Raw genomic sequence first — 132,285 nt, forward strand, 5'->3', positions numbered from 1 at the left:
TGCAGGCTTTCTCTAGCTGTGGCAGCCACAACTACTCTCTAGTTGCAGTGCACTGGCCCCTCAGTGCCCTGGCCTCTGTTGTTGCAGAGCACCAGCTCTAGGTGCAAGGACTCTAAAGCCTGGTCTCAGTAGTTTTGGCACAAGACCTTAGTTGTTCCTCATCATATGGGATCTTCCCAGACCAGGGATTGAACCTGCATCCCCTGCTGTAGCAGATGTATTCCTTGGACTACCAGGGGAGTCCCTCTGCTTTCTTTTTTGCTGCTTTCACACGCCAAGCTTCCTCATGCTTTAGGGCCTTCGTACGTGCTTTCCCTTCTGCCTGGGTTGCTCCATTTCATAACTGACTTCTTTTTTGTTACTCAGGTCTTAGCGTAAATATCACCTGCGTCAGAGATGGTTCCCTAACCAATCTAAAATACCCAACAAGTCACTCTCTTCTACAATACCTTGATTCTCTCCAATCATCAGAGCTGATGATTCTTTGCTTATTGTCTGCCTCCCCTACTAGAATGTAAGCTCCAATGAGGACAGGAATTTTGATTGGCTGGTTTGCTGCTGCACTCCCAGTATGCACAACAGTGCTTTAACCTAGTAGACGACTCAGTGAGCGTTTGCCAAATGAACACTCAAATACTGTTTCACGGATAGAGTTGCGGTAAAATGTAGGGTTTCCAAAGTCAGACTTCCCAGATTGGAAATCAGTCTTGTGACCTATACCAAGTGGTACACTAAGACTGTCCGTAAAATGAGATTTCCCACATCAGAGTAGGATTTTAAAAAGAAAAAAAGCGTTGATAAAGCAATTGCTCTCCTCCCTTCCTTTGAGCGTTCCCTTCTTTTCTACCACCTCTTGGCCTCTCATTTGGCCACTTCGTTTCGGCTTTGCTTTCCTCCAGGCAGTCTAGCTGAAACTAGTCCTTTGAAATTTAGCGGGAATTAACATCATGCGTCAGGAGGGCCACAGCTGCGCAAGCGCGGGACACCACTCTTTCTCGCCCGCTATCTTTGCAGCTTCTACAGCCAGTCAGTGTTAGCTTTGGGGCCAGAGTTCCTAGGACTTACCAATCGTGTGTGGGAGGCGGGCCGCCCTGGAGGCAGTGGCGAGAGGGGGCGGGAACAAGGAGAGAGCACGCACGGTTCCCGGGGCCAGGGTCTCTGCAGGCCAATCCGAGAGGCCTGTGAGGTCTGAAGGCAGTGGGGCGTGGCGTTGGTGGCTCCCGCAACTCGAGGCCGTCCAAAGCCGAGCCAATCAGAGTGAGGAGGTGGAGGCGACTAGCCAACCAGCGTGCAGAAGAGGCGAAGCAGGGGGGGGCGGGTTGAGGAGTCTCGCACGGATGCCGCCGGCTCCCTAGGTTCTGTCAAGGGAGCCTGGAGAGCGGAGGCGGCTGAGGAGGCGGGAAGGCGGCAGTGGTTGAAGGGGCGATTGCTGACTTGGGGGGAGGAGGTCTGAGGGGTTGAGCAGCCATGGTGATGGCGGCGAAGAAGGGCCCAGGGCCGGGTGGCGGGGTCAAGGCGGAGGCGGAGGCGGCCTCGGAGGTGTGGTGTCGCCGGGTGCGGGAGCTGGGCGGCTGCAGCCAGGCCGGGAACCGCCACTGCTTCGAGTGCGCCCAGCGCGGGGTCACCTACGTGGATATCACCGTGGGCAGCTTCGTCTGCACCACCTGCTCCGGCCTCTTGTGAGTGGACCGGCGCGCGGGGAACAGTGAGGGGAGGACTGGGAAAGGAGCGGTGGAGAGTCGGCGTTGGGGACATCGGGACCCACGGCGAAGGGCCAGAGCCGAGGTCGGGGGCGGCGGGGTGGCCTGAGACACGACGGATGTGCCGAGAGGGCCGTCTACTGCAGAGGCGTCACAGGGAAGGGAAAGGATCAGGGGCGACAAGACATGATTAGAGTCGCGAGGCAAAGGAAAGGAAAGACAGCGAGAGAACTGCAGAAACTCCCTAAAGGAGGGGGAGCGATCCGAAAGTGGGGAGAATTGAAGGAAACTGGGGTGGGGGTGGGAGGGTCACATATTTAAAGGGCCAGATAATGACAAACACCCCAAGAGAACTTCGTGTGTGGAGGGCCAACAGGAAAGGCTCAGGTTGACAGCACAGTGATAATTAATGTTAGGTAAAGGGCCATGTTCTAGTGTTCAGGAACAGATCCTAATCTTTCAGGACTTTGGAATGCTACCTAGAGGGAAATTTCTTACAAATCTGAGAGATGAATGCTGATGGGTTGCCCTCTTTAGAGAGCTTAACTTTTCCAGAGGTTTGGGGATCTGGATGAGCCATCCTTAACTGTAATAATTTACACTTTCAAGCTCCTTGTTTCCACGGTTTACTTCTCTGGTAGTAGCATCTCGCAACTCTTCTAGATTGGGGTGGGGGGGTCCCCTTGTACAATCTGCAGTGCTACCCTTGGCACTGTATTTGGTCACACTTGAGCTAATTTAGAGCCACAGTTCTAGCCCAGATTTCTGGTTATATGGTAAAGTTCTTTTCCCCCCTTAGGGAATTATTATTATTAGATGCATGTCTAAAATTTGATACCAAGCCTGTATGTCTATCTTTATAAGTTTAACAAGGGATTTATTTTGACTTTTTTAGTATTAATACATTGGTTTGGTTGGTTTTAATTTTAACTAGAAGTGCCTTCCTTGTTTCTTCTTTCACCTTTAGGAACCATGAAGGGAGCAGTATTGTTCTTGGGTGACAGATGGGAGAACAGAAGCAAAGAGAGGTTTAGTAACTCATCCAGTGCCAGATGGGGGTTGCTGTTTTCAGCATTTGTTGCTATTAGTTATGATCATGGCAGACCAGAATGAGGATCCAGGTCCCCTCATGCAGTTTAGGATTATTTCTCTATTTGGTTTTTACCTCGTTTGCCAAACTTTTATGTTTTGATCAACTTTACTTATACGTTGGGAGGATAGACTTGACTTTGGTGTAAGTAAAAGTTTTGTGGTTCTTGGGACAGTGGTTTAGAACGCAAACTGGAGTTTGTCAAAAGTTGATATAGAGGCTCAAATGGAGTAGAAGAATGGAGACCGAAGACTGGGACAAGTATTTTGAGGAGAACAGGAGCAAAGTTTAGGACTATTTACAGGGTAAAGTAGAAACAGCATATTCCTGAAGATCCTATTATGAAAAGGCAAATCCAATTACAGACTCAAGAGAGAAGTAAAAGGAAGCAGGGGGATAAAACTGATGGCATATCAGAGTCTAGCTCCCAAGAAGAAAATGTCAGGAACAGCATCAATTCATTTCCACGGTCAGCTACCATGGCATGAAACCTCAAACACTGAATAAAGGGCAAGTACTGACATCATTATTTTCTAGACCTTGGTTTAAAGTATCCCATAGACAACATTTCCCTTCTATAATGAATATCCCTCAACCAGGACAGGTGGAGGGCCAAGGGATCTGGCTCACATTTACAACCTGGTTTCTTTTACTGGAAAAGTTAATTCATTAAATGTCATTTCACAATTTATAGAACTTTACCACTTCCCCCTGTGGTCACTGTTGATCTTACTGGTGAAAAGTCAAACACCTGCGATCTGGATAGACACTGGGTGACGATGACCTAAGGATTGGTTAATGTAACAGAGAGGCCTGTCTCTTGTCTGCAGCATGTGTATGTCCAGCTAGGGGCTTAGCTCCTCAGGAACTTAAGTCCCTATAAGACCAATGGTGGGAGTCTCCCAGAACCCCCCCCTTTTTTTTTTAGTTTCAGAACAATTTAGAAAGGACATTTTTGCTTAGTATTTTGGTAAAGCATTATGAGAATCACTTGCAGTGATTATCAAGGTGGTAGACTTTAGGGAACACATTTTGGTGGCTGGGAAATGAGAAGTTAGGCCAATCCTTTGTTATCAGGAAGTGAGGGGAGAGTGAAAGGTCAAGAAGCTGGACCAATAAATGAAGCTCAACTGTGAAGGCATGTTGAGATTATAAAGAGAGAAATGTCAAAAGAAACCGCACAGGAAAGCTGTAGTTGCCCTGGCTGTGACCGTCAGACTGGGTTCTGATGGTACTTCTCCTTTGCCAACTGGAGTTGTTAATTAGCATAGAGTAGGGCAAAGCGTGGAAAGCTTTAAAAGGGATCTTCACAAAGTATTACCTGTGCCCCTTGATGTCCCTGGGAGCTGGCAGGTGGGCCACAGGTAGAATGTGAGGTGGGGCTTGCTGGCTGCAGTGTGAGAAGGGGGCACACAGTCCAGCAGATGCTGAAGAGGCATGACTCCATGGTGATCCACACACCAGTTAGCGTCTTAAATCCACATGGTTGATTGCCTACAGATTAGGATTTTGTGGTGGTAGGAAGTGAAATAGTAGTAGTAGGCCAGTAGCTTGCACATTCAGTAAGTCAGTCACTCAACAAATATTTGTTGAGTGTCTCTGAAGCCTCAGATACCAGTTAAGGCACTAGAGATATGGTAATGAACAAAACTGACAAAGTCCCATCTTCAGGTAGCCTGAATCCTAGTGGAGGCCGTGGCCCTAAATAAATCATCAAATATATAAATGCAGGTATTGATAAGCACTATGAAGGAAACTAAAGCTCAGCATGGGCTAGAGACTGATGGGAGCTCATATTGAGGTATCATAATGAAAAGAGAAGAAAGATTCTTTCTTAAAATAAAGAGGATATTGACATATACTTTAGTATAGGTAGAGAAAGGAGACAGCAGGATTGGCTTTCTTCTGAAAGCTAATTTTCTGTTGAGTGTGTTACAAATATATCAACCACTTAGGGGGATGGAGTGTTCTGGGGGCAGTAGGCAGAACTGCCAGGGTTCCCATCTGGCCTGATTAACTGATATAACAAAGTTGACAGTTGCAGCCAAAGTTGAATCTCCCAAGATCTTAAGAAAAATTGAGATTCTAATGGTGGTGGGTGGGTATGACTATGCCTTCCTGTCTGCATGTGCAAGCTCATTCTTGCTGTCTTTTTAAATGAGACTTTTTTTTCTCATCTCTAGCAGAAACCCAGTGTTGGGTGTGGGGGCCTGAGAGAGAGGCTGCTAGCTTCTCCCGTTGCTAAATTTACATACGTGCTGCCACAATTGTAGGTCCCAAATTTGACCTAGTTTTATTCATTTGGTTTTCTTCCAATACCTAATTTCCTTAACCTGGATATAGATCCTTTTAATCTTCCCAATCTGTTCATGCGCTTGCCTGTTTAGTTATATTTCTAACTCTTATACTAGAAGATGGGTCTGCCATTTGAAGCTCAGGAGGGGTAAAAATTGCCCCTGAAAAGGATTTCTTTCCAGAGCAGTGCCTCAGTGCTCTCTCTTGTTCCGGCTTGCTTGGATGCCTCAATGGGTAAAAATGGATAAACCACTTTTCTTGAAAAAGGAAATAGATGGCGAGGCCTGGCATCTAGGCTAGGCGCTGTCTTTGACACCCAATTTTTCAGCCAAGTACGTGACATGCTTCCTTGACCTGTCTGTTTGGGTCTGTCCTTTAATCCATCATCCTTCAGGTCTCAGTAGTGGATATTTGTGTCCTCTACTTCTTTATATCTTTACTCTGACAATGGGACTAAGTCAGGATTCAGACGGACAGAGCTTTGGACTGGGTGTCAAGAGATGAGCTTGACAGATCTCTCTTTGTGATAAGTTGCTACCCTCCTGGTGCCTTAGTTTCCCTGTCTGCCTCACTAGCAGCTGTTCCTAACTGAAACACTTTTATCTCCATGGAAGGAAAGGTATAATATGCTGTTCAATAATTCAGAACTTTTCCATCTGTCGGGGTTGGAGAGGTGGACGTATGCCTGTATGCCCTGCCCTACTTTAGTCCTGTCCCTCCGTCCCCTTGCACCTCACCTTTCATATTCACTTCTGCCGGGCAAGATGGACAGGGTCTCTGAAATTACAGATTTAGGCACTTTATCACAGAGAGCCCTTGGAGAACTTGAAAAGCTCCTAAGAAAATAATAAATTACCAAAGGGATGAGAAGAAAGCGGGGGGATGTGAAAGGTCTGAGATTGAGCCTAAAGAGGAAAGTAGCTGCTAATATCAGATAATATCAGATTCAGTGTGCCTCTATATAAAGGCAGCTGTTTATCATTGTCACTGGGAAGAGCTTCAGGAAATGGGTCCAAGCAGGGAAATTTTGACTACGAAGAAATTCCCTAAAATTAGTGAAATTGACCCCAGAGCAGGGTAGTAAGGGAGCCTTCCTAAATAGGGACTCTTCTTGGTAATGTTTGGGTCCAAGATAAAAGCAAACCTGATTTAGCCGAACTGGCTCAGAGGCAGAGAAATGGAATCCCAGGGGCAAAGAAACACAATCTAGGGTAGATTAATTTGAACACAAATATTCAGAGGTAAGGAATTCCCAAGTTCAAATCTGGCACAAATGAAGGAACTTGGGTGCTGGGTGGAACTGTTTTTTTCCACTGTCGACCTGGCAGAACTTTCTTATTTGAGTAGCTGAGCAGGTTTGAGGCTTTTATGAAGCAAGATAGAAGCAAAATATGGGCCAGTTTGAGGGTGATGACCACAGAGAAACAAAAGTTGTGGTATTTGCAGAAATAGTAGTATGCTTAGCAGAAGCCAAAAGAAGAGAGAGAGGCAAAGAGAGAGAGGATTGGACAGACTAGGATCCCTGCAAGTCACTTCACTTGCCAAGTAATTCCGAGTACTTCAGAGAGTGATTCAGAGTACTCCAAATGCCGTTTAGGTGCCCTGTGAAAAAGAAACTGAAGTAGAAAAAGGCTGAAGGCTTGAGCCTTAGTAATGTACTTGCTTTCAATTAGAAAAAGTTGCCCTCTTCTGGGCAAATACCCTTATCTATTTCCCCAGCTCCTCCTGGTTAGAAATAACAGAATATATTTGTTGTGATAACCAAAGAAAGGGCAATGCCTCCAGCGAGCTCTCACTTCTCTTGGGGAGAACCTGAGAGTTATGCTGGGGAGACTGGTTGCAAGTTGGAGAGTCAGGTGTGTTTAATACCAGGCCAGTGCTTCCCATCTGGCCCCAGTGCATGACCCTGGTATGTACCCAGTGACACACAACACTCCTAGGTCATTAGCTTTCAGCTCCCAAGGGGAGAGGGCCTCTCATTTCTAACTTGCTTCTCTCAGCCAGCAGTGACCTCTCTGTGATTCAGAGACAAAGGCTCTGACTCATAGGCTGTATAACTAGGCCCTCTTCCTGGGCTGCAGTGTTACCTTGTAGACTCCCTGCCCCCAAACCGTGGCTCTGGTTATACATAATCCAGTCTACAGACATCAAGGTCAGAGCAGTGCTTTTTGTACTGTGCTATGGAAACATCCTGTTCCATCAGATTGGTCAGGCCCAAAGCACCTAAAGCACTTCTGTTCTCTGCTTTGCCTTTTTCCTATCTCCACCCCCTCCCTGCTCCGCGCCCCCCCCCCCCCCGCAAACCCCTCCAGTCCAACCTCAGCCATAGGAAGTTCTGTTCTAAGCATCTCCTCTAGATTGATGAGTGGGTCAAGTTCCTCACCCCCCACCCAAGGAAGGACACCTCCCTGTTTACACTTTGCTAACAGTTCCTGGTTGTCCTTTCAGGAAATGTCAATGACCTTTTTTGTGATAGGCTTAGAATCTGTTTTTCTAGTCTAAACATAATCCATTTTACTTTTCCCACGACCATTTGTCTTCCTTCGCTGCTGCATCCTGATGCCACATGCTCCCTGATCTGAATGTGTGCCTGCTGCACTGGGAAGCACCCTCGTCCAGGCTCCCCTGGCCCCTTCTTGGAAACAAGTGCCTGGTGATCAAGGACTAAGTCCTGTAATATTTGTATCCCCCACAGTGCCTTCCACAATGCCTCGTATTTTATTTAGCAGAGTAAATATTTGTTAGTGGGAGGTGGCAGGGCAGCCCAGGCTCATAGAAACAGAGGGCTCTGTCTACTCTGCTGAGACCTCAGAAAGGCCTGGCACTCCAAGGGCAAGGGCACGGTGGTTAAGGTGAGAAAAGGCAAAGGAAAGAATATCAAAGCAGGATGTCTAGACTTTGGAACAAACAGAACCAAGCCACTGGTGAGAGAGGCTTAGGAAAAACTGGAATCTCTCTGAAATGCAATCAGAAGACAGTCTTCAGGTCAAATCAAGTTTAAGAGCTATTGTTTGACACTGAGTGACAAAGCCTGGCTCTTGATTTTCCCTGCTCTCATCTTTCCTCAGGGCATCTCTCCTCTTTGATATTACTTATCTTTTAAAGGGTTATTTTGAGAACCATCCAAGTCTAGTAGCTGAACTGCTGAAAATGCCCCCAGTTGTAGCCTCCAGCGTCCTTCCTGTCCTTGGTGAGAATCCTATAAATGGTAACCTATCGTCCAGAAGAGCAGCTTCCCTTCACCGTTTACCTCGGACTCTGTCATCTGCTCTCCTGCCGGGGCTGCCTTCACTTACACTAATCCACACGCTGCCATTCTGCCCGGCTCCCCGGATCACCTTTGTTCAGTGTGTGCACCTGGAAACACGGACACGTGCTTTCTCCACCTTTCCCTAAGATTTCTATCTGTAAATCCTGTTTACTTTCCTGAGAGTGTCAATCAAGACCCTATGCTAGAGTTACTTTTATTTTCACATCTTGCTTTGCGCATTTTTTCCAGGGAGTAAAAACCCAGAGGTCTCTCAGTTGGGACTGTCTTTCCTGAATGCACCCATGGTCTTTCACTTCTGGCCCCAAGGTCCAGTTTATTTGTTTTGGTTCAGCTACTGGTGTTTTAATCTGTCGAGGGTGGTAGATTCAGATTAGAGCAAAACTGAAGGTAAGGAGAGGGGAACCTCTGAAACCATGCCTGGCTTAGCCCCAAGCTCCCGTTAGAACACTTCGGAGGGGAGCTGAGTGGGAGGAAGGAAGCCGGCTTGGCTGTAGTCTCCACGGGGCATCTGTGGGCAGAGCTGGACTCCCAGGGACTTAACAGAATGAAAAAACAGCATCCCTACAGGGTATATGTTCCTGACCCCTGCCCGTCTCGTAGCTCACGGTTGAACCTGACTCTTGCTTCATTTAAAGATCTAGAAGTGAGGGGAAAGTCTGGAGTCTTTCTCTTCCCAGAAATCACTTCCTAAAAGAGGGACCCCCTCCATCCCTCCACCACATGGCCTCCTGCGTAGAGGAGAGGAGCAGCAGCCAGCCTAGGGACTCTTTTTGTCTCCAAATTTTATCTGTGTTGGTATTATCAGGAATAGTCAGGGGCCTTCATCTTTGCCTTCCCTCCTGCTTGAAAGATTCATATCTCCATGGATTCTGGGACTCTGAGCATGTGCTGTAGGCCTCAGACAATGATGAAGCAGGAAATGGGAAATGGTCACACACCTGAGTTCCCTGAAGTACCCCTCAGCCTGAACATTCAGCTGCCGGGGTCTGAGCCAAGAAGAGGTGGCTCTGGATGGACAGGCTCTACCTTCTTCTTGGGAATGACTGGGGTTCCCTGTCTCTCAGGAGAAGCCTCCAAAACGTTCTGGCCTCCCTTCTTTCCTTGAATTAAGAAGTAGCTTCAGTCAGAGAGTTTCATTTACATGTGGTTTTATCCTTTCTCCCTCCCTTTCCTCCCGCAAGACCTGCAGTGCTAACGGCATTCTACTTCTCTTTTGTTCTGTTTCTCCCTCACAGGAGAGGCCTGAACCCCCCTCACCGAGTCAAGTCCATCTCCATGACAACTTTCACTGAGCCTGAAGTACTGTTCCTGCAATCCCGTGGAAACGAGGTGAGCCACCACTGCCAGAATGATTCCAGGCTGTACTTGCCCTTTTGGCGGAGCTTTGCCTCAGATCATAGGAAAGCCCCTACAGTCTTCTGTTTGAGTTTCTCTTATTTTTTAGTGTGTAAGGTGTCTTACCTTATGTACATTTGTACATTTACGGAATCTTAGTTATACAAATTGGGGTTTGTCTGGGTCCCTTGTTGGAAGAATCAGGGGAAGGAGCAGTCTCTGTTGGGGTGACCCTTGAGGGAGAGATGCTCCACAGTGATGAGCGTTCAGAGTTGACCGGGTGGCCCCTCTGAGCAGGAGCTCCTGGAGCCAGCTCTGCTGACTTAAGCCTCAGCAACTGGATTTAAGCCCATGTCTTTACTTGAGAGTAAGTTAAACCCCTTCTCCAGCTAAATCTGCTGGTGGGAAGATTCCAACCTTGGTGTCAGCAGAACTCCTTTGATGGGCTTACTTGGGGAGTGCAAACAAGAGCCTCTAGAGGGTGTTCTGGAAGCCACAGATCTCAGCATTGCGCCGGACCCCACCCCCATCCAAATTTAGTTTCCCTTAATTCTCATGACCCCAGTACTTTCTTTCACAAGACATGTCACAATGTGTCATTATAAATGTATCTATATTTATCTAAGACACTATTTCCCCTTTAGATTATCAGCTCTGCAAGGACAGAGATCATGTTTGTTTTGTAGCTGTACCCAGATCCTCGCGTTGCGTCCATGCTCCATAAATGTTTACTGATGGATGAGTTGGGAATTGTGTGATTCCCATTTCACACTCCCTGCCCAGCTGCTGTCACTGGACTTCATCCCTTCAGGTTTGCAGGAAGATCTGGCTGGGTCTTTTTGATGCTCGGACATCTTTAATACCAGATTCCAGGGATCCTCAGAAGGTGAAGGAATTTCTCCAGGAAAAATATGAAAAGAAGAGATGGTAAGGAGGAGGAAAAAGATAACTCTGGAGACACGGGTCCAAGACACTTCATCTTATGGTCCACTTTCCAGAGCTGAATTGGGGCTTCTTTCAAAGGCTAGACGAGGGTTGAGTCTGTTCCACTCAGATTCAGTTAGGGCTGAATTCTGACTTCTAAATAATGAAGGTACAAGAAAGGACAATTTGCTCTTGGTCACTGACCCTGGAGATTTGATATCCCCCTCCTTTGGGGAGACAGAAGACTGTGTGGAGGGGAGAGCTAGGCTCCCCAACTATGGAGTGTGGACTAGTTTTTATAGCTCAGATGATCTCACAGAGAGAGGTGGCTAAGAGCACATGGCCTCTAGATTTACTCATTTAACCCACGATTTATAGGTGCCCTTTTTTCCTGTGGGGAAACAGCATTTCTGTTCTCTCTTGCCTTTTCTTCCCCCACATGCCACTTCTTCCGAGATCAGACGAGATGGGGCGCGTTCAGGGCAGTATGGCCGTGGACCACATGCCACTTCTTGTTCCATCTCTGGGCGGTGTGCATGGTTGGGGATAACTATAGGGTGACGAAGAGAATGCAGAGAGCGAGGAGACTGGTGTGGGTACAACAGCATTTTGTCATCCCTTCTGGGAGTGTCCTTGGGATAAAAAAGATACATCCCAAGTAGAGACCACATCCACTGGAGTGGAAGGGGATTTTATCAGAAGTCCCAGAAGCCAGCAGGGTAAATCCTGAGTGCTTAGAAGATGAAGTGGCAGAGAAAAGAAGAACCTAAAGACACGGCCAGGAAGTAAAAGGGGGCCCTTGAGTAAGAAGCTAGAAAATAGGGTCACCTGTTGGTCAGCCTGATTGCAGGTTGTTATTATTTGAAACCAGGTGGTTTGACATGTTAGAAAGAGGAGGGAGAGGTGTGGGGAAGACCGACACAAGCCAAAGCAAACTGAACAACATCCCTGCAGGAAAAAAATAATCATCTGAGAGTAAAGGAGAAGCTCAAGTTAAGTAGAACTCTACGTCACTCAGTTTCCTTTAGTTCAAAAAAGAGAATCAGTAGGGAAAATAAGAAAGGACTTCGTTGTAACCTGTTTTCTCAAGCATTTAAGCTGAGCAAGGTCCAAGGTTTCAAGGTTTCACCCCTCCTCTCTGCCTAACTATTCTTTCTTCAAGGTATGTCCCCCCAGACCAAGTCAAGGGGCCTACTTACAGCAAAGGCAGCACTTCCACCCCCGTCCAGGGCTCCATCCCAGAAGGCAAGCCACCCCGGACACTTTTGGGGGATCCTGTGCCGTCTCTCTCAGCTGCTGCCTCCAGCTCCAGCCAGGTAACACTCAGATCTGCCCTCGACATTATTATGGGATTTGGGAGACAGGGTGTCAGTTTCCTAAATCAAATCCCCTGGATTTAGCAGATGATCATCCAGGAGGTATGCATGGGTTCTCAGCCCTGCTGAGACCTAGGTCTTGCATTTCTCTCCTTGGACTTGTGTATTTTGGAAGAAAGAACCCAACAGGAAGTGGTATTTAGGGAAGTCAGAGTATCAACTTCAAACCTGACCACTCCTCCAAAGAAAAACAGGGGCCAGGACACTGCTTCAAGCACCTGTGAAAAATGAGGAGGTAACAGCTCCAGGGAGGCCTGGTGTGCTGTGATTCATGGGGTCGCAAAGAGTCGGACACGACTGAGTGACTGAACTGAACTGAACAGCTCCAGGGGCTGCTGCTGGGCGCCGTCCCTGTGTGTCTCAGGGTTACCTTGACTCACATGCTCTAAAGTGTGTGGTTCTAGGAGCGGCTGTCCTGGGAGGACAAAGGAATTAGGTATGAGAAGGGCTGAGGCAACCCTTCTGCCCAGGAACCCTCTTGGTTGAGGGCAGTTTCTCCCTCTCTTCTCTCTCCACTTGCCTATCTGGGGGCAGCCAGGGGAGCCATGCAGGGGCCTGGGTCATGACTGGGATTCCAAGTGCTATATGTACTGCCTTCTCCTCCAAGCCTGTCAGTCAGCCTCGGACGTCCCAGCCCCGGAGCTCTCAACCTCCTCCCCCCTCCTCAGTCAAGAAAGCCAGTACTGATCTGCTGGCTGACATCGGCGGAGACCCCTTTGCTGCTCCCCAGGTGGCACCAGCTTTTGCTGCATTCCCAGCCTTTGGGGGTAAGTGGGACTTGGGACGAGAACTTTTGTCCCCATCAGACACAGAATTTCACTTAGCTCCAGCTCAGCACAGAAGTGAACGCAATGGTGATTCTGAAGCATCACAACCTGGAGGGTGAGGGTCAGATAAGTACAGCCAGGATTATGTTAGGGAGTTTGACCAAAAGCATGACAGCAGGGGGCTCCTAGCCCTTCCTTTTAGATAACTGCAAAGAGCCTTTTTCTTACTTTCTCTCTAGTAAAATGGGGCAGGGGAATTGTGACAGGTTCCATTTCCCCTGCCCTCTTCCTGAAGATCAGCAGTAGCCAATAGAGGGTGGAACAAAGTGGTTATCTAGTTTCCCTTTTTCTTTTTTAAAGCCCTTCCCCACAACAAAATTTTTTTCACATGATTCCACCCAAACTAGACCCTGACAAAAATGTTAATGCCTCATGGAGTAAGGATAAAAAGCGGGGAGTAAACTTAGAGGCTCTGAGAGCCCCTTTCCCTCTGCATGGGTCTGGCTGTCTGCCCCAGGCTCCTGCCAACTCCCTCTGAAGAGGGCCCTGTGGGGAGGCAGATGTCTCATTGAGCGGCTCTTGGCGGCTGTATGATACAGATTATATATATTTTATATAAACATAACTTTCACATTCTTTCCACCTACAGGCCAAACGCCTTCCCATGGGGGCTTTGCCAACTTCGATGCCTTCGGTAGTGGCCCCGGCTCTTCTGCATTTGGAAGCATCCCTCCAGCTGGCCAAGCCCCATTCCAGGCCCAGCTGGCACCCCCAGGTAAGTTCTGCCCCTCTGGCTTCCTTTCTTTCTGGCAACTGCGTTCCATTGTCCACACCCATACATCATCCTTCATTCACATCCACACCAGCCCAGAGAATCCCACAAAGAGAGGATTCCAGGAAAGGACGAGAGGAATCTGATAAGGTTCTTGTCAGGAAGAAGGGGCTCGATTGTTCTTTTTTTCTTTTTCGTGTAAGGAAAATGGCTAAAGCCACAGCAGGAGTTGTGCGGGCTGTGCAGTAGGAGGTTGCTGGCTGGGAAGTAAGGGAGGCTGAGACTGGAAAACTTGAGAATGAGGACCTGAGAATGGACACGACCTTTCCCTAGAGGGCCCCCAGAGCAAGGGCTGGAGCAGTGTCCAAGGTAGTCTCCGGAAGCCCTCGCCCATCCCCCTTAGAGCAGAAGCCTGCCAACTCTGTCGTGTTGTTCTGGTTGTGCGAATGAAGGAGAGTCTAAAGGCCCTTCAAGCGCTCGGTCCCTCCCAAAGCTCCCAGATGACCATCTCCGGGGCTTTCGGGCAGCCCCCTCCCTTTGGACACCCTGCACCCCGGAGGGCAATCAGGAGCACCATGAGGACAGACATCCGGGGACAGCCAGTGACTGACTCTCTCTCTCCTCCCCACCTACCTGCCCTTTCCCTTCCCCACCCTCACTGCCAGCCAGTCGGATGCTAACTGGAAGTCACAGCTTTGGTAAGTTATTCCTCCCATCCCACAGCAACCCAAAGCAGGAGACTCTGTCTCAGACCCCCTGACCCTTAAGCTTTGAGGTCTGGGAGGAACCCCTCAAATTTACCCTTTTTACAGGGGAGGCAGCTAGCAGTTTCCCTAGTCATTCAGCCCACAGAGAGGCGGAGTCCAGCCCACAGCGCAGATTTCTGACTCTGCTCTGCCCACAACCCCTGCCACCTCCCACCATGAACTGGTTGATTTTTTGTCTTGAATTTAATTTTTTAATAGAACAAGAGGAGACTTTATATTGACAGAAGTTAAAATTCACAACAAAATTCTCACATCGTGAACTTAATTAAAGTAACTGATGAAGTAGCCTGAAAATCCATAAAGCAAAAACTATTAGAATGAAAATCTGATAAACCAACAGAGATTATAATAGGTTCTCTCACAAAATTAACTGATGGAGTAGACGGACAAGGAAAGAAGGAAGGAAAGTAACCATTTGAGTAACACTTTAACAAGTCTAACCTAAGAAATACAAGTAGAACTTCATAACAAAAATAAAGAATGTATATTATTTTCAAACATATAACCCTTTTATAATTTGACCATATATATTAAAAAAGTAAAAGAATATATATATATAATTTGGCCATACACTGGGAAACAAAATCTCCATAAATTCTATCAAGGAGAAACTGCATAGGTCAGAGTATTCTATGTGGTAAAAGATGACCTAAACAAAGATGTCCTAAAAAATGTCCCAAAACAATGTTTCATGTCCTTAAAGGCATGAAGCAGATAGGGAGAAGATACATATTTACAACATGGAAACAGACAAAAAGCCAATAACCATAATGTGCCTTTTAAAATTCCTATTAATAAGGAAGAATAGAATGGCCAAGGGATAGAAGCAGGTAATACCCAGAAAAAAACATGAATATGTCCTCAACCTATCAGAGAAAATACAATCATAAGAACTATATTCACAGTTTTTAAAGATTAATAATCGCCAGTACTGTGTGGGGAAATAGGTATGCTACTTTTAAGAATATAAATTGGTACCGGAAAATACAATTTAGCAAGAGGAGAGTATTCCCAGGCATTGTACCTCAAAGGAAACAGCCTATTACAAGGTGGTTATAAACGGGTCGTTCAGAAACGCATTCCTAGCACAACTGATTACTTTAAACAGAGAGCTTAGGGGACTTCGCTAGCAGGCCAGAGGTTAAGAATCCGCACTTTCCACTGCAGGAGCACAGGTTCGATCTCTGGTTAGGGAACTAAGATCCTGCATACGGCGAGGTGTGACCAAAAAAAAGAGAGCTTATTAAAGGGGCTCTTTTAAAAGAGAGAGGGAGAGAATAAAGGTGTCAGTCCTGGAGCCATCGCAGGCTGAACCTGGGATAGACTTTTGGTCCAGTGTCTGCTCATCTCAAGAAACAGACAGTGCCCGCCCGACCCCGAGCCCTGCAGCCCCGATGGTGCCCGCAAAGCACCTGGCTGTCATCTCCTCGAGGAAAGAAAGCTCTCCGTTTGCAGTCGAGGAAGCTGGCTCACCAGGCCTGTGCCTTGGCCCGAATCAAATGGCTGTTCAGGGGCGAATCCAAGTCACTTCTCGGCCCACCACGGTCACGAAGGGGTTTCTGTGAGGGTGACACGAGGAACCACTAAGGTTCGGGGGGGACGTGGGCGTCTCTCCTGACGTGCCGGGTTATATTTTTATATTTCTGAGGGGAACGAGAAGGGGAGGCTTCTAAAAGTGCAGTTTCCTCTGAAACTGTGAGGAGGCAAGTCTACACACCCAGCCGTCCGGGGCGAGGCTCTGGCGGTGGATAAGGTGCCCACGAGCAAGCGCGCAGGTACCAGGCGAGCCGCGGCCGCTCTGCCCTCTAGCGGCCGCCGGGAGGCACGCAGCTCCCGCTCCCGCCGCGAGGACGAGGGCCAGGGCCTCACCGCGAGGCGCACCCCAACCCGAGGGCCCAGAGCGGCGCTGAAGGGTCCGGACCAGAGAGCACAGGGAGCCGCGTCCGCTCGGGAGGTCCACGTACCTCGAGTCCGTCGGGCAAAGGAAGGGCCTGGAGTCTGAGAAGCCGAAGGTCCACTACCGCCCGGCTGGTTTTGCAGTCGTCCTCACGACCTCCGGGTGGGAGAGGACTTCAGACCAGTGTGCGTTACAGCCCAGCGCGTGTCCCTCGGGAGAGCCCGGAGTGGGGAGGGAGAGGGCTGAGGAGAGCACTGTCCCCCGAGTGCCGACCCTCAGGGAGCAGCCCGTCCCGGATCCTCGCGGCAGGCAGGCCTGGGCGCCTGGATTCTCCGCTCCTCCACGTTAGGCCGTCCCATCAGGTGTGTCCAGCACCAGGAAGGTGTCCTGAAGGGGGGTCTGGACAAACACGGCAGCCTCACTCTCTGGAAAAGAAAGCGCAGGCAGGTCCACAGTACGGTTCTGAGGCGCTCAGAAGAACCCCAGACTTCACTGACAAGAAACCTGGGCTATGGTTTGAGGGGGCCAGACCGCAGCCACACGGATCTGAGAACCTCCTTGGCCCTGCCGTTTCCTTCCTAGCCCTGAATGTTATCTTTTCCTTTCCATCTTTTTTTGGGGGGTGCTGTGCCGGGTCTTCCGTGCGGTGGAGGGGGCGGGGCTTTCTGTAGTTGTACTGCGTGTGGGCCTCACGTGTTGACGTCTTCACGTCATTGCGGCCTGGGGGGCTTACGCCCAGGATAGATAGACGTCTTCACGCTCTTGTGGCTCGTGCTGGCTCACGTGGTTGACGTTTTCACGTTGTGCCTGCGAGCCTTGCATTGTAGTCGGGGTCGCGTCTGCATCACATGCGCTGAGAGATGAGAGTCTTAACCTCTGGCCACCGGGAAACTCACTCCTGTCCCACTTTTTTCTCTTGTGTCTAAGGAAGTATCTTCCCTTGTGAAGGTTACCCCTCGCCCCCATCCCGCCTTCTGCAAGGTGTTGTCCCATGAACTTTCCTATTTGAATTTCACCTCCACTTTTTCCACCTCTGCTGGCACGTTCCTTTTTTCCCACAAATACATTTCAAGTTTCCTATCCTACAGAATGTTTCTGCAGCCTAACCCAGGCTGGTCTGTCTCCTCTCCACAGCCCTGCCTCTGGGAAAAGGAGGAAGCCGCCTTCACTTACTCATTTTTATTGTCCTGTTTTCTCTCTTTTTTTACTACACATTTTATGACATAGTATACATACTGTTTTGCACTTTGATTTTTCTTTAGCTTAACAGTACTGTTAGATTTTTTTTTATCAGTACGTTAAGAGCTTCCTTATTCTTTTTTATAGCTGCACCACTGTCCAATTTATGTCTATACCATAATTTATCTACTCAGTCTCCTGCTAGTGAATATTTAGGATGATCCAGTCTTTTGCTATTAAACAGCACTGCAGTTTTTTTTTGGCGGGGCGGGGGAAACATTGGTAAGTTACATCTGTAAGGAAATTTCCTGGCAGTGGAATTGGTCTAGTGGGGATCTACTTGATACAGAAGTAAAATATATCACTACAAACATGTCAGGTGCTGGGAAGCGAAGGGACAAGGTTCTAGGAGAGAAAAGCCAGAATCAAACATTGGGATCAGGAAGGCCCGTGGAAGACAGTTCACTGGCCATGGGCAGTGCATGCCAGCTGTGATCTGAGGTCGTGGCATCAGGAAGGTCTCCCCAGAGGGGAGGAGGATGCTGGCGAGGCTGGAAACCAATGCTCAGCACCTCCAGTGCCATCTGCATCTTCTCTGAGTCTCCCAAGTGACCCTGAACCTTTCTGCCCTTCACAGTGCCTCCCCCACCCCCACCTGCCCCTACATATGATTTATCCATAAATGGAAATGCTGCTATAGGGAAAGACAAACTTCTCCATCTCTTAAGGAAAAAACGGGAAGAGCAGGAGGGACAGTGACTTGGATGAGGAAGAACTGCTTGTCTTTTGGAGGTGGCAGTTTCCAGCACTAGGGAGACTAAGAAGGGCTGGGCATCACGTTGCCTAGAATCGTCAGTGGGAGACAAGCCCACAGAACTGGGTGATCAGGGGAAGAACAGGCTGGCTCAGGGGACCCTGTTGGTGCCATTCATGCCATCCCTCCTCTCCCCCTCCACTGCACCCCACCTCCATCCCTCCTCTTGCCCTTTCCCTCCTGTCTCACGCCAGCACGCCCTGTTTTACTCCTGTTCCTGCCCAGGGAGCAGCCAGGGGACTCCATTTGGTGCCTCTCCTCTCGCACCTGCTAGTCAGCCCAACAGCCTCGCAGATGTGGGCAGCCTCCTGGGGCCGGGGGCATCAGCTGGAGGCATCCCCAGCAGGTAGGTCCAGACGTTGGGGAGCTCACCCTTGGGCAGGAAAGCCGACCAAGCAAGCCTGGCCTTGGTTATCCCAGCCTGCTCAGCTCCTCCTGTCTGGCAGGATGGGGTCTGCACCTCCTGGTCCCTTGCCCAGCCCACTTCCTTGGTGCTGGATGATGGGCATGCTGACTTCTCTCCCCGTGTCACAGCATCTTTGGGATGGCTGGCCAGGTCCCCACGCTCCAGTCAGCCACCACTGGCGGAGGCGGCAGCCCAGGGCTTGCTTTTGGAGGTGAGTCTTTCGTGTAGAGGCCCTGGGAGGGGATCTAAGGCCAAGAGGAAATTGAGGACTCTAGAGGGAGGGGTTGGGGAGAGATGCACACTGGATTTACAGGAATGCTCAGTTACAATATAAACCAAACGAGAAAAAAATAACCAGCTCTTCCTCCCACCTCTACCCCATTCCACCCTGAGCAGCCTTCAACCCTTTCACCACACCTGCTGCTCACGCCCAGCTGCCTTCCACCAACCCTTTCCAGCCCAATGGCTTGGCCACAGGTAAGCCTCCCAGACTATCCCCTGACGCTAGCTCTCTCCAGAGTCACCAGCCCAGGCCAGACTGGTTTAACTTCCAAGCCACCTAGTGGGCAAAAACTGGAGACACCCAGTTCACGGAATTTCACAGTTAGAAAAAACAGCCTGCCTCTTCCCTGAGCCGGTTCCAAAGGACTGACATTGACTAGTAGTGGGGGTGATGCTTTTTCCTCCAACCCTGTTTCCCCCGGCAGCTCAGCCTCCTCCCTTCTCCATCCCACCTGAAACCATGGCTCTGTTCCCTGCCCTCTGGAGTTTTCTCTCTCCAAACTCACCCTCGTGTGCCTCCTCCTCCTTTTTTTTTTTTTTCCTGGTTGTTCTCAAAACACCGTGAAGCCAGGGAGAGAATAATACTTCCTGCCAAGCTGACCCACGTGGCGGGCCCAACGCTTAGTGCTCTCTGTTATTTCACGTTTATAGCAGTCATGCCTAGGAGATAGGCGTGGTCCCCACTTCAGAGACGAGAGTAACTTGCTGTGGTTTGTGCAGCCTAAGAGGTGGTGGAAAGCGGACCCCAGTCCCGTATTGCGCTTGTACTCATGACTAGCCTGTTCTCTGACTCACAGGCCCCGAGAGGGCAGGTTTGGCAGGGTGCAGGGATGCTGAAGAGTTTCATGCTCCTTCTGGGTCCTTCCACCGGGTACCTCTGGGTAGGGAAAAACTATCTTCCATTTCCCTATCTTGGAGGGATTTAGGAAGGACTGTTCTTCCAGAACCTCGCTTATCTCCTGTCCCTCCCTTCACAGGGCCAGGCTTTGGGATGAGCGGTGCTGGGCCAGGCTTCCCCCAGACAGTGCCACCCACCGGGGCTTTCGCCAGCCCCTTTCCACCCCCGCTCTTCCCCGCACAGACCTCGATGACTCAGCAGCAGAATGGTAAGGGGTTCAGACCAAGCCCTCCTTTCTACCCGATTCCCACCCTCAGGGTCTGGGCGGGTCTGTGAGTGTGTGAATATTAGGAATATGTATTAGGGAGCCAGACCTCTGAGCTAGTTCCCTTTTGGACCAGCAGGGGGAGCCCAGGGAAGCAACAGACCTGCCTGTGTCCTCTGATTGTTCCACGTTTAGTCCCCACTTTGGAGAGGAGCCCGCTGGGCCCCCCGCCTTGGGTTGTAGCTGGGCCTGCCCGGCAGGGAGACAGGCGAGCTGGGCAGCACCTGCCTGAGCAGCAGGGCTCCCGTCAGCAGAATTTTTGCTCTTGCCTCCCAGGCTCTTCCTTTGGAGACTTGGGATCCGCCAAGCTGGGGCAGAGGCCACTGAGTCAGCCAGCCAGCATCTCCACCAACCCCTTCATGGTGAGCGTGCCAGGGCAGGGCCCAGGCCTGGTGAGGGCGCGTGGCCTTTCACTCTGGGGGTTGGGGACGGAACCCTTCCAGGAGAAGAGGGCAGTGTGGAGCAGGACGCATGCCCGTTCCTCGTGAGACTCTGCTCGGCCCAGCCAGGGATCCTCGGCCCTGACTTCATCCACCCTCCCCATGCCCTCTACTGGCCTTTTGGCTCCCTCATTTGCCCCCTTCCTGCCACACAGTCATTTTGAAGGAGAAAGGAATCCTGAGCCACACGTCCTCTGTGGCCTCCAGCTCTTCCTCCCTAATTTAACAATTTGCGGTTGTTCTTTTTTTCCAGACTGGATCCTCATCAAGCCCATTTGCTGCCAAACCTCCGACCACCAACCCATTCTTGTAGCACTGTGTCCTAGGGGGGCCTGCTCTTTGGGGCCCCTCTACTCCCTGGAGCTCTGACGACCACTTGCCTGTGGCATTTCTGCGGGTCTGAGACCGGATGGGTCTTGTTTTGCAGGGTAGGGGACTGAGGGTGGCGGAGCCGCTAATGCTTTGCTTGGGGCTTGCAGATAAAAGGACAGCTTCCCAGGTCAGCCACCCCCCCAGGTCTCCTTCCCTTCCTCCTCCAGCCCCCACCGAGGCAGGGGGGCCCCCAGAGGCGAGATGACAGAGCCAGGCCTGGAGGAGCCGTGGTGTTTTATTTTTCAAATTATTAACGATGATGACAGTAGTCCTCCTCTCCTGCCCTTAGAGCTCCCTTCACTCTGAACCCTGTCGGGGGAGGAAGCGGTGGGCACAGGCTAACCAGTGCTCCCCTGTGGGAACAACTCCCCAGTGCCCAGCTTGCCAATGCTGTTCTCATGGTCGGAAGCACTGTGGGGAAAGCAGGGCAGAGGTGGGGGGTGAGGCGCAGAATGGTGATCAGACAGGCTGAGGAGGCCCTGGGGGACCAGAGTGCCCTGGCTCGGGCCAGCACCCCTTTCTCCGTGTTCTCGCTTCCCCAGCTGCCTGCCACGTCCTGGGCACTTAGGATGAATCATTTCACCTACAGACTTACACATGCCCAACTGCCGTCAAGCACTTTAGTTAGCTGTGGTGTCATGTTTGGATACCAGTGTTTTATATTTATACATAGAGAATTTTCTAATATAGCCTATTATATATCTATCTATATATGCACACACATATCCACACACAGCCATTCTCCCCTCCCAGACAGCTCTTCCACACGGGAATGGGATGAACCCCTATTGGGGCCTCGACTGCAAAGCCGGAGCTCCAGGGGCTGGGGGAGGGAGCCACATGTCCCGACCACCCCAGGGCCTGAGCTTTTTCAGGAAAAAGCTTTGTGCAATTGGCTGGGTTTTTTTTTTCCCCCATGTGCCTCCTCCCCTTCCCTGCCCCCCAAATCTCTGCACCAAAGCTGTTGCGGGCAATGTTGGGAAAGAACTGCATTTAAAAAATAGATATATGGCTCTCGTGGTCTTGCTTTGGGCCAGCCCCAGGGTCCACGTGTCAGTCAACGTGACTGCCTGGGTTGGTGACAATGCTGCTGTTGGCCAAGGACACAGCCAGCCCCTGCCTGAACTGCAGTCCAGTTTTAGCAATGGAGGGAGCTGGAGAGGGTGGGGGCACTCCCGTGTCAGGGGCATCCTCAGACCCTACCCGGATCCTTGCCACCTGAGGATGTTTTGTCAATAGTCATGTGTCTGGGCTGTTTGTATGGTGACAAGACATGGCTTGGGTTAAACACCGCACCTGGTGAAGGAGAGGCCCAGGGCTGGGTGCAGCTCCCCACCCACTGAAGCTGCCCACCCTGGAACCCTGGCCCTTCAGCTGCCCTTTCTTGGGATTTCTCTGGGTCTTTCCACTCAGTGACCTTTAAGGACCTGGCAGCAAGGAGAGGCGGGGACAGTGTTATCACTGATTTACTTTGAAGGTTTTTTTTGTAAATACCTTTAGCTGCTGCTCTTCGCCCAGCCAGGTGTGGCCTTTCCGCCTTCCTGGGGCTCAGTCTCCATCCTGTCTTGTGTCTTCCCCTTCTCTAGCCTCTGCCCTCCTTCCATCTCCTGCTCCGAGAGTGGACCACCATCTTTTTTTCCCCTGGGTACTTGTGGCAACCTGCTCCAGTATTCCTGCCTGGGAAATTCCATGGACAGAGGAGCCTGGCAGGCTACAGTCCATGGGGTTGCAAAGAGGCGGACACGACTGAGCGACTAAGCAACAGCTCTCTGTCACTCTTCTCTGTCTCCCATTCCCTGCTCAGAGCCTGTGAGGGGAGGGAAGGTGAAATCTGGGTGGTGGGGATGGTGGGGAGAGCCTTTTCTTCCTGTTGCCCAGCTCCCCTCACTTTCCCAACCAAGAACACTGAGGTTTGGAGGTGAGATTTAAAGGACGAGGCACAGTGCCTCTTACTGTTTCAGCCACACTCCTGCTGCTTCCCAGAGGGATCTCCTTAACTGCTTGGTGCCTGGGCCCAGGACCTCCCTGCAGTCCCCGTCCATGCCTCCCGGCCACTCTGTCCGACATGGACCCCAGCCAGCTCACTTGCCAGGGCAGGATGACCGATCAGAGAAGTAACCCTGGATCAGCATCCAACTCCAGGGGAGAAAAGTCAAGAGTTCCCCGGGCCCAGGACTGCAGAACAGCTCTAGCACTGCCTCCACTGGGTGCCCTCTCTCCAGGGAGGCAGCCAGGATGGAAGAATCCCTGACCTGATAATGACTGGGCTTTGTTCCCCCTGCCCCATCCTCCAGGGTCTCCCTGCAGGCCCAGCCTGGTGGTTGCCAATATGAACCCACAGTGCGGGGCTGGAAGGACTCCCCCAGGCTGCCACTGGGCTTCTGACCAAGTTCTCATGGTCCCCTGGCCAATGCTGTGACCGCGCTCTGCAGGCAACAGCCCTCTGGCTTGACCCCAGCCTTCAGCAGGTCACTGGCAGCTGCTTCTCTGGGTGAGGAAGTGGGAGCCGGTCCCCATGACTTCTGCCAAGCTCTCCATTCTCGCTACACTGGGGCCTGGGAGCTGTGGCAGCGGGGAGAGGACAGAGGAAGCGGGTGGTGCTGTCCCTGCATGCCGCTCCATGCAGGAGCAAGAACCCGAGGAAGGAGAGGGAGCCGGGAGGAGCCTGGCCTCAGAGCCCCAGCCTCCTCCCTATAGGCTCGTCCATGGTGAGTCTTCCTGAGGTACGTGGAATGTGGGAGTCCATCCCTCAGCTGCCCTGCATCTGGCAACGGGATGCACAGGGGGACCCCCTCAGGTCAGGGGAGGCATTCACCCAGCAGAGCTGAGGTTCTGTTACTTCCTGTCACTGGGGGGAGCGAGAGGAGTTACCAAGGTAACCAGCAGAAATAAATCTTGTCTGGATAGAATCAAGGGCAGTGTTGTTGCCAGGGCAACTGATTAGGTCAGGTGTTTGGCTCCGGGCTTTTCCTGGTACCCAGTAGGGTAAATCACCTGGCACTGACGACCAACCCACTGGACCATGGTTGCTTACCCAGGGCCCATGCTCCTATCCCTGCTACTTCCTGCTTTGTCATTTAGGGGTTCAGTGACACAAGATGGTCTGGAGCTGGTCTCTGTGACAGCGGCTGTGATTTCACAAGGCCTGGTGTGCTGCAAGATGGACTGGTTGGTGGGGAATTGGAGGGACTGGATATGAAAAGACCCTCCCATGGGGTAGCTTCGAATCAGGGCTCAGGAGTAAAGGCTCCAGGCAGGCGCCCAGCAGGTTCGTGGGCCTGTGAGTGCCCTGCTTCTCGAGGCAGCACCAGGATGAGGAAGCAGGAAGGCCTGCAGGTGTCTTCTGTGTCCCTGCCACTTCGCACGTGGCACGAATGTCAAGGCCACACTGGCGGCCATGGCCTTGAACGTACTTCCAGTTGTGATGTCCACTTCAGGATCTACCAGACCTGCCTCTCCCTAGACAACATCCATCAGAGGTGGAGGCTGCAGCTGACCCGCGAGTACTACCTGAGCTGTGGGTGCTATGTCTCTGGCACCTGCAGAGAGGCTGTGGCTCACGGGGAGGCACGTGGAGCAGGCCTTGGGCATTGCCTGCTCACTGGGCAGATGCCCATCCTCACAATGCCAGGTGGTACTCTGCATCACACTTTCAACACAACCCTTAAAGATGTTGAAGGATCCTAGCTTCCCTGCACATCACACCGTTGGCTTCTCCAGCTCATAGACCAGCCCCTTCCTTCCACACCTGGGAAGTGGAGGAGTGTGGGTGGGAGGAGTGTGGCCCAGCCCTCCTTGCTCAGGCTTACTTGGCCCATGGTCTAGCCTGAGGAAAAGATCCCGGGGGCCTTGCTTCAGTACTGCTGGTATAACTCCTTCCTCACCCGGCGCTACCACGTTTAATAGGGGCTACAGTCACCCTCTTCCTCTCCCAAACCCTCCCCTCCCCTACTTCAGGTGAACTACCTGCCACAACAGTGACATGGTAAGGTCCTCTAAGACCCCCACCCACGTGTCAGCTGCCAGCTTGTCTCACAGAGTGTGCACTGACCAGCGCCATCTCCTCCATCACGAGCGGGTGGTCCTTGGAAGGATCAGAAGTGGGGTGTCAAAACGTCTGAATTCCAGCCCCGTTTCAAACGTCTGGGGATTCGAGGGGCAAAGGGCACCTCCCTCAGTGCAGCGAGTCTACATAATCAGAGCTTCCAGCTGGCCTGGGCAGCCTTCCTTTTGAACAGTGACAGCGGCCCGGGCCGAGGGCACTAATGCAACAAGAGGGAAGGGACCCTGAGAGGGTGTCTTCCTCCTTCAGTGACACTTGATTGGGATCCTGGTGGGTATGGTCCGCACCAGACCAACGCAGAAGTTAACTCCTCCCAAGACACTTGCTATCGGCCCTAACCCCGCAGAGAAACTAAACCTCTAGCTTCTCTGAAATGCGCATGACCCAAAGCTGGACGGCCCTGGCTCCCAGAATTACTTGGGAAGGAAGAGAACAGAGCCATTCATGGGTGGGAAGCGGGGGACCCGGGTGCCTAGAGCCCGAGAGGGGAGCTACGGGCGCCGCTGTAAGGGTGGCCCGGCTCAGCGGTCCGCCCACCCCGCAAGGACCCACCAGCGTGTTCACCACAGACGTGGCTCCCGGCACACGCGCCTTCCCTCGCTGCCTTCTTGGCAATCAGCTCAGATCACTCCCGGGCTCCTGCGAAAACCCAGCCCCACGGTGTGGGGTGGGGTGAGGCAGAGGCCGCCTCTCCTGGACTTCCCGACTCAAACTCCACTCTCGCCAGGGCGCGCGAGGGTTAACCTCGCGGGGGTGGGGACTTAGGCGCGATCCCCGTTAGGAGGGAGGGGAGAGGAGGGGAGGCCGTCGGAGCCCTGGGTATCTCAGGCCACCGGGCGCCACTGGGGCACACGCTGCGCTCAGCGAGGGGCCAAACGAAGTCGGGAGCAGGAGAGAGACGCGGAGTATCCAGACGGGTCAGGACGCCGCCCCCGTCCCCGGGAACCGCTCTTTCTACCCCGCCTCTGCCAGCCCCTTCCCAGCCCCTTGCTCCGGCCACCTGATTGCTTTGGGCAAGAATGAAGCCCAGAGACCCCACGACGACCCCGGAGGCCCAGTCGGCCGCCGTGGCTCTGGGTCCGCCGCGGCCCTGGGTCTGCCCGGCTGACGTGCGGCTCTGCGGCCACCTGCGGAAGCAGAAGTCCCAGCGCCGCCGCTTTTTTGTGCTCCGCGCCGACCCGCCGCGCCTCGAGTGTTACGAGAGCGAGAAGAAGTTCCGCGCCGGCCGAACGGCACCCAAGTTCAGCGTGAGCCTGGGGGGCGCCTGCACCATCAGCAAGCGCTTGGACGCGCGCCAGCGCCACCTGATCGTCCTGTACACGCGCGACCGCAGCCTGGGCGTGGCGGCGGCCAGCGAGGCGGAGCAGCAGGCGTGGTACAGCGCCCTGCTCGAGGCGCGCGCCGCCGCCGGTGAGGCCCCAGCCCCGCGCCGCTGGAGATGCGGCTGGGGGAGTGTGTGTGTGTTGCGGCGGGGGGGGGTTGTGGATTTGGTTTATCCGTAGACTGTCCCTCCCAAGGGTCTTCGAAGTTAAGTCCAAACGTGAAGGGTTTACACCTTCGGGTTTTCATTCCCCGGGGCACAGTGTCTCCAACCTGCCGGCCAGGAGCCCCGGTGACCAGCCCATTGTCTCTTCAGGTCCCAGTTCTCACGAGGACCCCGGGGCCTGGATCCTCGCTCCGTTTCAGGACGTCTGGCCTGTGACGCTGCGACCCAAGGGGCTGGGGCGGGCACGAGGCCTGGGCAGCGGCGGCTACTGCCTGTGCCTGGGTTCCGGGGTACTGAGCCTGCTGCGGAAGCCTGGGGGCAGAGGCTCCGGGGCCACCGGGGCATCTCCTCCGCCGGCCCTGCGCCTGTCCCTGCTCAGCGTGCGCCGCTGCGGCCACGCAGACTCTTCCTTCTTCCTGGAGCTCGGCCGATCGGCACCCACGGGTCCCGGGGAGCTGTGGCTACAGGCGCCCGACGCCGTGGTGGCCCAAAGCATTCACGAGACCGTCCTGGCCGCCATGAAGCGAATCGGGGACAGTGGTGCTGTTGGCAGGGCTGAGTCACTGCCAAGAAAGCCCCCAACGGGAGCCTTCAGACCCTCTGTCCGCCAGTCTTATGAGACCCCAGTCTCCGCGGCCCAAACAAGCGAGCTGAACCGTCGGGATGGCCCGAGTGAGACCAGCGAGCAAGCAACCCTCAAGACCCTGGCGAGGCTGGGGGAGGCAGCCTCCAACCCCGCGAGGTTGGAGCGGGGCGGGGGCTACATAACAATGGGAGCCGGGAGTGACTACGAGCCCATGAAGGGCGGCCAAGTCGGCGGCTACGTGGTGATGGAGCCCTCGGGCCTTCCTGCCTCCACCAAAGCAGCTCCCCTCCAGCCGCTCCAGGATGGAGGGGTCACTGAATACGTGACCATGAGCTGCTGTGCACCACGGTCCTTTTCCTCAAGTTTCTTGCCTCTTTCCTCTGGGGCCGGGGAGCCTGGACCCGGGCTCCAAGGCGCTCATCTCGGCATCCGAGATGGCTGGGGACGGGCTGGAGCTCAGCCCTTCTTGCAGCCGCCATCAGAGTTAGCCGGGGAGTACGTGTGCATTGAGTATGCGGCCGCGGACCACATAGGAATGGGCACTGCCATCCCCGAGCCCCCCGACCGTGGCCTCAACTACGTGGACCTGGATCTGGTCCCTCCCCTGGAGGTGCGAGGCCACGCCCCCGGGTCCAGGTCCCGCCCACACATTTATGCTCGGCTGGAGTTCCAGAACCTCGCGGAGGCCGGGGTGAGACACCCCACCTCCATCTCCCCGCCAACTCCCACCCCCGCCTCCCCTCGACAGGATACCACTCAGTATAGCTGACAGACTGGAGTGTAGGGAGGAAAAAAAAAGTGCAAGGTTAAGAACGCCTTCCCGCCCACCCCTTCTCAACCCCAAAGGCCCCTTCCCCATGGTGGAGTGGCCCTGAAGTCCAGATGTGCCCAGGACGTGTGACCAGCAGAAGCACCGAGCTGCCTGCTCCACTGCTTCCAATCTTTGGGAGGAGGTTCCCCAAGAAGTTGGATTATATTAAGGGAGAAAACTCTAGAACTCTTCTCCCCTTAAAAAACACCATCACCACCAGAACCCTACACATTTCTAGACCTTCTGAGCCAAAGCCTTGATCCTGTTTCCCCACAGAGTTCCTGCAGCATCACTCCAGACTCTCAAGTCCGCCTCGGCCCCCAACCCTGCCCCTGATGACAATATCGATGATGCAGAAGACTACAGATCTGGCCCTACCCCCACCAACGTGAAGGTTTGCCGGGTGTCTGCCAAAGTCCTGGGACCCCAGCACAAGAGGGATGAGAGCACCAGGTGTCTTACACTAGTGCCCCCACCGCCCTCTCCCCACCGCCCCGGCCGAAGTGATGACACCCCCTTACTCCCTACTTCCTAGTTTGCTTCTCCCAATGCCAGCTCTGTCCTCAGACAATCCTCCTTCTCCCAGGCCTGACAAAGCTGAGGGAGTCCTTGCTTCTAATATATTCAGTCTGCTGCTGCTGCTGCCAAGTCACTTCAGTCGTGTCCGACTCTGTGTGACCCCATAGACGTAAGCCCACCAGGCTCCCCCGTCCCTGGGATTCTCCAGGCAAGAACACTGGAGTGGGTTGCCATTTCCTTCTCCAATGTGTGAAAGTGAAAAGAGAAAGTGAAGTCGCTCAGTCGTGTCCTTCCCTTAGCGACCCCATGGACTGCAGCCTACCAGGCTCTTCCATCCATGGGATTTTCTAGGCAAGAGTACTGGAGTGGCTAGTCTAGAGTAATATACTGTACACTCCCCCTCTTCATTAAAGTTTCTCTGCTTGGTCAGCCTGGAAAGGTCTTAGGTCCATAGATTCCCCACCTTACGGGGGAATGAGTAACAAGAATCAGAGGGGCAGCCAAAGCTGTGGTAGAGGAAGAGACCCCATCCCTGCCTCTGCGCCCCACTCTGCTATTTACCACGAGGAGCCTGTTTGTAAACCAACAGTTTTATTATCAATAGAACCTGCCTGGGGAAGTAGAGGATCCATTCTGTCCCTGGAGGAGCTATGGACCTTGGGCATCTGGGGTCCTGGGGAGAGATGGTTCCCCGCAGTGAGAACAGCCTGGGCCACCACTGGCAACTGGGTGATCAGAGGCAGGGGCTGGGGGGCCAGAAGGGAGCCCGGGAGCCCCTGAGGAGCTGGGTCTTGGTTCCCCCTGGCTCATCTGCAGGAGGCCAGTGAGGGCGATCAGCTCTGGCCCACTGAGCCAGGTAGTGGAGCAGCCTGAAGATGGAGTGGGGAGGAGCCAGGGGGACATGATCGGGCGTGGGAGCAGCAGCTTCAGAGAGCCCATCACCTGAGGAGAGAGGAGGGGCAGTGGCTCCCCGCAAGCCCTGCCTGAAGGCTCGGGTGAGGCCGAGGCAGGAGGAGCACTCACCTGCTGAGGGGCCTCAGACAGGTACAGGGGAACACGCTGCCCACGAGGCAAAAGAGGGTCCAAAAAGAAGACATCTTCAGAGGAGATCACTGGGAACCCTGGGAAGGAGAAGTTGCTGGGGTGGCAAGCTCTGTACTGGTTCTCTGTGGAGCCTGAGAGGACCAAGGGCAGTACCTGCAGTCCTGGGCACGTGCTCTTCACTCCGATGTCCTGCTAGACTGGGCCTGAAGCCCCTGCATGAGGCTGCCTGGTACAGAGGCCAGAATGAGGGATGGTGCAAGGTCCGGCCTGAGAAGGAGACGCCAGACGCACAGCTGGGTCCCTGTAGAGGGAGGGACAGGAAAGATTCCTGATCTTCAGCCCCTCCCAAGGCATCCCTGTCCCACCTGAGATTGGTGCCACAGGCACTCCCAACTCACCCACGCCAGCCGACGTCCTGCTGTAGCCTCATAGTTGGGGTGCCAGGGCGCTAGCAGGGTCGTCTTTGATGGTGCCACCCCCCGAGTCCTCTGAGGGGAGAAAGGAACTGGGGGGGACAGGGGGAGAGAGAGCAGGAGACTTGAAGAGATTAAAACAGGCTCAGGAATCAGTAAAAGGGTCTTGGGGGTAAAGATGGCAGGACCCTGTACCTACCTGGAGTTCCCAGGGAATGCTTGGCAGCCAGGCCTGGGGGCAGCCGAGGCCGCAGCTGCTCTTTCCGAGTCCAGGAAAGCCTTCGAGGCCAGGGCAGAGGGCTGGGGGCGCAGGGACAGAGGTACTGAGATGCTCCGGTCACAGCCTCCCCGACTCCAAGTCTGAATATCTCTAAGGCAGAGCCCATGGTGCCCGGTATGGGGAGACGGATCATACCCATTATTCAGTAGGGACAACTCAGATTTCCTCACACTGTGGGCCCCTGTCGGGTTCCCCCCAAGTGCCGTCGGCCGAGCCCCTCACCTGCCCTGTGTGGCTGTTCCTGGCTCCGCCAGGGCTTTCTCTCTGTTGTCCCAGGCCTGGGAGAGGCCGCTGCTCGCTGAGGGGCGTCGTTCCCTGGGCGCCTGCTCTTCGCCCGCGCCCCACCGCCGGGGGGTCCAGGGCAGCATGTCGAGTCGGGAAGGCGGGCAGGGCCACACCTCGGCGCTCTCGCAGCCCGCCTGGCGCCTCTCGGTCCCTCCTCCGGCCCGGCCTCCCTCAGAGACCTGCGCTGCCACGCGCGTGCCCGCGAGCTCGGGTTGCGGCCCACCTCGCCCGGCCTCGCGATGCCTCGCGGCGCGGGCGCCCAGCGCGTTTCCGGGACACGTGTAGCGCGGGCCCGCCCGGATTCCCGCCAGCGCCCCCTGGCGGCGGGGTGGCAGGGCCGCGCGCAAGGGCGAAGCGTGGGAAAGAACCCCAGCACCGGAAGTGGACGTGGAGGCCACCCGGATGTGGACGTGGGGAGGGGGCACCCGCCCCCCACGGGGGCTGCTCTTGTCCGCACACACGTACACACGCACACATCTGAGGGGCGACCTAGAGGGCTTCCGGCTTCTCTTTATTGCACTTGACACAACATCCAGCTCCCCGTCTTCCATCCCAGACCCTTGGCCGCACCCAGAGGCGGCCGCGCGCCTTGCTGGGCCGGCCTGCTTCCAACCTCCGGGACAGAGGTGCCCGAGGCATAGGGCCAGGCCCGAGGCCGCCCTCACCAGTCCTCGCTAGAGAGCGGAGCCCAGACGCCACTGTCTTCGGTTCCTGGGGCCCCCGCCGGGTTGGGCCCCTGCACCCCGACCTCAACCCTAAGGCCGTTCCAGCAGTGCATGGATGACAGCAGCGACGTAGGGGAGGCCCCTTCCCGGGGCCCCCTCCTCTTCCAGGATGTGGTGGGGCTGGCACAGGGACTCCTGGGGGAAGGGGCCCGGGTTAAGTTCCCCTTGTCACCTCCTCCTCTTGGCCGTGGGACAGGAAATACCCTAAAGGAGCCTGGACCAAGGGGGCTGACGGGATGTAGCAGGCAAAAGGGCACCCTGGACATGGCTTGGGGACCACGGAGATGCAAGGAAGCTGCCAGAGGGTAACAGACGGGAGATGACACAGCGGGCGGAGGCTTAGAGGGGAGGACAGACCTGCCTCTTTCGGAGGAAAACGCTGGAGTAGGCGGGCTGGCACATAGAGCCCAGGGGACACAGCTGGGGCTGAGTCCAGCACAGCAGGAGCAGATGCACACACACAAACACACACACAGGCGGCCACGATCTGTACAATTTATACAAGAGACAGGGACCCAGCCTGGGCCCCTTCATCCCCTACAAATATAGAGTTCTCTCTACAAAATATAGATAATTTAGCCCCCTATAGCAGCGGGGGGGTGGGGGTTGCAAGGAGGAAGGTTCAGATCCACCCTCTGGGGAAGCAGGGAAAGGACTTGAAGGCACCATCAGCACTCAGGGGGAGGGGCAGGGGGAGGGGCTACAGGAGGGGACCAGAGGCTGGGGGCCCAGGGTCTGGGGGTACCAGAGTGGGGCCTCTGAAGTCAGTGTGTATGAGGGGTGGGGTTCACTAGTGTCTTTGGTAGGGGCTGAAGGCACCACTGGTGGGGAGGGGGTTGCACAGGAGTCATAAATAGAAAGAGGGCAAGGGGTAAGGGGAGGGGTGACTTCGGGTCCTAGGAACCCAGGAGCCGCGTGTAGATGACACAGAGCAGCAGCATGAGGGCCACGTAGAAGAGCAGGAAGCCGCCCAGACCAGAGGGGGGCCAGGGGGGCGGGGCGGCCCTGCCCCCCACCCGCTTCACAACCTCCAGGGTGGTCCACAGCCCCTGGGCGGTGCCCTGGAGGAGATCTGAGGGCGAGCACAGGTCAGCCTGGGAAGGGAGAGTAGGACAGATGGACAAGACAAAGGACACACGTCAACAGCAGCAGCAAGACCATCCTTCCCACCCCTGCCCTCACATGCAGGGCCAGAGCCACGCCAGCATGCACAGTGCGGGAAGGGAGGCATGCGGGGGGACACACAGGATGGGCGGGTGGCTGTGCTTCCTTCTGGGCCCCGCTGAGCCCAGGACACTGTACCCTTTATAGGAGAGACCAGCCCTGTGCCCCTGAGAGCACACCCCCATACCTCAGGTACCCCCATTTTTCGACAGGCTTCTAAGAAACTCTCCACATTCTTCCGAGACTTGAGGGCACTGAGTTTTGGCTGAGGGTGGGTAAGAAAGGAAAGGGGGAGTAAGACAGGCCCCAGGGGTTCCTGCCCCAACCCCTACTTCCTGCCCTGGGCCCCAACTGACCACAGCAGGTGAGGGCACATGAATGAAGGGCACAGAGCGGGGCCGCAGCTGGTTGGCCAGCTGACAGAGGATGACCCCGTTGGCCAGAGCCTCGGCCAGGTCATCGGGCAGGGGCCGCTGCAGCTGGCACTCCAGCACCTGGGAGATGGGAAGGAAGGGGAGAGGTCAGAGTCTCCAGAGGAAGTACCAGACTGGGCAAGGAGGAGGCTGAGGAAAGCCAAGAAACTTGGGCCCACGCAGAACCCAGGCTCCACGCACATGAGTCCCACCTCTCATACCTGGCGCAGCTGAGCCATCACCTCCTTTTCGTCCAAAAGCTGGGGGGATCGCCGAGGTCTCAAGACAGTGTCTGGTGAGGAAGGGCCTGGAGGAAAGGGGGGTGTGGGACTGTCTCCACCGCCCACCATGGACTTTGTAGCCGGGTCGTAGTGTCTGGCACCCACATCTCCTGCCTCTGTACTTGTGGGATTTTCCACACAAAGGGACAATTGACCAGAGAACTTCTAGGCCACAAGGGATGACCCCAGCTTGGGGCTTAGCGCTGGATTAGTACTGGGTTAGTACTGGGCAGGGGGCAAGACCTACCTGAGCTGCTCTGCGAGGAAGAACGGAAGAGGAAGCTGTTTGGTCTCTGAATGGAGCTGAGCGGCCGGGGAGCAGGTGCGGTTGCTGGGGGCCGGAGCCAGGGGACAGGGACCGGGGAGAGAAACACCTCCTCAGTGTCCTACCCCTCCCTCAGGCTGCCAGGCCTCAACCCGCTCCCCCCACCTACACAGGCCCCCATCCTCCACCCAAAGCCCCCCTCCCACCTGGTCCAGATGGAAGCGGGGGCTCCTGGGAGGTGGAGGCAGGGGTGGGGGTGGGGGCTCCCTGCCCTGCTGACGCTCCCAGCTGGGTGGCATTGGACCTGGACGTGCCGCTGAGAAGACAGAAGGGGAATCAGAGGGGTGGTCAGGGCAAGGGTGTGCACGCAGGGCGGGGACTGAGGGACGTGGAGTCCAGGACACATACTTGTAGGCAGCCTGAGTGGACGAGGCAGCAGGACCCCCACCAGCAGCCCTGACCCCCACCTTCGGAAAGCTGGAAAAGGAAGGAGACGTGGGGTCAGCAGTGCCCGGCAGGGCTCCGCCAACCCCAAGAGACAGAGAAGCTCGTGGGGGCTCCTGCTGGCACCCACCACCAGGGCTGCTGCTCCCACGTGCACACCTGTCCTTCCTGGGGGCCCCCCACACTGCACTCTGCTGCTGCTGCTGCCGCCGCTCGCGCTCCTGCCACAGCTGCAAGGTGTCCGGGCGCCGCCGCTCCTCCCCTGCCGGCTCCTCCCGCCTGAGGGCAAAGGGACGAGAGGCAGAGCTGGGTGGGGGAGAGGAGACACTTGTGTGTGTGTATGTGTGGGGTGCTGCCTCGGGTGGCTCCGCGTGTACCTGCTGCTTGGTGCCCTCTCCCCGTCTCCTGCCACAGGGCTCGACTCTGGTGGCCGCGGCTCCTGAAGACAGAACAGCAGAGGGGCTGAGGGGGTCCCCCGAGCCTGCACTGGCTCGCTCCCTCCTGCTCTGTCACAGTAGATGGACACGGGATATGGCGGCCCCTCACCTCGCCGGTACCTCGCTCCTCATCCTCCCCAGGCACATGGCTGTCGATGAAGTCGATCTGCTCAGGGTCTCCATCAGCTAGCGAGAGCAGGGTGTGTCAGCAAGTGGAGGGGGGCTGCTGAGGGACTCGTCCACACCCCAAGCCTCCAGCCCACTGCTCACCAGAGCCATCCTCCCTTCGCTCCCTGGGCCCCCGAGGCTCCCGGGCCAGCTCTGAGATCCGGAACGACAACTCAGAGAACTCATCTGTTGACTGGAAACGCAGAAAGGCAGAGATGGGAGATAGACCCTCCAGAGTCTGGGCCCATGGTGAACCAGCCCTTCGCTGAGGTACTTGGATGAGGAATTGAAGAAGTCGGCTCCAGCCACCCTCATCACTCTGAGCTTTCGAGGCAGAAGACGGGTCCTAGCTCAGAGGTTCTCCCTGGGGCCGAGATCCCCTGTGTCCCATGGGAAGGAGCCCCTTACCTCATTTCCAGACCACCTCTTGCTGCCACTGTCAACGCTGTGGAAGCCCGAGTCCAGCCCGCCATCGTACCGACGTCCCGGAAACAAGTCCTCGGCGGGGCTGGGACCAGCCAGGGAGAGCTAGTCAGCCCCGTTCTGGGTGGCCACCCTCTCATCCACCCTCTGGAAACCATGGGGTCCCTGGTGCTGGGGAGGGGTTTAAGTATCCAGGGACTTCCTTCCTTCCCACGTGGAACTTACCAGGGGCTGAAACTCGGGGGGCGGGAAGGGGCAAGGTCCCCCAGTGCAGACCCGCTGCGCCGCCCAGCCTCTGTCGACAAATACTTGAAGATGTGAAGTTTCCCCTTCAGGCAGATCTGGGTGTGGAGACGCAAAGTGGATCCTGCTTGGCTACCAAAGGGACCCACGCCCCCAACTCCTGCCCACTCTAGGCCAGCCCTGCTCCCCCTCCCACCCCTACCGCCCGGCCCTGCCTCCCACTCACCTGGGCAGGTGGGCTCTGCAGGGGGTTGCTGTCCAACAGAATGACCTGCAGGTGCCTGAGGCGGCAGAAGGAGACTGGGATGCGGGAGATACGGTTACAGGAGAAATCCAGGCGGACAAGAGGAAGGTCCGCCAGCTCTGGGGGTGGGTGAGGGAGAAGTCAGGAACGTGCTCAGGGGCAGGGTCTTGTGCTCACTTCCTTTGCCTCTTGCTCTGGCTGGCATGTCACCTCTCCGGCAGCCCCCTCTGCCCTGGTAGGCGGAGGGTGCGCCTCAGGAACCACCGCCCTGCTCCTCTGCCCATTCAAACTGACTTCAGCTGCTGCCCATCCGCTTCTCCTCCCTGCCCACTCCACCCCACTGCCGCTTCCTCCTTCTCAAGTGTCCCTCACAGGGCCCAAATCAAACTGTGACACCTTGTTGCTCAAAAGCCTTCCAGGACTTGCAGCCAGGGCTGCTGCAGGTGAGCAGGCGGTGCCCTGCACAAAGGCATGGGCAAAAGGGGCTGCAACCCCCAGGCACTCTACTAGTCAACCCCTGGCCCACCCGCAGAATGGTACCCTTCTCCACTTCTCAGAGAGGCCCCCTGGATTAGTGATGAGCCGAGACACAGGATAAGAATGAAAATCACTGCTCTCTGGTCAACCAGCATTCCCTGGTTAAGGAGTTCATGACCTGGCTCCGCCCACATTTCCCACCTTGCTTCCCACCCTCACCCCACATCAGACCGCCCTCCAGTCCCTTGGCTCTGGCCTCTCCACATGCTGTCTGCTCAGCTAGGAGAACCCCATCCTTCTGTCCATGCATCTTTCCAGGTTCAGCCCAGGTGTCACTTCCCTGAAATCTTTCGACACTAGGCTGGAATTTATTGCTCCTTCTTCTGTTTCCCCAGGGCATTTTGCTGGGGTCTCTTATGGCCCAAAGAGAGCCCTGATCAAATGCTTATTCGTACCCCTACCATCTTAGAAAAAGGATGGGAGGAACCCAGAGAAACAGGTAGCCACCTGACTCCCCTAGCCTGCTCGTCAAAACCACAGGTAGCATAGCTGCAGTCCTTTCCACCAATCCTGGCTTGCCTTCCTAACCATTCCGTGCTGGACCTCCCTGCTCTACACATAGGGGTGCTTCTGCCTGGGCTGCAGAAGAATGGGGAACTCTCCTTCAGAGGTAAACTCCTACTGTTCCTCGGGACCGAGGTCTTCCCCAGGGTCCCCGGCAGAGCCACATGGCTCCCTCCAGCTTCCATGGCTTTAAGTTTCCTGTCCTAGCACCTCTCTCTGCTTGTCTCTCCCCATTGAGCCATTAAATCTTCAGAGCGGGCCCCAGAACTGAGTGACATCACTCACATCTACCTAGTCCCCACCTAAAACACAGGAAACACACACACACAAAGCTGACTGAATAAGGAAGGTGTGCCTGCTTTGGAGCAGAGGCTATCAAGTGTCGGGTGCATCGCAATTAGCTCATTAAATGGGCTTGCTTGGGCTCCAGCGCTGGCTCAGAATCTCTGGGGAGGCAGCACGGGGCCTCACCGGACTCAGGTTTTGAGAGCTTCATCCGCGCTAAGTGGTGTGACGCTGGGTGACCTCACGGGCCCTTTCTGACCGTGAAGTTCTACAGGGTGCCTGCCCACGCACTCACCTACTGCCCTTCCTATACCTTTCCCCACATCTGTCAAGTACAGCTAATAACCCCTGCCTTGCTGGCTTCAGACGGGTGCTGGTCAAGAGCAAGGAAAATAATTGACAGTGCATTTCATACATGGCAAAACCCTGGGCGACTAAGGCATCATTATTCAAGGTAGATTACACACACACACACACACACACCCCTGGCAACCCTGGGCGACTAAGGCATTATTCAAGGTAGACACACACACGCACACACCCTGACACCCTCTAAGTCAGGCATTATTCAAGGTAGACACACACACACACGCACACACCCTGACACCCTCTAAGTCAGGCATTATTCAAGGTAGACACACACACACACGCACACACCCTGAAACCCTCTAAGTCAGGCATTATTCAAGGTAGACACACACACACACGCACACACCCTGACACCCTCTAAGTCTTCCTTTTTCTCACCATCAGGCAGGGTACTGAGCTGGTTCCTCCGAACATTGAGATCCCGCAGGGTAGGGAGGGTGCACAGCTCTGTGGGGAGTGACTGCAGCTCATTGCTGCTCACATCCTGGAACGAGGAAAGACAAGACATAGGGAAGGAGCATCAGACTTGGAGCATCAGAAACTGCCTCCTGGACCAGGCTACTTCCTTTAGTCTCGTCCCTTCCCCTAGGGCACATCCTGCCTTTCCCTGCCCTCCTGCTCCTAGTGCCTGGTTCAGCCATCCCCCCAGTCTCCCTGCTGCCCATCCTCACGAGCTGTCGCAGGCTCCCCAGGGCACTGATGTCGGGAGGCAGGGCTCCCAGTTTGTTGTTGCTGACGATGAGCACTCGCAGGGGCAGCTGACAGATGTAGGGCGGCAGCGATGACAGCTGGTTTCGGCTGCAGGAGGGAGAAAGGCAGTGGGTTCTCCCTCAAGGCAGGAACTCTCCCATGTTGCCCTACTTTCTGGGTCACGGGGAGGGTCACTCAGGGTGCCATGCACTGGTACTTGGGGCTGAGAAGGACAACCCCCTACCCTCCTGTGGCCCTGCCTCCCTACCTGAGGTTGAGGTAGGTAAGAGCGGTGAGATTCCCCAAGGCTGGGTTCAGGCATCTCAGACAATTGTGGTACAGGCTCAGGCCCTCCAGGGACACCAGCTGGCATGCCGCCTCTGGCACCTCGGGGAACCGGTTCCGGGACAGGTCTAGGGGAAAACAATTGTCGGGGGGAGCTTGCAAAGGCCCAGTCCTGGACAGGAGGACCCTGAACTTCCCCAGAGCCAGTTGCCCAGCCCTCTACCTCCCCAGCCGACCTAAAGAATCAGATCTATAAACCTGGACTCCCTAGAGTTTAAGAAGAAAGACTTCATAACCTGGAGCACACTCCAGGTATGACCAGAAAGGCAAGGGCAAGACTGGGCTGGAGAAGCCTAGACTGGGGTTGGGGGGAGGGCGAGCCACAACACCGTCTTTAGACGCAGGGCTATTCCACAAGGGTGGTTAGATTCTCTACCTCCTGTGGTTCCTGTTGTCCTGTGATGCCTGAGGTGGTGGAAGACAAAGGTCATAGGAGAAGGCTGATGCTCCAAAGGAAATAGCAAGGTGATGGGCTGGGAGGTTCAAGGTAAAACCATGAACCACCCCTGAGGGAGATGCCCAAGAAGGCTCCTCCCTCCTAAGGGCTCCGTCTCCCACCCTCAACCTAGTTTCAACCTAGGGGGAAAACCAGGGGTCATTAGAGCCTAGTCTAGAGACCTGTCGCTGGCCTATAGTTTTTCACCAGCCCCTGGGATCAGCAAGCCAGGCCCACAGGACTATGAAGTTATAGATTCCAAGGACCTGAGGGAAAGATAAGTGGACCAAGCCGGAGATGGGAGCTGTAGTCCCAGGCAGGGACTGGGGTCCTTCCTACCCTCTTCCACTCCCAACAGCCTGCCTCAACCTCCTCTCTCATTTTACCCAGACTTCAGACCAGCACCTGTGTCTTGGGCATGGGCAAGGCGTGGAGAGGGCGGAAAGGAGGAGAGAGTCTATTGCCATCCTTTTATCTCAACCAGTGGCTTGCTAGACCAAGGAAGGGTTCCCGTCAGGCTGGAGGCACTCACTGCTCAGACCTCTGCAGCCGGGTTCCTGCTTTCTTTACTCAGCCCGTATTGGGAGGAGCCCAGGGCCTGCTGGGGGAAGTCCCAGGCCACTGAGCTTGGGTGAGCTTCTTAGAGGGCCCTCTCCAGGGAAGGGCAAGCAAAAGCCGAGGGGAGGGGAAGCAGGGGTTATCCCCCAAGGAGGTGAGTCTTGTGACAGGAAATGAAGCAGAAACAATCTGTCGGCTTCTGTCTCTGGTGGGCCCTGTGTTTACCAGGGTGGATGACAGCCTGACGTCCCAGGAAGCCCCTCTGCGCCCAGCCCTGCTGTGCACAGAAAGAAGACCTGTCATAGGAGAAGACAGTTCCGGAGAGGCCGGGAGGGGCAGCTGCAGCCTCCCGCCCCGCCCCCTCCACCTGCCTGCTGTCTCTATTGTGCACTGCAGGGGCCTGGGGGGAAGGGGTGGGGAGCAAGTTCTGATGGGGTGCACGGGGGCAAAAGCTCCAGCGGAAGGGAGCAGAGCTGGAGGAGGCGGGGCCTAGGAGGCACAGGATGTGGTCTGTGAGAGCAGAGCTGCACTTCTCTTTCGTGAGCTCAGCCCTTCCCCCCCTCAGGATCCATCTTGCTATCAGGGCCCCAGGAACAAGTCCAAGGGACATCGGGGACCTGGGCCACGGGACAGCGTGTGCAAGGAACACGCTGGTTCAGAAAGAGCTGGGGAAACAGGAGGAGAGCTTCCACATGATTGGGGTGGCAGTGCTGGAAGCCTCTAGTCTGTCAAGGTTGAAGGGCAAGGAGGTGTGGAGAGCACGGTATGGGCAACACTGACTGGCTTCCTGTCACTTCCCCTTTTCCACCCCAAGCTACAGGCACCCTGCATGGGGAGAGGGGCCAGAGGAGAATGCTCGGGATGAGAGAGGCCTAGAACCTGGGCCCTGAAAGGACTGAGGGTTCCTGTGTGGAGAGCAGGGCAGAGAGGGGTTCACAGGAAGCTGGGACTGTCCCAGGAGAACGGGCTGCACCCTGAGCTGGGCTGCACCCTGAGCCGGAATGCTGGGGGAGGAGGCGGGAGGGAGTGGGAGCTGGGAGGGGCCCCGGAGTTCTTGGGAGTTTTCCCCAGGAGTCCACTCTCACAGACAGAGCCCTAAGGAAGTAAAGAATAACATTTGGTCTTTGTCAAAAAACAAGCAAGGGGGAGGGGAAAGGGAACAGACGGCGAGTGTCACACAGCTGCTGAGGTCAATCTGGAGCTGGGGGGTTAGGTGGCTGGGGGAGACTGAGAGGGACGGGAATGTCTCCCGGGTTCCCTGAACTCACTCACCGCAGAGCCAGTGAGTTTACCTAGCAACCCAAGACAGGCGGAGTGGTTTCAACTGGTTCTCTCCAGACAGTCGAGGAAAGACTAGGGTGTTTGCAGGTGACCAGGCACCTGCTAGGCGGGAAATGCAGTCCCAGGGCAGTGTCATCAGGGGGTCACTCTCAACCAGCCCCAAGTCCCACCCTGGGCTCCGCTGGGGTGGGGCTTTGGGAATGCGATCCTCCGCCCCTCTCCCAATCCCCACCCCCCTCCAGCTGCCAGCCCAAGGTCAGCGTCGGCCTTCTGAGCAGCTGAGGCCTGACTCACCTGTCACAGTGGAGTCCCCTACACCCTACCGTCAACAGACACCAGGGTGGAGGGCGCATGATTAGAGGGATCCTAGGGGTGGGGAAGTGGGAAGGGCAGTGGGGACAGTCTCTAGCTTCCCAGCACTCTTAGCTGGGAGATAAGATTTCCTTCCTTTCAGCAACTGCCTCAAGTCCCTCCCCCCTGGGGAAAAGTAGAAACTGAAATGGGAATTCTAGGGTCTCTATGAGATCACAGGCTCCACAGTGACCTCACACACGCAAGGAGAAGGAGGAGTCTCAGATAAAGGGGTTAGGATAATGGGAGGAAGAATTCGCGCAGAAAAGAGTTGGGGGAGGTGGGAGATTTGCTTCTTTTCCACAGGCTGCCTGGGTGAAGAGTGGAGAGAGGCAGCAGCCTTAGGGGGCGGGACTACCAGGCGAAGGACACAAACTTGGGGTTGTCAGGGGCAAATCTATGGGAAGCGGGGGCCTGGGGCTGCTGGTATCTCGGTAGAACAGGGGAAAGAGTTGGAAACGAAGAGAGGAGGAGTCATGGGGGTGGGTGGGCTTTCGGGGGCTGCTTTATGATCAGAACTGAGGTTGAAGAGATCACGCAAATTTGCCAACCAGGTGAGGGGCGGGACCATTCTACAGGTGCGCAGATATGCAAATAAAGAGCAGCAGAGGGCGGGGGGGCGGGGAGCTTTCACGACGCTCGGCCAGGGACTCGGTGTTCTGCAAAGGCTCATCGTCGAGTAGGTCTTAAAGTGGGGAGGGGGGTGGTAGCGGACTTATGCAAATCCACAGAATCCAGAATCCGATGGCCAGGTGATGGGGCGGGCCAGACGCCCCGGCCCCGGGAGAAACAAGCGAGGGGCGGGACTATGCAAACGAGGGTCCCGGCCGGGCTCGGGGCCTGGTTGCACACTCACCAGCCTGGGTGATGTCTGACAGGTCGTAGCTGCGAGCCGCGCCCCGGGGGAAGTGCTTCAGACGCCGGTTAGACAGGTTCAGGGTCCCGGTGGCCACGGCCTCCTCTAGGGCCCGCTCTGCACTGCGGCTCCCCGGCAGACCTGGAGACCCTGGGACAGGGGTCGTGGCCGCCGCCTCCTCAGCCCCGGCGGCGAGTGGGGCCGCCACCGCCGCCGCCATCCGCTCCCGGCGGCTCCCGCTGCCTGACTGACGGGGCCCGGCCGTCCCTCCTTGCCCCTCCCCCTCCTCGGAGCCGCCGTAGTCGCTTCCCGGGGAAGGGAGCGGGCTCAGGGACCCGGCGGGCCAATCGGGACCCCGAGACGCGTCGGAAGTGGCTAATCAGAACCCGCCGGGAGGGGACGAGACTCCGGCACTGAGTGAGGCGAGAAGAAGGGAGGGGGACGAGATTAGAGCGCTCGCCAACGGCCGAGGTTCCAGGCCGGCCCGCCCCGCGCAGCCGCACCCAATCACAAATCGCAGGAGTGGTTACGGAGCCAATCAGGTGCAACCAGGAGGCGGAGACGCCCGGGGCTCCACTCTGCGGGGATGGAGGCCGAGAAAAGCAAACCCTGAGCCTCGTCCAACGAGCACCAATCGCAAGCCAGATACAGGCGAGTGACTGTCAAGAAGGCCAATTAGATCCTCCCAAGGGAACCTGGCCCGGCCTCTTCTCAGGGACGGCTCTACGTACCAATAGTATGGGCGAGAAGACGGACCCCCTTCGCTAAGGAGGAGGCGGGAGAACTAGAACTTTTTGAGACTGAGATAAAAGAATGCGAGCGCAGCGCGCTGGGCCGGCTGTAAGGCCTGAAGTTAATGTGTGCAAATTGTGCTTGTGAGCAAGCGAGCTCAAAGCTTTGAGGACCGTGGGGACTAGGGGGAGCGGGAGGGATGGTGATGCCTGAGGCCAGGGTACCAAGGGGTCGTTGCCGCAGAAGGGATCGTGGATGCCACTCCCGCTGCGAAGGCCGAGCGCCCCCCGACAATCTGGAGTCCGAGCCGACCAGTGGCCTCCTAAGGGCTGGAGATGCCCAGCTCAACTCCTGGAGGAAGGGTTAAGGAAGACCCAGAAAATCTCGAAAATACGCCCGGGCTATCCCGCTGCCCAAAGGAGCGCGCCTGGCTGGGCAGAAATTGTAGTGATCAAACCTGCGGGATTAGTCTAGAAGGGACCACCCTCACCTAGAAGAAGTCCTCCGTTTTACAAATGAGGAAACAAACGGAGGGAAGTTGATGAGCTGTCAAGAGAAAACAGCAAGTTACTGACAGCTCGCACTAGAAGCCAGGCTTCTCCCTGCATCGGCTTTTGCGTCGGGCTTTTTTGTTGGGCTTTTTTTCTGTTCGCATCCTCTTCTTTGGCTTCCAAGGTGAAACGGAGTGGATAAAGAGGACCCAGATGCAAGAGGAAGCTGCCTATACTTGTTCCGTCTGCTGAGAGATCTTAACATCCTGTTAGGTGGCATAAGGGCCTAGTATAATCCACTTAATTGGTTAACAGTTGCCTAGCCACAAGTAGCTGAAGAATCTCTCCCATAAGTCACAACTCAGATGGTGACATTCCGAAACATTTATTGAATTATTAGAATTCCATCCTATGTGTCTCAAACTAGGTGTTTACTGGTCCCTCTAAGTAAGGGAGTTGGATTGGATGGTTGACAGTCTACTAACACAGAAAACGAATGAGTCTATAATACTGTGCTGCTGAGGGCTGGTTGTCCAGGCCTGAATTCTTCAGCGTTGCTGGGACAGCCAGCCACTCCTTGGATGTATCGGTGCAGATCTTCTGTCCCCCACATGGACCGATGCAGCCCCAACTCCTGCTTCTCATCCATGTCATCCCCCTCTCCCCATAAGACTAAGTTAATAGCTTAGACTCTGGGAGATATCCTAAGCTTTCAGAGTAAATCTATTCCTTTCTTCCACCTTAATAGGTTGCCCTTCATGCATGCAACCATGTTACTGTCCCAGGAAAGAAGTCTACTTTTGGATATGTTCTTCATGAGAAAAAGTAGTGTTTTTCAGTGCTGTGCCCACTGTCATCTGATGCATGCTGTCATCAGATAAATGGTCTAATTAACAGGATCACCTTTCCCCCTCGCCTGTCAAACTGAGTTTATACTTTTTTTTTTATATATTCTTGAGCTACAAATCCCCTGGCGGGTCTGACCTGCTGAGATATGAAGAATTCACCAGTGCTTCTCTTGCTAAAAGAGCATCAGGTGGAAAAAACACCCTGAAAGGAAAGGCCTCATCTACCAGTAGCTCACACTTTACTTCTCCTGTCCAGTGCATATCCCATGAGCACCTGGGTGGCCAGAACTGAGCTAGAACCAAGGAGCTGAGAGAGAAAATCCCAGGCAAGCTTGGGGAAAAATAGGTCACAGTGGCTGGGTGGTGAGGTCACAGAGAGAGGTTTGTCTGCCCTAGACTCCATAGGGGAGGAGCCTAGCAGGCCAAGGGGCCCCAGAAAGTCCCCCAAGCCCAGGCAGGGGACATGGTGTGGGAAAGGCAGCAGGGACGGGGGCCAGGGAGCTGAGTACGGGGGGCCAAGGGGCCCGGAGAGATAAGGGCAAGAGCAGGGAGGGGGCAGTCAGGATGGTGAGGAGAAGCCGGAGCCGGAAGCTGCAAAAATTGAACGGGCTGTGCAGACGGGAGGAGGGGCTCAGGGTGAGGGGGGAGGGTGGTGAGGCAAGGCGGGGGGCAGCAGGATGGCAGCTGGAGGTCAGGGGAGGAGTTGGATAAGGAGCCAGGCAGACCAGGAAGGGTAACCCACGGACCCAGAGGAAAAAGATGGCAGGCTCTGACAGCACAGAGCTGGGAGGCAGAGCAATGGGCCCCCCAAAATAGCAGTTAATAAGTAAGAGAAGGGAGAAAGAGAGGCATGACCGAATCATGTGCGCCCCCTTCTCCTTGGGCAGGTAAAACGGAGCTGCCCTTCAAGTGGCCCTTCAGAACCTGGGGGTGAAGAGAAGAAGGGGCGAGGAAACCCTGTTTCTGTTCAGTTGTTCCCCCCAGAGCTGGTGAGTCCTTGGGGGTGGGGGTGTTGGTGCTAAGAATAAAGGAGCCGGAGGGCAGAACGGCTGGAGGGGGGTGCCCCCTGACCCCTGCTTTCCCCGTCCTGCCCCAGGTGGAGCACATCATCTCATTCCTCCCAGTCAGAGATGTGGTCGCTCTCGGCCAGACCTGCCACTACTTCCACCAAGTGTGCGACACCGAGGGCGTGTGGAGACGCATCTGTCACCGGCTCAGTCCTCGCCTTCGGGAGCAGGGTTCTGGGCTCCGCCCCTGGAAGAGAGCTGCCATTCTGAACTGTACACCTTCCCCCCAAACCTCTAGTTCTCTCTGCCTCTGTCCTACCTTATCCTGGGGTCCCTCCTGCTCCATAAAGTTCTTTGATGACCTCAGTATTCCCAGCCAACCTTCCAGGACCCCTTTCTCTGGAAGAAACTTAGATTGAAACACCCTTCAGCAAGGTCTTACTCCAAGTCTCTAGAGCTGCTCTCAGATAGACGTGTCACCCAGAGCCCCCACTCCTCCTAGCATCCCTGCCAAGTTGCCCACCACATTCAAACACTTCCACATTTCACCTTGAGACATCCTCCTCTCCCAATACCTGGAGTTTTCCCTCCCCTAAACCAGGATTTCTCAACCTGGTCCCTAATAAAACTTGGGGACAAATAATTATTTGAAGTCAGGTGAGGGGGCTGTCCTGTGCATTTGTGGGATGTTTAGCAATTTCCCTCATCTCTACCCACTACATACCAATAGCACCTCCCCCAGCTGTGACAGCCAATGTCTGCTGAGGGACAAAAATCACCCCCAGGTTGAGAGATATGCTCTAATCTCCAATCCAGTAGCTTCATCTCACACACCAGAATGAACGGAGATCCAGATAGCACATCCAGAGCTAGGGACAAGGGAGGGCTACCGGCTTTTCCCAGTCATTCCTTTTCACTCCTCTTTCTACTTTTCTGTGAATTCTTGTTAAGTCCTTTGATGTCTCCACTTCAATGCAAGTTTGAACCAAAGAAGTGCTCACTTAGTAGCATGTGTTTGGCCCTGGGCTGAGGTCAGGCAGAGAATTTTAGTTCAGACATGGGGCATAATTTCAGGTATCTCCTGAGCATTGCACAGGGCCTTTGGAAGGGGTAACTCTCCAGGCATGGGGATGGGAGGAGCTAAACACCCATCCATTGAGAAACGTAGTTTGCCCAAACTCTGATTCATCTCCCTTGTGCCTTCCTGAGCCTTTAAATTCCCCTCTGTCTGTCTTCTCCAGACACAAAGGGCCTGCATTTCCAGGCATTTGGGGGCCGCCGCCGCTGTCTCAGCAAGAGTGTAGCTCCCCAGCTAGCCCATGGCTACCGCCGCTTCCTGCCCACCAAGGACCACGTCTTCATTCTTGACTACGCAGGGACCCTCTTCTTCCTCAAAAATGCCCTGGTCTCCTCCAGCCTTGGCCAGATCCAGTGGAAGCGGGCCTGCCGCTATGTTGTGTTGTGTCGTGGAGCCAAGGACGTGAGTAACAGGACCCGGGCAGCCGAAACCCCATCTTTCCTCCGGGAACCCAGGGCCACACCAGTCCCGAGCTGGCATCCGCAGGACAGCGCCCTCCTATACCAGGAACCTGAAACCAAGTCCGCATTTCCCAGCCCCTCACCCAAGTATCTCATCGCCTACCCCCGGGTCCAGCTGCCCCAGCCTCATCCCACTGCAAGGTTCTAGACCCCGGACACCTTCGTCTTGTCCCACTGTTGTGTTTCCCTACAGTTTGCCTCAGACCCGAGATGCGACACAGTTTACCGCAAATACCTCTACGTGTTGGCCACTCGGGAGCAGCCAGGAGTGGTGGGCACGCCGACCAGCAGCCGGGCCTGCGACTGTGTCGAGGTCTACCTGCAGTCCAGCGGGCAGCGGGTCTTCAAGATGACCTTCCACCACTCCATGAGCTTCAAGCAGATTGTGCTGGTTGGTCAGGAGACGCAGCGGGCCCTGCTGCTCCTCACAGGTGAGGCTTAAATCAACTGGTTTACATATTGTTTTCCTAGAGTCTTTAGGACCCGTGGCAGGAGGTGGGGAGAGAGGGGGCACCTCATCCTGGTGTCAAACCAAGTATCTCTGCTTTTATCTCTCTGCTAGTCTAGGATTCTGGGTAACGTGTCATAGGAATAAAGGGCCCTGATGCAAAAAATGGTTTGGAAACCACTGTTCCAGTGAATGCCTGATTTCTTTTTATTTTTTTGCTACTCTGCATGGTATGTGGAGGGCTTCCCTTACAGCTCAGTTGGTAAAGAATCTGCCTGCAGTGCAGCAGACCCGGGTTCGATCCCTGGGTTGGGAAGATCCCCTGGCGAAGGAAATGGCAACCCACTGCAGTATCCTTGCCTGGAAAATCTCATGGATAGAGGAGCCTGGTGGGCTGCAGTCCATGGGGTCGCAAAGAGTCAGGCACGACTGAGCGACTAACACTTACTTACTTATGGCATGTGGGATCTTAATTCCCCAACCAGGGAATGAACCTGGGGCCATGGCAGTGAAAACGCCGGGTCCTAACCATTGGACCACCAGGGAACTCCATTAATTTATTTTTTGGCCACACCCCATGCTTGTGGGATGTTAGTACCCCCAACTTGGGATTGAACCCACCCCCCTTGCTTTGGAAGGTGGAATCTTAACCACTGAACCACCAGGGAAGTCCCTGCACTGATTTTTAAAATTCTAAGCATCCAAACCTCCACCAGGCACTGTACTTTATACCCAACTATCCCCATCTTTTTCTCAGTGTTCCCTAGATTTGACCACACTCCCAAGCCCCCAGACCTGAGACCTTCTGGACTTCTTTTTCTTTTGGTCATGCTTCACAGCTTGTGAAGTTGAACCTGGGTACCCTGCAGTGGAATCACAGAGTCCTAACCACTGAACCACCAGCGAACACTCCCCCCCACCCCACCCCCCACCCTTCTGGACTTCTTAATGCTAGGCAGAGCCCTGAATCCCCAGACATCATTCTTCCCAACCAGGAATCAAATTAGATTCCACCAAATCCACCTGCTAGGTTTTCTCTTCACTCATCCCTCACACTGAAGAACTCCCCTGGTTGATTTTCGGTGGTGAGAGGCCGGGGAACTTAAAGTCACCCCCCATCACCACGCCTTTCTTCTTCTCTACACTTTTCCCTTCAGCCCACTCTAGGGCAGTAAATGTTTTGTCTTGTTAGGGTTTAGGGAGTCTCTTGAGAAGTTAATGTGGTTGGGAGTTCCCTGGTGGCCTAGTGGTTAGGATTTGGCACTTTGGATGTGGCAGGCCCAGGTTCAATCCCTGGTCCAGGAACCATCCGGCATGCCGCACAGCATGGCATCAACAAATAAATAACATTTTTATTTAAAAAGAAATTAATGTGGCTATTGGAGGGTCCCCTTCCCCACACAGTTGTCTGCCTCCCTGTCCCCTCCCCCAGAGGAAGGCAAGATCTACTCTTTGGTCGTGAATGAGACCCAGCTGGATCAACCACGCTCCTACACGGTTCAGCTGGCCCTGAGAAAGGTGTCCCGTTGCCTTCCTCACCTGCGTGTGGCCTGCATGGCTTCCAACCAGAGCAGTACTCTCTACATCACAGGTAAGAAAGACAACTATCTTCCTGCTTCTCCAGACCCCAATCTCAGACAGACCTTCCAGATATAGAGCCCTCCCTTATCCTTATTCCAGCTTGGCAGGGGATCCATAGGGCATCCTAGTCAAAACAGGTGTTTAAGTTCCCAGACATCATAGCTGGTGCATTTCTAATGGGTGTGAGACTCCCCAGAACTTGCACCTTTCATCCCAGGTAGGGCCCGATCCCTAGGACATGGGTGCCCGAAGCTGCTGAGCTGAGGGCTCCTGACCCCCCAGACCAGGGGGGAGTGTATTTTGAGGTGCATACCCCAGGGGTGTATCGTGATCTCTTTGGGACCCTTCAAGCCTTTGACCCCCTGGACCAGCAGATGCCGCTTGCACTCTCACTGCCTGCCAAGGTAGGATCCTTGGGAGGGCAGAGGCGGGGCAGACCAGAGTGGGGGGCTTAGGGGACGGCAAGGTACTGAAGGTCTGAACTATGAGCAGGAATCAAATGATTGATCAGAGACGGAAAGGGGACCTGGGAGAGGGGTGACATGGAAGGCACAACTGGAAGCCATCAGCTGGGGAGGGCAGGTCAGCAGTGGGGAGACTCTGGAACTCAGAGTTCCTCCAAAGATGACTGAACACTCACTTTTCCTTTCTGCCTTACTTTGTAGATCCTATTCTGTGCTCTTGGCTACAATCACCTTGGCCTGGTGGATGAATTTGGCCGAATCTTTATGCAGGGAAATAACAGATATGGGCAGCTGGGAACAGGGGACAAAATGGACAGAGGGGAACCCACACAGGTGAGACTGCTTCCCAGCTACTCATCCTGCCCCCTTTTCCCTAATTCCCTGACCCCTGGATCTCTCCACGCCTCTAATTTCCATAGAATCCACTTCTTTAAAAATACTGTATTTATTCGGCTGCACTGGGTCTTAGTTGCAGCGTGTGGGATCTTTCAATTGCAGCACGTGGGATCTAGTTCCTTGACCAGGAATCAAACCCAGGCCCCTGCATTGGGAGCACGGAGTCTTGGGCACTGGACCACCAGGGAAGTCCCAGAATCCACTGTCTAATACCTAGGAAGTCAACCAGTTTGTAATGCTTGTGCTACTGTTGCATGTCTCACCCAGGTTGGCACCACGAGGTGAATTTGGTGTGGCTTGTGCTGTTAGGGCAGTAGGAGTTTAGTGACATGAGGAGACCTGGGTGGGCTGAAGTAACTTGAGGAGGTAAGATGTGAGCATCTCAGTGGGTTAGAGAGGATTTGGGTGGGTACTGGGAAAGGCATCCTGTGTAACGGGGGTGGGGACACAGCTTGCACATCCCTGGGAAGGTGGAAAGATTGGCCTGACTAGAGCAGTGTTTTGGAATTCAGTAGCTACAAGGTGGTATTAAGGTGGTATTGTGTTAGTTGCTCGGTCTTGTCTGACTCTGCGACCCTGTAAACTGTAGCCTGCCAGGCTCTTCTGTCCATGGAATTCTCCAGGCAAGAATACTGCAGTGAGTAGCCATTCCCTTCCCCAGGGGATCTTCCTGACCCAGGGATCAAACCTGGGTCTCCCGCATTGCAGGCAGATTCTTTACTATCTGAGCCACCAGGGAAGCCCTATAGGTGGACACAAGCCTACAGAAGTGTTGCTTTGGGAAACAGCAGTTATGCGTTCTGGAGCAGGAGAAGACAACCCCCCTGGATAATTGAGACTGGGTCACCTGGCCAGAGGGTACAGTGAGAGGAACCCCCAGAGGCTGTTGAGGGACACTCTGGTTTGAGACAAGGGGTTAGGACTGGCACAGTGGGAGCAGGAACAGAAAGGAATGGAGACGTGAGGTGTTTTAAAAGAAAACGAACAGCTTCTGGAAAGTAATTACATGAGGACAGCAGGGTAGGACATAGCTGGCCCTGGCAATAGACAGTATTGCAAGTAAACACGCCAGTTGGAGAGGAATGCTAGTTTCGGGGGAGAAAGTGAATTTCGCCTCTTTTTTTTTTTTGCAATGAGAGTAAAACACTGAAATAGAAATGTCTAGCTGATTCCAAGTTGGAACAAAGTTGAAATGACAAAAGTAGAGATAAGGGGAGCAAAGCTGCTTGGTAGTCACCATTGTGGACAGAGGGATTGAAACTTGTCTCAGACAGAGACACACCCTCAGATGCCACATCTCATGGGTACAGAAAGTTTCACCCAGGAGGGGGTGATTAATAGTGACAGTGATGATGCAGGAATATGCTCCCGGACATGGAAAGATGGTTGTGCCTTTTTTCTTGGCAGGGGTGCTGCACACATTATACAGACTTCTCAGGTGCCTCAGTGGTAAAGAATCCACCTGCAGTGCAGGACATGTGGGAAACGGCAGTTTCCATCCCTGGGTTGGGAAGATCCCCTGGAGGAGGAAATGGCAACTCACTCCAGTATTCTTGCCTGAAAAATCCCATGGACAGAGGAGCCTGGTGGGCTACAATCCATGGGGTCACAAAAGTGTTGGACACAAATGAGCATGCACGCACAGCAGCGATTATGCAGGATCTGACCTGACCTTCTCACCTGACCAGGGATTAGACCCTTCCCCCTTGCAGTGGAAGCACAGAATCTCAACCACTGGACTAGCAGGGGTCCAAGTTGTGCCATATGTGTGTGTGTGTGTGTGTAAATACACATGGATATATCTGGCATATCTATCTATAGCTGCATCAGCTATAGTTGCAAATCGCAGATCTTTGGTCTTCATTGCAGCATGGAGGATCTTTAATTGCAGCATGTGGGATCTAGTTCCCTGACCAGGAATCCAACCCGGCCCCCTGCATTGGGAGCGCAGAGTCTTAGCCACTGGACCACCAGGGAAGTTCCCATACTTTTAATAGAGAAAAAAAAAATCAAGAAATGGTTTACACAGCACAATCCCATTTTTGTTTAAAAATATACAGCTTGTGTGTGTATATTTATAGAGGCAACACTGAGGAAGAATGCCCAGCAAGAGGTTAATAGAAGGCGGTGGGGCTTCTTCCAGTGATTTTTAAATGAATTTTTGCTTGACAATATTTTATAATTTTTCCTATAAAAATTCCTATAATGGCCATAAATTATGTATCTACATCATCACAATTAAAGCGCTCACAGTCTCAGGAACAAGCATGCAGGAGAGGCCCTGGGATTTGCCTGCTGGCAGGTCCAGTGCCTTAGGAGAGAAGTCATAGAATAGTAGGGACAGAAGTCAGATCACAGAAGGTTCAGGCAAGACCGGCTGTGGAAAGAACAAGAAGAGGTCCATCTCAGACTGATTATATAGCCAGTCTTGCTGCCTAAAACACAGAGGTCGGAAGCAGCAGGAGTCAGGTGGAAGTGTTTTTCCAGAACAGTGTGGCCATTTTGAAAGGTGATGATATGGCAGACTGAGAATGCTAGTGATGGAAAGAAGGAATCCATGGAAGGCAGGTCCTTACTGGAATGGCACAGGGACAGAGAGAGAGGCTCTTTCTTCCCCCTCAAGGCTGGAAGGCAGAACGAGAGACTGGACAGGCGCAGGCCTGGTGGTGAGACCGGGATGCAGACAGCAGGCCCTGGCCTTGGGCAGGAAGCCTGTTTTCCAGGGAGCGGAGAGGAGGAAGCAACAGCTGTGCTAGCACTTCTGTGCTCAGACGGGGGCTGTGGGAGAAGCGAGGAGCCATGCTGCCTGTCGGGGGACGGGGAGGCTGTTCTTGGGCCCATCTCCTCCCTCCCCTCATTTCCCTAGACTCTGCCCTGAGCCCTTCTGTCACCCTTCTGCAAGCTGCACCCCTAGTCCCTCAGCGTTCCCCACTTAGGGACCCCGCCCTGTGCCCTCAGGTACACTATCTCCAGCGCCCCATCGCCCTATGGTGTGGCCTCAACCACTCCCTGGTGCTGAGCCAGGGCTCGGACTTTAGCAAGGAACTGCTGGGTTGTGGCTGCGGGGCCGGAGGCCGCCTCCCCGGCTGGCCTAAGGGCAGCGCCTCTTTCGTCAAGCTCCACATCAAGGTCAGAGCCCAGGCAACAGGGGAGGGCCGGAGCCATTGGGCCCAAGGGACTGGAGCTGGGGCTCCCACCGGGACCCAGGGACCCCACTTTCCAGCACCGCCCACTTCCCTTTCCTGCCGTGTACCATGGCTCCTGGCTTTCCCCCTGAGCTGATCCTGCTGGCCCTCTCTGACCTCACACGACCCTGGGGCTCAGCCAGCCAGCTCACTTGCTGGCTCCAGGCTGGTCTGAGCAGGAGGAACACAACAGTTGGGTCTTCCGGGGAACTCCATCCTGCCCCCCAACCTTGCTCAGCCACGCCCTGTCTCCTCTCCCCCAGGTCCCTTTGTGCGCCTGCTCTCTCTGCTCCACCAGAGAGTGCCTCTACATGCTGTCCAGCCACGACATTGAGCACCATCCGGCCTACCGGGACCTACCAGCCAGCAAGGCAGTGGGGACCCCTGAGCCCAGCCTGGGGGCTGGAGCACCCCAGGACCCTGGCGGGGTGGCCTGGGCCTGTAAGGAGTACCTCAGCCAGATCCACAACTGCCCCACACTGCAGGACCGCATGGAGAAGATGAAGGAGATCGTGGGCTGGATGCCCCTGATGGCCGCACAGAAGGATTTCTTTTGGGAGGCGCTGGATATGCTGCAGAGGGCTGCTGGAGGGGCTGACCAAGGCCCCCTACCCCATGAAAGCTGACCCCCTCCTCTCCTAGTCTCACCCCTGGAGGGAGAGTGTGGCCCTGGGCCGGGGGCTAAGGAGAGGCGGAGTGGTAGCTATGAACACGGTGTGCGCATGCGCGTGGGGGGAGGGGCTGCAGGGGGTGGGGCCTGCTAGACATGCCAGGTTGGGCAGGGAACGGTTTTGTGAGATGTTCAGGGGGCTGCCCAGGAGGGGCCCCCAACCTGACTATCATGGATGAAAGATTTGATTGACAAATAGAATAAAAGGCTGAATCAAGGCCTGGTTTGGAACCCTGGGGCCTGGGAGAAATCTGGGGGTGGGGGTGGGTGCAGAGTAGAAGCAGCCCAGGCTGTCAGTTCCTACATCCAACAGCTTCCTCTCCTCTCCAGCCCCTACTTGGTTCTGCCACTTGGATCCTCCGTCCACCAGACTGAGCAAGTCGCTTCCTTCTGACTCCATCCCTGTGCAGCCAGCCTTCCCCCCAACCACTCTCCTCCTCCTGCTTTCCTTCCAGATCTGAGCTTACATGTTGTTCTTTCCCTTACTTTCTACTCCATCCTCCCCTTCCTCCGTAAGGAAGACACTCCCTTTGCCCACATACCATGCCTCCCACCCCCTACCCATACCTCCAAGTATTTGGGAAAGAAGATGGGTAAGCAACATTCTTTCTCTGTGGCCTGGTCTGGCCCCTGGAGGGAGAGGACAGTAAACATTTGAAGTGGAAAATAAGCTGGAGCCAGGGGGTGGTCAGGAAGTGAGTGATTAGAGGTTGGGAGTCCAGAGAAGGACTTCCTCTGGGTGCTGAGGAAGTGGGAATGGGGAGGTGCACAGGTGGGCCGGAAGGACCCCAGGCTGTGCTGGAAGGGCTCTGGGCAGAGCAGGGTTGCTGAAGACGTTCCTGGACCGCCGGGATAATGCTGAGAACCTGATGCTCCCTCTGCCCTTCATTGCTCCACCCCCACCCCACTAGGTCAGTATTTGTGTATCCTGGACCTAGAGGCCCCTGGACTCGCCACTGTCCCGGCTCTTCTCTCCCTGTCCCGCCTTCCCCGCCGCCCGCCCCACTGGCCAGTCCCCACGCCCACAAGCCTGAGGCTGCCTCATCTGGCACTGATTATCCGCGCTGCTGCTGCTGCTGCCGCTGCCGCCGCTGCCGCACTCAACCACTGCCTCTGTCTTGAAGACCCCAGCACTTCTCTCCACCCCCGCCCCTGGCCATGCTGCCTGCTGCCACAGCCTCCCTCTTGGGGCCCCTCCTCACTGCCTGGGCTCTGCTGCTGCCTTTCACCCATGGCCAGACCCCCAACTACACCAGGTAGGTCTCTTGGCACCTTCCAGATGGCTTGAATGAGCTTCAAATCCCTAATTCCTGGGGAGGAAAGGGGTGGTTATGCCTGTAGATCTGGTGGCTTCTTTCGCTAACATCCCCTGCACACATACCGCCACATCTCCCTACCCTTCTCTGGCCCCCAAGTCCTCCTTTCCTGCTGCCAGACCAATGTTTCCTGTGGGTCACCACTGCTCCCCATTCCTCTGCCCTCCTTCCTCTCCCCATCGATCTAGACCCTTGCCCCCCCATGGAACCTGACAGTACCAAGACCTTGAACTTGCCTGGTGGCTGGACGTCAGGATTCCAGGAGGGAACTGAAGGTGGTGGGGGGAAGAGGGGAGCGCGAGGGGGAGACTTGGAGTCAAACACTCAAGCTGTTAGCTGGAAGCAGAGCAGGGCAAAGGTTGGGAGCGCAGGGCCCTGGCTGCCTCATCCCCCACCCCTTCCCAACCCCCCCCCCCATGGCCTCGTGTCTTGTGTCCACATCTGGAAGTAGTTAGGCGGCTCCTGTCCCTACTGCCAGGCAGGGTGAGGGGGGGTGGAGAATGAGGGGAGGATTCCCGGAATTCCAGTTGGGGTGGGGGGTAGGGACTCTGAGGGGCTGGAGGGACAGCCAAGTGGCTGGCCCTGCTTTCCTTGATCCTCTGCTGGAGTGTTTCCCACCACAGTCCTGTTCGGGCTGGCCGAGACTGCCTCGGATCCCTTGGGCCTTCCTCCCCCATTCCCCTGGCTCCCTGCTCACCACCCATTCTCATTACCTCCTGGCCTCTCCAGGACTCCCCCACTCAGGGCTGACCTCTCTTCTGTTCCCCAGACCCGTGTTCCTGTGCGGAGGGGATGTGACTGGGGAGTCCGGTTACGTGGCAAGTGAGGGTTTCCCCAACCTCTACCCTCCCAATAAGGAGTGCATCTGGACAATAACGGTGAGAAGGCCCTTCTGGCCACTCTTCCCTCCTCCAAGTGTCTGAGGCCTGGGTCCAGGCAGCCAAAGGCCAGACTGCTAAGGGAATTCCCTCCCCACCAAGTCCCACCATTTCTCCCTGGGGAAGTCCCAGCCCCCTCCCCTCTGGTCAGTGCCCACAATACCACGTGGCAAGTGACCTCACACCTTAATGCAGAGCCTGCTTGTCCATTCCCACCTTCATCCCCACCCCCTCTGGTCTCTCCACAGACCTCATTTGGGTCTTGGTGCAGTGATGCACCACCAGTCTGGCCCTTTTAGGCCCAGTCTCTGTAGGAAACTCTTGGGGGAAGAGAGGTGCCCTCTGCCTGGTGGTGTTTGACCTGACTTTACAGGACCCCGCCCCTGTCCCCACGTCAGGTCCCTAAGAGCCAGACTGTGTCCCTCTCCTTCCGAGTCTTTGACCTGGAGCAGCACCCCAGCTGCCGGTACGATGCTCTGGAGATTTTTGCCGGGTCTGGAACCTCGGGCCAGCAGCTCGGACGCTTCTGCGGGACCTTCCGACCCGCGCCCTTAGTCGCCTCCGGCAACCAAGTGACCCTAAGGATGAGATCGGACGAGGGCACGGGAGGACGAGGCTTCCTGCTCTGGTACAGCGGGCGGGCCACCTCCGGCACTGGTGAGACCTCCCTCACCTCCGCCGCCCCCTCTCCTGGCCCCGCCCCCGGCGCAGGCCCCACCCCAGCCTTAACCTCCACCCCAAGAGCCTGGGGCCCCCTTGATCTCCCTTACCCTTCTTCCTCACTAACTGCCCCTTCAGTCCCTCCTCCCCGTCTTCTCTCCCCTCTCCCGCTCCCACCCACCCCCTCTTCCAGGGCCCCCCCCAGGCGCGAGGCGGAAATGGGTCACCGACCCGCGGGTGGAATGGGCGGCCTGGGGTTACTGGGACGGTGAGTAACGCCCGCCCCCGTCCGCAATCGGGCTCCCTCTGACGGGCGCGGGGGGCACCCCCGGGCTGGGGGACTAGGTTCCCCCCGACCCGGAGCCCCCTACACCCAGCCCGGGGGCTCCCGATTGCGGTCCCATCAACCCCTCCTGGCAGCAGAAGTCTCCTTAAAATCTTTAAGGCGGGGATCTCCCCTGAGGGACCTCGGGACTGTGCCCCAATTTGAGAGTACCCTCATAGCATGGGGACTCTTCCAGCCGTGATGGGGACTTTTCTGCCGGGCCGGGCAGATGGGATCTCCCAGGGGAAGAGGAGCGATATGGCCTCGGGTCAGGGGGAGGGGCAAGAAGGGAGCGGGCCCAGTCCACAGCCCGCCTAGGCGCCCGGCAGTCCTAGACTTAGCCCTCGCGGTCCGAAATCTCCCCGAGCCCCGCTCGGCCGAGCCCCATCTCTGCTAACCTTCCCCCCTTCTTTCCTCTCCCTCCTCTCGCCCCCTCCTCCTGAGACCCAGACATCTGCGCTTTCTGCACGGTCTCCTCCAGCTGACGAGGGTCTCCACCGCCCCCCACCCCCACTCCTCTCTCCCCTCCCCAGAGCACCAATTTTGCGGGGGGCGGCTGGAGAAGGCCCAGGGAACCCTGACCACGCCCAACTGGCCCGAGTCCGATTACCCCCCTGGCATCAGCTGTTCCTGGCACATCATCGCGCCCCCGGACCAGGTACTGACCCCCTGCCCCGGTTGCCCTCGGGGACCCGGGCGGCGCCCTCCAGCATGCAGACTGCAAAGATTTACTGAACATCGACAGTGTCCCCAGAACTGAGCTCGCCATGGTGGGGAGCACAAACAGACCCAGACCTGCTCGCACCCAAACAAAAAATGTAAAATCACAACTGTGAAGAGCCTTAAGAGAGCGAGGTACCGGATGCTGATATATAAACTGATTAGTGCGTGTGTGTATGTGGTGGTGACGCTGGATGTAGATTCTGGGTCTTTTCCTTGAGAATGAGCCAGGGCTTGGCCTTGCGGACTGCGGCGATGGAGGGTTCCGGTGAATATGTGTGTTCCTCCGAGCCGCGGTGTGAATGCATTAAGAGGTGGGTTCCAGGGCCCGCGGGCGATGAGACAGGAGGCCCCGGCGAGCGTCCCGGAGGCGGCGGCGGGGTAGAGGTGAGCACTCCGCACCCCTCCGCCACCTGGGGTCCCCCTGCGCAGCCTCCGCCTCTGCCCCGCCGCCAGGTGATCTCACTGACCTTCGGCAAGTTTGACCTGGAGCCCGACTCCTACTGCCGCTACGACTCGGTCAGCGTGTTCAACGGACCCGTGAGCGACGACGCCAAGCGGCTGGGGAAGTTCTGCGGCGACACAGTCCCGGGGTGAGGGGGCGCCACCTGGGTGGGCGACGGCGTCGGGGCGTCTCTGCAGCCCCAGGTGCGGGAGCCGGCGTTCCCCGCGGCCGGCGGGAGGGCGGGGCTTAGCTGAAGCCGCGGGCGGCCTACGTGTCAGCCCCAAACGGGGTGGGCGGAGCAGGTAGCGGCCCAGGCCGAGGCTTGGCGCCAGGCCTGGGTCCGCGGATCACGAGGCCAGTGGAGCTTTCGAAATCTGAGAAGCTGCTGCAGCCAGCCGTGGGGCAGAGGTCAAAAGACCTCTGGGCTGGGCAGGGAGCAGGATGCGCTGCCCCGCCTGACACCTCCCCCGATGCCCCGCCGCCCGCAGTTCCATCACCTCCGAAGGAAACGAGCTCCTCGTCCAGTTCGTCTCGGACCTCAGCGTCACGGCCGACGGCTTCTCGGCCTCCTACAGGACCCAGCCTCGGGGCGCCACCGAAGGAGGCCCAGGGGAGGTCGGCCCGGGCCCCAAGCTCGGAGTCGGGTCCAAAGTCAAGCCCGAAGTCCCACCTGAAGAGAAACCCAAAGCCGCGCCTAAGGCAGAAGCAACTCCAGTGGGCCCGGGTGAGTCTGGAAAGGGAGAGGAAGGGACGCAGGCCTCAGGGAGCTGTATCAGAGTTCTTTCCTGCGCCGTCATTCATTACAGCACCCACGAGTGCTGCCTCTGTGCTAAGGACGGGCACTGTGTGCTGGGACCCAAAGCTGGGTAGAGCTCTGAACTTTTGTGGGGAAAGTGGTCCTTCCTCCCTGCTGGGTAGGTTGCCCTCCACTAAGGGTGCGCCCTCCCCAACAGATGCACCCAGTGTCACCTGCCCAAAGCAGTGCCGGAGGACAGGCACCTTGCAGAGCCACTTCTGTAACAGCGACCTGGGTAAGAAGCCCATCCCCCAGCTCTGCCCTTCCAGCTCCTATAACCGCCCCTCCTGTCCCCAAAGCTCTCCCCTAACTTCTGGTTCCAGCCCTGCCCTGGCTCCTGTCTCACCTCTCCCCCCTCTCTCCCACAGTGGTGACAGGAATGATTAAGTCCATGGTGCGGGGCCCAGGGGAGGGTCTCACAGCAACTGTCAATGTCACTGGTGTTTACAAAACCGGAGGCCTGGACCTGCCCTCTCCACCTACTGACACCCTCCTGAAGTTTTATGTGCCCTGCAAGCAGTGCCCCCCCATGAAGAAAGGTAATGGAGATGTGGGGAAATGTAGAGGGAGACTGAGTCTCATGAAAACGATGGAGGTGGCAGAACCTGAGGGACTGGGATGAGGCGGTATTTCTCTAAGCCCTCAGTTACACAAATCTTCAATCCCTCCCTCCCCTTCCCTAGGAATCAGTTACCTGCTGATGGGCCAGGTGGACAAGAACAGAGGTCCCATCCTTCCTCCAGAGAGCTTCGTGGTTCTCCACCGGCCCACGCAGCACCAGATCCTTACCAACCTCAGCAGGAAGTGCCCCTCCAAGCCTGTTTAGGCTGCTGGGTCTCAGGCCTGAGGCCAGGCCAACCTCCACACCCTGGCCTTAGGGGACCCCTTTCTAATTCAAATAAATGTTTCTAGATTGAGAAAGGGGTCACATTTCGATTTCTGTGCTTTTGGTGCTCCTCTTGGGGGATTTGTTTTCATTCCTTCATTCAACTCAAGGGTTACTACACGGAAGAATGTAAGTTGAATCTTGTCACCCCTTTGCTCAAAATTCTCCCATATTCTCCAGACACACACAAAATGGCAACTATTAGTATGCAGAGGTGATGGATATGTAAATTAGCTTGACTGGGGCAATCTTTTCACAATGTATACATATATCAAAATGTCCAGTTGTACATCTTAAATATATACAATTTTTATATGTCAAAGATATCTCAATAAAGCTGTTTTTAAAAAAAACAAGGGAATTCCCTGGCGGTCCAGTGGTTAAGAGTCTGCACTTTTACTGCTGAGGGCCCAAGTTCAATCCCTGGTCAGTGAATTAAGATCCTATAAGCCACGTGGCACAGTCAAAAAAAAAAGAAAATAACTCTCCGATAGTTTCCCATTAGTCTCAGCATAGAATCTGAAGTCCTACTATGGGCTCTGAGGCTCCAGGTGATCTGTGTCCTCTCTCTCACCTCATCTCATCTCTGAGTATTATTATCTCCCTTTCAGCCTCTTCCATCACACTGGGCCGTTGGCCATTTCTAGTACACATTTGCTTCCAGGTTTTGCTCTTGCTGTTCCCTCGATCTGGAATTCTCCTGCACAGACATCTCGTGGTCCACTTCCTAACTTCAATCAGATCTCAGCTCATAAGTTCATCTTGGTTACTCATTTGTTCATTCCAAATGTCAGGCACTGTTTCAGGTGCCAAAAACACAACAAAACAAAGTCCCACCTCCTGTGAAGAGGAGAGCACATTTTACCTGAACAGAGAGAAACTAAAATAAACAACGAGGTCAAGTAGCTATAGGAGTGCTATGAATGAAGAACACAAAAGCATGACAAGAGGACAGGCAAAGGGAGATTCTATGTTTGACAGGGTGCACAGAGACTTTCAGGTAAGATTAACTTTGTTCTGCTCCACTGCTAACCAAGTGTGTGGTCTGGGGTGACATTCTTCACCTTGTTGAGGTTGTTTCCTCGTCTGAGACTGGAGCTGACGATTCGGTGGGATGATGTGAGCAGCAGGGCTGAACCATAATTCCCTCTGCAAATACGAGTGATTTCAGAGATGAGCTCCGTGCAGGAAGGAATCAAGAGAAGTGCTGTGGGCATAGATTCGAGTCCAACGGGGAGCGACATTCAACTAATACTGTAGAAAACGGCTTCTGCTGCTGCGGAAGCTCTTAGGAGAGGCTGGGATTGAAGAGGAAAAAGAAAGAGGGCTCCCTTGTGGTATGTGATTCTAGCTATCTGGACAGCCTCAAGAGTGGGGAGGAAGGAACAAAGCCCGATTGCCACCTTCGCCCGGGTCCCTCTCCCTAGCCCGCCGCCCCATTTATTCCAGCGTTAGCGTTCTAGCCCGAGACGCCCGTCAAGTGTTACGTCACTGGGATCAAGCGAATCACCGCTTTAGGCGCACCAATCGGCGAATAGTCATAGCTGAGTCGAGGCCGCCCTGGCCAATGATAGAGGCCGTACGGCGGAAGTGCAGAAACGGTCTCCCGAAAAGATGGCAGCCCTGATCCGGCCACAGGTTGATTGGCAGGTGCTGTGACCAGAGGTGAGCTTCAGAGCGTGAGCGGCCGTTCGGAGGCGGAAGCCCGACGAGGCGTGGCCCGAGCTCAGGAAGTGATCGGAGGCCCAGATACAGGAGAGCAAGAGGAGGAAAGAGCAGCTCCGGAAGAGGCCGCGGCGACCAGCGGAATCGGGCCTCGGAGGCAGGGGGCAGGTGTCCCGGGACGCCCGGAAGGGGCGGGGTTTATGGAGATCAGGAACTAAGACGGAAGAAGAGGGCCGGGGCTGGGAGCCGCGAGGGGCTGGGTTTCCCGGGTGGGCGTGACCCTCGAGGTAGGGCTTGGGGGCGGGGCTTAAGGGGACCCAGGGCGCTGCTGGGGGAGAAGGGTTTGGGGGACCTGGGCCTGATCTGCTGGGGGGCCCTATCTAGCGGGGTTCTGAGGCGGCGGCGGCGGGATCAGCCCACGCCCTGCCTTACGATCTCATCCCGTTTCCTTCGCCCCTCTCACCCCTCAGCTTTATACTCCGGGCCCAGTCTCCTGAGCTCTGCCCTCGGATGTTCCACCGCCCAGAGCTTGCATGCGCCGTGGGGCGCCCCAGGACCAGGAGCTGGTGGGTCCGGGGACTCCTGGGCGGGGGTCCCGGGGCGCCCCTCCTCCCTCGGGACCTGTTGTCCCGGTCCTCGTCTTTCCCCCGGATCTAGTATTCAGGGCGGACCAACGGAGCGGACCCCGGCAGCTGCTGACCCTCTATAACCCCACGGGAGCAGTGCTTCGCTTCCGAGGTGAAGGGAATAGGCCCCTCGTACTCGGGATGTGGGTACTGGCGGCAATAGGCTGGGGAGCTGCGTGGGCTGGAGGAGTCAGATGAGTACGGTTGAATGTCCGGCCTTGGCAGAATGGGAGGGTCAAGTCCAGTCCTAGGGTAGAAGGCTGGGGGGACTCCATGGGCGGGGCTTGTGCAGGATTCTCTGAGGCAGTAGTCGATCGATCTCTCTGTGCCTTTTTCCCCAGTGCTGTGCACAGCACCTGCCAAATACACAGTGTTTGACGCGGAAGGATACGTGAAGCCCCAGTCCTGCATTGACATGTGAGTTGAGCCGGTGGGGCGGCTGATGAAAGCCAGTGGTCGGTGCCAGGTTTCTCTGATTTACCCTGCTGTGACTTAGGTCTCGGAGCTAGTGCTCTTCAGCCTGTTTTCCCCACCCTCTGTCTGCATCCTTAAGGGGGAGTTTCCTGGGAGGGTGGGGGCTGGATTCACTTGGATCACTGCCCCTCACTGGGCCTCTCTCGTTTCTCCGGACCAGTGTGATTCGCCACGTGGCCCCCCATCCCAGGCACTATGATGTCCAGGATCGCTTCCGCATTGAGCTCTCTGAGGAGGGAACAGAGGGCCGAGTGGTGGGGCGCAAGGACATCACCTCGGTTCTGAGGGCCCCAGCGTACCCCCTTGAGCTTCAGGGACAGTCTGACCCAACACCCCACCCAGAGCCTCATTCCTGGACAGCACCATCCACGGCCCAGCCCTTCCCAGAGAGTGAGTTTGGGGATGGGAATTCTTGAGTTCTGTAGGGGGAGGGGACTTACCATGACCTTAGAGGTGAGTTCATTTGGATTAGAAGAGGTTTTTTGTTGTTGTCGTTGTTCTGAGTTTTTGTGGGTTTTTTTGGGCCCCTTCTGGGCTTGCAGAATCTTAATTCCTGGACCAGGGATGGAACAGAGGGTCCTGGAAGTGAGAGCACAGAGTCCTAACCAGTGGACCGCCAGGGAATTCCCTTCCATTTCAGCCTTTTGCTTTTTGATAGTAACATTTCTAAGAGTTAAGATTTTATATCAGGTTAGGGAAAAAGCAGACTTCACAGTTTCCTTGGTTTCTGGCCTCCATCTAGAGAGAAAAACTCTTTGTTTAGCTCTAACTCCAGTATTTCCCATCCTGTGTCAGCTCAGTTCAGTTCAATAAGAAACGCCGGTTGAGCAATTACGTACCATGTTGTGTTTTATGGGAGACAGAGGTCCCTGCCTGACACACAGATACACGGGAGCCAGTAATCAAGGCAGAGCTGAAGAGCGGAAAACGATGAAGGACCAGAGGGGAGAGGGTTTCTTGCGCTGTGGGGACAGGGGCTCCAGGGAGAAGAGGACACTTCCAGTGTCCAACGAAAAGTGGGTACACCTTCCACCTTCAGCCTCCTCCCTGGGCTGAACAGGAGTGGAGGCTGGAGCTCCTGATGGGCCTTGTTCCCCAGCCCCTCACCCGCAACTGGCCACCAGCTCCTTCCTCCTCTTCTTGCTGATGGGAACAGTCTCTGTGGCCTTCCTGCTGCTCCCGCTCCAGGATGAACTTGGCAGCCAGCTGCCCCAAATCCTTCACGTCTCCCTGGGACAAAAGTTGGTGGCAGCCTACGTCTTAGGTGAGCCCAGTGGATCCAGGCACAGCGAGAGGAGAGTGGGGGCTGGAAAGAGGGTATACAGAGCCAGCAGGCGCCACACACGACCTTGCTCTTTCTCTCTCCCTTTTCTAGGGCTCCTCACCATGGTGTTTCTCCGGACCTGAGCTCTGCTTCACCTCCACGCCGCTTCCCCGGGCCAGGACATGGATGCAGAAGTGGACGTGAGACAGCCACTGTGATGTTCATAACGTCGTCTCAGCTCCTGCTTCCTTCTTCCTGCCAATCTCCCCCCAGACCTAGGGATTTGTTATCTTTTTCCAAGTTGAATCAAATAAATTTGTAAAATTGAACTGAGAAATATGTAAGAAACACGCCCCTTTCTTCCCACCTCATTCCTCCCCTTCCTCCTACTCCCACCTAGAGGCCCACTGAGGATTTAAAAGACCTAGGTCGAGACCTGGTGCTGCGCCACAAAAACATGTGATCTTGAGCAAGTCATTTAATTTCTTGGAGCTTCAGTGTATGCCTGTAAAATGAGGGAATTGGGAAAGTCGATTCTTAAGACTCCTTTTAACTCTGTCTTAAGGAGAGGATCATGTTGCTAAACCAGCATGTTATTGTTCATTCACTGTTGTGTCCCGACTCTTTGTGACCCCATGGATGGAAGGACACCAGGCTTCCCTGTCCTTCACCATCTCCTGAAGTTTGCTCAAACTTATGTCTGTTGTGTCGATGATGCCATCCAGCCATCTCATCCTCTGTTGCCCCCTTCCCCTCCTGCCCTCAATCTTTCCCAGCATCAGGGTCTTTTCCAATGCCAAAGCTGAAAAGAAACAGACCACCTATTCCCACCTGCTGTTGAACTCAGGTCCCACCATCTTAAGCCATCAGAGCCTCTTGCCAGGGTTGCCAGGAGGCTTCCCTTCCCCAGAATCCTCTTCTGCCTCTTTGTCTCTTTCTCTGCTTTTATTTTGTCTCTTCTTTGACCTCAGCCCCTGTGGCTAAGAAACACCAGGGTCCCTAGCAAGATGGGGGGAAGTGGCACTGCCTGACATAAACTTCAGCCTAACCAGGTGGGAGAAGTGAAGGCAATGGGAAAAAAAGCTGCTTGAAAGACAGGCTTCCAGCCATCCTTCAGATGCAAGGCGAGAGGGGAGGAGGGGAAGAAGGACAGCCAGTGACACTGGCAGATAGATCCTTGATTGGGAACAAAAATCAGCAAGATAACATGCAGACAGACTCGATCTGCTATGCTGCTGGAAGGTTATCAGTTGCTCCAGCTTTGCTTTGGGGGCCTTGGGAGCTGCCCCACTGCCCGGGGAGGGCCTTGTCCTTCCCACACACACAGCAGGGTTCAGTGACATGTAAGTCTGATTCTGTGCAGAGGGTGGCAGCCTGTGTCTAGGATGTGAGCAGGGCTCTCCCCACAGCCCAGCAAACCCCTCACCAAACCATTCACACTGGCCTGGCTGTGCCCAGGACCCCCAAAAGGCATTTGAGGTATCACACTTGAATGAGCTTGCTGTTATCTGCTGAGAAAAGGCCTTGCTGCAGGTGAGATCTGGTGGGAGGGGCTTGGAACGCGTCTTTTTTTAAGCAAATTTCTTAGAAAACAATGCTGAGTTGGCAGCAATTGGAGTGGGTGGGTATTAGTTTCCAGTGGTTGTTTAACAGTTTATCACAAACTAGTGGCTTAAAACAACACAAATTAATTCTCTTATGGTTCTGGGGGTCTGAACTCCAAGATGAATCTTCTGGGGATAAAATCAAGATGTCACCAGAGCTGGTTCCTTCTGGAGGCACCTGGGAGGATGTTTCCTTGGCTTTTCTAGCTTCGAGAGGCCATCTGCATTCCTTGGACGGTGACCCCTTCCTCCATCTTTAAAGCCAAGAGAAAAAATTCTAACAAATGATCATTGTATTAAGTCACTTAAAAAGCCAGGAGTATAGCACCTTCAAGTCTCTGATTCTGACCCTCTGCTTCTGTTGTCACATTTCCTTTATCTCTGATCCTCCTGCCTCCTTTAATAAGAACCCTAGTGATGGGCTTCCCCGGTGGCTCAGTGGTCAAGAATCCGCCTGCCAACGCAGGAGACACCGGTTCAATCCCTGGTCCAGGAAGATCCCACATGCTGCGGAGCAACTGAGCCCGTGCATCACAACTACTGAGCCCCCATGCTGCAGCTACTGAAGCCCTCGCTCCTAGAGCCTGTGCTTCACAGCAAGAGAAGCCGCTGCAGTGAGAAGCCCGGGCACCACAACCAGAGAGCAGTCCCCACTCACCATAACTCGGGAAAGCACTCAGAGCAATGAAGACCCAACACAGCCGAAAAAATAAATTAGAAAAAGGGAGAGAACCTTTGTGCCTAAGTCCCCAGTCCCACCTCTAGCATACCACTCTAGACTTGGTGGCTTAAAAACCAGAAATTAATTTTTTTCACAGTTCTGGAGGCTGGTGTCTGAGATCAAGGTGTTGGCAGGTTTGGTTTTTCCTGATGCCTCTCTCCTTGGCGTGCAGATGTCCCCCTCCTCCCTGGGTCCTCACATGCCCTTTCCCCTCTGCGCACAGGCATCCCAGGTCTCTCCTTGTCCTTCTTTCAAGGACATCAGTCAGATTGGATTAGGCCCATTCTGATGGCCTCATTTTAACTTAATCACTTCTTTCAAGGCCCTTAAAAACAGTCTGAGGCACTAGATTAGGGTTTCAACCTATGAATTTGCACTCTCCATCTCAAAATCCCCACTTAATCACACCTGCAAAGTCCTTTTTGTCATGTAAGGCGATGTTCATTTACAGATTCCGGGCGTTAGGATGTAGACCTTTTCATCCAAGCCTACCTACCTGTCTACCAACAGGAGCAAATGGACAAGGTGGAGGGGGCCGAGAGACAACTTTGGGAAATTTGTTCCGGATGGTATGTCAGGGAAGCAAGGAGTCCAGGAGGCTTCTGACCCCTGAGAGTCCACAAAGTCAGACTCAAGGGCTAAGGAGGGCGCAGCTTCATCCTGGAACCTAGGGGCATCCTGAGTTGTAACTGAACTGGGAAGTCGTTACTTCCCAGTCTGTGAGAAGCAGGCTAGGACCTCACACCATCCTGGGAACAAGAGAGGACAAGCAGCCTGAGAGACAGACCCTGGGATTTACGTAGCTGCCGAAAAATGAGAACCAGGGCCGCAGCCTCCTGAGCCCACATTTAAAGCTAAAATTCCAGCAGCACCTGGAATTTCCTGCCCTCCTGCAGGTTCTACCTCACTGTTCAACGAGGGGCCATAGGGGACCCAGGAGGGGAGAGAGGTCCCAGGCTGGGCCACTCTAGGTTGTGTAGCCATGGCAGTCTCACAGGGCTATGCTCCAAAAGGGCCACCACGCTTGGGAGTTAGTGCTCTGCAGGCTCTATCTTGAAATTTTTAATGATTTTCTCTCTGAACTTAAGTTTTGGAAGTGCAGTCTGATGAGGAAATGGAACCTATCCTGGGGGTCCTGCCACCCCCGATGGATTCTCACTTGTCCCCACCCAATCACAGTTGTCACCCTCCATTCTGAGCAGGGACTGGGGGCCAGCACAGGTCTGGGCTTGGCTCTGGTTAGGGCACATGTGCTGTCTATAGCAAGTTGTGGGGCAGAACTCTGCGTGCCTGTGGGGACCTGCCCAGAGTATTTCCTTGTCTGAGTGATCTGGACATTAAATAACAAACGAAGAGCCACCATGACAGACTGAGAGGCTGCGGAAGGAAGAAAAAGCTTCGCTTTTGCTTTTTGAACAAGAATCTCCGTTCTATCATTTTGTAGCAGCCCTTGCAAATTATGTAGCCGTCCCAGGTTCCAGGATAAGGAACAGAGCCAGTCAGTCCCCTAACCTGTGGTTATCTTGGGAGACCCTCCTATGTCCTCAGGAAGCTTCCTTAGTTCCATAGAAGGAGCTCTTTTCCCCATGGAGACAGCATTCCAAAGTACATCCTCTCTGGGTCCTTCTGCCCAACCCTTCCCCAGGGTGAGGTGAGGGTGAGGAAGACACATAAAAGTGCTATAAACAACAGATGCCACAGGTGGTTTATTGAGGTTCAAAGCCCAGCTCCTCCCACTATAGGCCTCGTGCTGGCCATAACGCTATGGTCCCAGCAGTCTTTCCTACCAAGGATGGCCAGGTCCCAGGGCTTAGGAAACCTTCCATAGTGGTCTCCAGCTGTTGGGGGGAACCCCCGCTCCTGAAGAGGAAGGGTCTGTGATTGAAGGAGCAGAGGCTGCTCTCTAATTAGCTGACAGTATGACCATCCCATTATGGAAGGCATTGCTCCCCTACTACTACCCTGGGTCTGGGATGTGGGGGTGTCTGCGCCAGCGTCATCGCTGGGCCCCTGAGAGTTACGGTAAGGACTGATAAATTAGTCAGCAATGGGAGGTGGTGCACAGGCATCTCTGTCACCCAGGAAGCGGTCAAGAGAGACCAAGGGCTCTCGCCAGGGGGCAGGGGCATGTTCCCAACCCCCGCCCCATACCCCGCCGTGGGCCTCAGAAGTTGTTATCGATGTTCCAGACGTCCCCGCTCAGCGCGTTGGCTGCCCCCTGCAGCGTCCAGGTAAGCAGGGCCAGCTGGCGCCGGAAGCGGCTCTCCTGGAAGCCCAGGCCCCTTGCCACCTGGGAGGAGGTGGCCTCCGGGCCGCCGGCGCGCAGCAGCCGCACGTGGTCCAGAAGCGCGCGGAGTGTGTGGTCTCCGCGACCCAGGAAGATGTGACGGAACGGGGAGTCGGCCGGTGACACGTACTGGGACAGGAAGTAGAACTCCACCTGCGCCGAGAAGGAGACCTGGTCGAAGTCCGAGCCGCAGTTCCAGACCCATCTTGGGACCTCTTGCGCGCTAAGTCAACACTGTTGAGCAGCCTCTTTAAGGCCCACCTCCTTTTAACTACCCAATCAGGAAAGGCCGGTATGTGACGTCACCAGTAGTCAGGTAGGATGCGCCCTCCCACCGTGTTTCGGATTGGATCCCTTTCTTTCTCCCTTGACCCTCCAACCCTGCCTCTAGGACTCCCAGTCTTCCTTCCTCTCCCATTCACTTACCTGCTCAAAGCCTCAAAGAACCGTCTATCGTCCTCACCTCTCCACACCCCGGTCATTCCTGCACCCCTCCGTGAATGTCCACAGCCCAGAGTCAAAGGTCAGGGGACAGGCCGGCCCTTAGGAAGTGCCTGACCCTGGGTCCTCACCCTCTTGACTCATATGTCGTTCAACTTTCCTGAGATGGCCTCGCTCCTAGCCCAGTTCTACCACCTTTCTGCCAGCCGCTCCGATTCCTTCTCCTCCCACCTGTGGGCAGGTCCAAGTTTTGACCTCCACCTTCCTGCTCTTCTCATGACCTATAATACAGTGGTTTTCACCCCTGGCTGCACATTAGAATCACTTGGGGAAGGTGTTGGGGTTTTGTTATTGTTCTTTTTTGAGGGGCAGCATCCAGGGATCTTAGGTCCCTGAGCAGGGATCAAACTTGTGCCCCTTGCATTGGGAGCACAGAGTCTTAACCACTGGGCTGCCAAGGAAGCCTCCAGCCTGTCCATTTTTCCTTCCAAATGCCTCACTTCAGGTGGTATTTGCCACCCCCACCAAAAGCTCAGCTGCTACTAACTTCATTCCCTCTTCAAGCCATTACAATCTGGTCAAGACCTTCCTAAAATTCCACTTTGCTCACATCACCTGCCTGCTTAAAAACTTTCCAGATTTCCTTGATGCCCCAGACCCCCCAAACCCAAACCCTAAAGTTGATCCCTAACCCACTCCCCTCCTCTCCTTCACAGGGCTTCTGTTCCGGCTCTGCTGGTCCACACCCTGCCCCCAAGGAAAGCCAGACCTGTCTCACTGCCGTGCCTTATTCTTGGTCTCTCCACCCTGAAACATCCTCTTTTGGCACCAACCCACGTTTTGTCTGTTCTTCAAGACCTATATTATAGTCTAAAGCAGGGGTTAGCAAACTTTTTTTCCTTCTTGCAAAAAGCCAGACAGTAACTATTTTAGGCTTCGCAGGCCATACTGTTTCTGTTGCAGCTACTCAACTTTGCTGCTGTAGCACACAAGCAACCGCACACAATAGGAAAACCAGTGAGCATGGCTGTGTTGAAAGAAAACTTCATTTATGAAAACAGGTGGCAGACCAAATTTGGCCTTCTGGCTGCAGTTTACCAACCCCTGGTTTAGAGCCACAAAGTTCTCTGGGTCTGGCTCAGCCCTGTTTCGGGTTCTGAAGCCCTACCTCTTTTTTTTTAAGCCCTACATCGTTTACTCTCCAGCTCTGAGTGTGAATCGTTTCTTATGGCCTAATCGTGTCCAGATGGCCTTTATCTCTTGGGGGACACACGGCAACTTCAGGGGAGGAGGTGTCTTTTTGTGTTTCTAGAGCCTGACATAGCAGGGGTTACAGCAAGATCTGTGAATGAGAATAAACCAAGTCCAATCCAAGAGAAAGGAGCCAGGACAAAAGAGCAAGAGGGGTGGGTTTGTGAACAGAAAGACAGTATGACAGAAAAAGGAAGGGGGAGAGAAAGAACAAGACCTTGCAAAGGCCAGGCACAGCATCCCCAAACCGCGCATGCGCTTGGAGTTCCCTGTTCACCCCACACTCACTGAGGATGGCCCTGCTTAGAATTTTGCTCCAGAGACTTTTCCCCACACCCACAGCCCCTATGCACTCAATTCTAGAGGTCAAAGGGTTGCAGAGTTGAGATCTTGGGGTAAGGAAATGGAAGAGGAGGGGTTGGAACTGGAGATGGGGTGCAGATGGAAAATATACAAAGCAAGAGGGACTAGCAAGGAAATAATAATAATCTTGTATAACTTTCACATGACATCTTCTCCAGGCTGCCTTTCTGGGGTTCATCCATCTCACCAGAAGAAGAGGGCTCTCTATGATCTGAATTTCTTAAGCTCTTTGCACCTCCCGAGCCATAATCCTGCCCCTCTTAGACTGTGGACCACCGTGGAGCGGGTGGGTCGGCAGTGGGGAACCGGAGGAGGCGCGATTTGTCTTAGTGCTGCAATTGCGGTAGCCGGGCAACTGTAGCCAAGGGGCCGGCCAGCCTCAGCGGTGGCTCCAGCCTGGCGGGCCTGTGAGCAAAGGACTGCGCGTCTAGGACTAGCAGCGCCGGGACAGCAGAGACCCGTGAAAGCGAAGCGCGGGGAGGAGGGCAGCGCACAGGTGCCAGGTCTGGAGGTGGGACCCGTGAAAGCGAAGCGCGGGGAGGAGGGCAGCGCACAGGCGCCAGGTCTGGAGGTGGGACCCGGTCCCTGAGGAGCGGCCCCCACTCGGCCGCCGGAAGAGGGCGGGGCGGCGCGGACGGCGGCGGCCGGGCTGGGCGGGGCCTCACCCGCATGATGCGCACGTTGTACATGCGCATCAGCCTCTCGTCGCTTTCCTCCGAGCTGTAGATCTCCTTCCGCAGCTTTTCGGCTGCCCGGATGTAGTCTCCCCGCGCCGAGTACACCCACTGGAGGGTCAGCCCGCGGGCCTGAGGGCGGAGGCACGGGCTGGGACCGGCGGCAGGGGCCAGGACCCCGGCCTAGGGTGGGGGGTGGGGTGGGGGGGTCCAGGTGCTGGGGGGATCGGGCTGGGACCCTGGGACTGGCAGGGGTGGGGTGGCGGGTATAGGGGGACAGAATGCTGGGAGCAGGAGGAAGGGAGAGAAGCCCCGTGCTGCTGGGCGGGTGCCAGCGGGGTCCTAGGGGCTTAGTGACTGGGGCGGGTGTAAAGGGGCCAGGTTGGCAGAGAGGCCCTAGACCAAGGGGAAGATGGGGCAGATCCCCCTGGCCTGGGTGGCACTTTCACGGGATGTGGCGCGTCGCTCCCCACACCCCACCAGAAACCCGGAGCCGGGTTGGCGTCTCGAACCTTGAGGTCCCCAGCGAACTCGTTGAGGCTGCCGATGTGCCTGAGGACCACGTCCCCGTAGCGGCCAAAGTCGAGGGGCAGCAGGTGATCGTGGCTGAGACGGATGAGGAGCTGCCCGGCGAGCTGGGCCACGGCCTGGGCCACGGCGGGCAGGCGGCCCCGCAGTACCTTGTGTAGGTTCTCATAGGTATCATCCTTCGTGTGCAGGAACGGGTATGCCGGGCCATCCTGCCGGGACAGGGCGGGGAGGGGGGTGCTGGCGCGCGGGCACGGTGCGGGCAGGCCCAGGGGCTACCGCTCTGGGACAGGGCCCGGAAGTCTCACCTCCAGGAAGGAGAATTCAACGGCAGGAACCCCTGCAAAGGCCGTGAAGGAATAGGCGCTGCTGTCCATGGGCAGCGGCCGGATCCTGGGGAGGGGCAAGAGGGAGCGGGGTGTGGCTTCAGGGTTGCCCACGTGTTCCCCCCCCACCCCCCACACATACAGCTGTCTTCCCTGCCCGCAGCCACTTACACCTCGGCTTCCCAGCTGTGGTTGGTGACCACCACCTGCTCGTAGAGGGTCTGCCCACTGCGGTTGGGAGAATCCACCTGGGGGCAGGGTTGGGGGGGCACCGGTCAGGCTCTAGCAGCCAGCAGCTTCCCTTCATCCCCTACCCCTGGCCGGGCTCTTGCCTGCTTCAGAATGTTCTCAATGAGGCTGATGAGAAGGGGGCTGGTCTTGGCATGAAACTTGTCATCCCCTGCGGAGAGGGAGGGATGCCACGCCTCAGGCTTGGCACCCAGGGGCAGGGTGCACCCGATGGGGGCCAGGTGGTGGCACTGCTCCCCGCTCACCCAGCACTGCGTTGTCCAAGCTCACATAGACCACGGCTTTAAGGTGCAGCACGCTGAGGTAGCCCTGTGGGTGAGGGGTGTGGAAGTGAATTCCCCCCTCCTGCCCGCTCCCCACCTCTCCCCATCACCTGACTCCCTGCCCAGGACCCCAGGTTACCTCCAGCCACTCCATGGAGCCCACACTCCCGAAGTCACCGCCATCCCAGCTGATGAAGAGAAGACTTCGGCGGGGCTGGAATCCTGGGGGCAGTGGGTAGGGGGGAGTGGGAGGGGAGAGGGAGGATGAGCTTGGCTGGGGGGCAAGCAAAGACCCCCACCTCTATGTCTTCCTCAGTCCTGGTCCCCTGGGGTCTCTCCTTCCCTCCCATGAAGCCCCCATCCCAGCCCATCTAACCTGGGTCTGCCCTGACTCAGCTATATCAGTGATGGGGATTGCTTGCATAAGACATCTCCGGGTTAGTCTTCACTAAGGACTATTGGTACTTTCATGTAGTACTTTCACGTTTAAGTGAAGAGATGGAGGTGAAGTGACTTGCCTGGGGCCAAGCAGCCAGGACGTGGAGAAAGTCAGGTTTGGAGCCCAGGTCTCAGTGGCCACCCTCCAGCCTGTGTTCCTAACTGCCTCTCTGCCCCGTCCTGGCTCAGGCCACACAGACCCAGCTGCCCGGCCCAGGCCCAGGTCCTGACCTTACCATTGCTCACCATGGAGGAAAAGGTCCGCACCAGCTCCAGCAGTATGGCGGTCCCCACAGCGGACTTGGCCGCTCCTGGGCCCCACGCATCCCTCTGGGCCCCGATGACCACATACTGATCTGGGGGAGGGGGTGTTAGGGGCCCACTTGTTACATGGGCAGAACCCAGAGACTTCTCCCTTGACCATGGGAGGGTCTGTTTCTCCAGGACCCTCACATCTCCGCAGCCCCAGCCTGCAATCCTGGCTGTCCATAAAGAGTGCCTCTCCTCCCCTTGGCCCTTCCTGGATGGTCTGCTCCTTCATCGAGGTGCCTGGGGTCATTCTGGACTCCATTCTCTCCCTGATCAGCATGTCCCTCTGTCCCTCACCGAGTCCTGATGAGTTTTCCCCTTTTAAATCTCTCTCTGACCCTTCCCACTCACACTCCCACCACCAGCATCCTCATCGGAGCCTCATCACAGGCCTCCATGTGCCGCTCCTCCAGTGCTTCTAGGTACCACACTCTTCAGCTCAAGAACTCTGATTCCTCACTGTTATCCACATCAAGTTATGTTTGAAAGGCTCGTCTGTTGTAATCTGACCTCCCTTTCATGCTCTAACGTCATCCAACTTAGGCTTGTTCACCTCTGGTTCTAGGGAACTCACTACTATGCGGAACTGCCATTCTATCTCTAGACAGCTTTGACCATGAGGTCTCACTGCCACCCACCCCTACTCAGTCCCAGCCCGGGCCCAACTTGCCAGCCTCTTCCCCCGTCCCCGGCAGGGTGGGTGTGTGAGATGCTGGGCAAGCAAGCACACCTGGCTCAGAGCGGCCCTCAATGCAGCCAAAGATGTTACTGATGGGGGTGGAGGCCCTGTGGTTGTTGACCCCCAGGTGCAGGCCTGGTCCAGGGCCCAGGCGATAAGGGGAGACTGGTAGGCGCCCCTGCCATTCCTGGGGGGCCACAGGGCCTTCAAGCTTCCTGGAAAGGGGTGGGACAGAAGGAATTAGTGGCAGAGAGGCCCCGGCTATAGACGAGTCCAAAGCCCTGCTCTTCACTCCTCTCCCTCCCACCCTCTGGCTCCAGCTCTCGGCATCTGTATCCTGGTTGAGGGGCCAGGGCTGCCTTGGACAGTTTGCAGGTTGTATCCTGCTCAAGGGTGCCCAGCAGAGGGTGTCATAGGACCTGGAGTTCCACTCACCAAAGGGTGGCCCCTGGCAGGAGGCTGTGCCCACCCAGAAGAGCCGTCTTGTTCTAGCTCACCCAAGACGCCTTATGAGCTAGCTGCAGCATCCCTCTCCCTGCCTCCTCCCCTCCTGGTCCCCACATGGTCCTCACCTCAGAAGGAGGGAGGCAATGTCCGCACTGATGGGCTGGGCTGGGATGCTTGGGAGACCCGAGGATTGGACTGGAGGGAACTGGGTCTGATTGAAGGAAGGGAAGCCAGGCGTATAGGGGTCCCCCGTTCCCAGGTGCACCTGTTGGGAAAGGGGTGCCCAAACTGAAACAGAGCCAAGCTCCCAGAACAGCATGCCAGCCTCATCCTAGGCAGGGCGCTACAGCCCAGGGACCCCAGGAAGGCACTACAGCTCCCCCAAGACTCACGTGTCCATACACAGCCCGGTGGCTGGACAGGCTGAGCTTGTGCGGGCCCTGGGAGAAGTCTGCCGGGTCTGGATATATGAGCACTCCTTGGGCCCCAAAGTCCTGGGCACTGGCCACCTGGGGAAGGCACGTGGCTAAAGGACCCCTTCTCCCAGAAAAAGCAGATTTAGAAGGGAAGAAAGTGCAAATAAAAGTGGAATGGCAGGGCCTCTGATCTGTAGCTGTGGGCACGCGGTGGACCTCACCTTCCACGCTCCCGCAGTGCCTTGGCGGCCCCGAAGCCCCATATTCCCTCCAGTTTCTGTTCCCAGCCTCAACCTCCTGATTCTGTTCCCACCGAGTTTCTTACAGCCCATTTGGTTCTCCCTTTTCTCCCTCTGACAGCCTCCTGGGCGCTTCTCATTTGCTGTCATCCGATGCTCGGGCTCCCCAGCGGGCACCCTCCCCGTTCCACTGCCCCAGGTTCCATCCTCCGGGGACCCTCACCTTCTGGGCAAAGTTGATCACTCCCAGGCGCACCAGCAGGAGGCGCCCCGCCGGCTCCACACCCCGAGCCCGCAGGTCCTGCAGGTCCTCCGGCCGCCCGTAGTGGGCGTACACCAGCTTTCCCTGGGGAGAAGAGGATGGGGAGGCCGTGAGGCGCGCCCAGGGAGAGGACAGGCCGCCCCATCCTGGGGACCGGGCAGGCTCACCGTGGCGTTGCCCGTGGCGCTGTAGGGGCAGTAGACGTCGGGGTCCTCCAGTGGCAGCTGCTCCCCATGCTTCCCGGAGGCATCAACCCAGTGCAGGGTGTTGGGGTGAGCCCTGAGGAGCCGGGGTGGTGAGCGCCCCACCGACAGCCCCACCCACCCCGCCACGCCCCAGCCCCACCCCCACCCCGCAGCACTCACGGATCTGGGAACTGCAGCCCTACGTAGTGCGTGTCCATCCACACGTGGTCCAGCCTCTGGCGCAAGAGCTCAGTGCGGATGTCCTGAGCCAGGGCTGCCATTCCGGCCGACCCGGCTACCCTTTCCCGAAGACTGGTCTGCCTGTGCAGGGAGAACGGGGATTGAAGTGCTGGAGGAGACGGGGCGGGGCGGGGATGGGGGGCGCTGGGACATCTGAGTGCCTGGAGGAGAGGGCTGGAGCAGGGAAAGATGCCAGAGGTGTGGGGTGGCCCCAGCCCTGGGCAGTGAGGGGCTCTTAAATCTCTCCTGCCATGACTGCCAGGGTCTCCAGGACTTACTTCTGCTTACGCCTCAGCTTCTGATGGTCGGGGTCCTCTCCACCATCCCTGAGGTTCTTCCTGGGGCAGGCCAAATGACCCACACCACCAATCTATCTACTGTCCCCTCCACATGTACATGCACTGGTCTGTGCTTTGCCCCTGGCGTGAAAACACTTTTCTTCCAAAGGGCTCTCCAGGCAGAGGTGAGGGTCCTGCACCCCCTCCTCCTACAGCTGGGCCTCGCGGGGACACCTTCTACCATGTTGCCGGTGGAAGCTGGGGTCACTTGTCTTGGAGACCTCACCCTGTCTTCTTCCACACTCACCACTTAGCTAGCCAGCCTGCTGTCACCTGAACGCTCCCTGATCGTCCATCTCACCTGTGCCAGGGCCACCTCCACCCCCCACATCCTAGGTGAGCTCTCTCTAAACCAGCTCCACCTGTGCTCTTTCCATGGCAGAGTCCTCCCTCCTCAGCATCACACTGAGTGCCCCTTCTACCTTTCGCTTTGGCAGAAACCTGGCTGTGCCCTGGGGAGCCACGTCTCCTGCGGAACACTTGAAGAAGGCAGCTCAGGCTTTCTTACCACCAGAGCCCAGAGCTCCTGGCTCCACCACGCACATTTCTGGCCATTTCTCCACAGGTGAAACTCTTTTCCTTCGAAGCCTGTGCCATCCAGCAACCCCATCCTTTGTCCCTCCTCACATCTCTTATCTTCTAGCCAGTTGGTCACTAATCCACTGTCAATGAGGACTCTGGCATCTGGCCAGCCACCTCCCTGGCCACAACCTGAGTCTCGTCCCCAGAAGTCCATCTTTGGAATATTGATCTGATTTACTGAACACCTACTAAGTGCCACACAGAGCGGTCAGTGCTGGAGACTCCCGGATAAATAGGACACAGAATCTCACTCTCTGACTGGAGCTTTTCGGTTTGAAACTCACTCCCTTAGCGTCACCATACCTGTTCTTCAACCCCATCGGGGTTTCTCCATATCTGTCTGATTTCCAAATCTGTCTGATTTCTCCATATCTATCAGTTCTTCCCTGGCTTCCCTCCTTCCCCATCCAGCCTAGAGGCATACATCACCTGTTGCCTGCTCCCTCTCACTGCCTCCCTCGCACCTCCCTGCCCTTTGATGGCATCCACAGTGCCACACCCCACCCCTACACCTGTCAAACCATCCACCTACTCAGACTGTACCCAGACTACCAAGTGTTGCTCAAGAAAAAAAAAAGTCCATGCATGTTGCTGATGCCATAGATTTAAGATCTTCAAGCAAAATGGATCCAGCAGTGTATCAACAAATAATGATGCACCTCGACCAAGTTTATGTTGATCTCATGAAGACAAAGAAATCTATTAATACAAATGACTACATAAACATCAGAGAAGAAAAATCATGTGATTACTGCAATACGTTCTGGAAAAATGTTTGAAAAAATTTCGATTCTTGTTCCTCTTTTCTGATCATTAAAAAAAATGTCTCAGTAAGCTAGGAATAGAAGGATACTTCCTTAATTCACTTTTAAAAAGCTGACTGGGGGGAGTCTCTGGTGGTCCAGTGGTTGAGATTCTGCTTTCACTGCTGAGGGCCCGGGTTCAACCCCTCAGTTCCCTTAGTCAGGAAACTAAAAGCCCTTAAGCCAGTGCACCATGGACACAGTGACAAAGTATTAGAAAAACATTCCCATGAAAGTTAGGAAATAGGCAAGGATGTGTATTATCATCATTACCTAAATCATACCTTCTCCAATGCAGTAAGAGAAATGAAAAAGACCTAAAAGATAAAATGCATTTGAAAAGAACCTATGCATCTCTCACTAAATATAGAATATATGATCTTGAACTTGGGAAACCCAGGAGAATCCACTAAAAAAATGATTCCTGATGTCTTCTCTGGACCTCCCGGGCGGCAGCTCCTTCCCACTACAAAAAGTTGACCTCAGCAGGACAAGAGGAACACCGGCCTACTTGTGCTGGGATGGCATCCCCCGCAGATTGAGAGACAGTCTGCCCACAAATGCGTTTGCTTCTTTTTCTGGTTCCCTAAGCCCCTATTTCTCTGATTCCCCCAGAGCTCCCCACTGCCACAGGTCAAAACCTAAGCTCCTCAGTATGTCGTTCAAGACTTTTCCTGGGTCTGTCCCACATCATAGGTGGAGGCTGGACCTCCCTGTGCTTTTTCAGTCAGCTCCCTCGGCTCCTAAATACGCCCTCTGCAGTCTCATTTCTGGAAGTCCACCCCACCCCCCAGTGCCTGCCATCCTTCCCAGGACCACTGAACAGGGAGGTCAGGGCGGCTGGTGGAAGGACTCAAGGTCCTGGGCGAGGAGGACTCAAGATGAGCGGATGATGGTTTTTGAGGGCTGGAACAGGACAAGCTGATCCTCACCTGATGGAGTCTTCCAGACGCCCCTCCCCCAGGAACCGCAGGAACATGGCCTGGAGGTCACTCCAGTACAATGTGCCCTGGTGAGAGTCTTGGCTCAGCTCATCAATCAGGTCTTCGCTGACCACCATGACGTCATCCCCGCATGCCTGGCACGACCCCCGGAAGGCCACATAGCCCAGGAGGAAGGCTGGTGGGTGGCAAGATGAAGATTCTCCTTGTGCCCTTCCCTGGACCCCAGACATCCCCCCAAGCCCAGACCCTCCAGTGGGAGTGGGGGTGACTCTCACCCCCAGTGAAGATCAGGAGGGCTGTCAGGACCAGGTAGGGGGCCGCTTTTCGTCCTGCTGCTGCCCAGAGTCCAGGGTTTTGCCGAGTTGGTCGAGAGCCCAGGGGCTCGGGGCCCCTCAGCTCCATGGGGAAGAAGTGGGCCGGTGGTTCAGCCCCCTCCTCCCCGTCTTCTTCTTCCTCCTCCAGGCGTCCCTGCTGGGTGCCCTCCACACGCTTGTAGATGGTCTGAGAGGGTCCTGGGGACAACCTCTGCTGTGGGGGGTGTGGTGTGCATGAGATCTGGGAAGGGGAGGAATCTGGCAATAATAGTGACTTTGGGGTGCCATGAAAACAAGGCAGCGAAGAGGGTCCTGAGAGGCAAGCTGGACAGGAGAGTTAGAGATGGGAATGGGAGGAGTTGGGGAAGGGGCTGGAGGACGGAGAGAAGGCCTAAGGGTCTCCCGACCGCTCCCGATCTTACCGCTCTTCGGAGTAGACCCCCAAGCCGCTCCATGCTCGTGCCCCCTCCTGAGCCCTGCAGGCTGTCCCCCACCCCAGTGATAAACCGTTTGTGGGAGCCCCAAGAGGCCCCTTATCGGTCCTGGCAGGCAGCCTGAGCCCAGGCCCTTCTTCACCTTCCCCCCTCGCAGGGTGGGGGCACAGTCCTGGCTTCAGTCCAGCCTTCCAGACACGGCCCCCCGGCCCAGGCTAAAGGACGGACCTGGGGCTTTGCCCTCCCCTTGCAATCCTTCCACAGTTCCACTCCTGCCCACTTCTTGCAAAACAATCAATTTTTTGACCTTGGGGCAGACTTTGGCCTTTAGTTCCCATCAGGGTTGGGGGAGGGAGGCTGATGGCCAGGGAGGGTGGAGACATGGATGACCCCTCCCCCTTCCTGCTTCTTCCCCTCCCGGTGTCCTAGGGAACTTTCCTAAGCTCCTTACCACGAACACCTCTGCCCCTTCCTCACTGGCCTCACAGGCTCCCCAATATCCACGCCCTGAACACATTAGTTGCTCTCCCTGTTTGGACTCAAGGGATCCCCAGCTGAAGGGGCTACAGAAGTGTGACCTGGGGTTTGGTCTGTCCCATTGTCTGTCTGAAAGGGGGGACTAGCTCCTGCCAGCTGCTGGGGAGGGGGGTGCATGGGTAGGAGCACATGGTCAGGCAGGACCAGAGAGTGTTCCAGGATGGGGGTCCTGCTTGGAGTCGGGGATCGATGCCCCATCAGGCATCAGTGGAAAGAGTCCTGACCGAGACGTGAGCAGAGCTGGGTGACGTTGGACAACTCATGGTCCTCCGTGGGCACCCGCGCCTCTTTGGTGGCCAAAGGACTTGGACCACACGGGTTTCCATCTTTTGGGGGCCTGAAGGCCTCAGAACACACATCACAGACACAAAGTGCTAAATTTTACCTACAATTCCAGGCCGAGGGCGCAGGTCCCCAAGCCCCGCGGAGAAGCCCAGCGCAACGAGTTCTGGAATAGGGCTCAAGGAGCCAGTGTCCGGGTCTCCCTTGGGAAACCTCGGTTCCTACCCAAGTTCGGAGGGAAGTTCTGAGCTGCTGCTGGGGCGAACCAGTGCCCCAGTCCCTGTCCCACACTTGTCACCACCTAGCGCCCCGGGAAAAGACAGCGCTGACCGGCTCACCCGAACTGTGGGTCCAGGGGAGCTTAAGTGCTGCCTCGCCAGGGGCCAGAGGCCCCGCCCACCGGGCCCCGCCCCGCCCCGCCCCCGGGGCTGCCTCCCGGCTCCGTCACTCCCCGGTTGCCTCCTCCCCCAACTCGGCTTCCCTCTGCGGCCGTATTGAGCGTCTCTAACGGGAACTCGCTCTGTAGGATCCTCCCTGGATTGAGGCCCCCCTGAAACCCGAGGCCTCCGGGATCCCGCGGCTCTGCCCTCAGCCGCAGACTTTGCCCCGCTGTCCACCGTGTAATTCCGCATGGGTGTAGGTGTGGCCCTCCACTCTCCTCCCTCCAGACTCGTGCTCCAACTGCCCACCTCCAAAGAGGCCAAACTTTTTTTTTTCTTAAAACATGTTTACTCCATTTAACCCAGAAACTTCACAATCAAGAGGACAAGTGGGGAGGGGAAAAAAGGGGGGCGATGGGAGCGTTCAGGGGTGGCTGTCGATCCTGCGCTTGCAGAGCCGAGGTGGGGGAAACCTTCTCCTTCCGTTCGCTTTCCCTCCCCCACCGCTGCGGGCGGGCCTGTGGGTGGGGAGGGGGCGCCCTCAGGGGCACTTCCGCTCCACGCACTGCTTCCCGCCCTCTTCATATTCCTGCTTGGAGATCCACATTTGCTGGAAAGTGCCCTGGGTGGGTGGGGCGGGGGAGGGCGACATCAGCGGTCAGGGAGGCCCAGGAGGGAGGGAGAACAGGTTCCCCACACTCCACCCGTGGAGGCTCGGAATCCTCCCCCTCCCAAGCCCACGTTCCTCCCGCAACCACCAACTTGCCCCATCTCCCTGTCCCCTCCTTCGTATTCAGAGGGCGGATACACTCTTCATACCGTTCAATCGCCCAGGGCGGTTCAAGAGCTGGGAGGTGGACCTTCCAGCCAGCGAACCTGGGCTCCAACACTCCGTATCCCCTCTCCACAAGATACCCTGTCACTCCATCAGGCCTTACATGCCAAGTCTCCCTTCTTCCCAAGAAAAACCTTTCCTCCACCCTCCTCACCATTCCGACACCACCTAACATCAAGGTGGGGATGCTGTCTTTACTCTGGCACCCCACCCCCTCCCCCCGTTGAAATACGCCCCTTGAGGTCCTCCAGCCCTGCCACTTTAGACTGTACCATCTCTGTGATTACTTGCATCTTCCTGAAAGTTAGTGTGTGTCCCTGTTTCTGGACACACCTTCCTGGACCATGTCACCTCTCCCTTGGCTTCTGCTTACTGTGCCAAAGCCCCACCCTTCCCACCATCTCCAGTTTCCAATGCAGAGCTCCGTGCTGAGTTCCCAACCCAAATTCTCAACTGTCTTTCGGACACCTGGTCCTCAGTGTCTCCTGGAACATCACACACTCAACATGTCCATGACTGCCGTCACCATCTTTGCCCAGCCCTGCCTCAAACCTGCTTCTTTGGTCTTTCTTGCCTTCTACAGTTGCCCTGTCCAAATCCAGTGGCCCCTTGCCACGTAGAACACTTGAAATGCAGCTAGTCCAAGATGAAATGTGCTCTCGGTGTCAAATCTGCACTGGATATTGAAGACTAAATCCAGAGGATGTAAAACGTCTCAAATTTTATATTGATGACATATTGAAATGATAATACTGTGAATAAGTAAGTGTGTTAGTCACTCAGTCATGCCTGACTCTTTGTGAACCCATGGACTGCAGCCCACCAGGCTCCTCTGTCCATGAGATTCTCCAGGCAAGGATACTGGAGTGGGTCGCCATTTCCTTCTCCAGGGGATCTTCCCAACCCAGGGATCGAATCTGGGTCTCCTGCGCTGCAGGCAGATTCTTTACCAACTGAGCTACAAGGGAAGCCAATACTTTGAATATATTGGATTAAATACGATATATTCTTAAAACTTAACGTGTTTCTTTCGACTTTTAAAAAGTATGACTACTAAGCAATTTTAAATGACATACATGACTCATGTTACATTCCTCTCGGACAGCACTGCCAGCAGCCAGCATCCTGGGTCTCATCTTTGACCCCTTTCCTTTTTACCTCTCGTATCCAAACAGTGCCCACATTCTCAGTCAGACATCTGATAAACTCCCAACCCTCTCTCCCCCACATCTGCTCTGCCAGCCACCCCGGCCACAGTGGAGACCACGGTAACCCTCTCCACCCACTCTCTGCTCTGCAGCCCAGGTTGCGTGCTTAGTCGCTGAGTGGTATCCGACTCTGTGTGACCCCATGGACTGTAGCCTTCCAGGCTCCCCTGTCCACAGGGATTCTGCAGGCAAGAATACTAGAGTGGGTTGCCATGCCCTCCACCAGGGGATCTTCCCAACTCAGGGATCAAACCTAGGTCTCCTGAATTGCAGGCAGATTCTTTACCGTCTGTGCCACCAGGGAAGCCCAGGTGAGCTTCCTCAACTCTGACCCCACAGCATGTAACCCCTGCCTGTGGCCTTGCCTGACTCTCCCCTGAGGTCACACACCCTCTCTCCTGCTTTGCCTCCTAAGTTCTCAGTCTTCCACTTCAGCTTGAAGGCTCCTTTTGAGGCCCTTCCTGACCCCTGAATGAGATCAGGTCTTCCTTTGAAGGAACACTCCACGCGTTGTTGTGACCTCCTGTTTGATTTTCTTGGCTTCCTGACTGTCCCCATGCACAAAGGCAGGGACTAGGTCAGGCTGTCTGTCCAGGTGCACAGGAGGCTTGCCACAGCTGTGCAACTGACATTCTCCCAGCCCTGAGCTATCTTCAGGGGGTCAGCCTTCTGTCACTCTGACCCTTGCTTCTGTTCCTTTGGGGGCACCGCCTCTTAGCTGATATCCTCCTTGTCCTGTCATGACCCTGCTGTCCCCCTCTGTGTGGCTGACACCCGTCAGATGCAGTTTGCATCTTTACCTCTCTGCTCAGCATCTTGCCCCTGCCCCAGCAGCTGCTCCAGACTGAATTCCCCACCTATCGCCGCAGAACCACCCTGACTGCTGCCTTCGGTTTGTCTGTTGCTCACCACCCTATGCCCACTGCTATCCATTCCGTGACTCTAGGACAATAGAAAGAGCCTCCTGTCAAGGTCCCCTTGAATTCAGCCCATACCCCCATCCCCAAAGACTCATGTCAGACATAACCTTCCCAAACATGCCTGTGGCCATCAGATCACCTTGCCCCAAGCCTCTAGGGGCTCACCCTGGCACACAGACCACCACAATCTCATCCCAGCCAACCTGACCCGATTCCTGTCCTCCACTCCCTGCTTTGTGTCCTGAGGTCGCATTCACCTTTCTGGGAGCACTGACTGCCCTTTCATAAACAATGAGCAAAGGAGGTAGTAGGCAACGCGGTGGGGGCGGTCTAGATCTACCCCACATTCAGCACTAGGCCAGGGCCCTCCCCTCTCACCAGTGAGGCCAGGATGGAGCCCCCGATCCAGGGGCTGAACTTGCGCTCCATGGTGCTGTTGCTGGCGATGAGCTTCAGTCTCATGCTCTGGGAAGAAAGAAGGGTTGGGGGAAGCAGACACCTCGTTCTGGGAAGTGGGAAGGGACAGGCCTCGGAGTGGGGAGGCCATAGTGGGAAGGAGCCGCTTCGGTGGCCAGAATACTGTGTGGGAAGGAGGAAGGGCTTGGTGCTGAAGGGCTGGCCCAGGGCCCTGGCCGAGGGTGGGCTCCTACCGGTGGAGTCTTCTGAGAAAGCTCTCGATTGAGCCTGTCAGTGAAGCCTTGCAGGAGCGTGTTCCCCCCAGTGACGATGACGCTGCCGTAGAGGCCCTGAGAGCGAGGGAGGAGGAGTGAACAGTCAGGGCGCAGCCCCGCCCTGCCCCCCATGCCCCCGCTTCTCCTGGACCCCTCCACCCAGATGCAGGCTTGGGCCTCACCGGACGAATGTCAATGTCACACATGCCGATGCTGGTGGTCACCACGTGGCCCACGCCTAACATAGTGTTCCCTGACAGGCCCTGTGGAGAAAGGTGACTGGGCTTTGGGCCCTCTGTCCCCTCTCCCCAGACCCCTTTCACTCTTAGCTTCCCCCAGCCCTGGGACCCAGGGACCCCAGCCAGCCCCACCTTGACATTGGAGGGATCAAACAGGCCCTCAGGGATGCGGAGCCGCTCCGCACCGTAGTCTGTGTTGTAGCCGTTGGGCATCTCGTAGTGCACTGTGGGCATCTGCGCGGCCACCCTGCCCAGGGAGGAGTGAGATTCTGCTTGGGGTGCTCCCGAAGGACCAGAGGACCCCCCCGAGCCCCAGGCCTGCCCTCTTCCCACCCCCCACCCCAGCCGTGGGCCCCACTCACTGCTCATCGTAGGGAGAGTCTGAGACCTGCAGCACGGAGGCCTGGAAGTCCTGGATCACCTCCTAAGAGCCCAGGGACGTGGTGAAGGCTGGGCTGCCTTCTCAGGCCCCACCCCACGCCACCTGCAGGGCCGCCGTAGTCCCTCCCCTCTGCTCACGGTGGGGAAGGGCGGTGAGGGAGGGGTCGGGAGCTGGAGGGGTGGTTTCCTGGGACCCTCTCCAGTGCCTCACATTGCACATGTAGTTATGCCAGGACTTGGAAACCTGGGGTAACTTCTCTTTCTTCTTCCAGTTTGGGGGTGCGCCCTCCCGTACAGGCTCCTGTAGGGGCACAGCCTGCAATTGCCCTTCTCATCCCACACTGGCCCAACCTGCCCTGTCCACACCTGCCTCCCCAGCACTTGCCAGCTCTGCAGCTAATGGGCACCAGGTTCTCTGTTCTGTTGCCCAGAAAAGGTGTTTCTTCCCCTTCCCTATTAGAGGAGAAAGAATGGGGAGAGCCCACCCCACGGATGCTGTGCACGCAGTGGGTACAGATATCTAAAAGGCCTTGGTCAGAGAATGTCGAGGGCTTGGAGAATCCAGTAGGAAGTCAGACCTTAAGGAAACAGCCTTTTACTGAGCCATGTTCCACGTGGGGATCGCTTGCATGCAGCGTCTCATTTAATACTTGCGGCAGCCCTACATGCAATTTTTCCACTTTGCAGGGGAGGAAACTGAGGTTCAAGAGCTTTAGTCTCATGCTCTAGGTCACACAGTTCTGTGGCAGAAGCAGACCTTGAACCCGGGTCTATTGGAGCCCAGAAACCACCACACTGGCCCTCATGTACACATCCTTCTAGGAGTTGGCTGTGGGACCTTGGCCATGTCCCTCAGCCTGTCCAGATCTCTGATGCCTCAATTGCAAATTGAGGGCCCAGGATCCTCTTGGGGCCTGGCTGCTCTCCACCCTGACATCTGATGGGTCAGGGGGTTGACAGTCACAGGATCAGTGCCCAGGACATCCCAGAGGCTCCACCTTGGCTGCGATCATGTAAGGTGGGATGATGTCAATGGCCATTTCCTGGAAGAGCTCTCGGCACTGCATGGAGATGAAGTCCCCTGCCAGGGGTGACTTGACAATACCTGGAAAGGAGGGGGTGTCATTGCCTGGTCCCTCAAGGTGCCCCCGACCCCTATTGAGGCCCCACCTTGCTGCAGGACGTAGCCATCATGCACTGGAATGGCTGTCGTGTGGGTGGCCCCACTGTCCAGCACCAGACCTGTGGAGCGTCCATTTGCAAAGCTGGTATGGGAGGGGTAGGTCAAAGAGCCAGCAGCAGTGACCAAGGAGGCTGGAAGCTGATCTAACCTACTCTCTACTCTCCTAGGTCCAGCCCAATCCCAGTCTGCAAATCTCTCCTTCTGATTTGTGACCCATTTGCTAGAGAAAGGCAGCTGAGACCCTTTGCCACTTTTTTCTTGTCTGAATCACACTTTCTTCCTCGATTCCTTCCTTCTGAATATCCAGCCTCTCTTTTTAGTCTTAGTTCTATGTCCCATGGGATCCCTGAAATGAGGGTCTATATAGCCCCAGTGCCTGGCACAGGGTACAAGGTAAAGCTGATCTTTTTAGAAAAATAAATGGGAAGGGAACATCTCAGTGTCATATACCCTTCCCTTTCTCCAGCCCCAGCCCCTGTTGTCTACTTGTCCCAACTCTCCACGCTAAGCCTGATCCAAGGAATGGGAAAGGACCACTGGTCTGGCCACCCCAAGATACAAAGCACTCAGCTCCCAAGGGCTCTTCGCATTAATGGGGCTTGGGGGTGGGGGGGTGTCTGCCCATCCAGGATATTTATCTCCATAGAATCAGGCCCAGCCTTCCTCTCAGTGCACCGCAAACTCCACCCTGACTCCATTCTCACAGAGCAGCTTAACCCAGAGGATACGCAGTAAGCACAGCTGTCTTGCATAAGAAGAAAGCAGGAATGTTGTACTGCTCAAACATCAGCTCTGTCAGCTTCTCCCGTTTGGCCCGTGTGTTCCACTGGGGAGAAAGTGCAAGAGGGGATGTTTCAGGAAATGAAAGGCACCAATCTATGTATACACCTTCCACATACACAGACCTGTTTTGCACTGAGGACAGAGCTCAGGTCCCCTGACCCTCATAGGTCTTTAGAATGTTGAAACTATAAAGAATTTGAAATATCACAATTAAAACCCAACTGAAGAAAATAAAACTCAGAGAAGGAAGTTGGCCAAGATCACACAGAAAGCTCTTGGTAGAGCTGGGTCTAGAGTCACAGTCTCTTGACTCCTAGCCCAGGGCTTTCTATTGTGTAATACACACTTCAGGCCAACCCCCACCCCCCAAGACCCCAGTATATCCCTCTTTCCCACTCGAATCCTCTCAGAGATAAGAAATCTGAAAAAGGACCTCTTTCTGGGTAAAACTGTTGGATTGAATACAAACATTTACTTTTATTCTCTCCCAGGCTACACAGGCAGTCGTGTTTGACTCTTTGTGACCCCATGGATTGTAGCCTACAAGTTTCTTCATTCATGGGATTTTCCAGGCAAGAATACTGGAGTGGGTTGGCATTTCCTTCTTTAGGGGAATCTTTCTGACCCAGGGATTGAACCTGCAACTCTTTAAGTCTCCTGCATTACCACTAGTGCCACTTGGGAAGCCCTTATTCCCTCCCAAGATCCCAGAAAAATTATGATAAAGGGAGAATTAAAAAAGAAGAAAACCATAAACCCACAAAAGCCAACAGGCACATAAAAAGATGCTCAACATTTTTGGCCATTAGGGAAATGCAAATCAAAAGCACAATGAGGGACTTCCCTCATGGTCCAGTGGCTAAGACTCTGAACTTCCAATGCAGGGGACCTGGATTCCATCCCTGGTCAGAGAAGTAGATTCCACGTGCCACAACTAAAGATCCCACATGTTGTAACATGTGCTACAACTAAGATCTGACACAGCCAAAAAGATAAATATTTTTTAAAGATAAATAAAAAGTAACATTCATGGGACAGGAAAGAGCTCCTGGAAAATAAAAATAGAGGAGCAGAAAGTAAAAGCTTTATAGAAGAGTTGAAAAATAAATTGAGGGACTATCTTGAAAATTAGAAGAAAGAGATACATAAAATATAACAGATGAAAACATTAGAAGAAGACCAGTTTAGGAGGTACAAAATCCAAATAATAGGATTTCCTAAGAGAGAACAGAGAAAATTGAAATAAGTAAATCAACAAATAAGTAATTAAATTTTTAATTGAATTGAAAGACATAAGTTTCCAAATTAAAGAGACACATTGAGTGTCCAGAGACACATTGACTATGCCAAAGCCTTTGACTGTGTGGATCATAACAAACTGTGGAAAGTTCTGAAAGAGATGGGAATACCAGACCATCTGACCTGCCTCTTGATAAACCTGTATGCAGGTCAGGAAGCAACAGCTAGAACTGGACGTGGAACAACAGACTGGTTCCAAATAGGAAAAGGAGTACGTCAAGGCTGTATATTGTCACCCTGCTTATTTAACTTCTATGCAGAGTACATCATGAGGAACACTGGGCTGGAAGAAGCATAAGTTGGAATCAAGATTACCAGGAGAAATATCAATAACCTCAGATATGCAGATGACACCACCCTTATGGCAGAAAGTGAAGAGGAACTAAAAAGCCTCTTGATGAAAGTAAAAGAGGAGAGTGAAAAAGTTGGCTTGAAGCTCAACATTCAGAAAACAAAGATCATGGCATCTGGTCCCATCACTTCATGGGAAATAGATGGGGAAACAGTGGAAACAATGTCAGACTTTATTTTTTGGGGCTCCAAAATCACTGTGGATGCTGATTGCAGCCATGAAATTAAAAGATGCTTACTCCTTGGAAGGAAAGTTATGACCAACCTAGATAGCATATTAAAAAGCAGAGGCATTACTTTGCCAACCAAGGTCCGTCTAGTCAAAGCTATGGTTTTTCCAGTGGTAATGTATGGATGTGAGAGTTGGACTGTGAAGAAAGCTGAGCGCCGAAGAATTGATGCTTTTGAACTGTGGTGTTGGAGAAAACTCTTGAGAGTTCCTTGGACTGCAAGGAGATCCAGCCAGTCCGTTCTAAAGGAGATCAATCCTGGGTGTTCATTGGAAGGACTGATGCTGAAGCTGAAGCTCCAATACTTTGGCCACCTCATTTGAAGAGCTGACTCACTGGAAAATACTCTGATGCTGGGAGGGATTGGGGACAGGAGGAGAAGGGGACGACAGAGAATGAGACGGCTGGATGGCATCACCGACTCAATGGAGGTGAGTTGGAGTGAACTCCGGGAGTTGGTGATGGACAGGGAGGCCCGGCGTGCTGTGATTCATGGGGTCACTTTAGAGTAACTGAACTGAACTGATTGAGTGTCCAGAGCCATGAACAAAAATAAACCAATATAATATTGTGAAACTGTAAAACACTGAGGACAAAGTGAAAATTTTATAAACTCTAAGAAACAAAAATAAGTTACATCAAAAGATCAGGAAATAAATGACCTTGGCTTTCTTGATGGCAACAGTAGATGTTGGAAGACATTGAAGAAGTGCCTTCAAGATTCCATAAAAAGGGATTTCCCTGGCGATCCGGTGGCTAAGACTCTGCACTCCCAATGCAGGGGGCCTGGGTTCTGTCTCCGGTAAACGCATGCCACAACAAAGACTGAAGATTCCATGTGGCGCAACCAAGACCTAGCACAGCCAAGTAAATAACTTTTTAATGAAAGAGTTCCAAAGAGAAGTTATTTCCAGCCTGGAGTGTTATACCTAGCTAAAGTATACATCCAAGGTTAGACGTGCAGAGTCTCAAAAATGTTACTTCTTATGTCCTTTCTATAGCAATTACTGGCAGATGTGCTCCATGAACACAAGGGGGGAAAATAAAGAAAAGAGTCATGATTCACAGGAAACAGGACTTGTACAGGAGAGAGGTGCGGTGTTTCCTTAAGATGAAGGTGAAGGGAGATGTCAGGATTATAGCGACACCTTCTGCATAGAAGCTAACTAGTCTAAAACAGATCTGGTCAGTAGGCTCCCGGAGAGATTTCTTGATGATGAAATTGATGGAACACCTAAAGCAATTAATGTCTTGAGGAAAGATAAAGATAACTGATGAATAATTTCAGGTCACATTATTAAGTAGATAGAAAATGAAGAAAAACAGAAACAAAGAAAATTTTCAGTGATAGAGAAAACAAATAATCGCACAAGAGAGGAAAATAAGCCATAGTTTATTGCCTGTCTCAGACCTGATTAGCATACATAATAATAAGAGTATAAATACTGAATCTTAAAAAAACAAACAAACCCTAAACTGCACCAGTACTTCAAGTAAGAAAAAATGTGTGTGGTGTGGGTTGGGGAGGAAAGAGAGCTAAGTGCTCATTTTCTATAGTGGGAAATCCATAGATAATACCTAGAGCTAAAAAGATTCACAGTCAGTGATTTATGATATTTAGAGATATAAAAGGTAATGGCAAAAATAAAAATAAAAAAGCTAAAAGAGAGAAAAGCAATTGTCTCTGGAAAAGGGATAATAGAAGGAGGAGGCTATGCATGGCAGTTTATAAATAAAATTGATTCTATATAGATGTATATAACATCGACCAAAAACTTCAGTTAAAAGGTCACACAGGGACTTGGGGGTGAGGCAGCATGTGAGGATGGCTGGGGGAAAGGCAAGTGGAGAGAGCAGAAGAGAAGGAGGCATGGAGACTAACACAGGAAGGAAGGAAAGTGGTTGAACCCGACAGAGTTGGAAGGAAAGTTTGAAAAGCAAAGAAAGACGAGTGATTAATGGCTTGAGGAGAGGTGTATGGCCCTCCCCAGGGCTGGACTAGGGTCTGGACTACGCACTTACCGGGGCCTCTGACATGAGCACTGGGTGCAGGTTTGGCTCAGACTTGACATGCTTGCTGTAGGTGTGATCCAGGATTGCACGGAAGCACTCCCAGTCCTCAACTGGGGCCAGGACACCAGTGGAGAGATGAGGGTGGGCAGGCAGGGGTCCAGAAACAGGAAGGAAGGAGGGAAGCCAAGTCCAGGGGAGAGGAAGTGAGACAAGGTCCAGCAGAAATCCCCCCTTTCCCAGGAATCTGGTGGCCCCTTGTGAGAAACCAGGAAGCTTTGGGAAGGAGTGAGGGCATCCCTGGGACTTGGGCAGCTGCAAGGAATACTCCGTGAATGTGGGATCCTGTGCCCCGGGTTGTGGGGTGTTGGGCTCTGGGTCTGTGTCAGGAGCCGGTAGCGGGGGCCCCATACTCATGCCATTCTTGAGGGGAGACATGACTTCCGCTCCATCTCGAGGCACGTGGAGGGCGTTGGTGTCGATGTGAAAGATTTTCCCTTTCTTCTCTTTCTCCCCCTCCAACTCCAGCCCGCCCCCCTCCTCCGCGGCCAGCAGCCCCACAGTGGTGGGGAAGTCAGCCTGGAGCGGGGCATGGACAGGAGAGAAAGCCATATCTTGCACGGCCCTCAGCCCACCCCCTGGGTTTACTCCCACATTCCCGCTCACTAGAGCTTTTCTATGGGCGCCGAGAGCCCTGGATGACTGAGAAGCCTGGAGGGGAGCCTTAGGATTTGGGCAGGGGGCTGGAAGGCTCACCTTGGGGCAGTCCTCCCCAGCGTACCCAGCGCGGACTGAGAAGGAGCCAATGTCAAAGACCAGCGCCCCCACCTCATCTGTGCGGGAGACAAACTTGTGAGGGGTTATCTCCCAAACTCTTTCTCCATGGATTGCTCCGAGAGGAGATCCGGGCAGAGCCACCTTCAACCCGGAAGGGTCAGGTGGGAGCTCGGCCAGGAGTTCAGGGTCCTGGGATGGGAGATCAAGACTCCAAAGTCCCTTTCTGCCCAGTGGCCCTGTTCAGGCCACTCTCCTTGCCTGGTTAGGGGCCGGGCGGAGACGGGTTGAATGGTGGAGAGGTTGGGCCGGGTACGCGCAAGCATTCCGAGGAGGGTCGAAGGTTGGAGTGATGCAGGACCCAAACCCGGGGCTGGACCCGCTCGAGCGCAGAGGTGACAGGCCCCAGGGTGCCCAGAGCTTGGGTTGCGTGGGTTCGGGGCGCTGGGATTCGGGTGAGGCCGCGCCGGGCTGGAGATCCCGAAGCCCGAGGCTCGCTCACCTCCGCCGTAGACGCCCCCGCTCATAGTGCCCTCTCAGCGCTGCTCGCGGCCCGTGGGCGGCGGCAGGATCAGCACCGAGGCGGCCGGACAGCTCCCGGGATCCCGGGCGGGGCGGGGCACGGGACGGCCAATCGGGAGGCCAGGTCCCCCGCCCCCAACAGCGCCGCCGATTGGCTGAGAGGCGAGACAATAACTCGGCCGGGGGCCGCTGCTTTAAAGGGCCAGACACCTCAACCTTAGGTGGCGGGGAGGGGATTGAGGGGAGAGAAGACGTCGAGGCTGGTCCTAAGGGACAGGCTGGAAGAGAGCAGGACTACACAAGAGATTCCTTGTCCATTCGAAGACCTGCGGAGTGATTGAAGGGGCCCTTGCTCCCTTACTTTTAAAAATGGGATCTAGGAGACAGCGCCATACTCTTGGAGACGTGGCCTTTCTCAGGCTCCTGAGCAAGGTTCTGCCATACCCAGGACTGAATGAAATCTCGGGGAGACGAAGGGAAAGGAAGAAGAGAGGGAGAGGTACGGGAGGGGGTGTGTCTCCATTTTCTCCCTGTTTCTTTCCATCCTTGTCTTTCTGATGGCCCCTCTTTTCCTCCTTGGTCCCTGTTGGCCGTATACATACACACATGTACACACATGGCTCTCAGCTAACATTCACCTCTCTTTCATCTGTTTTTCTCAGGAGTTATTTATCAAGCAAGTAGGTTTTCCCCTAGTAGGCTACTAAGTCCTTCTGGGCTTCCAGTATGAGGCCACCTCCACAGCAGTTTTGACAGAGAAGGGGGAAGGAGCAGTTCTGACAGCCTGGCTCAGCTGAGAGACTCTTATGTGAGCATGTGAGTAGGTGTGTGTCTGTATGTATGTGTTTGAGTGTGTCAGCATATGTGAGCACATGCATGTGTGTGTTAGTCATTTTCAGTCATGTCCAACTCTCTGTGGCTCCGTGGACTGTAGCCCTCTAGTTTCCTCTGTCCATGGGATTCTCCAGGCAAGAATACTGGAGTGGGTTGCCATTCCCTTCTCCAGGGGATCTTCCGGACCCAGGGATTGAAGCTGGGTCTCCTGCACTGCAGGCAGGTTCTTTACCGCCAGAGCTACCAGGGAAGCCCTTGAGCACATGCACTTGTGTGTACATATGTGCATATGAATACATGCTTGTGTTGGGAGCACTCCCACCTACTTGTTTAGTGGTGAGTGGAGCATTAAGACCAGAGATAGCAGAGGAAGAGGATTCTGTGTGATGCCTGAATGCCCCTGAAGTTCTCTGCTTACCAGATACTCACTCTATAAGGGCTCCACCCTTCCTTAGCCAGAGGACAGATGGTTTGAGCTGGCTCATCCATTATCCACTGGCGACAGTGGCATTTCACATTCCCAGGGCTGGTTCTGAGTCTGGACCTGGCTCCCCCGACTGGAGGCTTCGGTGGGAGGGGTGAGCTGACTCAGGAGCTGGGAAACTGAAATAGTCCAAAGTGAGCCTAGGGTCAGTCATCCACCTCTATAAACTGTGGTCTGGATGAACTGGAACAGGCCCTTACTTAACCTCTCAGCGCCTCATTTCTTCATCTTTCAAAATGCTGAGGTGAGAATTAAAGGAAGACACTGGATAAGAAGTGATTCTGTTCATGGCCTGCACCTCTCCTTTTGGTTGTCATTGAATGATGCTGCTTCACTTCCCCTTTAAATTCATCTTGTCAGTTTCCACTATTCCCTCCCCTATCCCAGTATGGACCTCAGATTCAGAAACTGTCCCAGTCAGGGGAAACTTTACTGATCATGGAAATAAGGCTGAGATTTTATTGGGATTTTCCCAGATACAAGAAGGGCTCTATCTTGGGTCACACAGTTCACTGCGGCAGAGCCAGGACTAGAACTCACCTCTCTCATCAGCCAGTTGACAGATGATTCTGTGTCCCCTGCACCTTTCACTGTCCCCATCTGTAGGACAGCTGGAGGTGAGGACTCAATCCGATGCTAGAATCAAGCTCCTGGCTTGATTCACTCCTGGCTAAGTGCTAGGGATACAGGACTATTCAGCAAACAATGGGTCTTAAGAAAATCCCTGGGTGTTTTTGAGGCTTCAATATTATCATCCACATATTCATAGAAATCTATAGTCTATCTAGTAAGGTGACTTTTCCTTTCATGGTTGGTACAAAAGCTACAGTGAACTACAGGGCTAGACTTATCTCCCAGTCAACTGTGGCCAATTTTCATTTGTCAGAGGATCTGATGTGATATTCTATTGCATGATGCAAGTGGTTAAAGTAAAGTTTATTAATGTATTTCATCCATCCATTCATTCATTCAACAAACATCCTTTATGCCTATAGTGTGCCAGGCATTGTGCAAGCTATGGGAATACCAAGGTGCATAAAATATATCCCCGCTCTCAAGGAGTTTTAGTGCAATGGGGATCTCAGACATGAATGAAAATGCAGTGAAATGGAGGCTCAGAGGAGGGAGGGGCTCCCTGTCTCTGAGAGACCAGGGAGACTTCCAAAAGTGAAGTTTGAGCTGAACTGTGAAGGATAAATAGGGGTCACTGGTGAACAGGGTGGAAAAGGTCTTCTGCCCAGAGAACACTTTGAGCAAAGGTCTAGGGAGGTGGACATTTCTGACATATGTGGAAATAGGAGAGTTGGATGTGAGCTGGTGGCAGAGACCAGTGTCAGGGGAAGATGAAACTACAAGAATAGTCAAAGACCAACACATTCATCCCTGAACTCTATTTTTACTTAGCAAATACAGAGCATCTGCTATGTGCCAGGCACTGTTATAAATGCTTTACAAATATTAAGTAATTTAACCCTTATAATGATCCAATCATCATTCTCATTTTGCAGGGGAAACAGAGGCATGGAGATGTGACTGGCCCAAAGTCACTCAGCTGGTAAAGGGACAGAGCTGAGATTTTATATATATATTTGGCTATGCCAGGTCTTAGTTGGGGCACTCAGGATCCTTTTTTTTCCTTTCTAGTTGCAGCATGCAAACTCTTAGGTGTGGCATGTGGGATCTAGTTCCCCAACCAGGGATCGAACCCCAGTCTCCTGCATGGGAGCTCAGGGTCTTAGCTACTGGACCAGAGTTGAAATTTGAACTGTGGTATGTGAAGAGTATTGATCCTGGGAAAAATGTTGCCATGCTTCTCTTCATTTCTTAGATGTTCGATGTTCTCCAGGTATCTGATAGGCACTGGGAATAAAATGACTCACATAACTTCATGTGACTCTCACTGAGTTTAATGTCTGTTTTGGAAGATGGATGATTAAATGATTAGCTCAATAAAGTCATCTAACAGTTCTCACATTGGCTAAACCTGAGCAGCTACTAATGACAACAAAGGTGGTAGGGTCATGACCCCTACGCCCCACACCTTGGACATGATTTGGCATTTTGTGAGGGTCTGTTCATTGCTTGGTGAGCTCTCACCCAGTCCTCTGCCAGACAAACCAAGTGCCCTGGCTTCCCAGGGAGCCCCTAGTGCAGGTGGCAAGTGCCCAGAAAGAAGCAGTCCAGTGAAGGCTGCAACAGGCATGGAGCCAGCATTGCAGTGGGGCACAAAAAACGGTGTAGTCAGGAAGGCAATATTTAAACTAAGAATGAGAAAGTGAAAAATTTCCCAGTTGACAAGGAAGTGGAAGGGGAGTCGGGGTGGAAGGCATTCTTAGTACACAGGACAAGCCCCAGCCTATGTGTCTTGCAAAGAAGTCTGGCCCTTCTCATGGAGTCAGTGGGGAACTACCACATGGTTTACATGTGTGTGTGTATGTGTGTATAATTTTTATTTATGTATGTATTTTGGCTGCTCCGGGTCTTTGTTGCAGCACATTACTTCGTTGCTGCATGGGCTTTCTCTAGTTGTAGTACGCAGGCTTCTCCAGTTGCGGAGTGCAGGCTCTAGGGCGTGTGGGCTTCAGTAGTTGCCACATATGGGCTCAGGAGTTGTGGTGCACAGGCTCAGGTGCCTGGCGGCATGTGGAATCTTTAGTTCCCGGACCAGGGAGTGAACCTGTGTTTCTTGCATTGGCCGCAGATTCTTAACCACTGGACCCTGCGTGGTTCTGAACGGCAAAGTTATATGATTCAACTTGTACTGTAGAAAGATATCTTCTATCAGCTATTTGGTAGGTTGATTAGAGAGGAACTATCCTAAAAGACTAGGAAACAGGCAAGAACCAAAGTTTAATAGCTGTTGGCATACAGTAGAAGGGATAGATTTAAGCAATATTGGAGAAGTAGCATTGATAAGTGGAGAAGGCAATGGCACCCCACTCCAGTACTCTTGCCTGGAAAATCCCATGGACGGAGGAGCCTGGTAGGCTGCCGTCTATGGGGTCGCACAGAGTCGGATACCACTGAAGCGTCTTAGCAGCAGCAGCAACATTGATAAGATGTATCTACAGGTGACATTGACTGCCAGCCTTACCTCAATCACCATCTCCCTTCTTTCTTTACAAGTAATGTTTTAGCTGGGTATATGGCTACAGACTTCATTTCCCAGCCTTCCTTGCATCTGGCCAACTTCTGAGTAGAAGTTTGTGGTATCCTTAAACAGAAAAGAACTTGTGCTTCCATACCACACACCACCCTCCCCCAACTTCCTGAGAGACGAGACTCAGATACGGTAGTGGGAAATGCCTGGGCCACACCGGACACAGAGTTTGAAGCCACAGGTTGAGGAGGGCCAAGATGTCCCAGAATCCTGAAGGATCTAGTTTGGGGTTGTTGCTTAAGGCACTGAGTTTTGAGGACTCTTCATTCTAGCAGCTTGGACTATAGTCTAACTAATTGACTATCCTTTGACTACGGGGCATGAGGAAGTGAAAAGCTCCTGGGTGGATGGTGGTGCTGTTAACTGGGCCAAGAGACTCAGAGGAGGGGTAGGACTGGACAGTATGGGGTGGTGTGGAAGAGGATTACTTTAGTTTTGAATATGTTGAGTGTGAGACATCTATCCTGGAGAAGGAAACGGTAACCCACTCCAGTATTCTTGCCTGGAGAATCCCATGGACAGAGAAGCCTGGTAGGCTACAGTCCACGGGGTCGCATAGAGTCGGACACGACTGAGCGATGGAATGGATGGAATGGAGACATCTATAAACAGTGGAGTGTAGTCATGGTTTTAACAACCAACTCTGCAGGGAAGGTGAACCTTGATCTCAAGCATTTGCTGATTTCCATGGTGTAAATACTCCCACCACGATAATGATGTTACTACTATCAACATGACCTCATTGAATAAGGAGCTGGAAGGAGAGGGATACAGTACGCTCCTGTGAGCTGGTCCAAACTGGCACTAGCTGACTCCAACAGTGCACCACTGTCCAAAAACATCCAGGTGGAGGTGTTCAATCTGCAGTTGGACAGACACCAAATCTGCATGAGAAGATAGAGATTTGAGAGTGATGAGCAATCAGTGGGTAATCAAAGTCCCAGTAGTGACTGGAGTCACCATGAATAATTTGGAATGAGAAGAGGCTAAAGTCAGGATCCCAGAGAATCAGTGTTTATAGAAGATCCTGAAAGGCAGCAAAGGCTGAGGAGAAGCCTGAGAAAGAACAGTCAGAGGGAGGACGAAGTGTCCCACATCTGGCCGGATTTTCCACATGTGCTGCAGAGCTTCCGCCTTCTCACGGAAGCTGGCCATCCACTGGCCACTCCTACCTGGCTGCATCTTCACCTCTCTCCTCACTGCCCTTCACATTATTATCTAAACAAGCTCTGGGAGTTCCCATCAAAACACAAATATCTTGATTCCACATTCTTCCACTGCTGTTGCACCTTCCTACACCCCCTCCCAGCCACGACTATCAAAGTTTTGGCCACCTGGGTCATCTCCACTGCCTCATTTCTCACCTGCCCTCAGCCCGCTGCAAGCAGAGCATCCAGTGCAAAAGCTCCACACAAAGCCAGCATCAGCCTCCGCAGTGGTCAATCCTATGCCCGCTTCCCAGTTCAGCCTTATCTCACCTCTCTGCAGCATTCAACAACATGTGCCATTCCTTTTTGGAACACTCTTTTCTTTTGTGTTCCAGAATTCCACCTTCTCCTGATCTTCTTCTTAGCTGGCTTCTCCTTTGGCAGCTTGTTCTCCTCTGCCTGACCTTTAAATGTTGGAGTTCCTCAGGGCTTGGTCTGAGGCCATCTTGTCTTTTCCCTGAACCTCTTTATGACTTCATCTGCTCTAAAATGCCACTCATTCTCAAGGCTCTATTCCAACCCAGATTCCTGCTGAGCCCCAGACCTACTTAGACTGCCACTGCTGAGCATTCTGCCTTGCACCTCTCCTAGGCACCTCAAGGCTAACACATCCCAACTTAAAACTCTTGATCTTGGGACTTCTCTGCTGATCCAGTGGTTAAGAATACGCCTTCCAAAGAAGGGGACGCAGGTTCGATCTCTGGTTGGGGGACTAAGATCCCACATGCCACCAGGCAACTAAGCCTACGTGCTATAACTAGGGAGAAGCCTGCATGCCGCCACCAAGACACGATGCAGCCAAATAAAATAAATAAATGTTAAAAACAAAACAAAAACTCTTGATCTTCCTCTCCAAATATATCCCCTCCCAAGTGCTCTGCTCTCAGTAAATGGCACTTCCAAGCCACCAGTACTGATAGTTATGCACATGGTTGTCTACCATCGTCTCTTCCGTATACACTAAGCTCCCTGCTGGCAGAGGAGGATACACAAATTCAAGGGTGTATCACCAGGGCCTAAGACATCACTGGGACTCAATAAATATTTGCTGACTGAGTTAAAGTAAGGAAGCATATTAGCACAGAAACCAAAGTGAGAGGAAGCAGTGTCAGATGTCTTATGGAGATAAACAAAATTGGGTTCTAGTTTGAGGCTGCTAGTTTTCTAAATGACTTTAGGGAAGTCTCTTTGCCCATATGTAGATTAAGAGGAAACAGAAATAAATTATAAGGTCCCTTCCAAATTGTAATCGACATGTCTGATCTACTATTAATATATCACTGAATTGGTGAGCGCACATAAATGGAATTTGTGCATAACTAAGAATGACTTTTTAAAATTTTTCTTTAAAAATTGGTGCTTTGATGGGAATTCCCTGGTGGTCCAGTGGATTAGGACTCCGTGCTTTCACTGCTGGGGCCCAGGTTTAATCTCTGGTTGAGGAACTAAAGTGGTTCCCCCATGGTTCAGATGGTAAAGAATCTGTCTGCAATGCAGGAGACCAAGTTCCATCCCTGGGTAGGGAAGATCCCCTGGAGAAGGGACTGGCTACCCACTCTAGCACTCTTGCTTGGAGAATCCCTTGGACAGAGGAGGGCTTTGAAAACTATTTGTAATGCCTTTAACAGAGGCTACATGAAAAGTGTTTGTTTTGATACTTTTAAATTGCATGAGGACTCAGTGAAGATTCTTCATTGACTTGAACTTACCAGAACATCTTCCCAATCCATCGGGATCTCATAACTAACCAAGGTGACTTGCAGAGGAGGTAACTATCAGTAGTCTCATTTTGTAAATTTGGAAGCTGAGGCACTTAACATTCTCAGCCTTTTGCAGGGATGGTTCAGAGAGGGATTCATCAAGAGGCTAGCATCGCACTCAATAAAGTCGATAAAGCTGCCCTGGTTCATGTCTCAACTCTGCAGCCCTAGGAATCTGTTTCCACTATTTTAAATGGGAACAGTGCCAGTACTTCATAATATTTTCGTGAGGATTAAATAAGCATGGAAATCAATAAAGACGAGTTGGTGTGGATACACTGTCATGCAGCCCACTGGACAACGCGGGGACATTGCCTTGGCAGGACTTTTTTCACAGCACACCTGAATTCCCAGGAGCTGGCCCGACCCCTACTCCTTCCTGCTCCGTTACCTTCGGAATGGCCGCCCTTCCCTTTACCACCTTTGAGACCCTCTGCCAGGCGCAGGTCTGAATCTCTCTAACCCGGCTCCTGCACAGGGGCGTGGCCTCACAAACAGGGGCGGAGCCAAGGCGGAGAACCGGAGCGTCGAGCTCCCCTTCCCAGTCTGGAGCCGCCCAATCCGGGAGGGCGGGTCACGTGACCAGCCAGCGGTTTCACCCTCCTCCCTGCCGGTACCACCTCTGCCAGTCCCAGGGGGGATGTCTTGCGTCTTTTCGGGAAGCAAAGCGTTTGTTTCGGTCCGTTTTGCTTTTGAATAGCCGGGAGAACTATCTTTGATGTGACAGGGTCAATCTTTGCCCCTTAAGTGATACTTTCCCTTCCGGCCTCCCCCCACCAATCAGTTGGTCTCGCCCAGCCGGGCCCTGGGCGCGGCGGCGACGGCCGCGTCACTGGCGGGCGGGATCCCTCCGCTCTGGGGAGAGCAGCGCTGGACGGTTGAGTTGGGGTGAGTGAGGAAATCCATCCGCGTCGCCGCTGCCGCCTCCGCCGCGGAGGAAGACAGGACCTCCCGCGCTCCTCTAGCGACCCTTCGCAGAGTCCCACCGCCACAGGTACCTCCGCTGATAAAAGGAGTCCTCATCCCCCCAGCAAACCCCAAATTCCCATGGGGGAACCTCTCTTCCGTCTGTCTCCCCGGTCTGGCCTCTCGGGAGCGGACGTAACTCTCCACACCTCCCCTCCCTTATTTTGGCCCCGTCGCTTCCAAACCCGGAAGGGGAACAGGAGGACCCTCGCCCCCAATTAACACACGCGCTCCCTGCACCATCGGGGGGGGGGTGTTTCGCCTGGCCCCAGACCCCATCCTAGCCCCACCTGCCTTTTGCTCCCTGAGAAGTTGGGGGTCTAAATTCGGGGCTTCCTCTGGGCACCGTCCCGCCCCCTTTCCCCACCACTACCACCCTCCTGCCGGCCCCTGAGTAGCACCCCTCGTGTCCTCGCATTTCGCACCCCCGCCGGCGTTCGCCTTGCAAAACTCCAGAATCCTCAGAGAGGTAGCCAAGGCCGCGAGGCTGTCCCTCCCTTCGTCTCTCCTCGATTTGGGTTCTGCCCCCTCTTTTCTGGCCCCATTACCCTGGACCAGAGACCTCGGCACCACATTCCCTTTAGTAGTCCTGACCCCACGCTTGGCTCCCAGGCGCCCCCCTACACACACACACACACACACACACCCCTAGCTATCTTTTAGGCAAAATGGAGGTCGTGGGGGCCGGAGGGCCAGGCCCACTGCGCTTCGCAGCGCGGCACCGGCCCGCGCCTTCCAGCTGCCAGATCCGGGGACCCTCCCTTGTCCCCTCCCCTTCGCCCCGCCAGACCTGCGGAGGCGGTGGCACCCACATTTCTCCGTGGGACCCCGGCTGCTGTATGCCCAGAGTCCGGGGCCGCCTAGGGGGCCCTGGATGTTGATGGGGATTGAGGGTTGGGAGCGTCGCCCCCGCCCCCAGCGGCTTCCTCCTGGCCTGCTGCTTCCTTCTGCCCCGGGCGTCTGGCGTTGCCGCCCGGCCTGGGCTGCCGGCAGCTGGAAGGAAGGGGCTTTGTCCGGAGCTGGGGAAGTAGGGTGGGGAGCTCTGTCCCCCTCCTTTCTTTGGAGGGGCGTCCTCTGGCGCTGGCGTAGAAATCTGAACAGACCAAGGGGAAATGTCAGTGGGGAAGAGGAACGCCCAGGGCCTGGGGGAAGTGGGACCGGGGGGGTTAGCGGGTTGGGGGGACGCCTGGGTCGGCAGAGTGCAGTGTGCATGGCCAGATCACACAGGTGTCCAAAGTAGGGGGGCGCAGGACTCCAGGCCCTGGAGCGGAGCCAGCCAGGCCCCTGGGGCCCCGGCGCCGAGCCCGCGGCGGGGCTCTTGGGGAGCGGAGGGCGCAGGGGCTAGGCCGCCTGGGGCCGCCAGCTAAGCCCGCCCGCCGGCGCCTGGGAGAGAGCAGCTCCGCGCTTCGGGGCCCGGGACCTCTCTTCCGAGACCTAATTACTGGAGAGTGGCTCCCACGGGCTTTCTGCGGGCTCGCCGGGGCGGGCGGCCTCGGCGCTGGAGGGAGCAGCGGCTTGGGGCTGCCTTCCCCGCCACCCTCGCCTCCACCCGCCACGGGCGGCTAATGGGGCGCAGCCGGCCCAGGGATAATCCGGCGTGAGCCGTCCCGAACCTATTAGTGCCCAAATAGGCTTTTCCCAAATCCTGTAAACAGCCACCTTGGCCGGCTCAGGGGAGGGGCGGGAGGCTGGTTCGGGCGGGGGCGATGGGGCCGAGGGTGGGGTCACCCACCCTACAGGTCTCAGCCGTGGATGCGGTTGCCCTGGCAACCGGGCTAGGGTGGGGGCACTTCACCAATGAGGTGCTCTCAGTCCGGGTGACGGTTGCCTAGGCAACCCCACGAACAGACCAGCTTTCCCCTGTGGGCTCCCCCACCCCCAGTCGAAGCTGGGGGTGTGTGTGTGTGTGTGTGGAGGGTGTGCGGCATACGGGGGTGAATTTAACGAGGCACCGCCCCTTTTAAAATTAGGTGCTAGGAGGGCGGTGCCTGTGCGGCCCGGGCGGACGCCGGGTCTGTTTTCGAAGGGACTCTCCCCGGCACCCCCCCGCTCCGCCAGCCCCCCAGTTCCTGCCACGGGTGTCCCGCCCTGGCTGTTGTCCGAGGGAGGGGTTTCCCCTGCGCTTCCTCTTGCACTTCTCGCTCCGTTTCCGGGGGGCGGGAGAAAGATTGGGGAAGTCAGCTGTTGCTCGGGTCACGGCTACATCTCTCCGGGCCAGAGACCCGGGCTCTGCCCCGGGGACTTGCTGCCGCTGCTGGCGCCCCTCCCCCTCCCACCGGTGCTTACCCCTTCCGGGCCGAGCTGCGGCCCCGCCTTTACCCCCGCTTCCCCGGCGGCCTTGGGCCTGACGTCAGCCCTGCATCCCCCAGGCCTCGGGCCAGCGGCGAGGAGCTGCCTCCCCCAGCCCCCGTCCCGCGGCCCCCAGCCGCCCCCAACCCCGCCCCACGGGCCCGGCGCCATGAGTGAGCTGGAGCAACTGAGACAGGAGGCCGAGCAGCTCCGGAACCAGATCCGGGTGAGGGCCTGGCGGGCGGCCGAGCGGGCAGGACCCGGTGGCTTGTGTGTACCGGGCCAGGGGAGGGGTGTGTGTGTGCGTGGTGGGGGCAGTACCCTAATCTCTTCCTGTCTCATCCTTTCCACTCTCCTGCCTTCCGCTCTGTTTCCTCTTCTCCCCATCTTCTTCCCTGCCCCTCTGACGGGCTCTGCCGTGTCTTATAGGATGCCCGAAAAGCATGTGGGGATTCAACACTGACCCAGGTGAGAGGAATCAGGGCTGGACTTGGCTTTAGGGAAGGAACTCGGGTGGGAGGCATATTTCGCCGTGGCCCTGCCGCCCGAACCTTCCTGAGCCCATTCTGCCTCCACCTCCAGATCACAGCTGGGCTGGACCCAGTGGGGAGAATCCAGATGAGGACACGGAGGACCCTCCGTGGGCACCTGGCCAAAATCTATGCCATGCACTGGGGGACAGACTCAAGGTGGGTGAGGTCGGGGCTGTGCCGAGCCATCGTGTTCACCGTGGGCTGAGGCAGGGTGGGCAGGGGCCGCCTTGCACATCGGGTGCCTCAAACAGGATGCTAGCGTTGGCGAGTCAGTGTGGGAAGACCTGACTTCTAGACGCCCCCAGGGGCCGGGAAACAGGACCAAACTGAGTGGGAACCTCTGGGCTGCTGCCGGAAGTCGTCTCTAACCAGATGGGAGGGGGGAAGGGTGTCCTACCTCCAGAGGGGCTTTCCCACCCTGATCCCTCTGGCTCTCCTGCAGGCTGCTGGTCAGCGCCTCCCAGGATGGCAAACTCATCATCTGGGACAGCTATACCACCAACAAGGTAGGGGAGGTGCCTGCGGCTGCCGGGGCAGGCCTGTGGCGCTGGGCCAGCTCTCACCCCGGGCACTACCCCTCACCCCCAGGTCCACGCCATCCCACTGCGCTCCTCCTGGGTCATGACCTGTGCCTACGCGCCCTCAGGGAACTTCGTGGCCTGCGGGGGGCTGGACAACATCTGCTCCATCTACAGCCTCAAGACCCGTGAGGGCAACGTCAGGGTCAGCCGGGAGCTGCCTGGCCACACCGGTGAGCCTGAGCCCTATGGCGGGGGCAGGGGCTGCGCTGGCCGTTCTGACAGCCCACGCTGACCAGCCCCTTCCCCCAGGGTACCTGTCGTGCTGCCGCTTCCTGGATGACAACCAAATCATCACCAGCTCTGGGGACACCACCTGGTGAGGCCCTGCCAGCGCCAGGCAGGCGGGGCTCACTCACACTTCCTGCCGGGGCGGGGCGGGGGGAGCACCGCCTCAGGGCTCACTCGGCAGGTAGTGCATCCCTGCTCCAGCAGCGGCAGCGTCCGCCTTGCGAACCCCTCAGCCTCTTGTTCTGGTGGCAGGAAGGAGGGACGAGGGTGGGGACCCCTTCTCATCTGGGGCAGGAGCAGGCGCTGGCTGCCAGCGCTCCCAGTGCAGAGGTGGGCTCAGGCGTGGGCTCACGTGGTGGAGGGGTAAGGCAGAGGGCATCTATCCTCACCCCTCTCTTACCCTTTCCTTCTTTCTGTCACCTCTCCAGTGCCCTGTGGGACATTGAGACCGGCCAGCAGACGGTGGGCTTTGCTGGACACAGTGGGGATGTGATGTCCCTGTCCCTGGCCCCCGACGGCCGCACCTTTGTGTCAGGTGCCTGTGACGCCTCCATCAAGCTGTGGGATGTGCGAGACTCCATGTGCCGACAGACCTTCATCGGCCATGAATCCGATATCAATGCCGTGGCTGTAAGTTCTGGGCGAGCTGGGATGGCCCCTCTCTGCCGGGCTCCCGGCCCTCCACGCGGCCTCACCCCTCTCTGGTGTCGTGTCCTGCAGTTCTTCCCTAACGGCTACGCCTTCACCACGGGCTCCGATGATGCTACATGCCGCCTTTTTGACCTGCGGGCCGACCAGGAGCTCCTCATGTATTCGCACGACAACATCATCTGCGGCATCACCTCTGTTGCCTTCTCGCGCAGCGGCAGGCTGCTGCTCGCGGGCTACGACGACTTCAACTGCAACATCTGGGATGCCATGAAAGGCGACCGCGCAGGTGAGACCGGGAGCTGAGCAGGGGGCAGGCAGGGACGGGGGACCGGGCCGGAGGGGTTCTGACACCCCTTTCCGCCCCAGGCGTCCTTGCAGGCCACGACAACCGTGTGAGCTGCCTCGGGGTCACTGACGACGGCATGGCTGTGGCCACAGGCTCCTGGGACTCCTTCCTCAAGATCTGGAACTAACAGCCCCGACCCCAACTGGGCCCAGGCTAGGAGGGGCCCTGCCCGTGCCCACACTACAGGCCGGGAGCTCTGGGGCTGGGTGCACACCGAGCCTCCCTCCCCAGGCCACGGGGCCTTGGGTCCCTGCTCCCCTACCCAGGTTTGGTTCCTCCCGGGGCCCCCACTGTGGAGATTAAGATGGGGATAGAATGGGAAAAGAGGAGGGGCAGAAGGCCCTCATCCTTTTGCTGCCCTGGGGTTGGGGCCTCATCCCGCTGGAGGGCCAGAGGCAGGAGGTGGAAGCTCCAGGGGCTGGCTTTTTTAAAACTGGTTTTATTTTAATTTTTATTATATTTTCAGTTTTTCCATAAAGGAACCAATTCCAACTCTGTACCTGGTCTCCACCCTTGCTTATCGTCTTCCTCACCCTAGTCTGTTCCCAGCGGCAGAGTGGCTGCGAGTGGGCCCCCGAGTAGCGGTCAGGGGGATAACACACTCCCTCAGTCCAAGGCCAGATCACAGGCAGGACCAGCTCCTCTGGGTCAAAGGTCACGGGTATCTCACAGGCACAGCCCTCCCGTTTCTCGTCTGGCTGCCCCCGCCATGGCTCAGTTCCCAGCTCTTTGATTTGTGTCTCATTCCCAGTGTCCCCTTCGCCCAAGAAAAAAACTCAGGCAGGCAGGGAGAACACACACCGAGTTTTATTGGGAGGGAATATTTACAGAGGCAGGTAGAAGAGAAGGAGTCACATGGGGTGGGGGAGACTGGGTACGAGGCAGACGACGGGATACAGAATGACCCCTGCACCCACCCCAACCCCAGAAAGGGCGGGAGAGCAGCTGGGGCCCAGGAAGACGGGCTGGGGAAGGACAGCAAGGGGCTGAGTCCCTGGGCTGGGGGGCTCAGGGGCTTGTAAACATTGACCACTCTCAGAAGGGGATGGGGGTGGGAGAGGGGTGGGAGAGGGCCCCCCCTACACTTCCTCACAGGGTTAAGGCCGCTCCAGGCTCAAGGGCCCCCTAAATTCAAAGTCTCTTCAGCTGGGGGGAGGGGAAGGAAGAGACGGGAAGCGTGTCCCCCCCCCGCCCTGCACTGGCTGCGGCAGGGGTGGAGGCAGCTACATTCAGTCACGACAGCGCTCCCCCCACACCGCTAACGCCGCCACACGCTGGCTCGAGGAAAGCGGAGCTGGGGGCCAGCAGCAGCAACGCATTTCCCCCAGCCCATCACCCCCTTATTGCTTTAGAGAGAATACAATATTGTCTTTTCACGGACGCTAACACTGTTGAAACCAGGGAGAAGCAGGTGGAGGGGGCCCCTCCACCCCCGAGGCCAGCTTTATCCCCAAACACTGACCCAGTTGCCACTTTGGTGCAAAAAAAAAAAAAAGAAAAAAGGTCATCTCTCTGGGGATAGATGGGGAAAAAAAACGGGGGCCACTCCCCATTTCCCCAGGGCAGGAAGGATAAATACATTCATGGAGGGGAGGCAGTGGCAGAATCTTGCCCTAATACTGCGCTCTGAGCAATGAGGTCCATGGGAGAAGTTAGATGAGAAACTCAAAAGATACAACAAACTTAAAAAAAGAAAACCCACAAATGGAGACAAACCTAGGTAGGTGATTGGGAATAAGAAGTTGGTGAAGGGCAGCCTACCCCGACCCAGGACAGACACTCCCATTCTTGACGTCCCACCCTACCCAACATTTAAAAACATCAGGGGAGCAGGGAGGGGAGAGGCCACTTGCTCCTCTCCCATTTGGTCAAAAGAGGGGTCAGGGCAGAGCTGGGTGGTCCACATCCCACACAGGCGGCTGCAGGTGGGGGCTCCCTCCTAACGGCCCCGCACTGCAGCCCGATGCCCCCAGTGGCCCTCTCCCGTGGCCTCCTTGGCCCCTCCTCTGCCCCCTTCACAGGAGAAACAACAGTCGTTAAGTGGTGCCTCTCCAGCTCCTGGAGGAACTGCTCTGCCCCAGCCTTGCTCAGGGTTGAGGCAGGGGGCGCAGCAGGGGCTCATGGCCCAGAGAATACATTCATGTGGCAAGGCAGGGAGCTGGGCCTTTCAGCTTCACACCCAGGCTGGCCCCCCGAATGGCAGCGGCGGGGGAAGCCCCTCACCAGGGCCAGAGTGGAAGTTCTGCAGGCCTGACGACAGCCAGATGAGGTTGGCACCGCAGGCCCTCTCCCATTCACTCCTTCAGCCGGCGGAGGATGGCCGCCTGGGGCGCTGAGGCGGCCTCGCGCATTTGTGCAACTATCCCCGAAGCAGCGAAGCCAAGGGGCTACTCTGGCCAGGCCCCCCGGCCCCAGACACCTCTGCCACAGTCACAGCACAAGGGGGCCGTTCACAGCGGGTCCGGCCGGCGGGGCTGAGGGGGCCTCGCTGTGCAAACTGCTGGCGCCCCAGCTTCCAGTTACCCCAGTGGCCCACCTTGTGGGGCGGGGAGGGTAAGTGCAGCCTCGGGGGCCAGGCAGGACAGGTCCGGGGGCCCATGTCCCCACTGCCCCAAATAACAGTGTGTTTTTACTTTCAGTCTCCTAACCATTTTTTTTTTGTTGTTTTTCTGTTTTCTTAAAAAAAAAAAAAAAACCCAAAAAACAAAAACCTCTGTGGATCTTCCATTATCACTCCTACTATCCGACAAAGGGAAAAGGAGTGCTTAGAGTCTACTTTTTAACCATTTCTTTTTTGTCTCTGTTTCCTTCAATGTCATTTAAAATTAAAACAAAAAAAACCCTTCCCCCCAACTGTAAAGTGCCTCGTGGTGGGTGAGTTAAGGTGCATCGTGTGGTTTGTAACAAGTGCTGGGGACCCTGCCCCTGCTTCCTCCTATACTCCCCGTGGGGAGCCTGCAGGCTGGGAACCCAGGGGTCCAAGCTGCTGCTGCTGCCCCTGGCCTACAGCCCAGGGTGCTGGTGGGACGGGCTGGTCAGTAGTCATCCACGCTCTCGATCTCACCAGAAGGTCCATGCAGGGAGTACCCTGAAGCCAGGGGAAGCTGGGTTTGAGCTCGCCCACCCAGGCTCCTGCCCGGTTCTGAGGAAGGAGCCACCTCCCCACTCCACACTCACCCAAGATGCTGGGGTCCGAATGCAGCATCAGCGCCCGCCTCTTGGCCTTGCTGCCCTCCCCGGGGCCGAGCTTGGTGCTGTGATTGGTCTGAAAGGCTGTCTGCAGGGAGCCACTGCTCAGCCAAGCCTCCTGCAAGGCAACAGAGAGGAAAGAGGGGTCAGGGGACTCTGGGCGCCCTCACCCCCTCCAGCCAGGGCTCTGTGAAATCTTACCTGCTGCTGCTGCCGCTGCTGGCTGGCCTTCTGCTTGGCCCTCCGCTCCAGAAATTGTTTGGCAAATTCTTTGGCTTCCAGCGTGTCCCCCAGGCAGGAACGGATATAGTCGTGGACGTCATAGGGGGATTCCACCTCCTTGAGGATCGCTACAGCCATGGGCACTGTGGGGCAGGATGGGGGTCAGGACCATGGGACGGCATCTGGAACCCCTGGCCCGGCCTCCTGGGGTAGGTATGCCGCCTGTACCGTCCAGGCTACCCGTGGTGCTCAGCGTGTGCAGCATCTGCTCACACCACTGGGTGAAGCCATCCTGGGGCCGGGGGATGCCCTGCAGCAGCTTCAGCAGCTTCTCTTCCTCCTCCGTCTTTTTGCGCACAGGCCGACCAGACAGGTGGCTGTACGAGTCACTGCGCGGGATGGGGTGAATCAAGAGGTGTCCCCTCAGGAGGTCCGCTCCCCACCCCGCCAGTGGCCCGGCACCCACCTGAGAGAGGGGCTGCTGCGGCTGTTCTTCAGGCCCAGGCTCCGGGACAGGCTCCCGCTGTTCTTGAGGGTGTCTTCCCAGAGTCCCAGGCCGCTGCTGCCCCCACTCTTGTCAGGCCCGCCCCACAGCGGTCCGGCCTCAGATACCCACTGGTTCAGGGGGGCGGCGCCCAGGCCCCCGAGCTGCTGCAGATGGCAGGAAGTCAAGGGTGACCCACACAGGAGAACACATGCTCAGGGGTGCTGAGTGGGGAGGTGCGTTCAGGTGGCAAAGGCAGGGTGAGGTGAGGGCCTCGCGGCAGAGCGCGCCTCTGGAGTCTGACAGGGACCAGCGCACCCCTGCACCCCGGGCCACCCTGGGCACTGACCAGAGGGTGCCCACCAGCCTGCTCACCACGCGGTGGTTGGGGGCCTGGGCCCGCGATGGCTCCCGAGGCGGGGGCTGCTTATGCAGGTGCCGCTCGCCCTCCAGCTGTAGCTCCAGCAGCGTCTTCATGGACAGGCCCTGCTTGGCCAGGCCGGCCCACAGCGGGGGTGGGGAACTGGGCGCAGGAGGCACGGGGACGGCGGCCACCGCCTGCTGCTGCTGCAGCAGCTTCAGCAGCAGCTCCTGCTGCCGCACCTGGAGGGAGACGCCGCTGTGAGGGCCGCCCCCGACCCCCACGCGGCACCCACGGCGGCCGGGCCCCACCTGCTTGCGCCGGAACAGCTCCTCCTCCTCCTGCCGCCGCTTCTGCTCCTCCTGCTGCTGCTGCTGCTGGCGGCGCTTCTCCTCCCGGCGCTTGCGCTCCTCCTCCTCCCGCTTCGCCCTGAGCTCCACTTCTCTGCGCTCCTGGAACTGGCGGGTCAGGATCAGACGCCAGGCCGTGCCGGCCGTGGCCTGGCCCCTGACACCCAAGGACTCCGGCCCCAGGGGCCCACTCACTTTGTGTTGCAGCTGGAGTTGTTCTAGAATTGGACCCTGAGTCGAAGAGTTAATTGGTATGTCCCAAAGACTGGCCTCACCGCCTGCGGGGGCAAAGGCAGCTGCGGAGGGGAGCTCTGGCCCCCAGACCCCCACCCACCAGGGGCCGTCAGGGGTGGAGAGGGGACTCCCAGACTTGGGACAGGCCGGGGGGGCAGCCGCGGGCCACACACCTGACTGTGGTGAGGCTGAGGTATGTATGTCCCAGAGGGGACCGGAGTCTGGCACCGACAAGGACCGGTTCATCGTCGGGAGCAAGTTCTGGTCCCCGCCCCTGAGGAGAAAGCACCAAAGCTCAGCGCCCCGAAGCCTCCTCCCGTCTGCCCCTCTCCCCACACCACCCGAGGGCCGTCACGTACAGACACACCACACACGCTCGGCCACGGGCACACAGCGAGGACGGCGGCCCACACACCTGGGGGGTTTGAGAGCTTGGAGCTGCTGCAGGAACGCGGTGAGCTGCTGCTGCTGCGGCGGCGGCAGGTCTCCCAGAGCTGCCTTTTCCCGGAGCACGCATTGCGGGAGCTGGCGGCTGCTGAGGAGCGCGCACGTGTGAGGCAGGCCAGGCCCGTGTGGCGTGGGCCCTGCTGGCCAGCCCTGCTAGGCCCCCGTACCTGCCGACCAGCTGAAGAAACTGCTGATGCTGCAGTTGCTGGTACAAGGCGGCTGCCGCCAGCTCCTGTTGCTTCTTCAGCCGTTCCTGGTCCATGTTTCCCTGAGTGAGGCCACAGCGTTCCCGTGGCTTTGCCCCTGTCTGGCTCTGCGCCTACCGCTGCCCTCTGCCAGGCCCCCGCCTCCCGTCCCTGCTCCATGCCAAAGGGGGTACACTCACCAGCAGTGGGGGAGGTGAGGGCCCAGGGGCAAAGGGTACGCGACCCCACATCTTGATCACCTCACCCAGCGGCTGGAAGCCCTCATCACAGCCCCGCTTCACCAGCAGGGTCATGGAGAAGTAGCCCGCCTGGAACCACTCCGCCATCTCCTGGGTCGTGAAAGGGCCTGGGCCAAGGGAAGGGCAGCCGCGGTCACAGAGGTGCGCCAGAGAAGCCCTCGACTAGGATGGTGCTGTCCCCAAGCCCCACCTGCACCCCCTGCTCCCCTGCGGACCTTGGATCTCGCCCTGCGGGTCCTTGTAGAACCACTTCCGGGCCGCACCGTGGCTGAGGGGGAGGGCAGTGGCGGCTGCAGAGTGGCGCAGGCCCTGGGCCTGGATGGCAGCCGTGAACTGCTCCTCCTCCAGGGAGCTGTCCTGCAAGGAGGCCACGAGCTTCTCCGCCTCCTGGGAGCCCAGGGGAAGAGGGAAGACTCAACTGGCCACTTCCATCAACACAGATGGGGCTGGGACTGAGGGGGTGGGGTCAGGAGATGAGGTCTGAACACGGAGGGCAAGATGGGGAGAAGGTGGAAACCTGGTCGAGGACAGACAGAACCAAGGCTCTCTGTCCCCTGCAGGGGAGGGTTCCTAGAGTCTTCGCAGCCCACCCCCACCCCGGCCCCACACCTGCTGCAGGTGCTTCAAGCCTTCATCATCTTCCAGATCTGGCGGGCCGGGGGGGGAGCCCGCCCCAGGACTTAGCTGCATTCCCCTCATGTCATCTCCTAGGAGGAGCAAAGAAGGGAAGGTGCGACAGGGCAGTCAGAGAAGGGGGCAAGACAGTGCCCATCCACCACTCTTACTCCAGGAAGGTGGGTGCGAACTTTGAGCTTCCCCCACGCCCGACCAACTCCCCTGCAGCCTCCTTCCCACAGGGATGGGGAGCCCTTTCCCCACAGCTCCAGGCTCCAGGGAGAGGGTGGTTCTGCCCTCGGGCTACCTTCAGTTGCAGGCAGGTCTTTCTCCACCGGGTCATCGCCTTCACCGTTAGTGCCCCAGAGTGGGCCCAAGGTGGGCAGTGGGGACGGGGAGCTGGACTTCTCCTCCTGAGGAGGTAGTGGGGTCAATTCCTTCCCACCTGAAAACCAAGAGTAATTACCAGAACTCAAAACCAAGCCGGAAGACCTGAAAAGTGATTAAGCACAGATTGTACTATTGTGGCCAGAAGAGCCTCTGGGTATTGAGTCCACCCACACAACTCTGGTCAACACGACTAAGGTTTGGTGAACTGACACCACAGAGCCTACTCTGCACACTTCCCTTTCTGCTCCTCCAGTAAGGCCGCGCATCCGCCCCACCGTCCAGGGCCGCGGAGACACTACCACTGACTTAACACCGTGTCTGAGACTCCTCGAGGGATTTTCAAAGGTCATTTCAATTCTGCTTTGATTTTCATCTGACACTTGGCCTTTTGGACAAAGGCCTGATGTTTCCAGGCTCCTCCACATGCCCCATCCGCACTGGCCTTTCTCCGCAGACTCAGCTCGAGGCTGCAGGCGTCCACCCCACAAGCTTACCTGCCTCAGGCCCCTCCTCATCCAGCCCTTCAGAAGGTTCTTCCTCCTCATCCTCCAGGCCCTGAAAGTCGAGCTCCTGCTCCTCAGGAATGGGCTCCTTGGGGCCCTTCTGCAGGGGTAGGGGAGACGACGGGGCGATGAGTGGCAGAGAATAAGAGAGCCGTGAAGGATCCCCCTTGGGGCAGGCAGGTGCCCACCAACCTCTAACAAACTCTCCCCCTCATCTCCTGGCAGATACCTTGAGAGGCAAGAAGGCCCCGGAGGCATCGAAGGTGCCCATTTCCTCATCTTCATCGTCCAGGCACCACTCCGGGAGCCCATCCTTGTCATCATCAAAGCCATCAGGCACCCGGCACCTCCTGAGGTGAGAGCTGCCCCCCCCAGCCCGGCCCTCCTCTTCACCACAGCCTCCTCGATCCCCTCGCAAATCAAACTCAAACTTGCGACGCCGGTCCCCATGTTCCCGCCAGCCAGCAGAGCGGGGGCCCCCATCTGGGAAGGAAAAGTGGCGGAAAAAGAGTTGGTATCCAGCCAAGCCAGAGTCTCCAACCTTCTGCTGCCCACCAGGACCCCCCACCCCCTCAGTGCCCACTTGACCCCCAGCTCACCAGGGCTGGCGGAGCGCCAGCGGTCACCGTCTCGCCGGGGTCCTGCCCCAAGTCTCCAGCTGCCTTCCTCTTCTTCCTCTTGCTCCTCTCGGAGAGAACGCCAGTTTTCGCTATCTGAGCGGGCGTGCTCCTTCCTCGGGCCAGTCCCTCCCTCATCAAATCCAGAGCGTGCTTGGGGGCAGAGCAGGAGGGGAAGACACAGTCAGTGGACAGCGGCCACAGTCCCTGTAAGGCTCTTATCACACACCTTGCGGGGAAAGAAGAGCCCAGCTTTGGGCCCTCCTGCCCCCACCACCTCCCCCAGGAAACAGCCCTCAACCTGGGTCAGCCATTTCAGTTCCCCCCCGACTCCCGCCACCTCAATAACCTGCAGGGCCCAGCCACCACCCTTGCCCACTCTGTACCTCCATCCCTCCTGGCCGATTTCTCAAACCGCCGCTCGCCTCTGTGGGAAGGAAAGGTGTGGGTCAGAGGACCAGTCCCTCCCTACCTGCAGGATCTCAGCTCACCTTGTCCATCCTGCCCCAAGAGAAGCGGGGGGCGGGAGGGGGACAGGGCTTGGAAGGGAGCCCAAGGGCAAGTCCAGAGACTTGGAAGGACAGGGCAGGGCCACAGGGGTCAGAGGGCATAGACAGAGCTCTCTGACCAGGGCTAATCTGGCAGGTCTCCTGGAGTCCTCTGATGACAAAGACCCAAGCCTCCCTCCACGGGGCCCTCTCTGCCACCCTGTCCCAGCCTGCACCTGTCATCCCAACTCTGGCTACGCTGGATCTCCCGGGGGTTTCGGCCAAAGGCCCCATCACCTTCTTCAATGCTTCTTTGGTAAAAGCAACTGTCACCGCGGCCGCGGCCTGGAAGGGTGAGGGGCGCGTGGGAAACCTGCCAGATCACCTCCCCAAGTCCTCAAGACCGCCCTCCCCGAAGCACGCCATCACCCCCTCTACCTCGGCTCCGCGTGCTGCCCCTGCCACGGGAGGCGCCACCTAGCGGGGGCCCAGCCCCTTTCCCCATCAGCCTCAGCACGGCCACGCTGTTCACTGACAGGGAGAAGTTTCTCTGAGGAGGGAGCCAGTGGTGGGAGTGAGGACCCAGGCACCCGAGCACCAAACCCACCCCACCCCCCGTCCAGAGCCACATAGCCTTCACCCCTGCCTCCCCAACCCCAGCCCCGTCACCCCAGCTGGCGGCTGCCCGGGCCGGGCCCCACCTGCTCCTCCTCAGTCAGCGGCTCCAGCGCAAGGGGCTGCAGCGGCTCCTCCTGTAGCAAGGCAGCAAACTCCTTGTCCTGCAGCTCGTCGGGGACCTGTGGATCAGCAGGAGATACGTGTGCTCCTGGGCTCTCTCCACCAGCCGGGGCCCCAAATCCCTGCCCACACCTACCTTGCTCTCCTTGACATAGAGGGCCAGCATCTCCTCACGCCCATAGCGATAGTCGGCCAGCTTGTACTTAGGCATGGCAGGGGACGGGGGTGGGGAGGCCACACTTCCACCACTGGAAAGAGCCCTCAGCCTGGAGGAGGGACACGCAAAGGGAAGAGACGGGAAGCTGAGGAGCCCTGTTCTTCCCAGGCTTCTCCATGCCCCCCTAAGCACACCTGACTCACCACTCAGGCCCAAAGTTGAGGGTCTCCGCTGCCATTGTGAAGCTGGGCGTGTCCCAGAGGTCGGTGGGGAGGAGCAGGGGAGGGGGTACCTGGCGTTCACTCTCCAAACACCTGTGGCGGCGCGGGGGATGCTAGGCATTGGGGATGGCACACCCAGAGCCCGAGAGGGTAAGCACTAGGCGGCCACCTAGGTGGACACAGTAACAGGCTTACTAAGGACTCACCTAAGCCAGCCACGTGCCAGTCACACCATGAGTTACCCAAAGAGTCACGCTGGGGGAAGGCCTGGGGGAGGGGAGGAGACAGGCAGCTAGAGACCCTGCCAGCTTCCGCATGGGGATGCCCTCCCTCTGGCCCAGACTCACCTGGCAGCCTTGCCCGGGGAAGCGGGTAGGGCAGGGGCCAGGCCCTATCCAGGCAAGAGCCTGTGCTGGAGTGAACCAGGATCCCCGGGCAACCAGATATTGGTCTGAGCAGAGCAGTGCCCAGGGAGGGACCTTCACATCTGGGAAAGATCCTTAACAAGGGGCAAAAGGAAGAAAATGGGTTAAATGAATGGTCAGACAGACCTCCCTGCCTCCAGCCCTCCTCTGTCTCACATAATAGGAAGGCCCACAGGTGCCTGGAAACTGCTGGTTAGGGAGCACAGGGGACCACAGCCCTGGTTCCTCATCTCTGCCCTCTGCTCAGCAGGCCTCCCAGGTAGTGAGTTGACTCAGCAGAGCCTGATGGAGGAGCTGGAGGTGCAGAGAATGCCAAGGGCTGCAGCATTCAGTAAAGGGGGCCTGGGGTACACATGATGTTCGTGTCAGCTGCTCAGTCGTATCCAACTCTTTGTGACCCCAAGGACTGTAGACCACCAGGCTCCTCTGTCCATGGGATTCTGTCCAGGGTTCCAGGCAAGAATACCAGAGTGGGTTGCCATTCCCTTCTCCAGGGGATCTCCCTGACCTAGGGATACAAACCGGGTCTCCTGCATTGCAGGTGGACTTTTTTTTAACCATCTGAGCCACCAGGGAAGCTCACACATGATGTTTAGGACAAAGATAAAACACACACAAACCAGCAAAAAAAAACCCACGGGAATCACATGTTCTAGAAAGAGAAAAGGCTGGTTAAGAGGATTAGAAATTCATCTGGGGTTACTTCCCTGGTGGTCCAGTGGCTCAGACACTGCACTCCCAGTGCAAGGGGCCCGGGGTTCGATCCCTGGTCAGGGAACTAGATCTCACATGCTGCAATTAAGATCTGGTGCAGTCAAATAAATAAACAGATATTAAAAAAAAAAAAAAATTTATGTGAGAGCAAAATTACCTCTCTCCTGAAAAGACTCAGGTCTGGGTACTTGGCAGCTAGAATCCTGAGACTCGATTAGGGGAGAAACCTGGTACAAGGGGAGCAGGGCCTATTCCCGAGCCCGAGGTGGGGGGCACACCAAAGGCTGCAGGCAGGCAAGTCTGGCCACCATGCCCAGGACTCACTCACCAAACAACGATCAACACCGAGGTCCTTTCCCTGGGATCAGAAAGAGCCTGATCATAAGTACAAAGAACCAAGAAGGGAACGGCGCTACTGTAAGCTAGGAAGAAGATTCCCTCACCATGAAGCAGAAATAAGGTCAGAGTCACTGGGGCTGACAGAAGCGTGGGGGCGGCGGCAGGGGCCTGTCCCTCTAAGGAACAGCAGAAGAGGCTGTCAGGAGGTGGCTCATCCCTGGTGGTTCCGAGCACGGGGTAGGCAGGCAGGGTCTCAGGGAGCCGTGTGCAGGGGCCTCCCTCACTGGCTGGGGCGGGGGCTGGACCGGAGCGCCTCCACAGTTCCCATCAACTCCGAGACTCCACCACTCTGGGAAGGAAGGGGAAAGAAGGATTTCCACCAGAGGGACCATGGGAAGCGGCTCTCAACGATAGCTGCAGGCCAGAAGACGAAGCAAAGTCCACCCCAGACACAGGACACACCCCAGAATCCCAGCAGCCTAGGTTGAGATGCAGCGCTGGACACTGCCCAGAGCAGGGCTGACCTCCCCCGGCCCAGGTATCCCCTCTGCATCAGCCTCAGCTGGCCCGTTCCAGAGATGGAGCATGCCCCGGCGAACACGGCTGTCAGAAGACAAGCCTGTTGCAAAGTTCTTCTGGTCACTCATTTGACTCAGCCTCCCAGAACAGCGGAGGCTGGTTAAGTCTGTGGATGCTACAAGCCTTATGGAATTCACCCAATGGGTGAATCTTGAAAACATTAGCTAAGTAAAACATGCCAGTCACAAATGAACAAATACTTGATAATTCCTCTCACCTGAGATGCCAAGGTGAGTCAAATTCAGAGGGACAGAGAACAGTGGTGCCAGGGCTTGGAGGCAAGGAGTGGGAGTTGTTTTTTAGTGGGGACAGTTTCAGCTGAAATGGGGCAGAGGAAAAAGTTCCAGGGATGAGGTGGATGGCTGCACAACAACATAAATACATTTAATGCTGCAAAATTGTATCCTTAAAAATGGCTAATACGGTGTACGTAACATCTGACCACCATTTAAAAAAGGTTTAGGGGGAAAAGAAGACATTTGGGGATAGCTCTCCCATACCTAAGTCTCCTCCACTCCAAGAAAAACACCCCACTTCCTAACAAACTCAGGAGAGGCTGTGCTGAGCCTCTTCCAGGCCACCCCAGAAGAGCCCCATCTCCCAGACGGAGAGACCGAAGAGCCCGCGGTGGGGCGGGAGACAGAAAGGGGCCGACTCGACTCACCCTCCCGCCCGTCCAGGGAGCGGCGAAGGCGGCTGGCCGCCAGGTGCTTTCCTCTTCAGGCCGTCACCTTTCGGTCGTGCTTTTAAGGAGTGAACTGAGGAAAAGCGGCTGACTCCAGGCTGAGAAGCAGGGAAACTGCAGAGGTAAGAGGAAGCAGAGGAGCGGCGGGTGAGAAAAGTCTAGTGTCTGGGCAGGTTCAGCCAGGGGAGGTCTGGGTCTCGGAAGCCGCTGGCTACCTGGCCCCTCTTCTGATAGCAGGCAGCACACAAGCGCCCTGTGGCTTCTAGTGCCAAACAGGTGTGCACCTTCCCCATTGCTTCTCAACTGGGGGTAACCTGCCCCCCAGGGCACATCCTGGGGGACATTTCTGGTAGGCGTGACTGGGAAATGAGACCAGTCTCACAAGCAGAGGCCAGCAACGCTACTAAGCATCCTGCGATACACAGGATTCCCCACAACAAGGGATCATCTGGACCCAGATTATCAATACCCAGGGGCTTCCCTGGTGGCTCAGACAGTAAAGAATCTGCCTGCAGTGCAGGAGACCCAGGTTCGATCCCTGGGTCAGGAAGATCCCCAGAAAAAGGAATGGCAACCCACTCCAGTATTCTTGCCTGGAGAATCCCACGGAGGGAGGAGACTGGCGGGCTACAGTCCATGGGCTCGCAGAGAGTCAGACACGACTGAGCGACTCACACACACACACAGATTAACAACAGTGGCAGAATTAAGAAACCCTTCTTTACACCTCGGGCAGAGGATAACCACACCCACTGTCTGTTTAGGGGGAAGAATGGAAGACAAGGAAACCAAATTTATTCCAGTTCATTCCCCTCTCTGAAGAGCGAGGGACTCATCCCCTAATGACACTGTCCCATGAGAGAAATCTGAAATCCCGCCAGGAGGGAAATCCTCCAGAAAAGAACAGATTAAACAAAATTGCCCTAAGTCTATCACGAACTTTCAAAGCCCAGCATTTGGATCCCTTTCCAGTGAAGGAAAGAGCAGGCGGCGGCAGGCAGGGGACTGAGACAGCCTCCCTCCCCGGCTATCTGATCTAAGGCTGTCCTGCTTAGCCCCCACCTCTCAGCATCTGTGCGCCTCATCAACCCACAATCCCCCACCCCTTCTCCTTCTCAAGCCTCACTATACTCTCCCTCCCTGGGGCATCTGAATTATTGCCATTAAAAGGCTGCCCCCTACCGGAGTCCAGGGGAGAGGACACAGATCCTGGTGTTCACAACAGGCTTGAGGAACAGGAGGGGAGACTGTTCTCCTGCGTTCCGAAATCACAGGAGAAGGAAAAGATCCAGAGACTAGGCGGTCCCAGAACACACTAAGTTAAGAACATTATTTCCTCATTCCATCACCCCTAAAATTAGCCCCAATCCAGAGCAATGCGCCTTGGCACAGGAAGGCACCACCATTAACAGAAGTAGAATCCCAAATTCCCCAACATTTGAGCAAGCGCCCAGCCCCAAGCTTGTTGGAGGTGACTCCGCCCTTTCTCAGGGTGGAAAGAAAGATTCTCCACGCATGGTAGGAAGGGAACTCGGAGGCTTAAAAAGAGGTGCAAGCCTGTGTTCCTCCCGGCAGGCATGTTAACCCAGCTCTGCCCTCTGAGCCATCAGGACAATGCCCTGAGGAGTCTAGTAGTTAACAGTTTTCAAAGCACTTTCACTTTTCCTCATTTGATCCCTTCTGCCCACTTGCTGAGACTTGGGCTCCAGCCAGGGAAAACAAGGGATGCTGTAGCTGCCGTGACAGGAGACCCCGATGTCTTTGACGTCCTACCCGAGCCTGGAGAAGGGGCACACACTCGGTGGGAACCACCCCAAACTCACAAGTATACTTTGTGAGTTTTAAACCATTTTTCTCATTAGCATTTAAAAAATCCTTCCCAGAGCCACCTCTTCTCACCTCCTCTGCTCCAAAGTGGGGCTTTTTTTTTCCTATCCCAAACTCCAATCACAGATGTAGAAACCAGCACAAGGTTTCTTTGGTCCATCAAATCACACACAATACTGATGCATCCACTTGCTGAGAAACCCAGGCCAGGAGTCAAGGAACAGAACTCACTTGGGTGGTCACCACCATATGGGACCCTCGAGGTCCCCGGTCCCTGCCACGGCAGCAACTCAAAGCCCAGATCTGTTTCAACTCTGCCCGATGACACACTGGACCTGCCATCTAGAAACTAAGACTGAGGCTGGCGTGAGGGTGGGTGGCCTGGGACAGCACAGAAAACGGTACAGATGAAGGACCAGAGAGTAAACTCCCACGCCGTCAGAAGCTAAGGGGACCACTCTGTTACTACCCAAGGTGTTTCAGGTGCAAAGCCAGGAGGTGGGGGCTAAACTGCAAGTGAGTGTCAGCTCCCAGGGGAGCAAAGAGACTTGTGAAGGCTGATCACTGGAAAAACAGAAATGAGAAGCAAGAGGGGAGTAAGACTGGGGTGAATGGAGGAAAGAGCTGGGCTAACAATTCCTGGCTGAGCATCTATCTCCCCGGGCCAGGCCCGGCCCTATGATGGACCATACCTGGGCTCTTACTGGGAATTCTAGTAGTGACTGCACAGGACCAGCGAGGTGAGGATCTCTTTAAAGTTAACTTGAAAAAATAAAAAACAGTCAAAGTGTGTGGGGCCGTGACGGGGGAGCTGCTCCATCAGGAGAGACGGGCTGCGAAGGGCCCAGCCCGGCCACAGGGACAGACTAAGGTGTTTCACTCGGCCGGGCAAGCAGGAGGAAGGAGACCCCAATGACCAAGCACTAATGTCGCTCGCTGAAATGTAGGCGCAGACCCAGTCGAGGTACTGTGGTTAAGAGAAGAAGCTTCCACGTTAGCCAAAGTCACGGATCGCTTGCACTTTAAGACCCGCCGGGCCCAGCTCATGCCGAGAAGAACCCGGGGGCACGTTGGGAGAAATCTCCGGGGAGCGCCGGGCATTAGGGTCCCGGGCCCCCGGGGGGAGGATGCAGGCGGAGGGAGGTGGGGGGTCAGACCCGGGTTCCGAGGGGCCGGGGGGCGACCGTTAGGAGCGCGGGGGTGGGAAGGCGGCGGGCCGGCCCGGGAGGACGGCGTGCCCTTCAGGGAGGGGGCGCCAGGTTGCGGGGGCGCCGGCGGCGGCCCGGGCAGAGAGCCGGCCTCCCTCGGGGCGGCGCGGGGGCCCGGGCTGCGCGGGGGCCGGGGCCGGCGGGCAGGCTCGGGAGGTGGGCGCCCCAGGCGGCGGCGGCCTCGGGAGGAGCCGGGGGAGGGTCCGTGCCGGCGGCCCGCGCTCCCGCTCTGGCTCTCGCAGGCTCGGCGCGGCCGCCTCGGCGTCGGGGGCGGGCCTGGCGCAGGCCCGGCCGCGGGCCGGGGGGCCGCGGGGCCGCCGGGCGCTTACCGCGGCGGGCGGGCGGCGCGAGGCTCCGGTCCCGGGGCGTTGGCGACGCGCGGCGGGCCGGGGGGCGGCGGCGGCGGCGGGGGTGGGGGCGCAGGCGCTCCCGCGGCGGCCGCTCCTCTCTGTTTGTGTTTGTAGCAAGATGGCTGCCCGCCTCGCACCACGTGACGCGGACGCGGGGCCGCCCCCGCCGCCGCCGCCGCCGCCGCCGCCGCCGCCGCAGCCCCCCTCCGCGGCTCCGGCCCGCTCCGGCCGCACGGCCTGGCGCGCTCCCCGCCCGCCCGAAGCACGGCCCGGACGCCCGCCGCCCCCGGCCGCCCCCGCCCCGGCACGTGACCCGGGAGCCCGGTTCCTCACGTGACCCGGCCTGCCGCGGGCCGGGGGTGAGGGGGGCGAGGGTGTCCCGGGGGCTCCCCGGCAGCCCCCGGCACGTGACGCGCGACCGTCGCGGCCGAGGCCGCCGCTGGCGGCACCGCCGATCTCCGGACGGTCGGCTTCCTCCGGGAAGCCCGCCTGGGTTGAAGGAGACCACATACAGCCCGGAGGTGTGTTCATCAGATATCCCGGGGTGTATGAAGTAAACGGGGAGCCGAATGATTTAGAAACTGTCCGCGACAGCGCTGGCTGGTGAGATCTGGAGTTTCTGACTCCTCCACTGAGTGGCCCCCTAGACCTCGGGGACAAAGGATTTAACGCTTTAACGCTATCGGGCCTCAGTTTCTATTATATAGTAAGGTACTGATGCTCTTCTCTGCCCCATCCCTGGCCCCATTCCACTCTCCAGCGTGCTAAAAGAATTAAAATAGGTGCGTGCGAGAGGCTTTGGAAAGAGAAACTACTATGCAAATACAAGGAGTACATTGACACCGTCTTTGTTTAAAAAGGAGGTTTTCAAGAATGACTTTTCCGATTCCTGATGGAAAAGTTTTGTGTGTGTTTTCACCGTTTTCTTTGGAAGTTACTGCAGAATGTATACTCTTACTTCCCAGCTTTCTAAAACAGCCGTTACCAAAAAACAATGTAATCCTCAGGACCGGGGAAAGGTAAATTCAAACTTGGAACTTGAGCCCTCTGTCTTGTGCCAAAACGGATCGCGGACCTCGGGAGCTACCAGGAAGGCCCTTTGTTCTTGCACGGAGCACACCCCAGGCTTCTATGCACTTGGAGTTTTCGTGTCTGCTTTTTTCAGTTCCCTTGACTTTCTTACAATCAGGATTCCTGTCTCAGTGTAGTCAGTGAAGCTGCTTGCTCAGAGGCTGGAAAATCCAACTGTTTAAAGGGAGGGCTTGTTGGGACTTCACTGGTGGTCCAGTGGTTACGACTCCCTGCTCCCAATGCAGGGGGCCTTGGTTCGCTCCTTGGCCAGGAAACTAGCTCCCATGTGCCACAACTAAAGATTCAGCAGGCTGCAACCCAAATCCGGTGCAGCCAAATAATAAATAAATATATTTTTTAATAAAAGGTGAGAGCTTGCATCCATTCCAGACTGTGGCCCTGGGCGGTTTACTAATCTCTGAGTCTCTGGATTGTATGGTAAAGCACTGGAACACAATGCTTGGCATAGGGCAAGCACTTCACAAATGTTAGCTAGTAGGGCCTTCTGAATCCAGGATATTCAAATTGTTAATACTGTATGAAAATGTATCAACAGAATCCAATCTCAGGTCAAGTTCTCATAGAAAAAGGTTCTCAATTATGGCAGCTGTTTTATTCCAAAACTTTTGTTGTTGCTGTTTTGTTTCACTTTTCCAGATTGTGTCTTACCCTCTGAGTAAGGTCTTAGCATATTTTAATTATTAATTAGCAAATGAGATTGTCAGTTATAATAGAGAAATGTTACAGGGGAAAAGGGGGATCCCTGTGAAGTGGAGGCAGTCAGGGACAGGGTGGTGACTTGTGTGGAGCAGGAAGGGCAGGATTTGGGTAGATTTGAGAACAGTGGGCATTGGCTTTAGAATAGTGACAGTCCAGGATAACGAGAGAAGAGGACCTGGATTGCCCGTTGGATGAGAAGTGAAGAGGAACTTAAAGTTTAGTGCTTTGACTGCTTAGCATGATTTTATTTTTTTAATCTTTTGGCCTCACCGCATAGCATGTGGGATCTTAGTTCCCTGCCTAGGGATCGAACCTGTGCCCCTTCCATTGGCAGTGCAGAATCTTAACCACTAGACCACTAGGAAAGTCCCCATGAAAATGCTTTTGATGGAGGAGGAGTACTTTCCTAGGGAGAGCACACCAGACTCCAGGGTGGAAAATTGGGAATGATTGATCGGTCACCCTGGGTTCCCTGTGTACCAGCTTGTGATCCTGGCCAAGTAATTACACCCCAGCTGTAGAGTGGGAATGCTGCTGCTGCTGGTGACACTATGGAAGTTGAATTGTATACGCAGCCTTTTTGCGAAATGACATAAATCGGAACTGTGAATTTTCTATACAAAATTAAAGAAAAATTTCTGAATGAAGAAATCACTTGGACTTAGATTTTTGTTTATTCAGGTACTGTGCTGTGAAATATCTTGGTTTGTGTTTTTTTTAATTTGGAAGCTTTGAACTAAACAGAGATGCGGTTAGATGATTAATCGAGATGAAAGGGAGGTCTCAAGTGAGACTGAACAGCCAGCCTCTCTGCCTTTTCCCCTAATGGCAGATTCCTCTGCAGTGTTTGCCTTCCATGAAATGCAAAAAGGCAAGGACCATCTTAGTGTCAAATCAGTGTATTACAGTACACTTAAGTGGGCTTCACCCACTTAAGTTGCGAGCCTTTGTATTTATCTGTATGTCAGAGTTTGGAAAACGTTTTAGATATCATGAAAAGACAGGCAGCCTGAGTAATGGAATGATAGCTCATTAACAGTGCTTATTGTTAATTATCAGACAAAATGGGCCTTACAATTATTTTATTCAGAATTACTTGCTGCCATGAGCAAAGTTCTCTGGTTGATCAAGTGTAAATACTTGTCAAGTCACCAATGCAGAATCACATTGATAAACCCAGTGTGGCCTGTTATCAGCATTTGACACAGCTGGTCAGTACCTCCTCCAGGAAATGCTTTCTTCACCTGGTTTCCTAACACCATACTCCTTTGGTTTTCCTCCTACTTCACCAGCTTCTGAGTCCTCTGCTGGTTCCTTTGACTTCCCCATCTCCTAGAGCTCAGACCTTCCAGGAACTGCACAGGATCTGTGCCCCATTACCAGATATTCCTGCCTCGCCTTAGACATTGCTTCCTTTGGAAAACCTTGCGTCCCCCAAGGTTATACTGGCTGTGCCTCCTTGAGAGTCCACTGAACCCTCTACATGCTCCCTGATGAGTATGGTCACACTGTCTCGCTCATCTTGTTGGCCTTTCACAGTAAACCATGAACTGCTCGGCCCAGTATTGTTCAAGGATGTTTCTAGTCTTCCAGCAGCCTAAAAAGCTGCCTTGATCCAACTTTATTGCCGAGTAGCATTCCACCATATGGATGTACCACACTTTAACCAGTCACCCATTTAAAAGCGCATGGATTGTTTCAAATCTGGGGCTATTACAAATAAAACTGCTGTGGACATTCGTGTACGAGTTTGTAAAATTCCGTGAGTGCTCTTGCTGGGTCATGTGGTGAGTGTGAGTTTAGTGTTAGAAGAAATTGCCAAACTATTTTCCAGAGTGACTGGACCACTGAAGATTTCCACAGTATATGAGAGATCCAATTTCTTTGCATTCTCATAAACACTATTGTCAAAAAAATTTTTTTTATTTTTATTTGGGGTTGCACTGGGTCCTCTTTGCTGATTACAGGCATTCTCTAGTTGCAGAGAGTAGGGGCTCCTCTCTAGTTGTGGTGCTTCGGCTTCTCATTGTGCGGGCTTCTCGTTGCAGATCACAGGCTCTCGGACGTGCTGGCTTCGGTAGTTGCAGCACATGGGCTCTAGAGCCAATGGGCTTCAGTAGTTGTGGTGCATGGGCTTAGTTGTCCTGTGGCACATGGGATCTTCCCGGACCAGAGACTGAACCCGTGTCCGCTGTATTGGCAGACAGATTCTTAACCACTAGACCACAGTCAGTTCAGTCGCCCAGTCGTGTCCGACTCTGTCACCTCATGGACTGCAGCATGCCAGGCTTCCCTGTCCATCACCAACTCCCAGAGCTTGCTCAAATTCATGTCCATCGAGTTGGCGATGCCATCCAACCATGTCATCCTCTGTCGTCCCCTTCTCCTGCCTTCAATCTTGCCCAGCATCAGGGTCTTTTCCTATGAGTCAGTTCTTTGCATCAGGTGGCCAAAATATTGGAACTTCAGCCTCAGCATCAGTCCTTCAGGACTGATTTCCTTTAGAATGGACTGGTTTGATATCCTTGCAAGGGATTCTCAAGAGTCTTCTCCAACACCACAGTTCAAAAGCATCAATTCTTCGGCGCTCAGCTTTCTTTATGGCCCAATTCTCAACAACCATACATGACTACTGGAAAAACCGTAGCTTTGACTAGACAGACATTTGTTGGCAAAGTAATGTCTCTGCTTTTTAATATGCCGTCTAGGTTGGTCATAGCTTTTCTTCCAAGGAGCAAGCGTCTTTTAATTTCATGGCTGCAGTCACCATCTGCAGTGATTTTGGAGCCCAATAAAATAAAGTCTGTCACTGTTTCCATTGTTTCCCCATCTGTTGGCCATGAAGTGATAGGACTGGATGCTATGATCTTCGTTTTTTTGAATGCTGAGTTTTAAGCCAGCTTTTTCACTCCCCTCTTTCACTTTCATCAAGAGGCTCTTTAGTTCCTCTTTGCTTTCTGCCATAAGTGTGGTGTTATCTGCATATCTGAAATTATTATTACAAGGAAATTCCAAAATTTTTTATTTTAGACATTTTAATAGGGGGGTAAGGGCTTCCCTGGTGGCTCAGTGGTAAACAATCTGCCTGCCAATGCAGGAGACTTGGGTTTGATCCCAGGGGCGGGAAGATTCCCTGGAGAAGAAAATGTCAACCCACTCCAGTATCCTTGCCTGGGAAATCCCGTAGACAGAGGAGCCTGGCAGGGTACAGTCCGTAGGGTCACAAAAGAATCCAACAGGACTTAGCGACTAAACAACAGAACAAACAATAGGTGGGGAGGGACATCTCATCATGGTTTTAATTACATTTCCATCATGGCTAATGGTGTTGAACATCTTTTGTGCTTATTTGTCGTCCTTATACCCTGTTTGCTAAAGAACCCTCTGTTCAAGCCCATTTTCTAATTGTTTTCAGATGCTTGAGTTTAGAGAGTTCTCTAATCTGGAGACAAGTCCATTGTTGGATATGTGATTTGCAGGTATTTTCCTTCCAGACTGTGGCTGGGTGGCCTTTCACAGAGGAAAAGATTTTTAATTTTGATGAAGTACAGTTTATTATTTTCTTTAACAGATTGTGCCCTTGGAGTTGTATCTAAGAACCCTTTACCTGACTATATGTCATGAAGACTTTTTTCCCCCTATATTTCTTCTAACAGTTTTATAATTTTACATTTTATGTTTAATCTACCATCCATTTTATGTTAATTTCTTTGCATTGGGCTGAAGTTCAATTTCAATTCTTTGCCTATTTATTCAATTGTTTTAGCACTACTTGCTGATAAGACTCATTCTTTCCCCATCCAGCTGCTTTTGCACCTTTGTCAAAAATCAGTGGACTGTACTTGTGTGAATCTGTTTCTGGGTTCTCTACTCCATTTTATTGACTTTTATGCCTGTCCCTTGGCAGATACCACACTGTCTTGATACTGTGTTTAGACAATAAGTCTTAAAATCGGGTAGTGTGATTCCAACTTTTCGTTTTTCAAAGTTGCTTTAACTTCCCTTGCCTTTCCATATAAATTTTACGATAAACTTATCTACATCTATAAAACTTTTGACTGGGGTTTCATAGGAATTGCATGAAACTTTGGGAAATCTGACATATTTTGTTCTTCCAATAGACACGGTCTGTCTCGTGATTAATTTAGATCTTCTTTGATTTCTTTGACTAGCATTTTGTATTTTTTAGCGTACACATTTTGTACATGTTTTTGTTAGATTTATATGTAAATATTTCCCTCCCCCTCCCTCCCTCCACCCTCTTCCCCCCTCTCTGGAATGACTGTAAATGATTTTAAATTTTGGCTTCTGATTGCATATTGCCAGCATGCACTTATTTGCTCAATCGTGTCTGACTCTGCGACCCCATGGACGGTACCCTGCCAGGTTCCTCTGTCCATGGGGATTCTCCAGGCAAGAATATTGGAGTGGGTTGTCATGCCCTCCTCCAGGGGATCTTCCCAACTCAGGGATTGAACCCAGGCCTCCTGCATTGCAGGCAGGTTATTTACTGTCTGAGCCACCAGGGATGCCTCCATTTTATCTCCGTTGTGGAATTTATCTATGTAGAGTTGTTAGTAGTATTCTCTTATTATAATGTGAGGGGTTTTTAATGCTGTTCCCTCTTTCATTTCTGGGAGTCGTAATTTGAATCTTCTTTCTCCTGTTCTTTCTTTTGTGTCAGTCTTGCTAGAGGCTTACTAATTTCATTGATCTTTGCAAACAGCCAGCTTGTAGTTTGAGTTTACTTCTGTGTTCAGTTTCATTATATTTGCTCTTTTTATTTCCTCCCATCTTCTCCCTTTGGCTTTACTTTTCTTGTTCCTCGAGATGAAAAACTTAGATTATGTGTCCATTCTTTTAAAAATAGTGTTCAGTGATTCCAGAAAACTCCTTGGTTCCCTGAAAAACTCCTGTTTGCCCATCAAAATTCAGTTCAGGGATGATGACCTAGTGGCTAAGCCTCCACACTCCCAATGCATGGAGCCTGCCTGGGTTCCATCCCCAGGCAGGTAGCTAGATCCCATATACTGCAACTAAAGAGCCATGTGCCCCAACTAAGACCCAGCGCAATCAAATATATATATGTGTGTGTACTTCAGTTCAGATGTCACTACTGAGACAGAAGAGTTGTAGCCAGCCTTTCCTCTTCACCCCCAAATAAACGCCACCAAACGTAAGAATCTGAAGCTTAAAAGGAGAAGCGCAGGCTTTAAATGGTGCTGGGAGGTTAAGTTCGCAAGAGCCTGGCCTCTTTCCAACCTTTAGTCATATGGGGTCAAACTCCACCCTAGGCAATAAGAGAGCGGTCTGGGGGGACATAAAAATGCCAATTCACACGTGTAGGCTTACAGTTCACAAGGTTATATTGGGTTTTGAAACTCAGTAGCAAGGTGGGAATTGTCATCCCTATTTGAGTGATGAGGAGACTTCAGAGGAGAGTAGTTGCGGTCTCTAATGCAGGTCTAATTCATTTTCGAATGGAATTCTCCAAAAGCTAAACCAATCTGCCCCTGCCCAGTGGTCTTGGGGAGCCACCAATCCCCCCAAGTGCTGCGCTGCCCTTCCCGCCAGGGGGCGCACGTCTCAATTCCCGAGTGGTCTCAGTGACCGAAGAGTTGGAGGGCAGTTGAGGGGTCCGAGTGGGTGGGTCAGGGGGGCCACAAGGAATCTGTGAAGGCTTGGAAGGGGGAGGCCTACGGCTCAGGAGAAGGGGCCAACAGAGGATGATATGGTTGGATGGCATCACCGACTCAAAGGACATAAGCTCGAGCAAGCTCCCGGAGATAGTGAAGGACACGGCCGCCTAGCGAGCTGCAGGTCATAGCGATTCAACCACAACGGCTCTGAGCCCTCAGTCCCCAAGGGATTGGCCATGGAGTCAGCCCTGCCAGAGGAATGGGAGGACGGGCCCCCGTGAACTGCAGAGGGGTCGCAGAGCGCTGTCCTCCCACAAGGTCAGGGCCTCGGTACTCGTTTACCCGCTCTCGGTCTTTGGCCGACGCGAACCTTGGGCGGGAAGTCGGTTCTGCCAAGTCTGCCACGCCTCCTGACCCGAGGAACTGCGACGGACGCAGACACCTTCCCTACGTTCTGTGGAACTCGGCGCTCTCCCTACCATCTTTGGAAGGCCCTGACTCCCAAATTCTCCAAGCTCCCACAGTAGCCTCCTCTCCTCCATTCTCCCCTTGGGGACCCCCCCAACCCCTCGGGGGACTTGCACTGGCCGCAAAAAGCCAGAGCTTGCCCTACCCAGGTCCTCCCCGGACTAAGACTTCGTACACGCCTCCCGCCTCCGCGCCCCGCTGGGAGGCGTACACGTGGTAGATCCCGTCAGCCCCGGAAGCCTCGCGTTATTCAAACACATCGCGCGGTTTTGCGAGCTCTGAGGAAAGGGGCGGGGAGAACGGAGGCCGGGAAGGCGATTCGCGGATCCCGCAGGCCTAGCCGCGGCCGGGGGGGACGGGCGCGCGTGCGCACCCGGCACCCTTTTCCGACGCCCCGCGGCGGCAGGGCTTCAGCGTTCCGGCGTCCGTGCGGCGCGCCCCTCTTCTCTTCCCTGCTGGGGTCCCGGTGGTCGCGGGCAGCGCCATCTCCTCCGGCAACGCTCGAGTGGTCTGGCAGGGCAGCGGGCCGCGTACGCGTGGAGAGCACGGGGACCGGAGCAAGTACGCGCTGGAGAGCTGGGGAAAGGGGGCGGTGGAGGGACCCGAGGTGGGGAGCGTCGTGATGAATGTCCCGGAACTGAGGGTGGGGGAGCTGCGGGAGTTGGAGGTGAGTGGGAGGGGACTGAGCCTGAGAGGGAAGAGGGCCGTCGAGTGCGCCCCGTCCCGGGCCCACCGTTTGGGCTGGAAACCGGGTGGAGAAGGAAGCGTGGGTCCTCACCCTTGGCTGATCTCGTCCCTTTCCCGTGCCAGGGCGCACAGCATGACCGAAAACCGAGAGCCCCGCGGGACCGTCGAGGCTGAGCTGGACCCGGTGGAGTACACCCTTCGGAAGCGGCTTCCCCACCGCCTGCCCCGGAGGCCCAATGACATCTATGTCAACATGAAGACTGACTTTAAGGCGCAGTTGGCCCGCTGCCAGAAGCTGTTAGACGGAGGGGCGCGGGGTCAGAACGCATGCAGTGAGATCTACATTCACGGCTTGGGCCTGGCCATCAACCGGGCCATCAACATTGCCCTACAACTGCAGGCGGGCAGCTTCGGGTCCTTGCAAGTGGCTGCCAATACCTCCACGGTGGAGCTTGTGGATGAGCTAGAACCGGAGACTGATTCACGAGAGCCGCTGACCCGGATCCGAAACAACTCTGCCATCCACATCCGTGTCTTCAGGGTCACGCCCAAGTAACTGAGATGAGGCTGGCCCACCTTATCCACCCACCCCCATACCGCTGGGGCTCAGATGTGGCTCTTCTTGTCCTGAGTACTGTCATGGATCTTCAACCAGAGACATGTAGGAAAAAGCCCATCCCCTGGCAGCCCGGAGGACTCTGAATTGAGAGGCAAATACCATCTTTTGTTGGGCCCAAGCATTGGGTCTTCCTGGATCTTTGTGGTCTGTAGCTATTGTCCTGTACAATAAAAAGTTTTAAGTTATGTTGGTGCCTGACCACCCACCCCACTGTATTGCCTCTCCCCTGTGTAAATTCTGGAGAGGGGAGTAGGAGGAAACTTGACAAAGATTTAGATATAGGAGGGGAACCCTGGTTTCCTGCTGTCATAGAAAGAGCATAAATTGTCCTACAGACACCAACATAAGACAAACGTTAGTGCAGTGCAGAAGCCTGACAGTCCCAGTGTTTGTTTTAAAATATTTCATCCTCACAGAAGAAGGCAGGGAGAATAAAGTATATACTCCTGCCTGCTGGCGAGCAGCTGGGGTCTAGTTGTGTGTGAGGAAAGTATCAGCTTTGTTGGTAGTTCCTGGGCACAGGAAGGATGAGGGCTTAAGGAGAGAGAAAGACAAAGATGGGGCCTCCTTTGTATTAGGTTGTGGGAGGGATTGACACTGCTTCATTTGATTCCTGGTCCTGGGGGATCCAAAGTATTCTAAACAGCTGTGGTCCAGAGCTCTTCACATCCTGTGGCTGGGCTGTTCTAAGTGGGAAAGAAAAGCCTTCCCTCTGACTTACTGGGTACGCAGGACATAAGCACTTATTTGCTTGGATATTTGTAGGAGGATCTGATTTTTTCCAATTTATCACACAAGTCATCTAAAGCAATGTTTATCAGAGCAGTTGATGACCCATATGTGGGTCATGATTTACAAGGTCAAAACCTTTTTAAAAATCAAATAAAAAATAACTTCCATGGTAATATTTTGTTGGCACTTTTATAGATATGTATATAGACACATGTGCTAGTTATGACATCAATTTTGCTGTTGGGGGAGGTCACAAGAGCTTGAAAGACTTTGATTTAAAGGTTAGCAACTGAATTTGGTTCTAGTTTGCTTAAAGGCAGTTTGGTTTGGGGTTCTGAAAATCAGCCTTCTCATTTGGCAAAACCTCTCCCTCTGGCTTGAGGGTTCCTGTTGAGGAGGGACTCATGCTGTGGAAGTGACTGCCAGTCGCACAGGAAAGCGAACTCTTCACAGAAGGACTGGTGCTTCATTCTAATGACTAAACACAGGCCGAGTGCCTACTGTGAGCCCCAAGGCCTGGGCTGGGCCCTGGGGATACAAAGGTGGGTATAACATGGCCCTGCCTTCACAGAGTTCACCATGTAGTTGGGAAGGTGGATATACCAGTTTTTGTGCAGTGAATAAGATGTGTGATGCAAGAGGTAAGAATAGCCACAGTAGAGGAGCACAAAGAAAGAAACGGCTAACTTCCTGGTGAGGTCTGAGATGGTTTCACCTTTGACCTGGGTTTTGAAGTATGAAAAGGAGTTTGCCAGGCAGAAGAGAGGGGAGAGGCTGCATCAGGCAGAGGCATCAGTGTGTACAAAGGGGATTCATGAACAGGCAGGGTGTGTTCACTCGGCAGCTACAAAGTAGGGAGCATTGGGGAGATTTGAGGGAGATGATTCTATCAGATCCCCCCAATTCCTCCCCATCCCAATTACCCTATCAGCCTTGACTACAAGGCTGCCTTGCCCAGGAGGCCCCGGTAACAGTGGGGAGCCAGCAGGGAGCTGGAGGGAGCTGTGTGTGTCCTTGCACGTATGTGCTCTGGTCTCTGCTCCTGGCCCAGGCCCAGCAGAGGTGGTAGCAGCAGCCTTTTTGCGTTTGGTTTGTTTTGGCTGCGACATCTTCCAGTGTATTTGTTGTTTCTACTCCATGTTCTCTCACTGCTTGCCAGTGGGGTTTCCCTCAGTGGCAGAAACAGCCCCTAGACGTTGCCACTGAAAGAAGAGGAGGTGTGGGGGCAGGTAGGGGGTGTGGGGAAAGTGCCTGCACCTGTCGGAGTCCACGCCTGACGGATGGGGCAGGCAGCTCTGCACTCCTTCTGTAGGGAGGCCACCGGCCGCCTCTGCTCCGCTCCCTCTCCAGGTTCTCTGCAGTGTCTTCCTCCCAGCTTGGGAAGCGGGAAGGTGATGGGGGCAGAAAGGGTGTCCAGATGCAGTTCCCCTCCCTTCTTTTTGCTCAACAGCTATGGAGCCCACAATGAGCACACAATGGCCTACTTCAAAAACAGTTCCCCTGAGGCCAGATCTGAAATGCTTGTCTTGGAGGTGGGAGCAGACCTTCGCTCCTCATCTCTAGTATTACTGCAAGTTCACTGCTTGGGCGGAATCTGTGTTAGGCGCCAGGTGTGCCCGGAGAGGTACGAACCCCTGGGTCTCTAAAATCTAATAGGAAAAAGGACAGATAGATTTAGAAAGACGATTAATTTACACAGTGCTTGGAGCCTGGCAATAACAAGGGCTCCAAAAAGAGGGGAAACTGTTGGTAGTGTGAGCCATTTTGCTAAGGAATGGTTTGGTCCTTTTCATGGGGATGGGGAGAGAGGAAGGAAGGTGGTTTGTGTGTGTTTGTTCTGCAAGGCTGGGTTCTTAGTCCTGCCGGCTTTTACTTTTGTGGCACTGGCGGCGGGAAACAAGACGGGCCCTCAGGACCCAGGAACTGGCCTGGATGGGTGGATGATCCTTCTAGGAAATTGCTTGCACTCTGTCCAGGGGAGTTCCTGGTGCTTGGTCAGGAGCCGGGAGAACAAACCCTGGAGCCTGTGGGGAAGATGACTAGAGGCGTGTGTAAATGTAGTTCCGAAGGGAAGAGATGACCCACTGCAGATTTGGGGATGAGGCAAAGGTAACCCTGCCAAGAGAGAAGTCTATGAAAATGACCACTTAAGACTCCATCTTCCTAAATGACATTTATGGGTGCTTTTGATGTTTTATTTTTGTTTGGACAGGAAAGCTACTGCGGCCAATTTAGCAGCTCTGTCTTGTAAAGGATGGGAAGGACGTGGGTAGAGGACGTCCTTCTGGTAAAGGACGTGAGAAGGAGCTTGGGAATGTTCAGCCGTACCTGTGAGGGAGAGATCCTAGGATGCAGCTGACACTTCACGGAAACCTAAGCTGGGGAGGTGCTTCTGGAGGTGGAGGTCTTGGTGCTTTGCGTGCCCTACTGCAAGGACTCAAGCACTGGGGGAGAGTTGAGACTAGTAACCAAGAAAGGTGGCCTGGTAATGCTTTGGGGCCTGTCCAGGGTCGGCCCGAAGGCCTCATTCAGTCCAAGATCCTTGGGACCTCCCTTGGGAGGAGACCCATGTTAAAGAGACAAGAAATCCCTGGTCGGTTCCAGGCTTTGAATAAACTGAGTGTGAGCGTTGCCTTGATATCTGCATCTTGACCCACCCCCAGCTCCAGTCAGTTGTGTTTCGGCGGCAACTTTCTCCAAAGAGCAGTGGATATGTCCACGCGGAGAGACTCCCATCCTCCATTCACACCCCCCTGACCCCGTGACTTTCGCCAGTGGGTAGCTTAGCGAGGCAGCTACAGCACCTCCCCAGAAGGAGCGGCGGTGGACGGTGGAGGAAGGCTGAAGAGTATGCTGGGGATCTGGTCTCCGGGCCTGCAGAGCAAGGACAAACAGCAGAGATAGTAAAGCCAAGGGTGCGGTGATAATAGGTAGCATGTATTGATTACCTCATGCCGGGCATTACATAATCACACGACAGCCCTGGCAAGCGGTTACTATCGTTTCT

General features: G+C 55.2%; 12 protein-coding genes and 1 long non-coding RNA gene across 36 annotated transcripts; 8 read left to right on the forward strand and 5 right to left on the reverse strand.

Annotated features, from left to right (window-relative positions):
* Nucleotides 1-1,322: 1,322 nt before the first annotated feature.
* On the forward strand, nt 1,323-21,855 carry AGFG2 (ArfGAP with FG repeats 2). 2 transcript variants are annotated; one of them, XM_055410183.2, is made up of 13 exons: nt 1,323-1,679; nt 9,592-9,685; nt 10,503-10,618; nt 11,778-11,931; nt 12,599-12,758; nt 13,408-13,533; nt 14,196-14,228; nt 18,413-18,533; nt 18,722-18,804; nt 18,990-19,070; nt 19,853-19,981; nt 20,315-20,400; nt 20,732-21,855. In XM_055410183.2, exons 1-13 carry the CDS (start codon nt 1,468-1,470, stop codon nt 20,789-20,791), a joined length of 1,455 nt encoding a protein of 484 aa, XP_055266158.1. In that variant the 5' UTR covers nt 1,323-1,467; the 3' UTR covers nt 20,792-21,855. The 2 variants fall into 2 exon arrangements, with proteins under 2 accessions (XP_055266158.1, XP_055266159.1); XM_055410184.2 differs by lacking the exon at nt 14,196-14,228.
* Nucleotides 21,856-25,731: 3,876 nt separating this feature from the next.
* Nucleotides 25,732-28,464, forward strand: LOC129545680 (uncharacterized). Of its 2 annotated transcripts, XM_055410176.2 has the most exons (3): nt 25,732-26,323; nt 26,550-27,676; nt 28,073-28,446. In XM_055410176.2, the coding sequence occupies exons 1-3, from the start codon at nt 25,933-25,935 to the stop codon at nt 28,130-28,132; spliced, it is 1,578 nt and encodes a 525-aa protein (XP_055266151.2). In that variant the 5' UTR covers nt 25,732-25,932; the 3' UTR covers nt 28,133-28,446. The 2 variants fall into 2 exon arrangements, with proteins under 2 accessions (XP_055266151.2, XP_055266150.2); XM_055410175.2 differs by having other exon boundaries at nt 26,550-28,464.
* Nucleotides 28,465-28,889: 425 nt separating this feature from the next.
* SAP25 (Sin3A associated protein 25) lies at nt 28,890-30,890 on the reverse strand. Its single transcript, XM_055410179.2, has 6 exons — nt 30,275-30,890; nt 29,972-30,072; nt 29,758-29,864; nt 29,513-29,660; nt 29,339-29,436; nt 28,890-29,257 (listed from the first exon to the last, which is right to left on the reverse strand). The coding sequence occupies exons 1-6, from the start codon at nt 30,886-30,888 to the stop codon at nt 28,964-28,966; spliced, it is 1,362 nt and encodes a 453-aa protein (XP_055266154.2). The 5' UTR covers nt 30,889-30,890; the 3' UTR covers nt 28,890-28,963.
* LRCH4 (leucine rich repeats and calponin homology domain containing 4) lies at nt 30,828-41,783 on the reverse strand. Of its 2 annotated transcripts, none has more exons than XM_055410174.2 (18): nt 41,357-41,781; nt 37,798-37,942; nt 37,511-37,637; nt 37,218-37,323; nt 35,127-35,263; nt 34,883-34,998; nt 34,643-34,742; nt 34,337-34,427; nt 34,176-34,252; nt 34,007-34,068; nt 33,789-33,908; nt 33,594-33,662; nt 33,392-33,501; nt 33,168-33,251; nt 32,861-32,946; nt 32,583-32,720; nt 32,414-32,491; nt 30,828-31,197 (listed from the first exon to the last, which is right to left on the reverse strand). In XM_055410174.2, exons 1-18 carry the CDS (start codon nt 41,574-41,576, stop codon nt 31,093-31,095), a joined length of 1,971 nt encoding a protein of 656 aa, XP_055266149.1. In that variant the 5' UTR covers nt 41,577-41,781; the 3' UTR covers nt 30,828-31,092. The 2 variants fall into 2 exon arrangements, with proteins under 2 accessions (XP_055266149.1, XP_055266148.1); XM_055410173.2 differs by lacking the exon at nt 30,828-31,197 and adding an exon at nt 31,544-32,156 and having other exon boundaries at nt 41,357-41,783.
* A 2,193-nt stretch (nt 41,784-43,976) lies between these two features.
* FBXO24 (F-box protein 24) lies at nt 43,977-53,370 on the forward strand. Its single transcript, XM_055408834.2, has 10 exons — nt 43,977-44,063; nt 44,315-44,416; nt 44,524-44,707; nt 45,676-45,914; nt 46,167-46,404; nt 47,854-48,012; nt 48,285-48,406; nt 48,668-48,799; nt 51,821-51,991; nt 52,311-53,370. Exons 1-10 carry the CDS (start codon nt 43,992-43,994, stop codon nt 52,671-52,673), a joined length of 1,782 nt encoding a protein of 593 aa, XP_055264809.2. The 5' UTR covers nt 43,977-43,991; the 3' UTR covers nt 52,674-53,370.
* A 396-nt stretch (nt 53,371-53,766) lies between these two features.
* On the forward strand, nt 53,767-58,778 carry PCOLCE (procollagen C-endopeptidase enhancer). The gene is made up of 9 exons (XM_055410180.2): nt 53,767-53,973; nt 54,803-54,911; nt 55,310-55,568; nt 56,430-56,554; nt 57,073-57,209; nt 57,550-57,785; nt 58,015-58,092; nt 58,226-58,396; nt 58,541-58,778. Exons 1-9 carry the CDS (start codon nt 53,876-53,878, stop codon nt 58,681-58,683), a joined length of 1,356 nt encoding a protein of 451 aa, XP_055266155.1. The 5' UTR covers nt 53,767-53,875; the 3' UTR covers nt 58,684-58,778.
* A 1,568-nt stretch (nt 58,779-60,346) lies between these two features.
* MOSPD3 (motile sperm domain containing 3) lies at nt 60,347-63,101 on the forward strand. Of its 6 annotated transcripts, none has more exons than XR_008683743.2 (7): nt 60,347-60,408; nt 60,879-61,146; nt 61,376-61,451; nt 61,669-61,898; nt 62,368-62,524; nt 62,608-62,772; nt 62,884-63,101. XR_008683743.2 is itself a non-coding variant. In XM_055410181.2 (5 exons), exons 1-5 carry the CDS (start codon nt 60,942-60,944, stop codon nt 62,913-62,915), a joined length of 747 nt encoding a protein of 248 aa, XP_055266156.1. In that variant the 5' UTR covers nt 60,712-60,941; the 3' UTR covers nt 62,916-63,101. The 6 variants fall into 6 exon arrangements, 2 of the variants coding, with proteins under 2 accessions (XP_055266156.1, XP_055266157.1); XR_008683742.2 differs by lacking the exon at nt 60,347-60,408 and adding an exon at nt 60,434-60,572; XR_008683741.2 differs by lacking the exon at nt 60,347-60,408 and adding an exon at nt 60,438-60,576.
* Nucleotides 63,102-66,784: 3,683 nt separating this feature from the next.
* Nucleotides 66,785-79,252, reverse strand: TFR2 (transferrin receptor 2). Of its 5 annotated transcripts, none has more exons than XM_088832955.1 (19): nt 79,036-79,252; nt 78,098-78,158; nt 77,637-77,886; nt 77,350-77,536; nt 74,635-74,775; nt 74,437-74,548; nt 74,231-74,353; nt 73,745-73,861; nt 73,478-73,617; nt 72,957-73,120; nt 72,154-72,273; nt 71,619-71,701; nt 71,462-71,525; nt 71,300-71,367; nt 71,139-71,215; nt 70,950-71,034; nt 70,626-70,853; nt 70,105-70,245; nt 66,785-67,537 (listed from the first exon to the last, which is right to left on the reverse strand). In XM_088832955.1, exons 2-19 carry the CDS (start codon nt 78,128-78,130, stop codon nt 67,262-67,264), a joined length of 2,409 nt encoding a protein of 802 aa, XP_088689081.1. In that variant the 5' UTR covers nt 78,131-78,158; nt 79,036-79,252; the 3' UTR covers nt 66,785-67,261. The 5 variants fall into 5 exon arrangements, with proteins under 5 accessions (XP_088689081.1, XP_088689079.1, XP_055266146.1 ...); XM_088832953.1 differs by having other exon boundaries at nt 77,637-77,889; XM_055410171.2 differs by having other exon boundaries at nt 79,032-79,252.
* LOC129545678 (uncharacterized) lies at nt 70,120-76,440 on the forward strand. 2 transcript variants are annotated; one of them, XR_008683738.2, is made up of 4 exons: nt 70,120-70,231; nt 70,597-70,798; nt 75,287-75,368; nt 75,470-76,440. It is a non-coding gene; the product is annotated as an uncharacterized LOC129545678 (long non-coding RNA). The 2 variants fall into 2 exon arrangements; XR_016036582.1 differs by lacking the exons at nt 75,287-75,368; nt 75,470-76,440 and adding an exon at nt 71,606-74,498.
* A 597-nt stretch (nt 79,253-79,849) lies between the features above and the next one.
* On the reverse strand, nt 79,850-90,719 carry ACTL6B (actin like 6B). 3 transcript variants are annotated; one of them, XM_055408946.2, is made up of 14 exons: nt 90,695-90,719; nt 90,175-90,251; nt 89,832-89,997; nt 89,431-89,531; nt 85,474-85,571; nt 84,733-84,827; nt 84,561-84,667; nt 83,774-83,863; nt 83,544-83,605; nt 83,314-83,428; nt 83,125-83,205; nt 82,922-83,017; nt 82,650-82,736; nt 79,850-79,930 (listed from the first exon to the last, which is right to left on the reverse strand). In XM_055408946.2, exons 1-14 carry the CDS (start codon nt 90,717-90,719, stop codon nt 79,850-79,852), a joined length of 1,281 nt encoding a protein of 426 aa, XP_055264921.1. The 3 variants fall into 3 exon arrangements, with proteins under 3 accessions (XP_055264921.1, XP_088689088.1, XP_088689086.1); XM_088832962.1 differs by having other exon boundaries at nt 82,650-82,850; XM_088832960.1 differs by having other exon boundaries at nt 89,832-90,251.
* An 8,276-nt stretch (nt 90,720-98,995) lies between these two features.
* On the forward strand, nt 98,996-104,251 carry GNB2 (G protein subunit beta 2). Its single transcript, XM_055410165.2, has 10 exons — nt 98,996-99,154; nt 101,496-101,641; nt 101,845-101,883; nt 101,998-102,104; nt 102,391-102,454; nt 102,537-102,699; nt 102,779-102,845; nt 103,186-103,387; nt 103,478-103,694; nt 103,775-104,251. The coding sequence occupies exons 2-10, from the start codon at nt 101,585-101,587 to the stop codon at nt 103,879-103,881; spliced, it is 1,023 nt and encodes a 340-aa protein (XP_055266140.1). The 5' UTR covers nt 98,996-99,154; nt 101,496-101,584; the 3' UTR covers nt 103,882-104,251.
* A 288-nt stretch (nt 104,252-104,539) lies between these two features.
* On the reverse strand, nt 104,540-119,492 carry GIGYF1 (GRB10 interacting GYF protein 1). 8 transcript variants are annotated; one of them, XM_055410161.2, is made up of 29 exons: nt 119,322-119,492; nt 115,937-116,071; nt 115,490-115,590; nt 113,563-115,042; nt 113,422-113,482; nt 113,198-113,308; nt 112,974-113,103; nt 112,801-112,896; nt 112,538-112,649; nt 112,336-112,444; nt 111,998-112,038; nt 111,594-111,764; nt 111,224-111,477; nt 110,986-111,094; nt 110,409-110,546; nt 110,096-110,193; nt 109,702-109,873; nt 109,427-109,593; nt 109,209-109,309; nt 109,010-109,126; nt 108,768-108,868; nt 108,556-108,638; nt 108,322-108,468; nt 108,025-108,252; nt 107,632-107,813; nt 107,394-107,554; nt 107,145-107,308; nt 106,932-107,061; nt 104,540-106,842 (listed from the first exon to the last, which is right to left on the reverse strand). In XM_055410161.2, exons 6-29 carry the CDS (start codon nt 113,230-113,232, stop codon nt 106,790-106,792), a joined length of 3,099 nt encoding a protein of 1,032 aa, XP_055266136.2. In that variant the 5' UTR covers nt 113,233-113,308; nt 113,422-113,482; nt 113,563-115,042; nt 115,490-115,590; nt 115,937-116,071; nt 119,322-119,492; the 3' UTR covers nt 104,540-106,789. The 8 variants fall into 8 exon arrangements, with proteins under 8 accessions (XP_055266136.2, XP_055266137.2, XP_055266134.2 ...); XM_055410162.2 differs by having other exon boundaries at nt 107,632-107,816; nt 108,322-108,462; nt 109,010-109,129; XM_055410159.2 differs by having other exon boundaries at nt 109,010-109,129.
* Nucleotides 119,493-127,546: 8,054 nt separating this feature from the next.
* POP7 (POP7 ribonuclease P/MRP subunit) lies at nt 127,547-128,731 on the forward strand. 2 transcript variants are annotated; one of them, XM_055410167.2, is made up of 2 exons: nt 127,547-127,847; nt 128,051-128,731. In XM_055410167.2, the coding sequence occupies exon 2, from the start codon at nt 128,061-128,063 to the stop codon at nt 128,481-128,483; it is 423 nt and encodes a 140-aa protein (XP_055266142.1). In that variant the 5' UTR covers nt 127,547-127,847; nt 128,051-128,060; the 3' UTR covers nt 128,484-128,731. The 2 variants fall into 2 exon arrangements, with proteins under 2 accessions (XP_055266142.1, XP_055266141.1); XM_055410166.2 differs by having other exon boundaries at nt 127,667-127,801.
* Nucleotides 128,732-132,285: the final 3,554 nt, after the last annotated feature.

Source organism: Moschus berezovskii, chromosome 27 (assembly GCF_049115385.1).
Source record: "Moschus berezovskii isolate FMDL1 chromosome 27, NW_MosBer_1.0, whole genome shotgun sequence".
NCBI classification, from domain to species: domain Eukaryota; kingdom Metazoa; phylum Chordata; class Mammalia; order Artiodactyla; family Moschidae; genus Moschus; species Moschus berezovskii.

Coding starts and splice junctions, on each gene's coding strand:
- GIGYF1 (XM_055410157.2), bottom strand. CDS start 113,232: ATGGCAGCGGAGACCCTCAACTTTGGGCCTGAGTG. Junction 111,478..111,593: donor CTGGCGCTCCGCCAGCCCTG/GTGAGCTGGGGG, acceptor TTTCCTTCCCAG/ATGGGGGCCCCCGCTCTGCT. Junction 110,547..110,985: donor TGAGGAGGGGCCTGAGGCAG/GTAAGCTTGTGG, acceptor CTTGGTTTTCAG/GTGGGAAGGAATTGACCCCA.
- AGFG2 (XM_055410183.2), top strand. CDS start 1,468: ATGGTGATGGCGGCGAAGAAGGGCCCAGGGCCGGGTGGCGGGGTCAAG. Junction 12,759..13,407: donor TGCATTCCCAGCCTTTGGGG/GTAAGTGGGACT, acceptor TTCCACCTACAG/GCCAAACGCCTTCCCATGGG. Junction 18,805..18,989: donor CCCAGGGCTTGCTTTTGGAG/GTGAGTCTTTCG, acceptor CACCCTGAGCAG/CCTTCAACCCTTTCACCACA.
- POP7 (XM_055410167.2), top strand. CDS start 128,061: ATGACCGAAAACCGAGAGCCCCGCGGGACCGTCGAGGCTGAGCTGGAC.
- GNB2 (XM_055410165.2), top strand. CDS start 101,585: ATGAGTGAGCTGGAGCAACTGAGACAGGAGGCCGAGCAGCTCCGGAAC. Junction 101,642..101,844: donor AGCTCCGGAACCAGATCCGG/GTGAGGGCCTGG, acceptor CGTGTCTTATAG/GATGCCCGAAAAGCATGTGG. Junction 102,455..102,536: donor ACAGCTATACCACCAACAAG/GTAGGGGAGGTG, acceptor CCTCACCCCCAG/GTCCACGCCATCCCACTGCG.
- TFR2 (XM_088832953.1), bottom strand. CDS start 78,130: ATGGAGCGGCTTGGGGGTCTACTCCGAAGAGCG. Junction 74,776..77,349: donor CGTCTGGAAGACTCCATCAG/GTGAGGATCAGC, acceptor CTCCCTGCACAG/GCAGACCAGTCTTCGGGAAA. Junction 70,246..70,625: donor AGTTCGCTGGGGACCTCAAG/GTTCGAGACGCC, acceptor CTCCGCCCTCAG/GCCCGCGGGCTGACCCTCCA.
- LOC129545680 (XM_055410175.2), top strand. CDS start 25,933: ATGAAGCCCAGAGACCCCACGACGACCCCGGAGGCCCAGTCGGCCGCC. Junction 26,324..26,549: donor CGAGGCGCGCGCCGCCGCCG/GTGAGGCCCCAG, acceptor TTGTCTCTTCAG/GTCCCAGTTCTCACGAGGAC.
- FBXO24 (XM_055408834.2), top strand. CDS start 43,992: ATGGTGAGGAGAAGCCGGAGCCGGAAGCTGCAAAAATTGAACGGGCTG. Junction 44,064..44,314: donor GACGGGAGGAGGGGCTCAGG/GTGAGGGGGGAG, acceptor CTCCTTGGGCAG/GTAAAACGGAGCTGCCCTTC. Junction 48,800..51,820: donor ACAGAGGGGAACCCACACAG/GTGAGACTGCTT, acceptor CTGTGCCCTCAG/GTACACTATCTCCAGCGCCC.
- MOSPD3 (XM_055410181.2), top strand. CDS start 60,942: ATGCGCCGTGGGGCGCCCCAGGACCAGGAGCTGGTGGGTCCGGGGACT. Junction 61,147..61,375: donor AGCAGTGCTTCGCTTCCGAG/GTGAAGGGAATA, acceptor CTTTTTCCCCAG/TGCTGTGCACAGCACCTGCC. Junction 61,899..62,568: donor GGCCCAGCCCTTCCCAGAGA/GTGAGTTTGGGG, acceptor TGGGCTGAACAG/GAGTGGAGGCTGGAGCTCCT.
- PCOLCE (XM_055410180.2), top strand. CDS start 53,876: ATGCTGCCTGCTGCCACAGCCTCCCTCTTGGGGCCCCTCCTCACTGCC. Junction 53,974..54,802: donor CAGACCCCCAACTACACCAG/GTAGGTCTCTTG, acceptor TCTGTTCCCCAG/ACCCGTGTTCCTGTGCGGAG. Junction 56,555..57,072: donor TCATCGCGCCCCCGGACCAG/GTACTGACCCCC, acceptor CCCCGCCGCCAG/GTGATCTCACTGACCTTCGG.
- SAP25 (XM_055410179.2), bottom strand. CDS start 30,888: ATGGAAGACGGGGAGCTGGATGTTGTGTCAAGTGCAATAAAGAGAAGC. Junction 29,661..29,757: donor CAGGACGTCGGCTGGCGTGG/GTGAGTTGGGAG, acceptor CTCCCTCTACAG/GGACCCAGCTGTGCGTCTGG. Junction 29,258..29,338: donor TGTCTGAGGCCCCTCAGCAG/GTGAGTGCTCCT, acceptor CTCTCTCCTCAG/GTGATGGGCTCTCTGAAGCT.
- ACTL6B (XM_088832960.1), bottom strand. CDS start 90,719: ATGAGCGGGGGCGTCTACGGCGGAG. Junction 85,572..89,430: donor TGCTCATGTCAGAGGCCCCG/GTAAGTGCGTAG, acceptor CTTTCTCCCCAG/TGGAACACACGGGCCAAACG. Junction 84,668..84,732: donor TGGCTACGTCCTGCAGCAAG/GTGGGGCCTCAA, acceptor CCTCCTTTCCAG/GTATTGTCAAGTCACCCCTG.
- LRCH4 (XM_055410173.2), bottom strand. CDS start 41,576: ATGGCGGCGGCGGTGGCGGCCCCACTCGCCGCCGGGGCTGAGGAGGCG. Junction 34,743..34,882: donor CCCCCGAGTTTCAGCCCCTG/GTAAGTTCCACG, acceptor GGCTGGTCCCAG/CCCCGCCGAGGACTTGTTTC. Junction 33,909..34,006: donor GAGAGGGCACCAAGCAGCAG/GTACACGCGGAG, acceptor CTTTGCCCTCAG/GCGGGAGGAGCCGGCAGGGG.